General features: G+C 45.2%; 2 protein-coding genes, 1 long non-coding RNA gene and 1 other non-coding gene across 15 annotated transcripts; 1 reads left to right on the forward strand and 3 right to left on the reverse strand.

The window, feature by feature from the left end:
* Window positions 1-9,188: 9,188 nt before the first annotated feature.
* Window positions 9,189-20,267, reverse strand: LOC104656098. Its single transcript, XR_747069.2, has 3 exons — window positions 20,077-20,267; window positions 19,338-19,484; window positions 9,189-9,418 (listed from the first exon to the last, which is right to left on the reverse strand). It is a non-coding gene; the product is annotated as an uncharacterized LOC104656098 (long non-coding RNA).
* Window positions 20,268-21,337: 1,070 nt separating this feature from the next.
* Window positions 21,338-48,278, forward strand: TMEM50A (transmembrane protein 50A). 8 transcript variants are annotated; one of them, XM_030942604.1, is made up of 8 exons: window positions 21,338-21,495; window positions 23,484-23,589; window positions 26,148-26,260; window positions 35,783-35,850; window positions 37,049-37,141; window positions 41,646-41,706; window positions 46,568-46,651; window positions 47,678-48,278. In XM_030942604.1, exons 2-7 carry the CDS (start codon window positions 23,497-23,499, stop codon window positions 46,611-46,613), a joined length of 474 nt encoding a protein of 157 aa, XP_030798464.1. In that variant the 5' UTR covers window positions 21,338-21,495; window positions 23,484-23,496; the 3' UTR covers window positions 46,614-46,651; window positions 47,678-48,278. The 8 variants fall into 8 exon arrangements, 7 of the variants coding, with proteins under 7 accessions (XP_030798464.1, XP_010354010.1, XP_030798461.1 ...); XM_010355708.2 differs by lacking the exon at window positions 47,678-48,278 and adding an exon at window positions 22,454-22,576 and having other exon boundaries at window positions 46,568-47,055; XM_030942601.1 differs by lacking the exon at window positions 47,678-48,278 and adding an exon at window positions 22,500-22,576 and having other exon boundaries at window positions 46,568-47,055.
* On the reverse strand, window positions 30,120-30,223 carry LOC115892590. The gene has a single exon (XR_004052456.1). It is a non-coding gene; the product is annotated as a small nucleolar RNA U13 (small nucleolar RNA).
* On the reverse strand, window positions 46,567-104,920 carry RHCE (Rh blood group CcEe antigens). 5 transcript variants are annotated; one of them, XM_010355710.1, is made up of 10 exons: window positions 104,618-104,920; window positions 92,864-93,050; window positions 87,052-87,202; window positions 77,806-77,953; window positions 76,557-76,723; window positions 74,778-74,915; window positions 71,499-71,632; window positions 61,378-61,457; window positions 55,849-55,922; window positions 48,166-48,470 (listed from the first exon to the last, which is right to left on the reverse strand). In XM_010355710.1, exons 1-10 carry the CDS (start codon window positions 104,763-104,765, stop codon window positions 48,444-48,446), a joined length of 1,254 nt encoding a protein of 417 aa, XP_010354012.1. In that variant the 5' UTR covers window positions 104,766-104,920; the 3' UTR covers window positions 48,166-48,443. The 5 variants fall into 5 exon arrangements, with proteins under 5 accessions (XP_010354013.1, XP_030798460.1, XP_030798459.1 ...); XM_010355711.2 differs by lacking the exon at window positions 61,378-61,457 and having other exon boundaries at window positions 46,567-48,470; XM_030942600.1 differs by lacking the exon at window positions 55,849-55,922 and having other exon boundaries at window positions 46,567-48,470.
* Between the last annotated feature and the right edge of the window lie 9,790 nt (window positions 104,921-114,710).

The following is a 114,710-nucleotide window of genomic DNA, read 5'->3' on the forward strand; positions in this document are numbered from 1 at the left end:
GCCTCCTGTCCTGGGTACCGCGGCGCCGGGAGAAGGCGACCGAGTCCACACCCCACCATGACGGAGAGGGGACCGCGCCCTTCCCCGGGACACCCCAAGATCCCTGGAAATGCAGTATTAACGTAGAAAAGGTGTCTTACTTCCATGTTTTGGCTAGAAAGGTACTAAGGTCGAGACAAAATAAAAGGACTCACAATTGACCTTTAATCTGGGGCTAAGTATGAAGTCTGAGATACCTCTTCCAAAAACTGTGTTTGGTGTAAGAGTGTAAACAAAGGTGACCGTTTTAATTCTAGGGATCTACAAATGGGATGCATTTCAAACACTTCTTGTTGTAATAAAGCATAACAATTGCCTTGAAAATTGTGGGTTAATTGCTTTTTTTTTTTTTTGTTTGAGACGAGGTCTCACTCGCCCGGGCTGGAGGGGACCCTCACGGCTCACTGCAGCCCAGGCTCCCGAAGAGCTGAACTACAGGCATGCACCACCACGCTGATTTTTTAAATTTTTTAGCCACGGAATCTAACTGTGTTGTCCAGGCTGGTCTCCAACTCCTGGGCTCAAGCGATTCTCCCGCCTCAGTCTCCCAAAGTGCTGGGATTACAGGCTGAGCCACTTTGCCCAGCCTATACATTTCTTTACAAGTACATTTTGACAAAAGCCACTTTCTTTAGAGGGAGATACAAACTCACTCATCTCTTATTCATCTTCATCCCACATGTCCGCAGTTCATCCACATCTCCTGAGGATGCATCATGATGGAAGTAGTTCTTAAACAGTTTCTTTCTAAATCTCAAAACAGTGAAGATACAATGCCCATCCATCAGAAACTATTGCCCAAAGTTCTCATAAAGCTGTGTGAGTGGACAGAAAAATAACACGAGGCCGGGCGCGGTGGCTCACGCTTGTAATCCCAGCACTCTGGGAGGCCGAAGCGGGTGGATCACCTAAGGTCAGGAGTTCGAGACCAGCCTGGCCAACATGGCAAAACCCTATCTCTACTAAAAATGCGAAAATTAGCCGGGCATGGTGGCAGGCGCCTGTAATCCCAGCTACTCAGGAGGCTGAGGCAGGAGAATTGCTTGAACCTGAGAGGCGGAGGTTGCAGTGAGCCGAGATGGTGCTATTGCACTCCAGCTTGGGTAACAAAAGCAAAACTCCATCTCAAAACAAATAATAATAATAACACGAGTTTCACATTTGACAAGTATAAAAATGATGTGTTAGGGGAACTAAAGTTAAACTATGCTTATGATACAGTCTTGAGCTCTTGGTTATGAATAGGAAAGGATGGAATGAGTCTCTGTAGACAGTTCATTGTATCAGTCAATGTGTGCCTAAAAAATGGTGACCAGAAAAATCCTAATTTTTTTTTTTTTTTTTAAGACAGTCTCGCTCTAGCGCCAAGGCTGGAATGCAGTGGTGCTATCTTGGATTCACTGCAGCCTCTGCATACTGGGTTCACACGATTCTTGTGCCTCAGTCTCCCGAGCATCTGGGTTTACAGACATGCATCATCACGCCAGCTAACTTTTTTTGTATTTTTAGTAGAGATCGGGTTTTGCCATGTTGGCCAGGCTGGTCTCGAAATCCTGACCTCAAGTGATCTGCCTGCCTTGGCCTCCCAAAGTGCTGGGATTACAGCCATGAGCCACTGTGCCCAGCAAATCCTGGATATTAACAGGATTTTGGAAACAGTGGGAAACATGTCTTAGCCCTGGTGCAGAATGCTGGTGTATTTGTCTCAAAAACATATGTGGTCTACCTGAATTAAAGTCTGCAAAGGATGTCACCTTCCTTTATTTCTCTAAACACTATTCTCTGAGCGTCTATCCACTCACCTAATTAAAAAAATTCAACTTTAGTTATTAGAACATCTAGCACTGAATTTGTAGGCTAATTTAGGTAGAAATAACATCTTTACAATAGCAAATCTTCCCATCTAAGAATGTGACAATGTTGTAACCAAGCGAGTTATAGAGAAACGTCACATTTTGAGAAAAATTATGGAGTCCTTGATTAGCCGGTGACCAAGAGACAGCTAGCGCTCAAAATTCTCTCGGTCCCAAAGAAGGGGCTAGATTTTCTTTTATACTAAGGTCTAAATAGGGGAGGGGGGTTTAACTGAAGCAACTTTACAGAAGCAGAATAGGCAAAAAGTTTTTAAAAATTAATTGGTTATAGAAGCAGTTACAAAAAATAAACAGTTCCAGGTACAGGGGCTTAAACTATCACTAAGAGACAAATGCAGGGGCTTTAAGGTATCTTCCACCAAGCACATTCCCAGGAGCTGCTGGTACAGCCTGCTCCAATATCTTATCAGCAGGTGCATTCTTGGATGTAATTGGAGTCAGCTTGCACTAGTTATTCCCTTTTAAGGGGGATAAAGGGGGCTGCAAGTAAAGAAACTAAAATGGAGTCTGTCCGGCTCTCGGTTAAAACAAGGTAAGGTATCACAACAAGCTTTAAGTGTGCCATTTAAGTTGGGGTTTTTTGTTTATGTCCTTCATTATGGTAGGCAAACCAATCGCCTCCCAGACATGTCCATTCCCTAATTTCCTGGAACCTGTGAATATGTTACCTTAAGGTAGCAAAAGGCATTATGCAGATGTAATTAAGGATAGGGATATGGAAATGAGATTATCCTGAAGTGTCTGGGTAGGCCCAATCTAATCTCAGGAGAGAGTCAAAGCATGAGAATTCCATGCCCTGTTGCTTCTTTTGAAATGTAGGGCCGGGCGCAGTGGCTCACGCCTGTAATCCCAGCACTTTGGGAGGCCAAGGCAGGCAGATCACCAGGTCAGGCATTTGAGATCAGCCTGGCCGACATGGTGAAACCCCGTCTCTACTAAAAATGCAAAAATTGGCTGGGAGAGGTGGTGTGTGCCTGTAATCCCAGCTACTTGGGAGGCGGAGGCAAGAGAATCACTTGAATCCGGGAGGCAAAGGTTGCAGTGAGCCGAGATCACACCACTACACTTCAGCCTGGGCAATAGAGCGAGACTCTGTCTCAAAGAAAAAAATAATTAAAAAAAAAAAAAAAAAGAAAAAGAAATGTAGGGGCTTATGTGCAAGGGCAGGGAGAGTACTCTAGGGGCTAATGGTGGGTTCCAGCTGACAGCCAGAAAACAGACCTCAATCCTACATCATAGAACTGAATTCGGCCAACACCTGGATGAGCAAGTGTGGGGATCTTCCCCTAGAGCCTCCAAAAACAATCAAAATGTGGCTGACACCTTGACTCCAACCTGGTGAGACTCCTCACCTGTAGAACTATGAGATATTAAATTTGCGTTGTTTTAAGCCACTAACATTGTGATTATTTATTACCACAGCAGTAGGAAAATAAAACATTCAGTAGAATTTGTAGTTTTCCTTTCTTCTTTTTTTTTGAGACAGAGTTTCACTCTGTTGCCCAGGCTGCAGTGTGATGGCGTAGTTTTGGCTCACTGCAACCTCTGCCTCCTGGGTTCAAGCGATTCCCCTGCCTCAGCCTCCTCAGTAGCTGGGACTACAGGCGTGCACCACACCCAGCTAATTTTTGTATTTTTAGTAGAGACAGCGTTTCACCATGTTGGCCAGGCTGGTCTTGAACTGACCTCAAGTGATCCACCCGCCTCAGCCTCCCAAAGTGCTGAGATTACAGACATGAGCCACCACACCTGGCCTTTTTATTTATTTATTTTTTTGAGACAGGGTCTTGCTTTTTTGCCTAGGCTGGAGTGCAGTGGTGCAGTCACAGCTCACTGCAGTCTCGACTTCTCAGGCTGAGGTGATCTTCCCAGCTCAGCTGCCTGAGTAGCTGGGACTACAGGCCTACACCACTACACCCAGCTAATTTTATTAATTTTTTGTAGAGATGTATAAAAGCTAACAGTCATTCCCTAGAGGTATAGAATCCTCTAGAAGAGGTCTCCATCCTTCTTCCTCATATCTTAGAGATAACCAATGTTAACATTTTAATGAGTGCCCTTCCACAGCTTTCTTTGACATGTCAAATAGAGCCATATATAGAATTTTTTTTTTTTTTTTTTGAGACAGAATCTCACTCTCTTGCCCAGGCTGGAGTGCAGTGGTGCAATCTCGACTTACTGCCACCTCTGCCTTCCTGGTTCAAGTGATTCCCATGCCCCAGCCTCCCGAGCAGCTGGGAGTACAGGTGCACGCCACCACGCCTGGCTAATTTTTGTTGCTGTTGTTGTTTTGTGAGACAGTCTCACTCTCTTGCTCAGGCTGGAGTGCAGTGGCATGATCTCGGCTCACTGCGATCTCCCTCTCCCAGGTTCAAATGATTCTCGTGCCTGAGCCTCCCAAGTAGCAGGGATTACAGGCACATGCACCATACCTGGCTATTTTTTTTTTTTTTTCGGTAGAGACATGTTCTGTGTGGGGAGTGCGCAGGTAAAAGCAAACACACAGCACTCACAACAAGTGCGGATTGTGAAGTACTTTAGGTTTATTTAAGTATAAAAGAGAAGGTGCATTGAGCAAACAGCAGTGAGAAAAAAAACAAAACAAAACAATCAGCGTATATACACTCACCAGATGATGGAGGATTCATCACCAGACCGGGAAGCAACAGCCTGGGTTCCAGAGTTGGCCACTGGTCCACGCACAGAGGAGGAGAGGTCTCATGCAGCTTCAGCATAGTCTGGGACCCTGACCATTTTTTTTTTCACTAAATACAATGCTCCAGGAGTTTCCTCCAACGGTAGTGGGGGTCAGCTTAGCTCTTTCAGAAAGGATTAGAGGAGCACATCCAAAGTGTGAGAGCTACAAAGAGGAAAAAGTGCTCAGAGGAAAAAGCAGCTCTGAGTGATTTTGACACAGATGACATAGCTGTTGATCTTAGATCAGAGATTAGTTGAGATTAGACATCTCTGTTGTTAGGGCTGCTATAGAATCACAGCTACAGTCACCAGCAAAGCATTCAAGGCAATTAACAGATCAACAAACATGCCCGTTTTCAGATGTCCCAAGGAATTCCTGCTGCTGGGTGAACCATCACCCCATGGGAGCTCACTCCACTGTTTGCAATTACTGAGCCTTGGTATAAGTCAGCTGTTCTTCCTACTCTCCTCTTAGTGATGGTTTCCTGGGTTGGTAGCTGTATTGTGGAAATACCAGGCTTGCAGTGCTACACAGGAGGCACTCTTGATAAACTTAACACATCTATTCCCTGCCATGCAGACCTAGTATGTGAAGATGCTATGTGTAATACTCATTAGGGAAGCCGATGACTCTGTCCCATTACAGCCACCATAGAGAGATGTTATGAATAGTGTTTTTTTTTTTTTTTTTTTGAGATGGAGTCTCACTCTGTTGCCCAGAATGGAGTGTAGTGGCATGGTCTCAGCTCACTGCAACCTCTGCCTCCCAGGTTCAAGTGATTCTCCTGCCTCAGCCTCCTGAGTAGCTGGGATTACAGGCACCTGCCACCATGCCCAGCTAATTTTTTGTATTTTTAGTAGGGACAGGGTTTCACCGTGTTGACCAGGCTGGTCTCGAACTCCTGACCTTGTGATCTGCCTGCTTCGGCCTCCCAAAGCACTGGGATCACAGGCGTGAACCACCGCACCCAGCCAAATAGTTCTGTATCACATCATTCAGCTTTTGGGGTGTCTACTCAAACTAGGGCAAGCAAAAGGACAACACACAAATCCAGATATGTATTTGCCAATGTTATTCTTGGTAAGTCATACAGGTGCAATTACTGGTGGTGTCACTACAACGGAAGAACCGATTGGTGCCTCTGTGTAATTGAGAATGAGACAGTCATGTCCGTGCCTAATGGCCACCTGTATTGCTTGAGGACTGCTCTGCTTTGCACAAAATATAACTCCTCCATGCACACTTTTGCTCACAGGGTGTTGCTACTCAGTCAGATGAGCCATCTCAACCATATCCGCCTTAACATCAGAGGAACCGTTATTAACCATATATGGATTATGTTACACAAACTTCACAGGGAATTTAACTTCGGTGATGGCAGTCATGGGCAATGGAATAACTGGAGAATGTCAACTGGGTCCAGGACAGAAAAAGGAGAAATACTACAGAAGGCTATGTTACTGATGCTGTAAGAGGTTTCTTTTTTGAAGGTTATATGCAGTCTACTTTCTGTCCTGCTCCCCCAAATCCTTTCACAGCCTCTACCTGATCATACTTAATTTTTGCAACTTCGACTCAACAACCAAATGATCACAGGTCATGTCTTGGGAGATTTAGCACTTGTATGGCCCTGTGAAAAGATTAGTTGTTTGATCCTCATCCTGACAACAAATAACCTTTACTTCAAGGTACAATGCAATGAAGCCATTATTTTTACAACCAGTGAAATGGGATCTTATAGAGCAGCAGTCCCAACCCTTTCAGTAGCAGGGACCAGTTTCATAGAAGACAGTTTTTCCACAGTCGGGGGTAAGGGCGTTGTTCTGGGATGATTGAAGTGCATTACATGTATTTTGCACTTTATATTATTATTACATTGTAATATATAATAAAATAGTTATACAACTTGCCATAATGTAGAATCAGTGGGAGCCCTGAGCTTGTTTTCCTGCAACTAGATGGTCCCATCTGAGGGGATGGGAGACAGTGACAGATCATTAAGTACTAGATTGTCATAAGGAGTGGCCATCTAGATCCTCTCATGCACAGAGTTCGCTCCTATGGGAATCTGATGCTGTAGCTGATGTGATGAAAGGTGGAGCTCAGGCAGTGATGCAAGCGATGGGGAATGGCTGTGAATACAGATGAAGCTTCACTCGCCCACCGCCTGCCTCCTGCCGTGCGTGCGGCCTGGTTCCTAACAGGCCACAAACAGGGAGTTGGAGACCACCTTTAATTGGTGAAGGGGGATACATATCAACGCTTTGGGCCAATAAAACGAATGTGCTCAGAGTAACCAGCTCTGAACGTTGCTCCCATGTTCAGCAACTGTTTCATTAAATGCTATTAATGGCTAAGTTTTTCCTGAAAGTCTTCCATCAGGATCTTTTTTTTTTTTTTTTTTTTTTTTTTAGACACAGAGTCTCTGTTGTCCAGGCAGGAGTGCCAGTGGCGCCATCCTAGCTCACTGCAGCCTCAAATTCCTAGGCTCAAACGATCCTCCCGCCTCAGCCTACTGAGTAGCTAGGACTACAGGCATGCGCCACTACACCTGACTAATTTTTATAAAGAGTTTTTGGTAAAGTCCATATAGCCCAGGCTGGTCTCAGACTCCTGGCCTCAGGTAAGATCCTCCATCCCGGTCAGCTAAGGTACTGGGATTCTATATAGGCATGAGCCACCATGCTGGGTCCCATTGATTTGTTGTTGTTATTAGACAGTCGCACTCAGTCACCCAGGATGGAGTGCAGTGGTGTGATCACAGCTCACTACAGCCTCAACCTCCTGGGTTCCAGTGATCCTCCCCCCTCAGCCCCCCGCCAGTAGCTGGTACTACAGGCACACACCACCATGCCCAGCTAATTTTTTGTGTGTTTTTTGTAGAGATGGGGTTTCACCATGTTGCCCAGGCTAATCTTGAATTCCTGGGCTCAAATGATCCTCCAGCCTTGGCCTCCCAGAATGCTGGGATTACAGGTGTGTGAGCCACCGTGCCTGGCTGCCCCATCGAGATCTCACAGGAAGCCCTCGCGTGCTTGACTTCTTGTATTTTGCTATTGGACCTAAATCTGACTTCTCTGGAATGCATCAGGCATGTCACAATGAGTCCAGTCACTTGAACAGTTCTTTAGGGCATGTCAAGTTACCTTCACTTGCTTTCCTCAGTCCACTAGACTGGTTTCTGGATTTGACCTTTTGGGCAGCCTGGCTTGGAGGGTTATTATGCTTTGTAACCTGAAAGTTCACTGGGAGCCAAAGCCACATGCTGCTTTAAGTTGTATTACTTTTACCGCTATGTTATTTTTATTCCTAAAGTGGCACTGCTAGGTCGAAGGAGCTGGGTCATTAAAACATTGCAGTATTGCCTTCCAAAAAGGTTGTCACAACAATGTATGGGAATGCCTTCTTGATCTCCCAGACAGGTTTTCCCCCAATTATAGGTTATCTTGCTTTCCTGTACCTCCTATTTTTAGCATTTATCACACTTGTAATTAGATAATTAAAGTTTTATTTCTAATGCATTTCCTCTCAGAATATAAATTACATAAGGACGGAAACTTGTTCTTACTCTAACCCAGCATTCCAGACAGTGTATTTCATTTGGCATTCAATTGGTGTTTACTGAATGAACAAATGAAAAAGAATCTCACGTAGGTCTTAAGGGAACAGGAAGAGGGAAAGTAATATTTTAGAGAGAAACACAAGTCTTAGCAAACTTGGAATTAGAAATGCCCATTTTAGAATTTGGGGATAGAAGATAAATAGCTTGACTAGAGCAAAGGGTTTATTGTGGAGAATTTTGGAAAATAAAGCTGGAGATGTAGGATTTTTTTTTTGAGTCAGGGTCTCACCCTGTTGCCCAGGTTGAGTGAAATGGTGCAGTCATGGCTCACTACAGCCTCAACCTCCCAGTCTCAAGTGATCCTCCCACCTCAGCCTCCCAAGTAGCTGAGGCTACAAGCACACGTCACCATGCCCAGCTAATTTTTTGTTGGTGGTGGTATTTTTTGTAGAGACAAGGTTTCTCCATATTGCCCAGGCTGGTCTGGAACTCCTGGGCTCAAGTGATCTGCCCACCTCAGTTTCCCAAAGTGCTGGGATTACAGGCGTGACCCACCATACCTGGCCCGGAGAAATAGATTTGAGGCAGACCGTGGTGAGACATGAATGTGAACATCTACTTATGAAGCAGCAGGATCCTCATTCATCAGAAATAATCTATCTCCTAAAAGCTGACTGAATACACTGAGATGGCAAGCAGCTTTACCTACCTGGATGGGAGGAAAGAAAACGCTTGCAGGATTTGGGGGCAGAGTGTTCCAAAGGCTTTTAACCTTTAACATATGCTTTGCTTAAACAAATACCTAAAACACTTACACTACAAAAATGCATAATCTCACAATGTATTTATTTATTTTTTTGAGACGGAGTCTCGATCTGTTGCCTAAGCTGGAGTATAGTGGCACAATCTTGGCTCGCTGCAATCTCTGCCTCCCAGGTTCTAGTGATTCTCCTGCCTCAGTCTCCTGAGTAGCTGGGATTACAGACGTGCACCACCATGCCGGCTAATTTTTGTATTTTTTGTAGAGACTAGGTGTCACAATGTTGGCCAGGCTGGTCTCGAACTCCTGACTTTGTGATCCGCCTGCCTGGGTCTCCCAAAGTGCTGGGATTACAGGCGTGAGCCACCGTGCCCAGCCGGCATCTAGTGTTCTCATGGGAGAAGGCTTTTTGGAAGGCCCTGTCATTGTGTTTGTGAGACTGGCTCCTGCTGTCCTCCTCTCAGGGCTGTCTGAGGTTTCTGTTCCTACGACATAAAGAATTAGTTCCAATTATTCTCTCAGTAGGTTCAAAACCTAAAACTTTTTATCTACAGAATGAACAAGAATATTGCTTTATGTAATAAAAACTCATTTGAACTTTTAATATTCAGTCATTATACCAAGTACTTTCAGTATTAAAGCATAAGAATTTTCTTTCTGGAACCAAACAATGAAATAAATATCTCTTTAAAAAAAACTTTGCATTTGTACTATGATATAAGTTTGGTATCACAGGAGATTTGGCCTAGAAAACACTTTGTCATTTTAGAGGTGTTATCCAATGTTCTGCGCAGACGCTGGAGTCACAGAAAATGGAGTTGAATCCTTTCTCTGCCACTCTTTGAGGAGAATCTCACCATTTATTATGCACTGTAGAATACAACAATAAAATACAGCTATGTACCACATAACAACATCTTGGTCAACAACAGACTGCATATATGATGGTGGTCACCCAGTAAGCTAAGGTTAATTTATTATTATTCCTTTTTTTTTTTTTTGAGATGGAGTCTTACTCTGTCACCCAGGCTAGAGTGGAATGGCACCATCTCGGCTCACTGAACCTCTGCCTCCTAGGTTCAAGCGATTCTCCTGCCTCAGCCTCCCAAGTAGCTGGGATTATAGGCACCTACCACATTTGGCTAATTTTTTGTACTTTTAGTAAAGATGGGATTTCACCATGTTGGCCAGGCTGATCTCAAACTCCTGACCTCAAGTGATCCGCCCACCTCAAAGTGCTGGGATCAGAGGCCTGAGCCACTGTGCCCGGCCTTGTTTGCTTTTTTAACAGATAACAGTGTGCTCATAGAAACTGCTTTGACATGACTGCAATCATATGTTTCATAGACCCTTAATTAGATTATACCATTAGAGTCTTCAGATGTTATAATTTTTTTTTTTTTTTTTTTTTTGAGAGGGAGTATCACTCTGTCACCAGGCTGGAGTTCAGTGCCACAATCTCAGCTCACTGCAACCTCTGCCTCCCAAGTTCAAGCGATTCTCCTGCCTCAGCCTCCCGAGTAGCTGGGACTACAGGCACGCGCTACCACACCCGGCTAATTTTTGCATTTTTAGTTGAGACGGGGTTTCACCATGTCGGCCAGGATCTGCCCGCCTTGGACTCCCAAAGTGCTGGGATTACAGGTGTGAGCCACCATGCCTGGCCTATACTTCCCTTTTTGAATACCATTTGGTGTTTTGAAGAATTAACAGCTTTGTGAACGTGGCAGTGCTTGTGATTCAGGCTTCCACTGAGACCAAGGGCAGAACCTGATTGCAGGACAACAGATGGACAGTGTGTGGCAGTGTTTAAATGTTCTTCTGAAAGCTGATACCACAGCTCTCTGTGCACTGATTGCATATGCATCCCAAGATTATATTACTGTTTTCTATTGCTATGTGTCACGCTTTGCCAAACAGGATGTGGAAGATGAATTAGCAGTTTCCTTAGGTACTTCTTAACAATTGGTCAAAATGAACTCCATTGCTTAAGAAAAGCATAAACACCATTTAGTCACTGAATATAGCTGTATGTATGATTGTTACTATGGGAAATCTTGTTTTGCCAATTTTCTTTGAAAATTCTGGCAGACCAAGGTTCTTTTTGTTTACATAATACTTGAAAAATAAAAATGAACAAGCTAAACAAACTACCAAGTTTTCACTTACATAAATGTAGTTGCATACAGAAAATGTGACTGTGAATTTATTTCTCTAGGACTTTTAAACTATAAGCATTATTTGCATGAAAGAGGACCAATTATCAATTACAAACTCACAGAATTTTATAGATTTTTTTTTCCTACACAGCACATAAAACAGAATTTGAAGCCTCCCTCCAAACACAGGGGAAGGAGGTTGTATGTACATCCTCATTGTCTTTCACATTCTAAGGTGGTACCACTCAGTGATTGAAATCCTTAAGCATTGTATTAGTCTGCTTGGGCTACCATAATAGCAGCTTAAACTGTTGTTAAGCCACTCAGACTTAAATAACAGAAATTTATTTCCTTTGTAATTCTGGACGCTGGAAGTTCAAGGTGTCGGCAGGGTTGGTTTCTGGGTGACATCTCTCTTTCTGTCTTGCAAATGGCTGCCTCCTCCCTGTGTCCTCATATGGCCTGTCCTCTGCTTTTACACTTCTGGTGTCTCTTTTTTTTTTTTTTTTTTTGAGACAGAGTCTCACTCTGTCACCCAGGCTGGAGTGCAGTGGCCTGATCTTGGCTCACTGCAACCTCTGCCTCCCGGGTTCAAGCAATTCTCCTGTCTCAGCCTCCTGAGTAGCTGGGACTACAGGTGCCCGCCACCACAACCGGCTAATTTTTTGTAATTTTAGTAGAGAGGGGGTTTCACCGTGTTAGCCAGGATGGTCTCCATCTCCTGACCTCGTGATCCACCTGCCTTGGCCTCCCAAAGTGTTGGGATTACAGGTGTGAGCCACTGTACCTAGCCAATTTCTTTTTTTTTTTTTTTTAATTATTATACTTTAAGTTCTAGGGTACATGTGCACAACTTGCAGGTTTGTTACATATGTATACATGTGCCATGTTGGTGTGCTGCACCCATTAACTGGTCATTTACAATAGGTATTTCTCTTAATGCCATCCTTCCCCCTCCCCGCACTCCACAACAGGCCCCGTGTGTGATGTTTCCTGCTCTGTGTCAAAATATTCTCATTGTTCAATTCCCACCTATGAGTGAGAACGTGCAGTGTTTGGTTTTCTGTCCTTGCGATAGTTTGCTCAGAATGATGGTTTCCAGCTTCATTTATGTCCCTACAAAGGACATGAAATCCTTTTTTATAGCTGCATAGTATTCCATGTGTGTATGTGCCATATTTTCTTAATCCAGTCTATCATTGATGGACATTTGGGTTGGTTCCAGGTCTTTGCTATTGTGAATAGTGCTGCAATAAACATACGTGTGCATGTGTCTTTATAGCAGCATGATTTATAATCCTTTGGGTATATACCCAGTAATAGGACGGCTGGGTCAAATGATATTTCTAGTTCTAGATCCTTGAGGAACCGGCACACTGTCTTCCACAATGGTTGAACTAGTTTACAGTCCCACCAATAGTGTAAAAGCGTTCCTATTTCTCCACATCCTCTCCAGCACCTGTTGTTTCCTGACTTTTTAATGATCGTCATTCTTACTGGTATGAGATGGTATCTCATTTCGGTTTTGATTTGCATTTCTCTGATGGCCAGTGATGATGAGCATTTTTTCATGTGTCTGTTGGCTGCATAAATGTCTTCTTTTGAGAAGTGTCTGTTCATATCCTTCACCCACTTTTTGATGGGGTTGTTTGATTTTTTCTTGTAAATTTGTTCAAGTTCTTTGTAGATTCTGGATATTAGCCCTTTGTCAGATGGGTAGATTGTAAAAATTTTCTCCCATTCTGTAGGTTGCCTGTTCACTCTGATGGTGGTTTCTTTTGCTGTGCAGAAGCTCTTTAGTTTACTTAGATCCCATTTGTCTATTTTGGCTTTTGTTGCCATTGCTTTTGGTGTTTTAGTCATGAAGTCCTTGCCCATGCCTATGTCCTGAATGGTATTGCCTAGGTTTTCTTCTAGGGTTTTTATGGTTTTAGGTCTAACATTTAAGTCTTTAATCCATCTTAAATTAATTTTTGTATAAGGTGTAAGGAAGGGATCCAGTTTCAGCTTTCAACATATGGCTAGCCAGTTTTCCCAGCACCATTTATTAAATAGGTAATCCTTTCCCCATTTCTTGTTTTTGTCAGGTTTGTCAAAGATCAGATGGCTGTAGATGTGTGGTATCATTTCTGAGGGCTCTGTTCTGTTCCATTGGTCTATATCTCTGTTTTGGTACCAGTACCATGCTGTACTGTAGCCTTGTAGTATAGTTACTGTTGGTTTAAAGTCTGTTTTATCAGAGATTAGAATTGCAACCCCTGCTTTTTTTGTTTTCCATTTGCTTGGTAGATCTTCCTCCATCCCTTTATTTTAAACCTATGTGTATCTCTGCATGTGAGATGGGTCTCCTGAATATAGCACACTGATGGGTCTTGACTCTTTATTCAATTTGCCAGTCTGTGTCTTTTAATTGGGGCATTTAGCCCATTTACATTTAAGGTTAATATTGTTATGTGTGAATTTGATCCTGTCATTATGATGTTAGGTGGTAATTTTGCTCGTTAGTTGATGCAGTTTCTTCCTAGCATTGATGGTCTTTACAATTTGCCATGCTTTTGCTGTGACTGGTATCGGTTGTTCCTTTCCATGTTTAGTGCTTCCTTCAGGAGCTCTGGTAAGGCAGGCCTGGTGGTGACAAAATCTCTCAGCATTTGCTTGTCTGTAAAGGATTTTATTTCTCCTTCACTTATGAAGCTTAGTTTGGCTGGATATGAAATTCTGGGTTGAAAATTCTTTTCTTTAAGAATGTGAATATTGGCCCCCACTCTCTTCTGGCTTGTAGAGTTTCTGCCGAGAGATCTGCTGTTAGTCTGATGGGCTTCCCTTTGTGGGTAACCTGACCTTTCTCTCTGGCTGCCCTTAACATTTTTTCCTTCATTTCAACCTTGGTGAATCTGACAATTATGTGTGTTGGAGTTGCTCTTCTCAAGGAGTATCTTTGTGGCATTCTCTGTATTTCCTGAATTTGAATGTTGGCCTGCCTTGCTAGGTTGGGAAGTTCTCCCGGATAATATCCTGAAGAGTGTTTTCCAACTTGGTTGTATTCTCCCCATCACTTTCAGGTACACCAATCAGACATAGAGTTGGTCTTTTCACATAGTCCCATATTTCTTGGAGGCTTTGTTTGTTTCTCTTCACTCTTTTTTCTCTTAACTTCTCTTCTCACTTCATTTCATTCATTTGATCTTCAATCACTGATAATCCTTTCTTCCACTTGACTGAATTGGCTCCTGAAGCTTGTGCACGCATCACGTAGTTCTCGTGGCATGGTTTTCAGCTCCATCAGGTTATTTAAGGTCTTCTCTACACTGTTCTTGTCAGCCATTCGTCTCATCTTTTTTTCAAGGTTTTCAGCTTCTTTGCAATGGGTTTGAACATCCTCCTTCAGTTCAGAGAAGTTTGTTATTACCGATCTTCTGAAGTCTACTTCTCTCATCAAAGTCATTCTCCATCTAGTTTTGTTCCATTGCTGGTGAGGAGCTGTGTTCCTTTGAAGGAGAAGGGGCACTCTGATTTTTAGAATTTTCAGCCTTTCTGCTTTGGTTTCTCCCCATCTTTGTGGTTTTATCTACCTTTGGTCTTTGATGTTGGTGACCTACAGATGGGGCTTTGGTGTGGATGACCTTTTTGTTGATATTGATGCTATTCCTTTCTGTTTGTTAGTTTTCCTTCTAACAGTCAGGACCCTCAGCTTCAGGACTGTTGGAGTTTGCTGGAGGTCCACTCCAGACCCTGTTTGCCTGGGTATCACCAGCAGAGGCTGCAGAACAGCAAATGTTGCAGAACAGCAAATGTTGCTGCCTGATCCTTCCTCTGGAAGCTTCGTTTGAGAGGTGCACCTGGCTGTATGAGGTGTCAGTTGGCCGCTACTGGGAGGTGTCTCCCAGTTAGGCTACTCGGTGGTCAGGGATCCATTTGAGGAAGCAGTCTGTCCATTCTCGGATCTCAAACTCCGTGCTGGGAGAACCACTACTCTCTTCAAAGCTGTCAAACAGGGACGTTTAAGTCTGCAGAAGTTTCTACTGCCTTTTGTTCAGCTATGCCCTGCCCCCAGAGGTGGAGTCTACAGAGGCAGGTAGGCCTCATTGAGCTGCAGTGGGCTCCACCCAGTTGGAGCTTCCCGGCCACTTTGTTTACCTACTCAAGCCTCAGCAATGGCAGACACCCCTCCCCAAGCCTCGCTGCTGCCTTGCAGTTCAATCTCGGACTGCTGTGCCAGCAGTGAGCAAGGCTCCATAGGCATGAGACCCTCAGAGCCAGGCACGGGATATAATCTCCTGGTGTGCCATTTGCTAAGACCGTTGGAAAAGGGCAGTATTAGGGTGGGAGTGTCCCGATTTTCCAGGTACCATGTGTCACGGCTTCAATTGGCTAGGAAAGGGAATTCCCCGACGCCTTGCGCTTCCCAGGTGAGGCGATGCCCTGCCCTGCTTCAGCTCACACTCTGTGGGCTGTACCCACTGTCCAACAAGTCCCATTGAGATGAACCCGGTACCTCAGCTGGAAATGCAGAAATCACCCGTCTTCTGCATCACTCACACTGGGAGCTGTAGACTGGAGCTGTTCCTATTCGGCCATCTTGGATCCTCTCCCCCTGTTTTTTTTTTTTTTTTTTGAGATGGAGTCTGGCTCTGTTGCCCAGCCTGGAGTGCAGTGGTATGATCTTGGCTCACTCCAATCTCCGCCTACCAGGTTCAAGCGATTCTCCCACCTCAGCCTCCTGTGTAGCTGGGATCACAGGCACATACCACCACACCCAGCTACTTTTTATATTTTTAGTAGAAATGGGGTTTCACCATATTGGCCAGGATGGTCTCAAACTCCTGACCTCAATTGATCCTCCTGCCTCAGCCTCCCAAAGTGCTGGGATTACAGACGTGAACCACTGTGCTGGGCCAAAAATATGATTTCTTATTTCCCACATTGCCAATTCTATTTCAACTAACTATAATAGCTATGTCTATTGAGCACTCAAGTGTGTTCTAGAAACTGTCCCTGATTCTGGGGATATATCCAGGAATGAACTGTAGCCCCTGTTATTAAGTAATTTGTAGTCTGACTAAACCATTAGAAATTCAAAAAATAGCTACTTTTGGCTGTTATGGTAGCCCACGCAGACTAATACAACACTTAAGGATTTCAATCACTGAGTGGTACCACCTTAGAATGTGAAAGACAATGACAATGTACATACCTTGCAGAATAAAATCCTACAAGATCCTCATGCTGTAGCTCCTGGCTACCTCCCCAGGAGTTAGATCACTTATCCCTATCTCCCTGGCCCACCCTTCTCTGTCACATGGCTTCTTTGCTGACCCTGATACACACCACACTTGTCCTCTCTACCTGGAAGTTGTATCCTCTATACCCATATGGCTCACTTCTTCACTTCATTCAAGTCTCTGCTCAGATGTTACTTCTTCAGAGAGCCCTTCCTTCATACACTATCTTGCATAGCAGCCTCCCCTACAAGTTGTCTTCTTTCTCCTTAACTTTTGTGATGGTTAATGTTAGGTGAAGAGAATGGCATGAACGGGGAAGCAAAGCTTGCAGTGAGCTGAGATCGTGCCACTGCACTCCAGCCTGGGTGACAGAGCAAGACTCCATCTCAAAAAAAAAAAAAAAAAAAAAAAAAAAAGTTAAAGTTCTAGTAATCAAGAAAGTCCAGTTCAATTTGGTTGCCCTTTTCTGATGATATTTTTTTGAGTTCTAAAACAATCTTCTTTCCAAAGAGTCATTTTTTTTGCTGTATGAGCTTTTGTCACAACTTACACATAATATCAAATAACTCAAGTGCAGTTAGTGTATCCTTTTCTATGCTCCTTATAACTTCTTCAAAGATCATCAAGCAGTTCTGGACAAAAGGCATATATATTTCTGTTGTACTATAATCTTGTTTCTTCATTCTCATCCTTGATGCATTCCCAAATTAGAGAAGAATACTCTTCTTTTCCCATATTTTGAAAATAAGACTTGATGGCAGGCCAACATTTTAACATCTTTTCTATGGCCAGTAACAACGATAGCCAGCTTGTAGGCACATGTTGAAGGATTCTATTTTCATTTCGACAAAGTCAAAAACCTCATGAAGTGTCTCTGCATGTTTTGAGGAAACTGAAAAGCAACCCAAAACTTTGATTGTGAAAGCCTCAGTATCACAGGAAAGCAAATCACAGCCCTTTTTAGCAGTCTTGTATACCAGTTGTGCAGGCCGTTTAGCAGGTAAAACCTTTTCTTTTTCTGTGGTGAGAAGTTTGTAGACTGAATGGAACTTGCCAAAATTTACATTTGCACTGTCTGCTGAATATGCAGATAGGTGAGCAAAGTCTAGTTTGCATTTGGACATGCTATCAATAATTGTTTATGTTTTCTGAGGTTTCATAAAAATTGTCATAGAAATCAAGAAGGCAACTTGAAATTCCACTTTTCAAATCAAAGTACCTAAGAGCTAGGGGGAACACTTTTGTATTGCCATGATTCGATACATTACTTGCTATCCTGTAGAAAGCATGATTATTGGTGAGATCTGACAGGATCAGTTCTACACTGTAAGGGCCAGCACGTCTGTTACCAAAATCTCCCCTTTTTTTCACCCACAGGATATTTTAGTTACAACCTCTGAATCAGGAAATGTAACTTCACTCAGTTTCATAGAGCAATCAAGGGAAGGATAGGATAATGCATGGCCAGTTGTGTGGTATACCCAAGCTAATTTGCTAGTTTATCAGCTGCTATTTTCTCTTTCTTTTTTTTTTTTTTTTCTGAGACAGAGTTTCACTCTGGCTGGAGTGCAGTGGTGCAATCTCGGCTCACTGCAACCTCTGCCTCCTGGGTTCAAGTGATTCTCGTGCCTCAGCCTCCCCAGTAGGTAGCTGGGAGTACAGGTGTGCACCACCACACCTGGCTAATTTTTGTATTTTTGGTAGAGACAGGGTTTTGCCAGGTTGGCCAGGCTAGTCTTAAACTCCTGGCCTCAAGTGATCCACCCGCCTCAGCCACCCAAAGTGCTGGGATAATACGTATGGGTCACCATGCCTAGCCTTTTTTTCTTTCTTTTTTTTTGAGACAGAGTCTCGTTCTGTCACCCAAGCTGGTGTGCAGTAGCACTGGCGCAATCTTAGCTCACTGCAACTTCCGCCTCCCAGGTTCAACTGATTCTTGTGCCTCAGCCTCCTGAGTAGCTGGGATTATAGGCAGGGGCCACCACACCCAGCTAATTTTTGTATTTTTAGTAGAGAGCAGGTTTCACCATGTTGACCAGCCTAGTCTTGAACTCCTGGCTTCCGGTGATCTGCCTGCCTCGGCCTCCCAAAGTGCTGGGATTACAGGCGTGAGCCACCGTGCCCCACCAGCAGCTGCTATTTTCGATTGACCATTGGTGTCATTTTGGGAAATGAAAACACTTTGAATTGATTCAAAAGTACTTGATTGTCTCATCCTAGACTTGTTAGATTCAATGTCTGTATGTTTTTTCACATCCCCTTCTCCACCATGCCCAACCGCAAATTCTTTTCTGCATATTGTGCAGTATGCTCTGTTTGGGTTACTTACCTCCCTAATCCAGCTGTATATGTCCTTCCATCTGTCACTAAAATAACATAGCCGTTTAGCCTTTTTTTTTGGTATTGTCTAGGTCATACTGGCGTTGGTATTATACTTGTCATGAGTTTCATTATCTGAACTCTAAGAAAACATGGTCACAATTCACAAAGTTTACTGTCTATCTACATACAAAGCACACAGTTGACTGTTAACACTCAAGATTAGGACTTACACTGTACATACTTAGAACTTAAAATTGCTCTGAGAGGATGTAACAATGGATGATCCATTATTGTGGACCACAAGTCATAGCTGCCAATTCAGAGGTTAACAGAAGGCAGACAATCGCCATATTCACTTAAGGGTTGTCTTCAGTCTCTTTTTGGGTGGGGGGAGGCACCATACAGTTTTTGTATTCCTCCCATCCCCAACTTTCCTCACTCATTGCTGAAAATCAGGACTTTTTGCACTCAGGAGTTTCCTAGAACGTGGGACTTTCAGAGACAGTTCCAGGCTCACCAAAAGTAAAGTTCATTCCCCTCCCATTTTCATGGGTGAGAGCCTGTTTACTATTTCCAGATCTGCTACTTTGACTTTAGCAAACTATAGTTAGCCTTTCTGAGAAGTATAGAAGTTAAATCAAATAAAAACCTTTAACCAGATCTTTTGGAAGGTTTTGTTTGGATACATCTGAAGTACTTACCTCGAACTTTGTGGCATATAGTACAGCTGTTGCAGTTTGTTTCTTTAACGACAGGAACAGTTCTGAGACCATCTGGCAAGTCAGGGTTGGCTATTCCTAAAGATTTAGCTGGGCTGGCTTTTGCTATTTCTAGCAGCTCCATTTTATCTACAAAAGACAAACATTCATTAAGTCCCAAAAACGTAAAGAATGACAAATTAAGCATTTATCTTATTAATAAAATATAAAGATGTTCACTCATGTTTATAAATATTTGACAATCATGTTAAGGCCAGTAAAGATAAAAACGGGTAGGGGCAAAAAACACAAAGAGAAAGGAGAGTTAATATCTTTTCTCCCGCAGTCATTAGCTTATTAAAAGCTGAAATCAAGGTTTGTTTAAAGCTGCTCAGAGTTGGTAAATTAATGTTAAGTCATTAACAGGAATTTAAAAGGTTTCGTTAAGAACTGCCTGCACTAGATTCCTCCATCCTGAGACATAAAACAACGACGATAAACCTTCTGAGTGGTAAGAACGCGTCCATTTAAAAATAGGCTATAGATTATACTATGTAGTTTTATCTACTAATCTGTTAATGCCCCCCCACCGAAAACAAACAAACAAAAAAACCCAAAGGGATATAAGTTTCATCCATCAAAGGAAACAACAGTCACCTTGGTTTCCATCCCACTCATATACTGCCGCCGTACATGTAAATCAGATGAACCTGCGCGTAGCTCTTAACGACAAGTGACCCACCTTTTTAACTTCAGTGAAAGGAGGTTCTGCTCCGCGACCTCTTCCTGGATCTCTCCCTCCACCCTCTGTGTTCTTTCGGGTGCACCATAGGGTCAAAGCCGCAGCAACGCCGTCTCTGTGTGATCGCATATGCCCTTCTGTAGCACGACCTTCCCCTGAGAGTGACCAGCTACCGGACAGGCACCACGGAGGGGTACCGAGCACCTCCCGGACCGGCGGCTGCTGGATCGCGAGTGCCTCCGCTAGGGAGACCGCACGTTGCCCCTGTGCTTCCTCCGGTGGCGCCTTCTGCAACGAGACCTCGACCCTGCTCCCTCTCCGGGGCTGGATCTGACTCCTCGACGGCGATTCCAGACGCGAGACCCAAAATGACGGCTTCCAGAAGAGGGGCGAGCCCGGCCACAAGTCGTTCACGTAGCTAACACATCGTTGCTTCCGGCTTCTTACCGTCCTCCCCTTTGTAAACGGTCACCTCCCGAAAACCCAGGCTCTCCTCCAACAGTGGTTCTCAAGCGAGGAGATCTTCCCCGAGGGGGAGGGTGTTTGGCAAAGTCTGGGGACATTTTTGGTTCACTGGGGCTGCTACTTGCATCCACCGGGTAGAGGTGAGGGATGCAGTTACACATTCTAAGCAGCACGGGACATTACCCTCCCCAACCCAGACAGAATGAGCCGGCCCAAAACGTCAGTAGTGCCCAGGCTGAGAAACCCTGCCTTAAACAAACAGCAAAGAAAGGCCAAGTCCCATAAGTGGGTCACCGCGCGGGGACTGGGGTCCACGGGACACCCCAGCCACACCAAGCCGGGAAGTCCCCGCCTCCTGGAGCTGAACCCGCCCCTCTCCCAGAGGTGGAACTGCGAGGGGGCGGGAACAGGCACGGAGAAAATAAACAAGACTAAAAAGTCCTGAGTAGCGCTGTGTGGCTGCAAACCGGAACCCAACTTTTGCACCACATGGGACCCGGCACTCTTCCTGCCACCCACACCTGAGACGGCTGGGGGGCCGACCCCAGTACTAGAAAACACTCGTCACCTCAATCAAGACGGGTACAAAGGCCAACGGACGCCTTCCTTTAGAAAGCTCAGCACACAGAGCAACTTCCCACGCCTACCCTGGAAGGGCGTACTCCAAGCTAGCGCTTCCGACGTCCAGCTGTGATCTCAGAGCTGCGAAGAGCCCCAGCGGCTAGCGCCCGGGCCTGCGCAGAAGCGTTGGCATGGTGGGCGTGGCTCCCTCCGGAGCCGGCGCCCCGCCCTCCGCCCCGTGTCCGCATGCGCGGCTGAGCCGCGGGGGTGGTACTGCTGCATCCGGGTGTCTGGAGACCGTGGCCGTTTTGTTTTCTTAGCTGAAACCGGGGAGTGAGGCGGGCAGGCGCGGCACTACACCGGGGTCCGGAACCACTGCACGACGGGGTGGACGTAAGTGTCGGGCGGGGAATGGGGGCAGGAGAGGAGCGGCTTCAAGGCTGGAGAGGCCTCGGAGCCGGGACCGTCTGATGGGCTGGTGCCCACAGTACAGGCTTGTTGCCGCCACCCTCCGGGAAGCCGCAGACCGGGGCTGAGCCTCCGCGGACCTCTCCTCTCCTGGGTCCTGCGGCGCCTGGAGAAGGCGACCGCGTCCAGACCCGCCAAGACGGAGATGGGACCGCGCCCTCCCCCAGGACATCCCAGGATCCTTGGAAATTCCCCGGTCCCCCACTTTACAGCTGGACAGGCCGAAGCCCCGAGAAAGGAGTGTGGCCCGTCCGGCTCCCTCAGCGAGGGGTGGCCGGGCTGAAGGTGGCTCCCCCATCTTCCAGCCGCGTCCCTCGAGACCTAAAATTCCCAGAGTTTGGAGGGCGGGGTCTGGCTTGAGCGTGCCAGTCGTCGTGCAAGAAAAATGGATTCGGGGCGGGGCCATTGGGATGAACCGAAAATAACACTTACTGGATTGCAGTTCTTCCCGGGGAGGAATCAAATGAGTGAATTTCCTAAATTGAACTTGTCCCAAAGGCATCTTAGCACTGGCTGTAATCATGTATTTTAATATTTAATTTTTAAAAGAAGTTAAAAAATGGGAGACGTTGCTCTTCTTTAGGGTGTCATGTTTTTGGACAATTATAATTGCTGGCTGCACAGTAACTTAAGGGACTCAAGTTCGCTGTAGGAATTTGGGTGTTCTCAAGTTATACGTATTTCAGGTTTTTTCATACTCTGAAATAGAGATATCATGGCTGTGTCTCAAGTCAGGTCTGTACAGCTCGGCTTACAGGAGTGTTTTATGTAATTTGTAAAGACAGTTTGGGTCGGCTATATTTAAATAGCAGCTGGATTTTTGTAATCTGAATTAATATTAATCACAATTTTGTACTTTCTTTTGGCTGGAAACACCCTTTAGGATCAGAGATAGGGATATTAAAATCAAGTGAATGTTCTTTACATAGAAATGACACCAAAAGGCAGGCTTGCAGAAAGAAAAACAGTGAAGTCAATGAAGTGAAAGGAAATCATGTGGGTAGAGGTAAGAACGGCAGTGCAATGTTTAATTTCTTAATTTAGGTGTGAAGAAACACACGTTCTGTGATAAAATATGCAAATTAGAGAATTATTTTTCATTTGAATCTGTACTTCTACATAGAGCCAAAGTTTATCACTTGTCTCTCTACTAATGTTAGTACTCCTAGACTGTAAACATCAAAGTCATCTAATAAGTTTGGAATCAAAATGATACAAAAGAGCTCTTGTGGATTAGTAACTAATTCAATACCTACTTAGAAATAATGGGATGTGACAGATTTTCAGGAGGAGGTCAACCAGTAGTTAAAATTTTTTCAATATTTGGAGACCCACCTTTGTTAATGTTGCTTAAATATGTCCGAACCATTTATTTCTATTTATTTATTATTATTTTTGAGACAGAGTCTTGCTCTGTCGCCCAGGCTGGAGTGCAGTGGCACGATCTCGGCTCACTGCAACCTTCGCCTCCCAGGTTCAAGCGATTCTCCTGCCTCAGCCTCCCAAGTAGCTGGGATTACAAACATGCACCACCACACCCGGCTACTTTTTGTATTTTTAGTAGAGATGGGGTTTTGCCATGTTGGCCAGGCTGGTGTCAAACTCCTGACCTCCGGTGACCCACCCACCTCGGCCTCCCAAATTGCTGGGATTACAGGCGTGAGCCACCACGCCAGGTCCTCAAACCATTTTTTACATTAAAAAAGATACTAAATGAATCCAGATGTTACTTTCGAAAGTTATAACGTGGAAATTCATCAAAAACTAAATCAAATATTCTGAAGAAGTGTGTGGAACCAAAATAAAGCATTTGTAATTTCACTTTAATTATTCCTGAGCTATTAATTATTTTTCAGGTTTGAAGCAAGTAAATGGAAGTACTTTATTTAATTATTTGTTTGTTTGTTTTTAAGTGACCTGAAAAAAATGTCTGGATTTCTAGAGGGCTTGAGATGCTCAGAATGCATTGACTGGGGGGAAAAGCGCAATACTATTGCTTCCATTGCTGCTGGTGTACTAGTAAGTGTCATTGATAATTTGGACCTCATTTTTTGGTGCGTTTGTGTTTATGGGTTTTGAATTCTGCAGGATGTTTTAAAATATGTACTAATTATTTTATCTTTGACCACTTTGACCATGCTGATTATTTTGTTGTTTATGGAAAGCTGTTAGTTCCACTTTAAGAGTTTATGGTTTAAAATTTGATTAACAGTGGTTGGGTTATTCTGCATGGTAAAACTAGCATAATAAAACATTTGTTCATTATATGGATTCTATCTCCTTTTAATGAGTACATTAAGGTACAAGGAAGTGTTTAAGAAGCAATCAGGTCAAAACCAGTCAATAGATATGATTGCATTTCTCCATAATCCAGTTAACTTTCTTCTCAGTCTCATTAAGGAAAAGAAAAGTGCTCAGTTTGGCAACAGATACACTAAAATTGGAATGATACAGAGAAGATTAGCATGAATTTTTTTTAAAAAAAAAAGCAAAACCAAGGAGGAAACTCATTAAAATACATCGTGTAGAAGTAATTTACAGAATAAAAAAATTTTTTTTTTTTTTTGAGACAGAGTCTCGCTCTGTTGCCCCGGCTGGAGTGCAGTGGCCAGATCTCAGCTCACTGCAAGCTCCGCCTCCCGGGTTTCCGCCATTCTCCTGCCTCAGCCTCCCGAGCAGCTGGGACTACAGGCGCCCGCCACCTCGCCCGGCTAGTTTTTTTTGTATTTTTTTAGTAGAGACGGGGTTTCACCGTGTTAGCCAGGATGGTCTCGATCTCCTGACCTCGTGATCCGCCCGTCTTGGCCTCCCAAAGTGCTAGTTTTTTACAGGCTGGTGGATTATCATAGATGCAGCTGTTATTTATCCCACCATGAAAGATTTCAACCACTCATACCATGCCTGTGGTGTTATAGCAACCATAGCCTTCCTAATGTAAGTGTCATCATAATTGGCATTACTTACATAGATTGCCACAAAATAAAAATGTTTCAAATATAGTTGCATAGATTTAAAATTCTAAATATTATCAGATTAACATACTGTACATGATTTACAGGCTTGAGCCACCACGCCCGGCCAAGAATAAAATTTTTATTTACACTTCAGATCCCTCAAGGGATCTGCTATTAGTTTTTAATGATCATATGGTGTTATAGGCCCTAAAGAGTAAATTTTTTTTTTGAGACAGAGTTTCGCTCTTGTTTTAGTAGAGACGGGGTTTCTCCGTGTTGGTCAAGCTGGTCTTGAACTCCCGACCTCAGGTGATCCACCTGTCTCGGCCTCCCAAAGTGTTGGGATTATAGGCGTGAGCCACCGTGCCAAGCCACTTTTCTTAAGCTTTAAGATTTATTTATTTTCAAGACAGGGTCTCACTCTGTCTCCCAGGCTGGAGTGCAGTGGTGCAGTCACTGCTTATTGCAGCCTCAACCTCCCGGGCTCAGGTGATCCTCCCACCTCAGCCTCTGGAGTAGCCTGGACCACGGGCGAGGGCTAATTTTTGTGTTTTTTTGTAGAGATGGGGGTCTCTCCATGTTGCCCAGGCTGGTCTCCTACTCCTGGGCTCATGTGGTTCACTGGCCTTGGCCTCCCAAGGTCCTGAGATTATAGGCCATTGCACCTGGCCAAAAAAAAAAGCTTTGAGTTTTTAGTCTATGAAGAAAATCTCTTGAATACATTGAGCTGAGGGTAGAAAGAAAGGCGTATGTACTCGTGCTGGCCACTAAAAATGTTATTAATCGAGTATGGATCTGTCTGTAACCTGATAAAAGTAATTTGACTAGCTTAAAATTGTTATTTTAAAATAATTGCCAGAAGATGTCAGTTCCCAGAGCTAACTGAGTCAGGGTTTGGTGTGGGGATAGGAAAGGGGGTTACTTTAAAAATCTTCTAAGCTACTTGTCAGAATTTGGTTAAGATAATTTTATTGTAAATTTCTGCTCACATGATAAAAACTATTTGTGAAGTTTTGGGGTTATTTTGTTATACCTTTGCCCCTGAAAATATCTAGAGCCAAATTCAAATAAATTGTAATCTGGTGTTGACATTGAATTTAAAATCACACCTGAAACCATCTTTAGACTGCACTGGAATTCATCAAAAGCAGAACCTCGGAGCTGTTATTTCACAGCAAGAAGATAACTAAAATTCTGTGAACAATAGTTGTTCTCCGTATTAATTTGAATGCTTTTTTCTTGATTTTGGGGAATATTTCTCTGGAAGCTTATATATCAACAGGACACTTCCGTCAGTTGGAATTTGAGTTACTTTTTTCCTTTCCCCCTCCACGAGATAACTGGTTTCTAGTTTACCAAATCAGATTACAAGACTTTATTATCATAAAATTAAATAATGATTGAAGTAGGCTTAGAGAAAAGTTACGTTAATAAATATAAATTGCTGTCAGATTTAAGGGTACCTAATCAGCTATTAGGCCATGTGCAAATTACATGTGGGAAATAGCTAGAACATTTTTGAAATTTATTGAAAGGGATCTCTTCACTTAAATACCTTGCTGTCTTTTAGCCAGTGAGATTCAGAATTGCTGTAATTTCTCATTGGTGTCACCTTTGTTTTAGTTTTTTACAGGCTGGTGGATTATCATAGATGCAGCTGTTATTTATCCCACCATGAAAGATTTCAACCACTCATACCATGCCTGTGGTGTTATAGCAACCATAGCCTTCCTAATGTAAGTGTCATCATAATTGGCATTACTTACATAGATTGCCACAAAATAAAAATGTTTCAAATATAGTTGCATAGATTTAAAATTCTAAATATTATCAGATTGACATACTGTACACGATTTAAAAGTCATACAGTAGAGATGGACTTATACAGAAAATCAACAGTCCTCTTTGTTCTTCTTGTCCACCTCTCCACCCCCTCCCAGCTTCTCTCAGCTATCCTTTTATTTTTATACACCCAGGGTTTAATAGCTTTACATTTAAGTCAGAAACTGTGTATTTTGTCTAAGGGATAATTCTTCCAACAATATTTATTAAGCTTTTATATTCCAGACTCTGCTCTAGGTACAGGACATGCAGTAGTTAATAAAACAGGAAAAATCCATGTCTTTTTGGCATTTAAAATAAGTGCAAAGGAGAAAAAAATAGAGAAAGGAGATATGGGATGTCAACAGGAGGGATAGAAATTTTTTAAAAAAATTTTTTTATAGAGAGGATGTCTCATCATGTTGCTCAGATTGGTCTCTTGGGCTCAAGTGATCCTCCCACTTCGACCTCCCAAAGTGCCAGGATTACAGGTGTGAGCCACCACACATGGCCAGAAGTTTTCAGTAGAGTCAGAGAAGGTCTCACTAAGAAGGTGACTTTGAGTAAAGACTTAAAGAAAATGAAGGAACTGACTAGGGGATGGGGATATATAAGAGAGATTCATTCCAGGCAGGTGGAACAGCAAGTACAAAGGCTTTACGGCAAGGAGACCGGTATAACTGCAGCAGCAAGATCAAAAGAAAGAGAAATTGATGAGGTCAGAGAAGTGATGGAGAAGGGCAGATGGCATAGGACCTTGAAAAGCATTATAAGAACTTTATTTTCAACCTGATGCAGTGACTCATGCCTGTAATTCCAGCACTTTGGGAGGCCGAGGTGGATGGATCACTTGAGCTCAGGAATTTGAGACCAGTGTGGGCAACATGGTGAAACCTCATCTATACCAAAATACAAAAATTGATAGGGCATGCCTGTGGTCCCAGCTGCCCTGGAGGCTGAGGTGGGAGGATCGCCAGAGCGTGGGAATTCGAGGCTACAGTAAGTCTTGATTGTGCCACTGCACTTCAGCCTGGGTAACAGAGCGAGGCCCCGTCACAAAAATAAGAACTTTACTTTTTTTTTCCTTTTTTTTTGAGAGAGTTTCGCTCTTGTTGCTCAAGCTGGAATGCAGTGGTGCAGTCTCGGCTCACTGCAACCTCTGCCTCCTGGATTCCAGCGATTCTCCTGCTTCAGCCTCCTGAGTAGCTGGGATTACAGGCGTGTACCACAACACCTGGCTTATTTTTAGTATTTTTAGTAGAAACTGGGTTTCACCACGTTAGCCAGGCTGGTCTCGTACTCCTCACCTCAGGTGATCAGCCTGCCTCGGCCTCCCAAAGTGCTGGGATTACAGGCTTGAGCCACCGCGCCCGGCCAAGAACTTTACTTTCATTGTAAGTGTAATGGAAGCCATTAGAAGGCTTTAAGCAGAGGAATGAAATGACCTTAGATTTTAATAGGAGCATTCCTGTTGAAAAAATTTTTTAAACTGGTAAACAAAATTCATTGCAGTGCCAAATAGTGTAAGTTTCAATACCATGACCCTGTGCTTCTCAAATTTATCAATATATTTTGAAAATATTCTTGTATTCTTACCAGTTTCTCAAATTCATAATACAGTTTAGTTTGCTTCATACTTGGGCTATGACTTTCTTATTTAGTATTGTTTTTTCCTATAGTTTTTTTTTTTCTTCTTTAATGAAGACGAGGTCTCACGATGTTGACCAGGCTGGTCTTGAAATCCTGGGCTCAAGCAATCCACCTGCCTTGGCCTCCCACAGTGCTAGGATTACAGGTGTGAGCCACTGCGTCCGACCTTTCCTAGACTTTCTGATTGCCTTTTTTTTTTTTTTTTTCAGGTGGTTGTTGGTAGAAAGAATGTATGTTTTCTTTAGGATTCATTTCATCTTGAATGCTGCAGTTCTAATTTGGACAGTTACTATATGGACTATAGTAGCCTTGTTCAGTTTTTTGTTTTTCCTAGAGTTTCTAGCTGCCTTTTCTTTGTTTTCTTGCATTTTCTACTATTACTACATCTTTATTTTTTTTCCCAAATTCTCAATTATATTCTTCAATGTATTATAACCTCTTTTGTTCTAGAAATCGACATCTTAGAAGCCCATATCAGGCTGTTTCGTTATGAATTGATTACTGTGGAAGCCTGCTACAGCACTGTCACCATGGGGCTTCCCTCCCCTGTTGATCAGGGTTAAATCCACTTTTTTTCCAGTTACCACATCTTTTTTTTTTTTTTTTGGATACAAGAAGTATTTATTTTGGCCGGGCGTGGTGGCTAACACCTGTAATCCCAACACTTTGGGAGGCCGAGGCGGATAGATACCTGAGGTCAGGAGTTTGAGACCAGCCTGGCCCACATGGTGAAATCCCTTCTCTACTAAAAATAATTTTAGGCCGGGCGCAGTGGCTCAAGCCTGTAATTCCTGTCATTTAGGGATTACTGTCCTCCATTGCCTGGTGACTAATATTTTCACAGCTATTGTTTCATATATTTGGTTTGGCTTAAGAAGAAATTGTTTCAAATCCCAGCACTTTGGGAGGCCGAGACGGGCGGATCACGAGGTCAGGAGATCGAGACCATCCTGGCTAACACGGTGAAACCCCATCTCTACCAAAAAATACAAAAAACACTAGCTGGGCGTGGTGGCGGGTGCCTGTAGTCCCAGCTACTCGGGAGGCTGAGGCAGGAGAATGGCGTAAACCCGGGAGGCGGAGCTTGCAGTGAGCTGAGATCCAGCCACTGCACTCCAGCCTGGGCAACAGAGCGAGACTCTGCCTCAAAAAAAAAAAAAAAAACATAATTTTAAAAAGGCCAGGTGCAATGGCTCATGCCTGTAATCCCAGCACTTTGGGAGACCAAGGCAGGCAGATCACAAGGTCAGGGGAACGAGCCCATCCTGGCTAACATAGTGAAACCCTGTCTCTACTAAAAATACAAAAAATTAGCCAGACGTGGTGGCACGTGCCTGTGGTCCCAGCTACTCGGGAGGCTGAGGCGGAAGAATCGTCCAGCCTGAACCCGGGAGGTGGAGGTTGCAGTGAGCAGAGATCATGCCACTAGACTCTTGTTTAAAAAAATAATAAAAATAAATTAGCCAGGCACGGTGTTGCATAGTCCCAGCTACTTGGGAGACTGAGACACAAGAATCACTTGAACCTGGGCAGCAGAGGTTGCCATAGGCCGAGATCACACCACTGCACTCCAGCCTGGGCGGCAGAGGGAGACTCCGTCTCAATACATTTAAAAGAAAAAAGTATTTATTTTAGTTAGTTAGTTTATTTATTGATTGATTTTTCTGAGACGGAGTTTTGCTCTGTCACCCAGGCTGGAGTGCAATGGCATGATCTCTATTCACTGCAACCTCTGCCTCCCAGGGTCAGTCGATTCTCCTGCCTCAGCCTCCCCAAGTAGCTGAGATTACAGGCGTGCGCCACCATGCCTGACTGGATTTTGTATTTTTTGTAGAGACAGGTTTCACGGTGTTGGCCAGGCTGGTCTTGAACTCCTAACCTCAAGTGATCCACCCGTCTTGGCCTCCCAAAATGCTGGGATTACAGGTGTGAGTCACCACACCTGGCTGATACGTTTTCTTAGAATTCTCATCTATCTTTTTATTCTATATTCCAATGTGTTAAACATTTTTGCATTTCAGTTCTCATGTTTTAATTTCTAAGGGACTTTTTTTGTTTCCTTAAGTATAAATGCATCCTTTAGGGATCAGCGCTCTCTGTGGGCCTTTCCTCTTTTTTTTTTCACGTTAGACGGGTAAGGTACTGATGTAAGAACAAGGTTTGAGGGAGGCACATCGTAGACATGCACATGAACACCCAATCATCGTGCCTAGGAACTACAGAAGAATCAGGTTTTCCTTTTTAAATTAAAAAAAAAAAAAAAATGTTTTAGAAGTAGGGCCTCACTTTGTCACCCGGGCTGGAGTGCAATGGCATGATTATAACTCACTGCCGTCTCAAAATCCTGGGCTTAAGCAGTCCTCTGGCCTCAGCCTCCCCAGTAGCTAGGACTACTTGCACACACCACCACACCCAGCTATTTTTTAAAGAGTTTTCTTTTTTTGTAAAGACAAGCTCTCACTATGTTGCCCAGGCTGTTCTTGAACTCCTGGTCTCAAGTGATTCTCCTGCCTTGGCCTCTTGAAGTGCTGGATGACAGGTGTGAGTCACTGTGCCTCTCTGCCTTAATAATTTTAGAAATGTAATATAAAATGCATTCTGGCTAGGCATGGTGTAATCCCAGCGCTTTGGGAGGCCAAGGTGGGCGGATCACCTGAGGTCAGGAGTTCAAGACCAGCCTGGCCAACATGGTGAAACCCTGTCTCTACAAAAAAATACAAAAATCAGCCAGCATGGTGGTGCATGCCTGTGGTCCCAGCTACTCGGGAGGCTGAGGTGGGGAATTGCTTGAATCTGAGAGGCAGAGATTACAGTGAGCCAAGATCGTGGCACTGGACTCCAGCCCAGGAGACAGAGTGAGACTGTCTCATAAAAAAAAAAAAAAAAAAAAAAAGGCATTTAGTGAGATACATAAAGTGCACAAGTCATATATACATCTCAATAAATTTTTAATTACATATACACCCATGTAAACAGCACCTAGATCACGATTTAAAACATCACCCCAGAACGTTCTCAATCAGCACTTCCACCACACCTGTATAGCCCCTGTCCTGACCTCTACCATTGTCCATTAGCTTTCTGTAGACCTTTTTTTTTTTTTTGAGATGGACTCTAACTCTGTTCCCCAGGCTGGAGTGTAGTGGCGTGAACTTGGCTCACTGCAACCTCTGCCTCCCAAGTTCAAGCAATTTTCCTGCCTCAGCCTCCCGAGTAACTGGGATTACAGACACCCACCACTGTGCCCACCTAATTTTTGTATTTTTGGTAGAGACAGGGTTTTGCCATGTTGGCCAGGCTGGTCTAGAACTCGTGACCTCTCAGGTGATCCATCTGCCTTGGCCTCCCAAAGTGCTGGGATTACAAGCGTGAGCCACGATGCCCAGCCTTCTGTAGACTTTTAATTTAGGTTGTAGAGTCATCTCTTCCAGGCTTCCAGGTAATCCAAGTTGAAAATTATACACATTTTTAAATTATGCTACAGTTACTTAAGTGTAAACACAGTAACTAGTATTTTCAGAATAAAGCAAGTGGCTAAGGGCAGCCAGTTTGACTGTGCCTGGCGTGGGGTCATTGCCAGAGTAGTTATTCATTCGCAGAAGTAAAGGTCTGACTTCAGAAGCCACTGATAGCAAAGGGCTGTGATCTTTTTCTTTGAAGTTCAGCCATGGTGCAGCTATTTCTAGTTCTTTCCATTTTATTGCAATGTATTTTACTGTAATAATGATGCTGTTAGAATTTTTTTTTTTTTTTTTTTTTTTTTAAGATGGAGTCTGGCTCTGTCTCCCAGGCTGGAGTGCAGTGGCGCCATCTCGGCTCCCTGCAAGCTCTGCCTTCCGGGTTCACGCCATTCTCCTGCCTCAGCCTCCCGAGTAGCTGGGACTACAGGCGCCCGCCACCACACCCAGCTAATTTTTTGTGTGTTTTTAGTAGAGAGGGGGTTTCACCACGTTAGCCAGGATGGTCTCGATCTCCTGAGCTCATGATCCGCCCGCCTCGGACTCCCAAAGTGCTGGGATTACAGGCATGAGCCACCGTGCCCAGCCACTGTTAGAATTCTTTTAGAAAGCTGACACCTAAATTTCAACATTGGTTTAGATTTAAAAGTTTTATTTTTGTGATTGTATTTTTGTCCCACTTTTGTCCTTAGATCTTTAAATTATTTTGTTCCCCTTTGAAGCAGTAGTAAGTCTGTGGAGGGGAAGTGTAGTTGTATATGAGCTTGAATGTACTATTCAAATGTGTTCCCTGCTAAACTTACATCTTGTTGCATTTACATAATTATAGCAGAGCTGACTTCATGTTTTTATAAATGTTTATTATTTATTTGGCTTCAGCTTACATCTTTTTATTATAGTGTCAGATAGTGTCAGGCCATAATTTTAAAGAAAAACTTAATTATAATTCAAATGGATAGGAGTCAAAAAGCGGCTATTCTTTCATTAATAACTTTTTTTCTCTTATTACAAAAGTTCTCTGATTTTGTGGCTTTAAAATTGTTAATAAATGTTCTGTGTATGACCCTGTATTTTTTAATTTTAAAAATGTAGGGTAGGCCAGGCGCAGTGGCTCACGCCTGTAATCCCAGCACTTCGGGAGGCCAAGGCAGAAGGATCTTGAGGTCAGGAGATCGAGACATCCTGGCCAATACGGTGAAGCCCTGTCTCTACTAAAATACAAAAAATTAGCCGGGCGTGGTGGTGCGCACCTGCGGTCCCAGCTACTCGGGAGGCTGAGGCAGGGGAATCACTTGAACCCAGGAGGTGGAGGTTGCAGTGAGCTGAGATCATGCCACTGCACTCCAGCCTGGTGACAGAGCAAGACTCCATTTCAAAAAAAAAAAAAAAATAGTGGGATATACCAATAAGCAAAAACAAAGTTGCCTATTATCCTACCAAACTGTAACATTTTGACAGATATTCTACCAGTGTGTTTTTTTGTTTTCTCTTTCTCTAACACACATCTATATGTTTTAAAAGTAATATTTAACTCTTCTCTTCCTTTCCTCTTCCTGAAAAATTCAATCCAAAAGCTATTAGGTGAGGTCAAGCATGACAGGCATCCTCTATAGAGAGACAAGTTGTGGTGACCCAGAACAGGCTGCTGGGCTCAGGCAGGGTGGGAAGGGGCTTCCATAGGAGGGCAGCTCAGCATGGGCTCAGATCCTGAGCATGGTGAGGAGGGGATCCATGCAGCGGGGTGTGCGGGATGGAAGAAGGCAGCCCTAAGTGGGATGCTGGAGTCTGAGCAGAGTGAAGAGGCTATCCAGATGGGGCAAGGGAAGTAGTGTGGCAGCTCTGTCCACTGAGAGTGCCCAGATCAGCTACACCCCAACACCAGGAGCACACTTACAGCCCCCAGTTACAGAGCATCATGTTGACAAATACCAGATGCTTCAGGAAAAAGATTATTTAACTAGTAACTTTTGTGTAAATCTGAGAACATACTTAAAAATAGTCATAGCATAGAACAGAGATTGTTCATTCCAAAGTGTCCCTACTAGTGAAGACAAGATTGTGGTGGCTCACAGAGGGCTCTGAAGTTTATTCAGATGGCTCAGCAAGGAAAACAAGAGCCAAGAACCAGTAACCCAGGAACATTTATTTGTGTTTTACTTGTAAATATGAAGCTTGTTTTAAAATACATTTATTTCATATACAAAATAATTTAGTACTGTATAGAGATCACTGAAAATAATTCAGTATTTTGATCATTCTGAGACTTAGATTTGTATGAATAAATTAAGACATATTACTGTGAAAAAAACTAGGATTCCTATATTCAACGCTTTTTTTTTTTTTCCATAGAGACAAGGTCTTACTATGTTGCATAGGCTGGTCTCAAAGTCCTGGGCTCAAGCAGTCCTCCTACCTTGGCCTTCCAAAGTGCTGGGATTACTGGTGCAAGCTACCAGGCCTGACCTAAACACATTTATTGAGCACCTACTATGTGCGAAGCCCCTAGCCTTGTGCTAGGCATTGAGAATGAAAATGAGAAACAAGACAGACAATGGCTCCTATCCTCATGAAGCTTATATTCTAGTGTTAGACACACACAACTAAATGGGTATATGTATCATAGGTATAATGTTTTGTAACTTTAACTTGATGTATTGTGAACGTTTTCGCATGACATTTGGAATGTTTCAAAGGATACTTGTAAAGAAAGCAAGCCTATCTCACTTTAGAGTGGGACGCTATGAAAAGTTGGTAAAACACTTCTTATGTTTAGAGCCTGTATCAAGGATTAAAAAAACAAGATTTTACACTTGAATCTCTCTTCAATAATATCTTCAGAGCAAAAAGTTATTGTGTTGTTTGAAATATAGTTATTTCTCCAAACATTTGATGTTAGTACAAAATTAGTACAAAAAATTTATTCCAAAGCCAATTTTTTTTTTTTTTTTTGAGATGGAGTCTCGCTGTGTCGCCCAGGCTGGAGTGCAGTGGCCGGATCTCAGCTCACTGCAAGCTCCGCCTCCCGGGTTTATGGCATTCTCCTGCCTCAGCCTCCTGAGTAGCTGGGACCACAGGTGCCCACCACCTCGCCCAGCTAGTTTTTTGTATTTTTTAGTAGAGATGGGGTTTCACCGTGTTAGCCAGGATGGTCTCAATCTCCTGACCTCGTGATCCGCCCATCTCGGCCTCCCAAAGTGCTGGGATTACAGGCTTGAGCCACTGCGCCCGGCCTCCAAAGCCAATTTTAAGAAATATTTGGATTATCTAGGGCCTGTTTTCTCCCTCTGCTGTTGCCATACATGAGTACATGTCATGTCTGATATATACAAATGGAAAATCAGAAGCAAGCGAAATTATCTTTTTACCTGTTTGTATCTTATCAAAAAAAATTTTGAGAATTTAGTTCCTGTTTTTTTTTTTTAAGAGACAGAGTTTTGCTCGTCGCCCAGGCTGAATTGCAATGGCGTGATCTTGGCTTACTGCAGTCTGTTTCCCAGGTTCAAGTGGTTCTCCTGCCTCAGCCTCCCGAGTAGCTGGTATCACAGGCATGCGCCACCACGCCCAGCTGATTCTGTATTTTTAGTAGAGACGGGGTCTCTCCATGTTGGTTAGGCTGGTCTCGAACTCCTGACCTCAGGTGATCCGCCTGTCACAGCCTCCCAAAGTGCTGGGATTACAGGCATGAACTACCACGCCTGGCCTCATTCCCAAATTTTAACAATCCAGACTCACCTGAAAGACTTGTTAGAATTCAAATTTCTGGGCCCCATGCCCAGAGTGTCTGCTTTGCTAGGTTTGGGTTAGGGCCAGAGAATTTTCTTGTCAAATAGGTTGCCAAGTAATGCTGATTCTGCTAGTCTAGGGCCCATGACCACTGCTCTAGAGAGTATCTGGTTGAAGAGACCAGTCATATGAACTCTTTACTCAAGAACTGAAGGCCTATGAGCCAGGTGTGGTGGCACTTTGGGAGGTCAAGGCAAGGAGGATGTGTTGAGGTCAGGAGTTTGAGACTAGTCTGAGCAACATAGCGAGACCTCATCTCTACAAAAAATTTTTAAAAATTAGCCGGGTGTGGTGGCGCGCACCTGTAATCTCAGCTACTCAGGAGGGTGAAGTGGGAGGATCTCTTGAGCCCAGGAGTTCAAGGCTACAGTAAGCCATGGTTGTGCCACTGTATTCTAGCTTGAGCAACAGAGTGAGACCCTGTATCTTAAAAAAAAAAAAAAAAAGACTTTGAGACCTAACCTTAAATTTGAGAAACTGTAGATTATTGTTTCTGGTAATTGGTGTCATGGACCCTGATTTCTTGGTTTTATTTTATTCATACAGGATTAATGCAGTATCAAATGGACAAGTCCGAGGTGATAGTTACAGTGAAGGTTGTCTGGGTCAAACAGGTACGTAGGTGCAAACAGCATCTTATTATACATGCTTAAATCCTTAAGATGAGAATTTCACATGGAAGTACCACTTTTCTATTTGTTTTAATATATCTATGAGTAACAGCTTATTTTGAATCTATTGTTCTATGTTTTGGGCTTGAAATTGGGAATTAATATATAACATTCTATTTGCTGTGCTTTATTGAGCCGTAGGCAGTGTTTTTATTAACATGTATTTGTGTTAATTAAAGAGGCCCTATCAATTCATTTTAGGCAGTTGTGACTCCATTTATTATTTATAGCAAATTTTCATAAACATGTTAATGTGATCGGAAAGTTGGCTGTCCTCCTCTGTTAACATAATTTTAATGCATCTTCCTAAGTTCTGGTCACATAAATTTGAATTTATTTTGCTGCCTGACTTCCCTGAAAGTGAAATATGGTAGCTTTGAGATTCGTTATCACTGAATATGAATTTTTTACTGTATATCTGTGTTACTGTTTGAAAGTACTCTTGGAGGACTTTATTTATTTATTTATGTATTTTTTTGAGACAGAGTCTCGCTCTGTCGCCCAACCTGGAGTGTAGTGGCAGGATCTCGGCTCACTGCAAGCTCCGCCTCCCAGGTTCAGGCCATTCTCCTGCCTGAGCCTCCCAAGTAGCTGGGACTACAGGCACCCGACACAACACCCAGCTAATTTTTTGTATTTTTAGTAGAGATGGGGTTTCACCGTGTTAGTCAGGATGGTCTCAGTCTCCTGACCTCGTGATCCGCCTGTCTCAGCCTCCCAAAGTGCTGGGATTACAGGCGTGAGCCATGGTGCCTGGCAGAGGAGGACTTTAAAAATGTGGAAGCATGCTCCATATAAAAGCATATGGAGAATGAGCCTCTAAATATGGTGAAACAGATTTTATGAGATATTTTACAGGAAGGTTGAGTATAGGTTTTCTTGGTGTAGGCAGTTGGGGAAGTAAGTATATGCACTTATACAGACTAATAAATAATTTTTAAAAATCTTATCAGGCCAACCAAGAAGAAAAAGGCCAACAGCCACACTGATGAAGATGTTTAGTGCATCTTCCACTGTTCTTACATTAGACTTTAATGGCAGCTGCACTTTTTTTTTTTCTGTTTGGGTTTTGTTTTATTTTTGAAAGTTAATTTTACTGCCCTATGCGAAACAGTTCTGGTAAAATATTATTTCTTTCAAGGTGCTCGCATTTGGCTATTCATTGGTTTCATGTTGGCCTTTGGATCTCTGATTGCATCTATGTGGATTCTTTTTGGAGGTTATGTTGCTAAAGGTAAGAGAAAACATAGGTTACAACTTACTTCAGTGGAATACTGGAATTTTGCATTAAAGTTGGTTATTTTAGAATAAAACTTTTTTCCTATAGATGGGCCAAGTGCTAGCAATGCATTTATATCTGGGGACCCTCTCCCCCTCACTGACAGTGTGTGGTTTTGTCTGGTATATTTTCAGTGTTCCTTTCTCCAGTCTTTTTTCTTCTTATCCAGAGTCTAGAAGGGATGAGACAGCTCTAAACACTGCTTCTCTTTGGCTTCCAAAAATCTCAAAAGCAGAACATATATGTTATCTATCTAGTTAGCAGATGTTTCTTTTGAAGAGACAAGAGTCTTATTGTCACCCAGGCTGGAGTACAGTGGCATGATCATGGCCCACTGCGGCCTCAACCTCTTGGACTCAAGCCATCCTCCCACCTCAGCTTCCCAGGTAGCTAGGGCCACAGGCACACACGACCATACCCAGCTAATTTTTTCATTTTTTGTAGAGATGGGATCTTGCTATGTTGCTAAGTCTGGCCTTGAACTCGTGGCCTCAAGCTTGGCCTAACAAGTTCTGACTTTCAGAATATCTGTGCAAAGCTCTAACATCCCAGAATTGAGATTTATTCAGTTAAGCCTCCCTGATAATATGATGTCATCTCCTTTTAGACAAAAAAGTAAACTAACATTTAATATACTTCTGCTATATAAGGCCAGTTTAAGGCAAGCTCAGGAAAAGGTGTACTGTTAGACCCTGGGAGAAATTTCACCTTGAGGGACCGTAGGAAAATAGAAAACCCATTTAATGGTCCAGGTAAAATTGCTGTGGCTGTCGTAATAAAAATACAGTATTAATGATTTATAAAAACTGGACCAGGTTATATATATTTACCTCTTTTTTTTTTTTTTTTGAGACAGAGTCTTGCTCTGTCACCCAAGCTGGAGTGCAGTGGTGCGATCTTGGCTCACTGCAAGCTTCGCCTCCCAGGTTTGCGCCATTCTCCTGCCTCAGCCTCCCGAGTCGCTGGGACTACAGGTGCCCGCCACCATTCTTGGCTAATTTTTTTTTTGTATTTTTAGTAGAAATGGGGTTTCACTGTGTTAGCCAGGATGGTCTCGATCTCCTGACCATGATCTGCCTGCCTCGGCCTCCCAAAGTGCTGGGATTACAGGCGTGAGCCACCGCGCCTGGCCTATTTAGCTTATATTTTAACACTTACTTGAATACAGTGTAACTTTTAGATTAAAATAATGTTTCCTAAATTTTTATTAAAATTATTTAACCTGATAGACAGGAGTAATAGATATTTCCAAATATTTGCATTATTTATTTATTTGTTTATTTATTTATTTTTTGAGACAGGGTCTTGCTCTGTCACCCAGACTGGAATGCAGTGGCACAATCTCAGCTCACTGCAACCTCCACCTCCCAGGCTCAAGCAATCCCCCCACCTCAGCCTCCTGAGTAGCTGAGACGATGGGCGCATACCACCAAGCCCTGCTAGTTTTTTGTATTTTTTGTAGAGATGGGGCTTCACCATGTTGCCCAGGCTGGTCTCAAACTCCCGGGCTCAAGTGATCTGCCTGTCTCAGCTTCCCAAAGTTCTGGAATTACAGGTGTGAACCCCTAGGCCTAGCCCTGTGTAATTTATTATTAAAATCATGTTCCCAAAATTGTAGAAAATAAAAGAGGGTGGGTGCAGTGCAATCCCAGCACTTCAGGAGGCCAAGGAGGGAGTATGGCATGAGGCCAGGATTTTGAGACCAGCTTGGACAGCATAGGGAGACCTCATCTCTACAAATAATAAATATTTAGCCTAGTATGGTGGCGTGCACCTGTGATCCCAGCTACTCAGGAGACTAAAGTGAGAGGATCACCCGAGCTTGGGAGGCGGAGATTGCAGTGAGCCATGATCGTGCCACTGTACTCCAGCCTGGGTGACAAAGTGAGACCTTGTCTCAAAAAAAGAGAAAAGAAAGGCCGGGCGCGGTGGCTCACGCCTGTAGTCCCAGCACTTCGGGAGGCCGAGGCAGGCGGATCACGAGGTCAGGAGATTGAGACCATCCTGGCTAACACGGTGAAACCCTGTCTCTACTAAAAATACAAAAAATTAGCCGAGCATGGTGGCGGGCGCCTATAATCCCAGCTACTCGGGAGGCTGAGGCAGGAGAATGGTGTGAACCCTGGAGGCGGAGCTTGCAGTGAGCCAAGATCGCGCCACTGCACTCCAACCTGGGCGACAGAGCAAGACTCCATCTCAAAAAAAAAAAAAAAAAAGAGAAAAGCAAAGAAAGAAAAGAAAAGTAATAATTTCAGCACTCTTAAATATTTTGGTTTATTTCCTTTTGTTCTCTTTTCTTATGTTTTTAGTTATTATAATTTTTATCCCCCAGTTGCATTTAACATGATATTATAAATTGTTCTTTTGTTGCTATAAAATTTGTTTTATATGTATCTATAAATAAATTTGTTGCCCAGGCTAGAGTGCAGTGATGCAATCTCAGCTCACTGCAACCTCTGCCTCCCAGGTTCAAGCGATTCTCCTGCTTCACCCTCCCAAGTACCTGGGATTACAGGCACCCGCCACCATGCCCAGCTAATTTTTGTACTTTTAGTAGAGACAGGGTTTTGCCATGTTGGCCAGGCTGGTCTTGAACTCCTGACCTCAGGTGATCCACCTGCCTTGGCCTCCCAAAGTGCTGGGATTACAGGAGTAAGCCACCACACCTAGCCATATATATATTTTAAAATGTGGTTGGGTGCAGTGGCTCACGCCTGTAATCCCAGCACTTTGGGAGGCTGAGGCAAGCAGATCACTTGAGACCAGGAGTTTGAGACCAGTCTGGCCAACATGACAAAACCTTGTCTCTACTAAAAATACAAAACTTACCTGGGCGTGGTGGCGCACACTTGTAATCCCAGCTACCTGGAAGGCTGAGGCACGAGAATCTCTTGAACCCGGGAGGTAGAGGTTGCAGTGAGCTGCGATCATGCCACTGCACTGCAGCCTGGGTAACAGAGGGAGACCCTCTCAAAAAACAAAACAAAGAAAAAAAGGGAAAAAAATTACCTTTTTAATCATGGGAATTGCATAATACTTGTTCATTATAGAAAACTAAGAATGTAAAAGAACTCAAAAGAAGAAAATGAAATTACTGATAACTCTTTCCCAGATACAACTATTAATACAGAGCCCCTTTTAACAGGGATGTCTTTATCTCATAATTTTAGGCTATTTTCTTGAAAACTTCTGGAGCAAGGTTATGTTTTGAGAATTATTGGCAGATCTGTAATTTTATAAAGTTGGCTTTATAACATTTTTAGAAGCCATTGGAATGGTAATGGTTATTTAACGTGAAATGTTAGTGAAGACCTATGCAAACCATCTGTTATGTTAATCAGATTAACCAAAGCTGTTCTGAAATGAGAAGAATTTGACAGTTCACCTATTTATTGTGCCTCTGTCAGTGAGCAGTCATTGACAATTCCAGTAGAAATTTATGAGAATTTCAACTTCATTTCTAGATACAGCCAGAAAAAAATGTTGCTCCAGCAGTCCTTCCAATCTTAGTTAATGGCTGGCTACTCTATCTTTCCAGGTGTTTAGGCCAAAAGCCCTAGATGGTGAAGGCCTGTCAAAGATGACACTTGTCTTCCTCCCATGCCCCACATCCAGTCTATCTGCAGATCCTGTTGACTGTGCTGTAAAATATATCCTGAGTCTAATCACCATTTACCATCCTCCATTGCTACCACCCTGGTTCAATCCATCATAATTTCTCGCCTGATTTCCTGGAAGAGCCTCCTAACTGGCTTCTGTTTCCTCTCTTGCCTCCTTTAATCTACCCTCAGCACAGCAGCCAGAGGGATCCTCTTAAAATATGTCAGCTCAGATCACTTTTCTGCTCACAACCCAGTGGCTTCTCATCTCACTCAGTAAAAATCAGAGTCCTCACTGTGACAGCCAGGTCTCCACCGCCCAGCTGCCCTCTTTCTTTGCCCTTTTCCTGCTCTTCCCTCTTGTGCCTACATGGCTGTTCCTGTAATACATTGGTGTGCTCCCTCAGGGTGTGTGCATGGCTTCTGCCCTCACTTCCTGCGTGTCCTTACTCCAGTGTCACCTTCTCATGGGGGGTCTTCCTGGCCACCTGTGGCCGATGTCACACTACACTTCTCTACCTTTCCTGCACTATTTTATCTTCTTTTTATTCAGTATATTCTCTGGTTCCATGAGGGCAAAAAAAATTGTACCTGTTTTGTTTATTGCAGTATCCTCAGCATTAAATAGGGCCAGCATACTGTATGCCCCCAGTAAATATTTGTTAAATGAACGAAGGGAGCTATCATTTACTAAAGCCATGCTAGACTCTGTCACACATTATGTCATTTTAATACTCAAGCCAACCCTGATTCCAAGAAAAATCAATTCTTCTAGGCGGGAAAACTGGTATTTGCCAATATATCTGAAACTAAATGTTTTGAGATCATAACTTTCTGAACACTGCAAATATTTTTTACAGAAAAAGACATAGTATACCCTGGAATTGCTGTATTTTTCCAGAATGCCTTCATCTTTTTTGGGTAAGTTTGTTTTGCATTCTTTATCTTACCTTTTTTTTTTTTTTTTTTTTAAATAGCTTTTTTATATCATTTACTATATTTAGTTGCTTACTCATCCAATACCCCTCCCCCATGATATTTTCATAAAACATGAAGAGTAAGGTTGAGAAGGGTATTTTAAATAGATGAGTTGGTTTGCTGCCAACCTTAGTAGCTTACATTAATTTTTAAGATTGCTACCACGCCCCCTTTTAATGAGTGAGTGAGTATGATTCATGAAGATTTAGTTACATAACACTGGTGATGTTCATTTTAAACTTAGATCTCTAACAGTTGCTTTAAATGAAAGCCTGCCTAAAACCATTTATCCTTAAATTTTGGTTTCTGATATATTTTATAGTTCTGTCCTTGATATTGTAGAATTTGTGAGTGAGATTGAGGTGTGGAGGAAAAGTCCATTTTTTATCCTTCCCTTTCAATTACAAATGAAAAGATGATGAAAACCTCTAAAAACCTCAAGGCTTTTATCAATAATCGTCTCTGATGTTCATCCTTCCTAGAAATTTAGGGCCTGCCCTTTACCCATACTGTTCCTCCAACCACTGCCACCCCCTCCAGCCCCCATAACCCATCCCCATCACTGGCCGAAAAACCCCACAAACAAAACAACTCAACGGCTCTTAATCCTCTGCATCAGGAGCTTTGTTGTTTTTTGGTTTTTGTTTTTTTGTTTGTTTGTTTGTTTTTGAGACAGAGTCTCAGTCTCTCACCAGGCTGGAGTGCAATGGCATGATCTCAGCTCACTGCAACCTCTGCCTCCTGGGTTCAAGCGATTCTCCTGCCTCAGCCTCCCAAGCAGCTGGGACTACAGGCACACACCACCACGCCTGGCTATTTTTTTTTGTATTTTCAGTAGAGACAGTGTTTCACCATGTTGGCCAGGATGGTCTTGATCTCCTGATCTTGTGATCTGCCCACCTTGGTCTCCCAAAGTTCTGGGATTACAGGTGTGAGCCACTGTGCCCGGCCTGCATCAGGAGTTCTTTTTTTTAAAAAAAAAAAAAAAAGATGGAGTCTCGCTCTGTCACCCAGGCTGGAGTGCAGTGATGTGATCTCGGCCCCCTGCAACCTCTGCCTGCCGGGTTCAAGCGATTCTCCAGCCTCAGCCTCCTGAGTAACTGGGATTACAGGCACCTGCCACTTTGCCCAGCTAATTTTTTGTATTTTTAGTAGAGACAGGGTTTCACCGGGTTAGCCAGGATGGTCTTGATCTCCTGACCTCGTGATCCACCCGCCTCGGCCTCCCAAAGTGCTAGGATTATGGGCATGAACCACCGTGCCCAGCCAGGAGTTCTTAACCTTTATTCTGTCAGTAGCCTTCTGAAGGTGAGAACTCACCAGACATTTCCATATGCAGGAAATTGGTGTTTTGCATATTTCTGGAAAGAGTTTGTGGCTTTCATCAGATTTTCAAAGAAGTCACTAATCCAAAAAAAGGTTAGGAATCTGATGTATATTACAGGACTTTTCCTTCCCCTTCCCTTCCCACCCACCTCCAAAAAAGAAACAAAAATCCCATGTCTTCTGAAGCCCTCTTGAAATACTAATAGTTGTTCTTCAGAATGAGCCACCAGTTGGTATTCACACCTATTCTATTCCATCACCAGGCATTTTTGCCATTTTGTAAAATCAGTTTGGAAATAAGAAAAATGTAAACTTAGATGTGACAAGATGCACAGCCTCTTTGGGTTATACCTTGTATCCTATAAGCCAGTTGAACTCCAGGTAATGGACACAGTTAGCAGAGTGGTTGTAGCAGATTGCTTGTTGTTTTAGTCCATTTGCATTGCTATTTAGGGGTACCTGAGGCTGGGTAATTTAGAAAGAAAAAAGGTTTATTTTAGCTTACGGTTCTGCAGGCTGAACAGGAAGCATCAGCATCTGCTTCTGGTGAGGGCCTCAGGAAGTTTCCAGTCATGGCAGAAGGCAAAGTGGGAGCCAGCATATCACATGAAGCAAGAGAGGGAGGAAGAGGAGGTACCAGCCTCCTCTAAACAACCTCTCATGTGAACTAACAGTGAGAATTTACTCATCACCAAGGGGATGGCACTAACCTGCCATTCATGAAAGATTTGCCCCCTTGGCCAGGCACGGTGACTCATGCCTGTAATCCCAGCACTTTGGGAGGCCAAGGCAGGTGGATCACGAGGTCAGGAGTTCAAGACCAGCCTGGCCAACATAGTGAAACCCTGTCTCTACTAAAAATAAAAAAAAATTAGCTGAGCATGGTGGTGCATGCCTGTAGTTCCAGCTACTTGGGAGGCTGAGGCAGGAGAATCGCTTGAACCTGGGAGGTGGAGGTTGCAGTGAGCCAAGATCGAGCCACTGCACTCCAGCCTGGGTGACAGAGTGAGACTTCATTTCAAAAAAAAAAAAAAAAGATTTGCCCCCATAACTAACACCTCCCACTTGGCTTTAGCACCAGCATTGGGGATCACATTTCAACATGAGATTTGGAGGGGACACCTGCCATTCTGATTCGTAACAGAATGGTACTCAGCAGCAGCATAGAATTACTATTTCAGAAGTCAGAGTGGACAGATGTCAGTACCAGAGGTGACCATCTGACAGTGTAGGAGGAACTGGTCCCTGGCTCTTGCCCAAGAAACTCTTCAGATTGGAGTTCATATCTTGTGACGAGTATTCTGAAGTTACAGTGTCTCTTTTAAGCTATTTGGACAGTAGAGGCCTCTAATAACCAACTTCAGTTTTTCTTTGTTATAGCAGTAGATCTGATATTAACTAGAAGAGCAGAGATCTGGGATTACAGGCACATGCCACCATGCCTGACTAATTTTTGTATTTTTTGTAGAGACAGGGTTTTGCCATATTGCCCAGGCTGGTCTCAAACTCCTGGGCTCAAGCGATCCACCCACCTTGGCTTCCCAAAGTGCTGGGATTAAAGGCGTGAGCCACCATGTCTGGCTTATAGCCCCCATTTCATTTGGTGCCTGGGACTGTGCGCTAGCTGCCCCATAGAGCATGCAGGCAGGCATCTGCACTCTGGCTCATCTAAGGCACCTGCGGGTAATTTGCCACCCTCGGCAGTTGGCTTCCCAAAGCCTGGCTGTGTCCATTCCCTGCCTCCTCATCTCCTAAACCATAATCTGGCCATGGTGGATTCTTCTTTGTTCTGTTAACACCTCAGTTATCATTTTATGCATATAGTTGCCCTCTTGCCTCTTTTAAATTGAAGGCTTGAGGACAACTGTAGACATTCCCTCACCTAAACCCTAGACCAGGGGTGTCCAATTTTTTGGCTTCCCTGGGCCATATTGGAAGAATTGTCTTGAGGCACTCATAGAATACACCAGCAATAGCTGATGAACTTTAAAAAAAAAATCACAAAATAAATCTCATAATGTTTTAAGAACGTTTACGCATTTGTGTTGGGCCACGTTCAAAGCCGTCCTGGGCCACATGTGGCCTGCACTTTGCGGGTTGGACAAGCTTGCCCTGGACTTAAGCTCTGTGAGGGCAAATTCCTGTCATACCAGTCTCCTGGGCTTTTCTGGAAGCCCCATGCTTTTTTATGCCTCTTTCCCCTTTGATGTACTGTTTCCTGTCCCCAAAACACCTGCCTTCATCATCCCGCTAGGTCTTGTTCCTACCAATCTCCCATTCAAACTCCTGTTTTTCCACAAAAGCCCATCTCAGATATTACCACCTCTGTAAATCCTTTTCTAACTTACTCAGGGTAACTGAATTCTGTGTTTCTGTGCCCCCTTAATACTTGGTATGTAAGTCTCCTTCCCCAACCACCCCCACGCTTACCACATCGCGTTAGCAAGAATGAGAGCAATTTGAGGGCAGTGGCTTTGTATCTTATTTTATAGCCCTGGCACCAAAACAGTTTGTTGAATGAATTTGATAAAATCAGACCTATAGGGCCGGGCACAGTGGCTCACGCCTGTAATCCCAGCACTTTGGGAGGCCGAGGCAGGTGGATCACAAGGTCAGGAGATCGAGACCATCCTGGCTAACACAGTGAAACCCTGTCTCTGCTAAAAATACAAAAAAATATTAGCTGGGCGTGGTGGCGGGCGCCTGTAGTCCCAGCTACTTGGGAGGCAGAGGCAGGAGAATGGCGTGAACCTGGGGGACGGAGCTTGCAGTGAGCCGAGATCGCACCATTGCACTCCAGCCTGGTGACAGAGCGAGATTCCATCTCAAAAAAAAAAAAAAAAAAAAAAATTAGACATATAATGGTTACATAGTAAACACTGGTTAACTTTTTTTTTTTTTTTTTTTTTTTTTTTTTTTTTTTTTTTTTGAGACGGAGTCTTGCTCTGCTGCCCAGGCTGGAGTGCAGTGGCCGGCTCTCAGCTCACTGCAAGCTCCGCCTCCCGGGTTCACGCCATTCTCCTGTCTCAGCCTCCCGAGTAGCTGGGACTACAGGCGCCCGCCTCGTCGCCCGGCTAGTTTTTTGTATTTTTTAGTAGAGACGGGGTTTCACCGTATTAGCCAGGATGGTCTCGATCTCCTGACCTCATGATCCGCCCGTCTCGGCCTCCCAAAGTGCTGGGATTACAGGCTTGAGCCACCGCGCCCGGCCAACACTGGTTAACTTTTTAAAAGTCACATGTGTCTTCAGTACTCGAAAGTTAAGGTTGTTGGGAATATGGTGGTTAATAGCACAGTTGAACATAATGGAAGAATTCACTACCTTAGAATGATCAGTTTCTGTTTTGATACATTTGGTACCAAACTTCCTTCTACAAGTCATCAATTCTTTGTTGCTTGTTTCACACCATTCTTGAAATCTCACATATTCTTTTCTCAAATTCAGGGAGTCATGTGGTATTTCTTGTTTTATTCACAGAGGGCTGGTTTTTAAGTTTGGCCGCACTGAAGACTTATGGCAGTGAAAACATCCGATTTCCCACAGCACAACACCCCTGCTTGGGTTTGTTTGTTTTTTTATTGCTCACTCCCAACCTTTTGTAATGCCGTTTTCTAAACTTATTTCTGAGTGTAGTCTCAGCTTAAAGTTGTGTAATACTAAAATCATGAGAACACCCTATTTAAACAACAACCAAAAATCTATTGTGATACGCACTTGATTAACTTATAAAACGTTAAAGCAAACTTTCACATGAATAATTTTTGTCAAATTTTATCATGGCATAATTTGTAAAAATAAAAAGAAATTACAAAAGAAATTATGGATTTGTCAGTATAAGTATTTGTCATATCTGAAGTCCAAAACCACAATGAAAGTGCTCTGAAGATTTAATGTGTTTATTCAGATGTGGTCTCTTCTGTGTCAAATGTTAAATGAAATATAAACATTTTTTAGTTTTTAAAATATTTCATGGTCAAAATTCTTCCTCACTATAATTGGTATTTACTTTTACCAAAAATTCTGTGAATATGTAGTGTTTAAGTGGCTTTTGAGGGTCTCCCAAGGGGTGAGTGGACGTGTTGGAAGAGAGAAGCACCATGGTCCAGGCACCAGGCTCCCCATGTCCCTTCTGTGGGAAGCTCTTCCGCTGTGCCTCCCATTCCAAGGGCAGGAGGATATGACTCAGCCATGACACGTGGTTCTAGTGGGACGCACAGTCACTCCACACCCACCGTTGAAGGAGAGAGGAGAAAAGGAGAGAGATTTGACACTCCGGTCTTACACAGGGGACAATTTCTTTGTAGTTGTTCTGATAATAAACCGGGTTCCATGTTTCATTTCATCTGTATACTGAACCACTAGCCTAATAGACCGGCACGGTCAACCAGAATGACAAACATTAGCTGCTGGGAACTCTCGTTGTCTCTTCCACTTCGGAACTCTTGTCCCCACAGGCTCCCCACCTCTGCAAGATGGGATACGCTCTTCAGAACCACAGTTTGAAATGTCTTTCATAACATGTGCTACAATTAGCCTTCGGAATATTTGCTGGGTGATTTAAATGTGTGGGTCTCTTTTCCATGCTAGCATCGTCATCTGACAGTCTCTATGCTGTGAATATTGCCTGGCGATCAAGACTCTTCTCAAAGAAATAACTTGCAGTCATCCCACATGAACTCCTGATGTTTTTTCTACAAAAGTTCATAAAATGTGAAAATTGGAGAAGATCTTAGAGGTTGAAGTCCACCTTCTCTTTTCACACAGAAGGGAACCCAGACCATGGAAATTTAAGTAACTTCCTCACGGTCACAGAACTAGTTTTTTAATCCTCAGGCAGTGCATCCCCCCACCCTACAACTGAGCACAACCTCTTTCCCCACAGTGCAATTCAGAATATGCTCAGGGAATGCCAGCCACCTTGTAAAACTGCTGGGATAAAAGCATGATTCCCACAAGGACTAAGTATCAGTGATTTGTAATTTCCTGTTTTGTACTATCTGCTTTGCTCATGTAGACAAGAGTTAACTGGGTAGCATACTTTATTAAGCATGAGAAAGAATCTTAAGAATTGTCAATAAAATTAACCCAAAACTTTAATAATGTGTCTGTAACCAAGAAAATATTGATAGCATCATCCTAATGAAACTAAACATTTATTTTAAACTTATTAAATTGACTCTTAAACTAAGTTTTTAGTCTTTTATTTTTTAATATCAAATCTCTCTCTGACCTTGTTCCATTGTACATAAGGAGACTTTGCTGTCCTGAGCGTTTCTCACGTACAAATGCAGGCAACAGTGAAAGGAAGTTGTCTTGTTTTTGAACAGGCCTTGTTTTTCTTGGATGCTTTTTCTTAAAATCCAACAGCCAAATGAGGAAACTGTAAAAGCAAAACAAACATTTTTTATCGCAGATGAACCCACAGACTGATTTTGACTTGATTTCTTGAAACTTAGCCTAAATGTCTCATCACAAAGACCTTAGAAATTCTTTACTAAAATCTGAATTGGAAGAGACCTTAGATAGGTAGGCTTTAGTTCATCTAGTGTTTTACATGGATTGTTGATAAATGGCCATCTGGCTTTTGTTTGAATGCCTCCAAAGACGGGACTCACTATTGCCGTATGAAGTAGCTCATTCCATTTGGCAGACAGTTGAGATTGTTAGAAATTTAAACTGCACCTCCCCTGGGCCTAGTTAAATTCTCTGGAGACGTGTAGAGAAAAAATCTTTTTCTTCTGCTTGCCAGTTTTTGTTTGTTTGTTTTGTTTGTTTGTTTGAGATGGAGTTCCACTCTTGTCTCTCAGGCTGGAGTGCAGCAGTACAATCTTAGCTCACTGCAGCCTCCGCTTCCCGGGTTCAAGCAATTCTCCTGCCTCAGCGCCCCGAGTAGCTGGGATTACAGGCACCCGCCACCATGCCCAGCTAATTTTTGTATTTATTTTTTAGTAGAGACGGGGTTTCACCATGTTGGTCAGGCTGGTATCAAACTCCTGAACTGAGGTGATCCACCCGTCTCGGCCTCCCAAACTGCTGGGATCACAGGCCTGAGCCACCGTGCTCGACCTACATGCCAGTCTTTCAAGTGTTTGAAGAGCCTTCTTAGGTCTCCTTTGGCCTTCTCTTCTGCAAGTTGTGCATGCAGTGAATGCTGAAGTGCTGCCACACCACAGCCCAACATACAACATCGCTGCATGTGGCGTAAACTTGGACCACGGAACTCTGAAACCGGAAATCCGGGTAGCTAACACTTGTTTGCTAACATTTCACATACATTATCTCCTTTAAACCCTAACAACACAGTGAGAGAGTTACTGTTATCTCCGTGTCAGAGATGACGAGACTGAAGCTACAAGATCACAGAGCTGGCAGTGGTAGAACCCAGATCTGTCTGACTCCAGAGCACAAACTCGTAGAACATGGGATTTGATCTCATTTTATAGAGGAAGAAACTGAGCCCCAGATAAGTGACCTGTCCAAGGGCACCAGCCTGCCAGTGGGTGAACTAGGACTAGAATTCAGATCTGCCTCCCAGAACGCTGGCCCTCAGCAAGGCTAGGGGAGTCTGTTGGCAGGCTGCTGATGTGTTTTCCTACTTTACTTTTTCTTCTTTTTTTAAAATATATATATTTTTTGAGACAGAGTCTCCCTCTGTCGCCCAGGCTGGAGTGCAGTGACACGATCTCAGCTCACTGCAACTTCCCCCCAGGGGTTCAAGTAATTCTGCCTCAGCTTCCCAAGTAGCTGGGATTACAGGTGTGCACCACCACACCCAGCTAATGTTTTTGTATGATTTTGCTTTGCTTTGTTTTGTTTTGAGATGGCGTCTCCCTCTGTCCCCCAGGCTGGAGTGCAGTGGCACGATCTTGGCTCTGCAACTTCTGCCTCCCCATTTCAAGCCATTTTCCTGCCTCAGCCTCCTGAATATCTGGGACTACTGGTGTGCGCCACCACACCTGGCTAATTTTTGCATTTTTAGTAGAGACAGGGTTTCACCATGTTGGCCAAGCTGTTCTTGAACTCCTGACCTCAAGTGATCTGCCCACCTCAGCCTCCCAAAGTATTGGGATTACAGATGTGAGCCTCTGCACCTGGCCTGTTTTCCTACTTTACTTTAAAAGCTGGCTTTCCTTGTGTTGTTGAACAACCATTTGTTGGACCCTTACTGTGTCTCTAGAACATTTATTTGAAATCAGAAGTACGGGTGATACCACTGTAACAAGAGGTTTTTAAAACTTTGCATAAAACAGCAAGAGGGACTCTTAACACACTTTGTTATGTTTTTGTACCAAAACAGTAGTGTTTATATTTCTTGGCAATAAAATCATTTTTAAAAATAAACTGCAAATACTCAGAAGTCAATGGATAATCTTCAGCACATTGCAGTTACTTCAGAATCCGCCCTACACTCAATCCAATCACGCTACTTCACTCTCAAACTTTCATTGTAGGAATCCCTTCCCCATTCAAACCTTTGGGAGTTTCCCATTTGCCTCAAGGATGAAACTGAAGTGGCTCTAGCCACCTTTCAGCCTTTTCACACAATGCCTAGCCAGGTTGCTCATGCTGCTTCTGTTCCCTGCCCCTTGCTTGGAATGCCTTGCACTTCCTGCTGCTCAGCCAAATCCAACGCAACTCCATGCTCCGTTCTCGCTGACCTCCCTATGACCTCTCCCGCCTCGCATTCCAGCAGCTACTGCCAGGATTGCTTGTTTCATTTTACATTATTTATATTTATTTATTTGTATTTTTTTTTTTTTTTTTTTTTTTTTTTGAAACAGAGTCTCGCTCTGTCGCCCACGCTGGAGTGCAGTGGCACGATCTCAGCTCACTGCAACCTCTGCCTCCCGGGTTCAAGTGATTTTTCTGCCTCAGCCTCCTGAGTAGCTGGGGTTATAGTCGCGCACCACCACACCTGGCTAATTTTTTATATTTTTGGTAGAGACGTGGTTTCACCATATTGGCCAGGCTGGTCTCAAACTCCTGACCTCAGGTGATCTGCCCACCTCAGCCTCCCAAAATGCTGGGATTACAGGCGTGAGCCACCATGCCCGGCCAGAACTTCAGTTTATGACACAATCTTTCATGTGTCTTCTGCTTTCATTAAAAGAATAAACCTTTCCCTTCTTTATTTCAGTTTAATAAACCATGGATTTTATTTCATGCTTAGCAAAGCACAAGGGCTCACTGACATGCACTTCTTAAAACTAATTCCGGCCGGTCGCCTGTAATTCCAGCACTTTGGGAGGCTGAGGCCGGCGGATCACTTCAGCCTGGCCAACGTGGTGAAACCCCATCTCTACTAAAACTCCAAAAATTAGCCGTGGTGGCAGGCACCTGTAGTCCCAGCTACTCAGGAGGCTGAAGCAGGAGAATCGCTTGAACCTGGGAGGCAGAGGTTGCAGTGAGCCGAGATCACACCATTACATTCTAGCCTGAGCTACAAAGCAAGACTCTTGTCTCAAAAAAAAAAAAAAAAAAAAGTAATAAAATAATAAACAAACTGAATTTTTGTAAATAAGTATCTGGTGAGGACCACTGCAGGAGGATAGGAGATTAGCATATCTGGCTCCTGGAGACCCATAACTATATTAGAATTGTCTCTCTGGTACTTCACACCGTGTCACAAATTGGGTAATACATGTAGTGGAATGAATTAGCAAATGAATGAGTGCATTTTAATAAACCATCGGAGGATGAGATGGTTGCCCTTGGGGAGTGGTGAGTGCGCCCTCCTAGAAGTGCCAGGTGTGGTCTGGCCAACCAGTGAAGCAGTGGCTGAGCTGGCTTTAATGTTCTTCCAACCCTGGCAGTCAGTTCCATGAAATTCAGTAAGAGTATTTAAAATGTCTTGTTGGATGGTTTGCAAAGAAATAAAATTTTTTTTAAAAATCACCCCTGGATTTATCAGCTTTGCAAGTTTGCATCCTTGCCTCTTTAATGGATATTTGGCTTTCAACTGCAAGCTGAGAATGGTACACTGCCGAATAAATGGTCCTACTCAACTGCGAGAAAACAAGTCAGAAGATTTCTGGGGGTGGGGTGGGGGTGGAATAACTTTTCTCTAGTAATTGTACTCAACACATATGTGGGGTGTCTTTGGAGCCAAAAGACATCAAGTTTCTTCTTTTCTATGCATTAGTTCTGTCATTTTGGGCAAGTTACTTAATCTCTCTAGGCCTCCGTTTCATCATCTTCAAGACTGAGATACTTACTTTTTTTTTTTTTTTTTTTTTTTGAGATGGAGCCTTGCTCTGTCACCCAGGCTGGAGTGCAGTGGCACAATCTCGGCTCACTGCAATCTCCACATCCCAGGCTCAAGCAATTCTCCTGCCTCAGCTTCCTAAGTAGCTGGGATTACAAGCATCCGCGACCATGCCTGGCTTTTTTTTGTTTTGTATTTTTAGTAGAGACAGGGTTTCACCACATTGGCCAGGCTAGTTGCAAACTCCTGACCTCAAGTGATTTGCCCACTTCAGGCTCCCAAAGTGCTGGGATTATAGGCATGAGCCACCTCACCTGGGCGAGATACTTACTTTTATGCAGGGTTGTTGTGAGGATAAAAGCAGGTAATGTGGAAAAGCACCTAGCACAAAATCAGGAACTGTAGGCTTGCAATATGATAGCTCTTATGCTCACACATTCCTTCGTGGTTGGCTAAATCCCTAGTAATAAACTTTCACATTCATGTGGTGGTTTGCATTTTACAGAATGTTGTTACAGACATTATTACCTCACTTGATCTTTAAAATAACCCACTTTTTTAGATACTGCAAAGATTACTACTCTTATTTTACCAGTGAAAGAGGTCGAGGAACTTGACTACATAATACATACATTACATAATATAATACAATACATTTACACTACATTACATAATACATGACATTACAGAATGATGGCTAACATCGGGTTTCCTCATTCCAAATGCACACTCTTTCTAGTTTACCTGTTGCTGCAGTGGCTAGTGTTAGATAGGGTTCCTCGGATTTCCTTAATTTATCCAGCAAATTTTTTTTCAGAGACAGGGTCTTACTGTGTCACCCAGGCTGGAGTGCAGTGGCAGGATCATGGTTCTCTGCAGCCTTGGCCTCCTGGGGTCAAGAGATCCTTCTGTCTCAGTAATCCCCAAAGTGCCGGGATTACACGTGTGGGCCACTGAACCTGACCTATCCAGCAAATACTTATTGCAACTCAAGTGACTGAGCTGGAGATCTATCCTGTTTGTGGTATCCTTGGTTGATTAGCGTAGTACTTGGTATAGAATAGTTATTCAATATATACTTGAGGAATGAATGAATAGATTAAACCAATTTTCTGAGTTCTTTCAATACAGTACCCTGATTCTGCTAAATAGGCAAGAACCCTTGCAGGGGACAAAGAGAGATTGGCTGTTGGGAGAAGCTAGGAGCTGACAGCTGCAGAGAGAAGCTGATAAAGTCAGTTACACGCAACAACACGGATGAGTCTTAGAGTAATCACGCTGAGCAAAAGAAGCCAGACAAAGGGGAGGATGTGCTGCATGATTCCCTTTGTATAACATTACAGAGGGCTGGGCACAGTGGCTCACACCTATAATCCCAGCACTTTGAGAAGCCAAGGCAGGAGGATTGCTTGAACCCAGGAGTTCGAGACCAGCCTAGGTAATACGGTGAAACCCCATCTCTACAAAAAAAAAAAAAAAAAAAAAATACAAAAATTAGCCTGGCATGGTGGCATACACCTGTGGTCCTAGCTACTCAGGAGGTGAGAGGGGCGGATCACCTGAACCTGGGGAGGTTGAGGCTACAGTGAGCCACGATGGCATCACTGCACTACAGTCTGGGTGACAGAGTGAGACCCTGTCTCAAACAAAAAAATTACAGAAAATGCAAACCATCTACAGTGACAGAAAGTAGTTCAGTGGTTGCCTGTGGGTGGAACCAGGTGGATAGGGAGGGAGGAATTTCAAAGGAGCAGGAGGAAGTGTGTGGAAGTGATGAGTGTGCTCCTTGTTTTGATGGTGGTGTTGGTCTCTTGGGTGTATAAATACGTTAAAATGTATCAAATTATATACTTTAAATATGTGCAGTTGTTTTGTTTTTGAGACAAAGTCTTGCTCTGTCACCCAGGCAGGAGTGCAGTGGCATGATTTGGGCTCACTGCAAACTTCGCTTCCCAGGTTCAAGTGATTCTCCTGCCTCAGCCTCCCGAGTAGCCGGGATTACAGACGCCTGCCATCACGTCTGGCTGATTTTTATATTTTTAGTGGAGACAGAGTCTCACCATGTTGCCCAGGCTGGTCTCAAACTCCTGATCGCAAGTGATCCACCCGCTTTGGCCTCCCAAAGTGCTGGGATTACAGGCATAAGCCACCACACCCGGCCTAAATATGTACAATTGATTGCCAGTTATACCTCAAAAAGCTATTTGAAGCGGAAGAAGAAGAGAAAGGAGAGGAAGGAGAAGGAAAAGAAGGGGCAGGGTCTCTCCTCAGGTTCTCTCTGCTTGAGCCCTCAGGCACAGGTGTCCAGGCCCATAATAAGGCTGCTTCTCTGTCCCTTTAGTGAGCGACATCTTGGATGCTGGGTGGGGCAAACATTGGCCTGGGACTCAGAAGGCCTGGGTTCTGGCTTGGCTGTGCCACTCACAAAGGTACAACACCGGGCGGCAGTCTGACCTCTGTTGGCCTGGACTTGCTGTGACAATACAGGTCCCTGCTGGTCTAGCCTACCCACAGCATTGACTAGAGGATGGCCTAAGGGGACACATCAGAGTGCTGCGTGAACTATGAGTGTAGGTCAAAGGGAGAAGAGTGGGAGGGGGGCAGGGAGTGAGCCCCAACCTTCTTTACTTTCTTTCTAGCACAGTCTCAACAACAAACACTACAATGTAACACAGGACCCTCAGCAGCTGCTGAGTTGTTTGAGTTCTATGTCCCTTTGCTAAGTGATCTCAGACTCCTGTACAACAAATTTTTTTGTGCCTGCCTGTTATCATTTATCAAGAGCTGTGTTCAGGACTCAGCCTGGATACTCACACACTGTAAGATTTTTTTTTTTTTTTTTTTTTTGAGACAGAGTGTCAACTCGTGTCACCCAGGCTGGAGTGCAGTGGCGCAATCTTGGCTCACTGCAGCCTCCGCCTCCTGATTTCAAGCGATTCTCCTGCCTCAGCCTCCCGAGTAACTGGAATTACAGGCATGTGCCACCACGCCCCGCTAACTTTTGTATTTTTAGTAGAGATGGGGTTTCAACATGTTGGCCAGGCTGGTCTCAAACTCCTGGCCTCAGGTGATCGCCCCACCTCGGCCTCCCAAAGTGCTGGGATTACAGGCGTGAGCCACTGCGCCCGGCCAGCTGTAAGATCTTGGTAAGTCATATCTCTACTCTTAGCATCTGTCAAAAAAGGGGTTGGACTCCAAGGCTTGAGGTTTCTTCCTGCTCTTGCCTTGCGGGGTTCTGCCACCTGAATGTCAAACTATTTGGCTACGTTGAGGACTGCAGATGGGAAGGGGAAGTGCAGCCAGTGGTAGCTGTCTCATCCCTGACTGTGAATGAATTTGAGGCATCAGGGAAATGGTGACCTTTGCCACCTCCCCGCCATCCTCCCCAACACACGCATATCATGGATTTGTTCCTCCTCCAGTTCCTCCTGCTGTTCCTTACTTCATTTTTGTTTCCATTTTACTCAAAAACAGCAAGTCAATATATATACCCAGGTATGTTTTTAAGTTCACGCACTCAAAATCTATCACATTAATAGGTGAAAAATCTTACCTTCCAGAAGGCTTGGTCATCAAAATATTTAGCCACATGAGGTCCTTTCCATATTTTGAGATTTAGAAGCAAACCTGTTTAAATGCATAATTAAATGTTAAAACTTTTGGAGCACAGGATTTTTAATCTCAAGATTAATCAAAATATTGTGTGTCAAAATGACAGTATCTCAATAGAAATCCTTTTTCTCCCACAATTGAAAGACAAATAAATGGAAGCCCTGTCATTCCTGGACCAGCTTAATTCTGTAGACATTTTATTTTATTTTATTTTTATTTTATTTTATTTATTTTGAGACAGAGTCTCGCTCTATCGCCCAGGCTGGAGTACAATGGCGTAATCTCAGCTCACTGCAACCTCTGCCTCCCAGTTTCAAGCGATTCTCCTGCCTCAGCCTCCCAAGTAGCTGGGATTATAGGTGCCTGCCACCACATCCAGCTAACTTTTTTTTTTTTTTTTTTAAATTTAGTAGAGACAGGGTTTCACCATGTTGGCCAGGCTAGTCTGGAACTCCTGACCTCAGGTGATCCACCTACCTTGGCCTCCCAAAGTGCTAGTATTACAGGCATGACCCATAGCATCTGGCCGATTCTGTAGACATTTTTTTTTTTTTTAAAGAACTGGGAATGGCAGTGCACTGAGCAGTACATGAGAACCACACATCTGATGCCCTTCCCCAGAAGGAGTAGAAGGGCCCCCTGAAAGCTGATCCATGTCAGACATACAGGCTACTACAGAGGATGACTCCAATTGGGTGCTCCTATAGGTCTGTCTTCTCTGGCTCCAGTCAACTCCCGGGAACCTCAGTTTAAGATTCCACTTGTGTAGTTAGGAAAGTAGTTTATAACGTGCTTTGGTGCCTGCCCTTCCTTTTCCCCATCTTTTTAAGTATCTTTTATTTTTTGTTTTTAGGACAGGGTCTCATTCTGTTATCCAGGCTGGTGTGCAGTGGCACAATCACAGTTCATTGCAGCCTCAAACTCCCGGGCTCAAGCAATCCTCCCACCTCAGCCTCCCAAGTAGTTGGGACCACAAGTGTGTGCTACCATAACCAGCTCATTTTTTTTTTTTTTTTTTTTGTATTTTTTGCGGAGACAGGGTTTCGCCGTGTTGCCCAGGCTGGTCTTGAACACCTGAGCTCAAGTGATCTGCCCGCCTTTGCCTTCCAAAGGGTGCGATTACAGGTGTGAGCCACTGTGCCCAGCCTCCATTTTCTGTCTACTCTCTGGCCAGATAGCTTGGCCATATATATTCCTCCAGCTTCTGGAAGTTGGCTGAATTTCATGGGACACATGGAACGAGTGCTTCCTTTCACAGGAAGCAAGGAAACGCTCCTGATAGATTTATCTGTGTATTATTAGGGATGATCAGTTCCAGCATGGTTAACATGAATGGGCGAGTGCTTAGTGAGATTAGAATTTCCCTTTCGTGGTGCTTCCCTTAGGTGATATTGGCATGCAGGGTACAACCAGCATATGATGCAGTTAGCTTGAATTACTCAGTAATGATCTCTGGCGCCTGCATGAATTTTCCAGATAGCTGAGGCTTACTCATCACTCAGGAATATCTGTCTAAAATATATTTTGTCTTCTGAGACAACACTAAACACATTTAGACTTTTTCTAAAAAAAAAAAATCAGAACCATCACTAGGAATACCCACTTATAACGTGCCATATAATGTGGAAAAGGTGTGTAGCCATGGAGGGTTGTTGGTCTAATCTCTGAGCAGCCCAAGCGTTTTGTGTTCTTGTGTCCAGTTTTAAGAATTTCTCGGCCGGGCGCAGTGGCTCACACCTGTAATCCCAGCACTTTGGGAGACCAAGGCGGGCAGATCACCTGAGGTCGGGAGTTCAAGACCAGTGTGACCAACATGGAGAAACCCTGTCTCTACTAAAAATACAAAATTAGCCGGGCGTAGTGGTGCATGCCTGTAATCCCAGCTACTCAGGAGACTGAGGCAGGAGAATCGCTTGAACCTGGGAGGCGGAGGTTACACGGTGAGCCGAGATAGCGCCAGGCACTCCAGCCTGGGCAACAAAAGCAAAACTCTGTCTCAAACAAACAAACAAAAAAAGAATTTATCTTCTGTTAGGCTCTTTGCTTTCACTTCTAACTTCTGCTGGTGTACTTTACCTCTAGAAACCTAGCCCACCTCTAATCTGCTATTTCTAATCTACCTGAGCTGAGAAATCCAGTAACTATGCTTGATAGGATTGTTTCTTAAATAAGTATAGACAGGCTCCAAATAGGTCAATTAACAAGTTAAATGCTTGGCTTCTGGGAGTCCATTTGGTGCAATTTTGGCTGCTTGAGGGAATTTTTCCCCCTTCCATTGTCCAAGTTGTTTTGTTTCCTTTTCTGAGATAGGGTCTCGCTCTGTTGTCCAGGCTGGTATGCAATGGCACGATCTCAGCTCACTGCAACTTCTGCCTCCAGGCTCAACTGATCCTCCCATCTCAGCCTCCAGAGTAGCTGGGACTACAGGTGTACCACCACATCTGGCTAATTTTTGTATCTTTTGTAAAGATGGGGGTCTCACTATGTTGCCCTGGCTGGTCTTGAACTCCTGGCCTCAAGCTATTCTCCTGCTTCAGCTTCCCAAAGTGCTGGGATTACAAGTATGAGCCACCCAAGTTGTTTTTAATCACCAGTTCACTAATGTCAAAAACGACATATAAAGAGGAAAGCCTGTTGGTCTTAACTCTTAAAGGAGCAATATGATTGTCTTTTCCTCTGTTCATCTTTTTTGACTCCAGTGAAGCATAAGACCCCTAGGGCCAGGCACGGTGGCTCATGCCTGTAATCCCAACACTTTGGGAGGCCGAGACAGGCTGATCACGAGGTCAGAAGATCGAGACCATCCTGGCTAACACGGTGAAATCCCGTCTCTACTAAAAATACAAAAAACTAGCCGGGCGAGGTGGCGGGCGCCTGTAGTCCCAGCTACTCGGGAGGCTGAGGCAGGAGAATGGCGTGAACCTGGGAGGCGGAGCTTGCAGTGAGCTGAGATCGCGCCACTGCACTCCAGCCCGGGCGACAGAGCGGAGACTCCGTCTCCAAAAAAAAAAAAAAAAGACCTCCAGGTACTTTGCAAGACAGAGTACAAGTCAGCACCACTTTGAACATACCAGTGATAACAGTGAACAGTGTGATTCCCGGGATAGAGTTGCCAAATAAAATGCAGGATACCCAATTCATTTTGAATTTAAAAACAGACACCTTGCAGTTTTGCTAAATCTGGCAGCCTTTCCCAGGGTTGGATTGCCAGCTGCCACGAACTGAACGTTAACTTACGGAATTAACTCTACTCCGCCTCTGCTTCTTCACACAGACTCTGCCGAAAGCGAAGACCCAACACTGGTATATTAAAGGAATTCTAGCCAATCTCACGCTCAAAGATTACCCAGGTAACTCCAAAAAGTACCTCCATATAGTTTGTTAAAGCTGGAAGGAAGCCAGCTTAGTTATTACAATCCTTTCATTTTACAGAGAAGCTAACCAAGGCTCAGAGGGAGTGGTGACATACCCGACGTCACACAACTCATAGTGTCTAACGCCATTTATCTCTTATTTGGCATCCGCCTCCTGCTTAGGGACACGTATATGGGTGTCTAACCAATAAAAGACGTTTGCTTATAGAATAAAGGTGAACAGTTCTGGATGGAATGTATATTTTCTTTCTTTTCTTTTTTTGAGACAGTCTCACTCTCGCCTAGGCTGGACGGCAGTGGTGCAACCTCAGCTCATTGTAACCTCCACCTCTTGGGATCAAGCCATTTCCCTACTTCAGCCTCCCAAGTAGCTGGGACTACAGGCACACGCCACCATGCCTGGCTAATTTTTGTATTTCTGGTAGAGACAGGGTTTTGCCATGTTGGTCAGGCTGGTCTCCAACTCCTGACCTCAGGTGATCTGCCCGCCTCAGCCTTCCAAAGTGCTGGGATTACAGGCGTGAGCCACTGCTCCCGGCCTGAATGTGTTTTTTCTTTTTTTCTTTTTTCCTTTTTTTTTTTTTTTTTGAGACGGAGTCTCACTCTGTCGCCCAGGCTGGAGTGCAGTGGCCGGATCTCAGCTCACTGCAAGCTCCACCTCCCAGGTTTACGCCATTCTCCTGCCTCAGCCTCCCAAGTAGCTGGGACTACAGGCGCCTGCCACCTCGCCCGACTAGTTTTTTTATTTTTTTAGTAGAGACGGGGTTTCACCGTGTTGGCCAGGATGGTCTCGATCTCCTGACCTCGTGATCCGCCCGTCTCGGCCTCCCAAAGTGCTGGGATTACAGGCTTGAGCCACCGCGCCCCGGCTTTTTTTTTTTTTTTTTTTTTTAGACAGAGTCTCGGCTCACTGCAATCTCTGCCTCCCGGGTTCAAGCAATTCTCCTGCCTCAGCCTCCCAAGCAGCTGGGATTATAGGCGCCCGCCACCACGCCTGGCTAATTTTTGTATTTTTAGTAGAGACGGGGTTTCACCATGTTGGCCAGGCTGGTCTTGAACTCCTGATCTCAGGTGATCTTCCCAGTTCGGTCTCCCAAAGTGCTGGGATTACAGGTGTGAGCCACTGCACATAGCCACATATTTTCACCTGGCATATAAGTAAAACTGGCTAATTAGCAACTCCCCAAGATTTTTTGCTGTTCTATTGTATTGCAAGAGCAGAAACATACTTTACTCCTTTGTTGAAAGATCTCCAATGGCTTCCCATCTTTTATAAGGGCCTGCTCCTCACTACCATTCTGCCCTCAACCCCTGCCACTCCTTCTCACTCCATTCACACCAACCACACTGGTCTCCTTACTGTTCCCTCAACACACAAAGCATGGTCCTGCCTCAGGGCCTTTGCACTTGCTATCCTATTTTCATGGAAGGTTCTTCCCATAACTAAATGCATGGCATATCTCCCTCCTCTTCACTGGGGCCTTTGCTTAAAAGCCAACTACTCAGATAAGCCCTCCCTGACCACCCCTCTAAAAGAACACCCCATCCCACATTGACTCTGTGTCTCTCTAGTTTGCTCTGTCTTCACAGCCACTTATTACCATCTGACATAGTAGACACTTATTTGTCTATTTATTGTTAATACTTTCCCCGCTAGAAGGTCAATTCTAAGAAGTCAGAGAATTTGTTTTGCTCACGGCTGTGTCCCCAGTGCCTGGCTCATAGTAGATATTGAATAAATATCTGTTGAATAAAATAGTATTATGGGTGTCCTCAGAAATAAAAGGTAGGCTTTTGTGTGTACGGATTTTCTCAGGCTTCTGTGCAAAACTGAGTGTGATCATCAGCCCTGGGTTCAAAAGTCTGCAATGTTGCCACTCACTCTCCTTATAACCTCAGGGATGTCCCTTCCCTTCCCTGGCCTCACAGTCCACATGAGCAGCAGGTGACCTCTAAGGACCTTTCCAATTCTGAAATTATGTGATCCTCAGGGAAGGAGATGGGGCACATATACATCCAGCCACGTGGCAGGGTGTGCTCTGGATATAGGTGCTGTGTCCTGGGCAATGGTGGAAGAAAGGTGGCCTCACACTGACCTGTCAGGAGACCAGATGTGATACTCATCGCCATGGCCAAGCTGAATGCCCCAGTGCTGAGGAGGACCTGGAAGCCGATCCTAGAAATGACAAAGCAGAGGTGGTCACTTGGGCATCAGGCAGCAGAGGTCATCAGGGACAAAAAGGACTGTTGGTGTCAGTGGTGCCATTGCCGGGAAGGGCCATGAGGAAAACAAGGGTCCTCGTCCTGGCTGGTACATTCCCCTGTCATTTTCCCCAAAAGCCATGCAGACATGTGGGAGGGAGGGAGGGGAAGGAGATTCCAAGATTGTCTGTGGCTTATTTTAGTTCTCAGCACCTTGTGGATAATGAACCAGACCAGGAGTCAGAAAACCCAAGCTCAAGTGCCAGCTCTGTCACTTACTAACTGCAAGACCCTGGGCAAGTCCCTTAACCTCTCAGAGCCTCCAGTTTTCTCTCTCTCTCTCTCTTTTTTTTTTTTTTTTTGTTGTTGTTTTGTGAGACAGAGTCTCACTCTGTCATCCAGACTGGAGTGCAGTGGCACGATCTCGGCTCACTGCAACCTCTGCCCCCCAGGTTCAAGCGATTCTTGTGCCTCAAGTAGCTGGGACTACAGGCACATGCCATCATACCTGGCTAATTTTTGTATTATTAATAGAGATGGGATTTCACCATGTTGACCAGGCTGGTCTCGAACTCCTGACCTCAAGTGATCTGCCCGCCTCAGCCTCCCAAAGTGCTGGGATTACAGGCATGAGCCACCACGTCTGGCCAGCCCCCAGTTTTCTCATCAGACAATTAAAGATAAAGGTTCTATTTCTCTTGGGGCAAGGTGGGTGGGGTAGAGCTTGGCTTTCAGACCCATCTCCCCTGCCCATCCTTACCCCTTGAACATACTTCCAGGACCTCTCTCCTTCAAGGCAACCCCAGGGGTTCAATTCAAAGATTAAGATATTACGGGGGCCCTTGGATGCTAAATGTGATTGTGCCAGGGTTCAGCCTGCACCTGGGAACTGCCTTCACTGCAGCCCCACGGATAGTTGTACACAACAAGCCAGTTTTTTAAGCCTTTCCTATTTCTTGTCTCAATAGGTGGGCAGCTCATATTATCATTTTTAAGACAAAGCAAAGCCCCAAGCCTGCAGCCTTGTGGGGTGGGGTGGACCCCACCTTGTATGTCATTTGGTTATCTTACCTGTCTTTACTGATTGTTCCTTATAAAGTGGGGGAAATAATGACAGTTCCTACTTCATAAGATCATGGGAGAGTGGAGAGAATTGAAAAGAACTACCCTCAGACTAGAAAAATAAATTAAAAAGATAAAAAGAGTTGCCACGCTGCTGCTCAAGTAGTGAGTGCAGATATCAACAACTACCTGCCCAACCATTCAGGCAGCCATCCCCCCATCCGCATGGCAAGCTCCAGGCCCTCATCTTTGCCATCTTTGTATATCTTCAATAGTTTGCTTCCTCCCCAGCACCAAACACAGTTCAGGTTATCAAAACCTCAGGGAAATGTTTATTGAATGACTGAAAAATGGAGTCAATTACTCAATTCATTGATCTAATATTAAGTGACTTTTAGAAAAAATTCAGGGGGACATCTGCATGACCTTGCAAAATTTCTTTTTTTTTTTTTTCTTGAGTTGGAGTCTTGCTCTGTCACCAGGCTGGAGTGCAGTGGTGCGATCTCAGCTCACTGCAACCTCTGCCTCCCAGGTTCAAGCTATTCTCCTGCCTCAGCCTCCCAAGTAGCTGAGACTACAGGCATGAGTCAGCCACCATGCCCAGCTAATTTTTTGTATATTTAGTAGGGATGGGGTTTCACCATGTTGGCCAGGATGATCTTGATCTCTTGACCTCGTGATCTGCCCGCCTCAGTCTCCTAAAGTGCTGAAATTACAGGCATGAGCCACCACGCCAGCTGCAAAAATTCTTAAACAGGACATAAAAGAACTAAACATAAAGGGAACAATGATAAATTGGACTATATTAAAATTAAGAACCTCTCTTGTTCAAAAGACACCATTAAGAAAGTAAAAGGTGGGCTGGGCGCGGTGGCTCACACCTGTAATCCTGGGACTCTGGGAGGCCAAGGTGGGCCAAAGTTGAGGCCAAAGATCAGCCTGGCCAACATGGCAAAACCCTGTCTCTACCAAAAATTATTTTATCTATACAAAAGTTAGCTGGGCATGGTGGCATGTGCCTGTAATCTAAGCTACTCAGGAGGCTGAAGCATGAGAATTGCTTGAACCTGGGAGGCAGAGGTTGCAGTGAGCTAGCGCCGCTGCATCCCAGCCTGGGTGACAGAGGGAGACTCCTTTTCAAAAAGAAAGAAAGAAGGAAAAGGTAACCCACAAAGTGGGATTCATATTCAGGATACGTAAGGAATTCCTACAAATCAATAAGAAAAAGACCAAACACCACCATAGAAAATGGGCAAACTAACTTGAATAGACATTTCATAAGAAAAGATATTCAACTGTCCAAAATCAGATGAAAAGTGCTCCATTTAGTTAGTTATTAGAGATAGCAAAATTTAAGCAACAGGTCTGGTTCCTAAATGACTAATCATAAAGCAGGAAAACACCAAGTGTTGGCAAAATGTGGAGTAAAAGGAGCTTCTGTATATACTACCGGGGATTAGATTGGCACAAAGTACTAGAGAAAATTGTTTAGCAGTAGCCACTAAAGCTGACTGTGTGAATACTGTATAATTCAACAGTTTCACTTCCAGGCATATAATTAATGGAAGTGCATTCGTGTGTTCCAAAAATAAAAGTGCTAGAATGTTCATAGGAGCAATACTAGAATATTCCTAATAGCTCCAAACTGGAAACTACCCAAATCTTCCTCAATAATGGATAAATAAATTCTGCTGTATTCACACAATGGCACACTTGTTCCAACTATCTTTTCTCAGATTCCCTATTTGTCTATTTGGCATTCATTTATCACAGGGCCACACTAATGGCCAAAGTTGTTTATCTCATTTTCTTGCAAGTCAGCTTTCTCAGGCATGGGAAACTCATAAACCCCTCAGCTACAAACTCCAACATAAGTGTTTTCACTTCCTGGCCATTAGTGGATGCCCTCACCCAGTTACTCTCCCACCACTCTTTTTCATAAAGGCATAGTCCCAGTTCCCCCTCTCCTTCTGCTGCCTGGTCCCTGGGTGATACAGTTTTGTGTGGCCCTGCATGATGTGTTCTGCCTCTTGTTTACAGGGGAACTGTGAACAACAAAACTTTCCTTCCAATAATACTGGAAGAAAATGTCACTCAGTCACCTTTATAAATTAAGACCCAAGCATGACACAACACTATATCCCAGTGGAAAAAGGGCACAGCAATGCTTAACAACCTGGATGAGTCTCACAACTACAATGTTGAGTAAAAGAGCATACAAAAGCACAGACTTACTGTATGAGTCCATGTATATTATCTCAGTTCATTTTCTGTTGCTGTAACAGAATACCACAGAATGGGTAATTTATAAAATAAGTATATATAGCTCATGGTTCTGGAGGCTGGGAAGTCCAAGAGCATGCTGCTGGCATCTGTTGAGGACCTTCTTCTTGTGCCATAACATGGCAGAGGGTATCACATGGCAAGAGGGCAAGAGCATGTCAGCTCAGGTCTCTCTTCCTCTTTTTTTTTTTTTTTTTTTTGAGACGGAGTCTCACTCTGTTGCCCAGGCTGGAGTGCGGTGGCGCGATCTCCACTCACTGCAAGCTCCACCTCCCGGGTTCACGCCATTCTTCTGCCTCAGCCTCCGAGTAGCTGCTGGGACTACAGGCGCGCACCACCACGCCCGGCTAATTTTTGTATTTTTAGTAGAGACGGGGTTTCACCGTGTTAGTCAGGATGGTCTCGATCTCCTGACCTCGTGATCCGCCCGTCTCGGCCTCCCAAAGTGCTGAGATTACAGGCGTGAGCCACTGTGCCCGGCCCTCTCTTCCTCTTGTAAGCCACCAGTCTCATGATAGGGGCCCTACCCTGATAACTTTATCTAATCCTAGTTACCTCCCAAAGACCTCACCTCCAATTTCATCAACACATGAATTTAGAGATTAAGTTTCCAACACATGAAATTTGAGGGATGCATTCAAACTATAGCATTCTGCCCCAGCCCCCAAAATGCATGTCCTTCTCACATGCAAAATTCATCTCAGTAGCCCCAAAGTTTTGTTTTTAGAGATGGGATTTCACTCTATCATCCAGGTTGGAATGCAGTGGCATGATCATAGCTCACTGCAGCCTCAAACTCCTGGGCTCAAGTAATTCTCCTGTCTCAGCCTCCTGAGTAGCTAGGACCACAGATGTGTGCCACCATATCCAGTTACATTTATTTAATTTTATTTGTAGAGACAGAATCTCACTCTGTTGCCCTGGCTGGAATGCAGTGGCATGACCATAGCTCACTGCAGCCTCAAACTCCTGGGCTCAAGTGATCCTCTCACCTCAGCTTCCTAAGTAGCTAGAACTACAGGCACATGCCACAATGCCTGGCTAATTTTTTTAATTTTATTTTTTGTAGAGACAGGTCTCACTATGTTGCCCAGGCTGGTCTTGAACTCCTGGGCTCAAGCAATCCTCCCATCTCGGCCTCCCAAATCACTGGGATTACAGGCATGAAACACCACATTTAGATAATCCCCAAAGTCTTAACTTGTTCCAGCACCAACTCAAAAGTCCAAAGTCTATGGTCTCATCTAAATCAGATGTGGGTGAGACTTAAGGTACAATTCATTATGGGAGATTCCCTCTGGCTGTGAGCCTGTAAAATCAAAACAAGTTATCTACTTCCAAAATACAACAGTGGAACAGGCATAGGACAGACATTCCCATTCTAAAAGGAAAAAGAGGCAAGGAAAAAAGGGTAACTGGTTCCAAGAAAGTACAAAACCCAACATAGAAAACAACATTAAACCTTAAACCTTCAGAATGATCTTTTACTCTATGTGCCACCTCCTGGGCACACTATGAAATTTGGACCCCCGAAGCTTTGGGGAGCCCTGCCCCTGTGGTTTTGCTGGGCTCTGCCCATGCTGCAGTTCTCACAGGTTGGAGTCTCATGCCTGCAGTTCTCCCAAGCTGGCACTGCACTATGATAGCTCTACCGTTCTGGGGAATTGGCAGTGGCCTCACCCTTGCAGCTCCACTAGACACTGCTCTGCTAGGGGGCTCTCTGTGGTGGCTGTTCACAGCATCCTTTGAAATATAGGTAGAAGAAGGCAATGCCCCCTCAGCTTTTGCATTCTGCACACCTTCAAAATTAGTGCCATGTGGATGCTGCCAAGGTTTATGACTTTTACCTTCCACATCACACCTGGGGCCACTTGAGCCACAGCTGGGATGGCTGAGGAATGCTGCACCAGAATGTAGGGAGCAGAGACCAAGGCAGCCCTGGGCAGCAACTGGTCATTCCAAACCATTCTGCCCTCTTAGAACTCTGGGCCAGCAATGGGAGGGGCAGCCTTGAAGATCTCTGAAATGCCTTTGGAGTTTTTCTCCCTTGTCCTGATGAACAGCCTCTGGCTTTGTTCTATGTGTACTAATTTTCTTATCAATCGGTGGCTTGGTCACATCCTCAGTTTGTTTTCTCAGCTGAAAATGTTCTTTCATTCTCTACAACATGGCTGACCTACACAATTTTCTGCCTTCCATAAGTCACTCTGGCACAGATGAAGTTCAGCTAAGATCTTTGCTTCTTTATAAAAAGGATGGCCTTTGCTCCAGTTTCCAACACGTGGTTCTTCAGTTCCATCTGAGACCTCATCAGAATGGCCTTTACCAGTCACATTTCTATCAGCATTCTGATCTCATTGACTTAAGTAACCATTAAGAAGTTCCAGACTTTCCCTAGTTCTGGGGTCTTCTTTTAAGCCCTCACCAGAACTGAAGAACTGTCTTTAATGCTCCATTCTTTTTTTTTTTTTTTTTTGAGATGGAGTTTCACTCTTGTTGCCCAAGCTGGAGTGCAATGGTGCGATCTCAGCCCACTGCAACCTCAGCCTCCTGGGTTCAAGTGATTCTCCTGCTTCAGCCTCCTGAATAGCTGGGATTACAGGTGTGCACTACCACACCCAGCTAATTTTTTGTATTTTTAGTAGAAACGGGGTTTCACCATGTTAGCCAGGCTGGTCTCAAACTCCTGACCTCAGGTGATCCTCCTGCTTTGGCCTCCCAAAGTGCTGGGATTGCAAGCTTGAGCCACCATGCCTGGCCTAAGCTCCATTCTTGACAATACAGGCTTTTTCTAGCCTGCTCAAAACTCTTCCAACCTCTTCCCATCACCCAGTTCCAAAGCCACTTCCACATTTTCAGGAATCTGTTACAGCAAAAACTCTACTTCTTGCATTAATTTTCTTTCTTTGTCCATTTTCTGTTGCTATGACAAAATATCAAACTGGGTGATTATAAAGAAAATAAATGTATTTAGCTCACAGTTCTGGAGGCCGGGAGGTCCAAAAGCATGGTGCCACCATCCGGTGAGGGCCTTCTTGCTGCATCGTAACATGGCGAAGTCATCACATGGTGAGAGGGCAAGAGCATGCCAGCTCAGATTTCTCTTTCTCTTCTTATTAGTCACCAGTCCCATCATACAAAGGCCCTTCCTCCAAATACCATCAACATATGAATTGAAGGATTAAGTTTCCAGCACATGAAATTTGGGGGACACATTCAAACCATCACATATATAATGTACAAAATCAGACAAAACTGACTGCTGCTGTTAGAAGTCAGGTTAGTGGTTATCCTAGAATGAGACATGAAGAGGTTCTGGGTGTTGGTTACATAGGGATATCAGAAGATTCATCAAATGGTACTTGTATGATATCTGCACTTTTCTAGATATAGCTTATACTATATAAGTTGGGGTTGTTTTTTGTTGTTTTTTAAGTAATAAGTGGCAGAATAAAGGATAAACCAAGCCTGCAGACTGCCATCCCACAACTCATTCTATATGATGCTGTCTGGAAAAAGAAATGAATGAAGCAGAAATCCATCACCATGGTAACAGTCACCCTGCACGGGGTCTTCCCTGGCCAGACCTCACTCAACACATGTCCTCACAGCAGCCCTGTGAGTGAGCTATTAGTGTCCCTATTTCACAGAGGGCAAGTTCAGGTTAGGGAAGTGAACCAAGAATTCCAATGTTTTGTGGCTTGGAATGGGTAGCTCTTGGGATTCAAACTAGGCAGGCCTGTCCACAAAGCTTGGCCAGATGCTTCCCAGATTTCATCATTTGAGGACAACATTCATGAATTTAGCCATATTGGCAGTCCAGAGATGCTATTTAAAATTTTTTTTCTCCAAATAGACTTATTTTTACATTTAAATAAATGAATTTAAAAGAAAACTGTGTTACTAGCTTAAAATGGAAGGGAAATGGGAGGTAGCTGTAAAAAGAGATATAATGAAAACAAAATGTTGCTAAAATCTCTCCCAGATATGGCAGCCTGAGGTTTTCTCTGCTATTCAAAAGAGTGGTTAACAAGAGCTAGAAGGGTGCAGAGATTCTCAGCCCAAGTGGGGACTTTCTTTTCTCCCTGATGTAATCAGAGGATTGAGAACTGAAAAAGAGTAGCTGCACCGCATGATTCAATGCCATTTCAGTGTGCCTTCCCATCACTTAAAAATCCCACAGTTTGTGAGAAATGCTCCATCCTGGCTCTGATCACAGCATCTGACTCAATCACATATGCTCATCTGAATAGGAAATTGGGAAATATTGTTTGTGGAATTAATGCAAAGTCAACTGACTTGCCCAATGCCACCAAGTAGCTAATCCACAGTTCCTATTAAGTGTTCTGACTTTGCCCTTAATCCTCTCTCCATCTTTCCATTACATAGAGATGTCTTCATACTGATGCAGCATCACTCATCATAGAGAAAGGGGCTATGTTCTGTTGCTAAATCTGCACAGCAACCCTGTGACATAGGTCTTATTTTCTCATTTTACAGATAGAAAACTGAGATTTAGAGAGTTTGAGTACCATGACTAAGGCTGCAAGGCTGGCTTCACGACTGGTGAAGCCCACACCTTTTACTCTCAGCAGACCAAAGGCCTCTGGATGAGAGATCATCACTGTCACTATGCTCTTCCCTTTGCCTGCGTCCTGCAAAGGCAAGAGGGTAACTGCTTCTTGGTCCTCAACTCACCCTGATGAGAGGTGACTTGCAGAGATGTGCTGGAGCCAGTTCCCATAGGCTCAGTGGGCTGATTGTTCTCATCTCTTCCCAAGTCCATGTGCAGTGATGTCTCCTTGACAGCTTGAACTTAGTCATGTGGGAAGCGTTTGTACCATAGAAATTGCAAATGTTACCAATCAAGGCTTTATCTTCTTGGAGAGCCAGTTGTTAAGTTAATCCTTTACCAGCAAACCACTGATCGGTTTTTTCTTTTTTGGCTATAGGTCAGTGGTTCTAAAACTTGAGCTTGCAAGAGAACACCTGTGAGGCTTATTAAAACATGAATTGCTAGGTCCCACCCCCAGATTTCTGATTGGGTAGGTCTGATGTGGGGCCATAGATAGGGCTTGCATTTCTAACAAGCTTCCAGGTGAAGCAGGCGCTGTGGAGAACCAATGCTTCCAGAGAACCACAGAATCACAGAATTGGGGATCTAGACAGCCCACAAGCAGAATTTAGCCACACAGTGTTACTAACAATCTTGAATTTTCCACCAGTCCTTGGGAGAGCCCATGCAAAACTCTAGATTTCAAGCTTCTCTTGAGAAGTCATCGGATCTGGCAACACTGAGCCTGGGTCCCTGCACTGTGATGGTGGGTGCGAGCTGAAGAGCTCCCTTCCTTCATGGGCTTTTTTTTTCTAACCTCCCCTGCCTGTTCTCGACAGGCATCCGAGTGGGACCTTGCTAGGTCAAGTCCTCATCCTACAGAGGGGAACTCTCAGGCCCAGAGGGAGGAAAGGTTCTGCTTAGAATTGCACAGTTATTAAGACAGTGGCAGACACATCACTGGAAACCATTACAGAGGCGCCTTGCTTCACACAGGTCATCCCCTCCTCACCCCAAGCAAGGATGTCTCGCCCACTGTTATGTGATCCCTATAGTTTGGGGCTACGGTTATCTCTGTATAAGGCATCCAAGAACCGGAAGGAACCCCAGCACCTCCATGATTTCTCTGAGACACCTCCAAACACATCAGCTCCTCATCACCTGCTTCAGCCATTTTTACAGCCAGGTTCCAACCGAGTGATCTTGGGCAGATAACTTCTCCTAAATATTATTTCTTAGAGTCTGAGAATACCTCAGTAGGCAGTTGTGAGAATTCAAGGAGATAACGCATATAATGGTTTTAGCCTCATGCCCAACACTTATAAAGCAGTCAATAACAGTAGTAAATGTTCTCAGTGAATATGATTATCATCATGCTATCAGTTCATCTCTAAAAATCTATCCCTATATTGCACCCAATCCACTTTTTCATTTTATATAAGCCATGTCCAGAAAATATTCACACAACATCCAGGAGGTAATGGCCAGGGCTCTGGTGTGTCAAACTGACCATTGCTGTCCACTGTCCAGGGGCCACAGGACCTCCCTCTGGTCTGGAGGCCCACATTCCCACCTCACAGTGAGACCTCAGCCAAGGTCCACCCCTCTCTGGGCCTCAGGGACGGGCTGTGCTTCGCATGTTCCTGCATCCGCTTATTAAATCCAGCAGCATCCCAACAGCCCTATGAGGGGAGATAGTATCATTATCGCCATTTACAATGGGGTGACTGAGGCCCAGAAAGGTTAAGCCGCATGTCCAGCTAGTACGCAGTGGGAGCAGGTCCACAGCAAAGCTCTGCATCATGACCTGAACCACAGTCTTAATTGGCTTGGGCCTATTTGACCTGCTCTGTCTTTGTGGGGTCTCAGATTTCACGTCTTTGTCCTACACCTAAGCTGCCCCATTTGGAAAGAAGAAGTGGCCTGGAGAGGTGATAAATCCATCCAAGGTAAGGGCTGGGCAGAATTTCTGAATAAATCAGCCAACAAGCATTTACTGAAGCCAACTGAGCACCTGGCCCTGAATGCACACGTCCCAGCTAAGGACTCTGCGCACATTTCTTCCTGAGTTGGAGGGGAGTGTTAAGGGGATGTGGGGTAAGCCCAGTGACCCACATGTTACTGCTGGCCCAGACAACTTGAAGCACCATCAGCACAATGTTGGCGATCTCTCCAAGCAAACCCGGCAAGCCGAAGGTGTAGTGCACGCTGTGGCTCTCGTGAATCCCCAGCACTCGGTTAAAACACACCTGTGGACAAATGTTAATATAAGCAGATTGGCAGGTGAGACCCATATTCCCTACCCACCCCTTTCACACACCCTTGGCATCCAGGGCCACCAAAGGGGGATGGGCACTAAGGCTCACCTCAAAGAAGCCCTTCTCAGATTGAATGTGCACTCACATCATCGGGGAGTTTGTTGAAATGAACAGTGGGCTTTAGTGGATGTGGGGTGGGGTCTAAGAATTTCTAACAAGGTCCCAGGTGATGCCAATGCTGCTGGTCCATGGGCCACACTTTGAGTAGCAAGGGTCCAGTGTAGGCACTATGCACAGTTTCAGCTGATAGTTCCTTGTGGTGGGGGCTGCCCTGTGCACTGTGGGATATTAAGCAGCATCCCTGGTCTCTCCCCACTAGCTGCCAGTAGCAGCCCCCACCCCACTGTGTCAACCAAGAATGCCTCCAGACATTATCAGATGTCCCCTGGGGGGTGACCGAGACCCACTGGTCTAGCCCAAATTTAAGCACCATCCCAAAGACAACACAGCTGGTTAGAAACAAAGCATGAGGCCACACCTCCAGATCCCCATTCAGTAATCCTTCCTCCCCATCACTCAGCCTCCTACACAGCCGTGAGCCAGCAGATGTGGACACAAATGCAAATTCAATCAGGCTGGTTCCTTCCTTAGAATCCCCATTAGTCTTCAGAATAAAAATCCAGGTCGGGCGTGGTGGCTCAAGCCTGTAATCCCACCACTTTGGGAGGCCGAAGTGGGCGGATCACCTGAAGTTGGGAGTTCAAGACCAGCATGTCCAACATGGCAAAACTCCGTCTCTACTAAAAACACAAAAAAATCGCTGGGCAAGGTGGTGGACACCTGTAGTCCCAGCTACTCAGGAGGCTGAGGCAGGAAAATGGCATGAACCCAGGAGGCGGAGCTTGCAGTGAGCCGAGATCGCGCCACTGCACTTCAGCCTGGGCAATAGAGCGAGACACCGTCTCAAAAAACAACAACAACAGCAAACACACACACACACACACACATACACACACGAAAATTAGCCAGGCGTGGTGTCAGGCACCTGTAATCCCAGCTACTCAGGAGGCTGAGGTAGGAGAATCACTTGAACCCAGGAGGTAGAGGCTTCAGTGAGCTGAGATTGTGCCACTGTACTCCAGGCTGGGTGACAGAACTAGACTCCATCTCAAAAAAAAAAAAAAAGAATAAAAATCCAGACTCCTCAACTAGCCCTGGAAGTGTGCCTGAGCACCTCCCATCTTTCAGGGATCTGGATCCACCATGCTCCTGGGTGGACCCTATGCCTTTAGAATGTCTGTTTCCTGGTTGGGCCACACACTCTTCTTACCAATAACCTTTAATACACACTGTTCCTTCTGCCTGGAATACATTCCCCATGTCTCTGCCTGGCTAATACTACTTCTCTGTCAACACTTGGCTGTCAACTGTTTCCTCTGCTCCGGGAAGCACTTCCGGACCCATCCCAGGCTAGCTTAGATGTGCCCTGTAGCTATTCTCACACTGTATTGTTTATCCATTTCCCTGACTAACCTATAGCTTGAAAAGCAGGATGAGTGTTAAAACATATGTGTTGAATAAAGGAATGATGAATGAATGAATATATGGATGAATGAGTGAATCATCTTTGAATAGTCCTGCCAGTGATGAAGTCAAGGAAACAGGCTCAGGGAACGTGATGGGCACTGAGCCTGATGATAACTTGCTATGTGTTCTTTTTTCTGCCCTTCTTCCTTTCATTTCAGGATTTCAAAGCCAGAGGAGATAAAAGAAATTCGTTCCCCTTGCAAAGATGAAAATCAGATTTGCCCTGGTTTTGGTCAAATCAAACAATTGATCAGTTTTTCCTTATTTATTTTATTTTATTTTTTAATGGCCTCCAGTTCCATCCATGTTGCTGCAAATGACAGGATTTCATTCTCTTTATGGCTAAATAATATTCCAATGTGTATATAAAATACTTTTTCTTTTTTTTGAGACAGAGTCTTGCTCTGTCGTCCACGCTGGAGTGCAGTGGCACGATGTCGGCTCACTGCAACCTCTGTCTCCCAGGTTCAAGTGATTCTCACATCTCAGCCTCCCAAGTAGCTAAGATGACAGGTGCCCGCCACCATGCCTGGCTAATTTTTGTACTTTTAGTAGAGATGGGTTTCACCATGTTGACCAGGCTGGTCTTGAACTCCTGACCTCAGGCGATCTGCCCACCTCGGCCTCCCAAAGTGCTGGGATTACAGGTGTGAGCCACTGCGCTCAGCCAGTTTTTCCTAATTTTAGGTTGAAATGGACTCCCTGAATAATCACTGTTCATCAAAATCCAGCCTTCAAAACTATACTCCTTTTTCCACTATCAAGTCTTCAAACCCATCAAGATTTGTTGTCCCTAAATATTTAGGGTCACACATTATAACCTTAGAGAAGCACATTATAACCAATTGGCTATAATGAACTATTCTGGAATGATCAGGATTTGCTGAGTATTGAAGAAAGATCCATCAACTTAGAAGAAGAATTAAACAATCAGAAGTGGACACGACCTGGACATCCGCCCAGCACCCCCTCTTCTGGGTGCTGCTCCTCTCACATCATCCACATGGTTCCCCGGCAGCAGCCATGTATGCACGATGTGCCCACCCCCAGCTGAAGACAACATTATCCAAGTTAAACCAAAGAGCCCCTTCTCCAGAGAATTTGGGATTGGGGCCAAGAGATTCCACCAGGCTGCTTTCTTGAAGCAAAAACTACACCCCACCATGTGGGGTGGAAGAGGAGGAAGCAGGTCTATAGAGTAAGAATAAAGCAGATATTCAGGAAAAGCAAAGAAAGAAGTAAAACAGGGGCTTCTGGGCTCCCCACAACACTCCAGTCCCTGTCCTTGAGTTCTGTGACACCCCAGTAGCCTTATAACAAATTCTCCCCAGTGCCCAAGCAAGCTCAAATGGGTTCTGTTACCTGCTCCCCAGCATCCTAACAAATGCACCACCGAGCCAGGGTGGATCCCTCACTAGGCGTTGAAGCCAACATGAGAATGCACCGACACCTGCCTAACGCAGCTGTGCACTGCACAGTGGCCCATCAGGTCCCAGCATCCTGCTGGCCTTCAGCCAAAGCAGAGGGGGTTAGCTGTCTAGTCTCTTACCGGCAGGCACTTGGCTCCCCCGATGGAGATCAGCCCAGCCACAAGACCCAGCACCATGGCAATCCAAGGAGAAGGGATCAGGTGACATGAGGCACTCACAGCCACGCCTCCTGCCAATGCTGCATTGTGCATATAAGTCTGCAAAGAAATTGCTTGTGGGTAAAGAAAGCAAGGTAGAGAAAGAACACCATCTTGCTACAAGTGACCAGCATGCTGGGAACAAGCCAACCCTGTAACATCTTCCCTGCTTTGCTGATCCTGAAACCACCTCTCCTGTGTTGGAGCTACATGTCCTTCATCAGTGGACGTGATGGGCCAGCGCACTACTGCCTCTTAGGCCCAGGGCATAGTCACCTTGATTGTACAGCATTTAGGGAATGAGCTGGGAAGTCCAGGTGCTCAGCATCCTGGCACCCATCACACTTTTTAGTGAAGTGTCCCTGGGCAGTGGGAAGAATGGGTTTTTGTTTTATTTTTTAGAGACAGGGTCTCACTATGTTGCCTGGGCTGGTCTTGAACTCCTGGCCTCAACCAATCCTCCTGCCTCAGCCTCCCAAAATATTGGGATTACAGGTGTGAGCAACTGTGCCTGGCCTAGAAGAATGGGGGTTCGGATGTACTTTCTTCATAAGGTTATTGTAAGGATTAAATGAGTTTCCACATATAAAGCTCTTAGCCCAGTGTCTGGCATAGAACATGAATAAATGCCCAGTAGACACAAATCATTGTTATTGTTTTTATTATTATTATTGGCTACTTGGTCCCTGTATGACTGGGCCCAGTTCCAATAAGCTGGGCCTTGTTCCTGGGTCATAGCTCTGCTATGTCCTTCACTGCTCCAGAACCAGAGCCTTGCCTTGCTCTCATCTAACACCCTTTAGCTCTCACCTAGGATTAACCTCTGGGCTTCCCTGAGCTGACACCCACTCCTGCCTTGCTGGATGTCTTAGACTTGCTGTCACCATGGAACTCATGGCCACTCACTTCCTCTTAGCACTGAATTCTGCTGTGAAGCTGTCATCTGTGGCCACCTTCTTTCCACTCCAGACCCTCCCACTGGTCTGTCCAGACTTCCCCACCACTGTCCAGACAGCCCCACCACTGGTCTGTCCAGACTTCCCTCCAATACCACCAGCTTGACCCCCTGCCCCCATCATCACAAGAATCTGTTTTGTCTCCCCTCTCACCCATCTTTGCCCACAAGACTCACACACACCATTCCCTGTCTGTATTAACAGCAGCAGCTAATGTTTGCCTAGTACTTACTCCCCGTTAAGCACTTTACATGCACCATTTCTTAATTCCCACTTTACAGATGAAGCCATTGAGACTCAAAAAGTTGAAGTGGCTTGATCAGGGCCACGTGGCTAGTGTCATATACTTCTCTACTTCTGATTCTGATGGTTCCATTCTTGAAATTTGTTGTGGGGAAGAGAGAGGCTGGCGATTTCTAGTCTAGTCTGTTGCTGCTGACTTTCACTCATGGTGACTGGCTTTAGCAACTAGCAGAAACGAGGTTCAAACTCAGGTGTGTTTCATGTTAGCATGGATGGATTTAACCACTCCCTCCAGAAAGCCTTTGATCACTGGACAGTCTCCTGAGTCCCAGGCCCACTGTGGCCACCCAGCGTTCTTCCTAGAGCTCCACTGTAGAGGCAGACATGGCTCCACCACCTGGCATGCCCTCTCCCAAGCCACGCTGGCCCTGGGGTGGGGAGGGGCATAAATATGTTAGTCCTATTAGACCCAAGTGCTGCCCAAGGGCAACACCCTCCTCACCATGTTGATCTTCCCTCGGGGGTGAGCCAAGGATGACACTGAGATGGCTGTAACCGCGCTGACTGCTAGAGCATAGTAGGTGTTGAACACAGCATTCTTCCTTTCGATTGGATTTGTCAGCAGAGCAGAGTTGAAAGTTGGCCAGAATATCCACAAGAAGAGGGTGCCTGGGGGCCAGAGAGGGTAGTTGGTGAGAACCACACACTCCTGCTCCAAAGGTCTGAGCCTTGAGGGCTTTTGGATGAGAATCCTAGGGCTGGAGAGTCTCAGCCTTGTCACTTAGAGCTAGATGGGCAAGTCACGTCTTCCTTCCAAGCTCTCAATCTGATACCAGTTAACCATATTTTATAGACAAGGAAACAAAGGCCAAGAGGGTTGAAGTCTGCATACCCCAGGCCTCCTGAACCTGGTCTGTGATGGTCAAATGCTTATTTTAATTTATTTTTTCTTTTTAATTGAGATGGAGTCTTGCTCTGTCACCCAGGCTGGAGTGCAGTGGCGCGATCTTGGCTCACTGCAACCTCCGCCGCCTGGATTCAAGAGATTCTCCTGCCTCAGCCTCCCAAGTAGCTGCTATTACAGGCGTGTGCCACCACGCCCAGCTAATTTGTTTGCATTTTTAGTAGAGATGGGGTTTCGCCCTGTTGGCCAGGCTGGTCTCAAACTCCTGACCTCAGGTGATTCATCCGCCTCGGCCTCCCAAAGTGCTGGGATTACAGGCTTGAGCCACCACGCCTGGCCCAAATGCTTATTATTATTATTATTATTTTAATGAATGTGCTGCTTTAATTTGACCCTGTGGCCTGACAGTCCTTTGCCTATTATCAAGCTCACTGCCCGATTTTCTATAAGCCTCTCCCAGGAGTCTAAGTTCATCATTTTCACAGATTTTCAAAGTACAACATTATTACTATTCCCACCCTTGTTCCTTCACCCCTGGGCCCTACTTTCTTCACTTGTCCAATTCCCTCCTTTCAGTTGAGAACAAAGGATTTGGATAAACTTATTTAAACTCACACATAATGAGTCTCTCCTTTCTAGTGGATGTTAATGAAGAGAGGTCCCTAAAAGCAAATGCTTAATTCAAAGGTGTGAATTTAGCAAACACTACTCAAAGAAATGAATCATGAGGGAAGGGCTTCAGACACCCAGGGGAAGTTGGTAAAGGAGGGAGATTTTTCAGCCAGAGCCTTTTCTAGCCATTCTACTCAGCCCAAGTATTAGACCACTCACCCCACCTTGTCCTTACCCAGCATGGCAAACAAACTGGGGCTCGTTGCTGTCTGATATTTATCCTCTGTTCCCTTGGGTAGAGGCTTTGGCAGGCACCAGGCCACAGTCAGCCCAAAATAGGCTGCAAACACGTGGATGTACATCATGTTCATGTGGTAGTCTGTCTGCAATAAAACCCAGCAAGAGCAGTGAGTGTCGGCATCCTCTGCCCACGGGCAAGCCCTGACGGTCCTTGGAGAAAGTTCAGAGCTTCACTTAGGAGGTGTGACTTGAAGCCACGAGACTGGTGTTCAGAGCGTACCCAGCCCAACCCAGCAGGCTTTGCCCAGGCTGGAGTGCAATGGCACGGTCCCGGCTCACTGGAACCTCTGCCTCCCAGGTTCACGCGATTCTCCTGCCTCAGCTTCCCTAGTAGCTGGGATTACAGGCATGTGCCACCATGCTTGGCTAATTTTGTATTTTTAGTAGAGATGAGCTTTCACCGTGTTTGCCAGGCTGGTCTCGAACTCCTGACCTCAGGTGATCCACCTGCCTTGGCCTCCCAAAATGTTGAGTTTACAGGCATGAGCCACTGCACCCAGGCTTTTTTTTTTTTTTTTTTTTTTTTTTTTTGAGACATAGTCTTGCACTATTGCCCATGCTGGAGTGCAGTGGTGTGGTCACAGCTCACTGTAGCCTCCAACTCCCAGCCTCAAGTGATCCTCCCACCTCAGCCTCCTGAGTAGCTGGGACTACAGGAATGCACAACCATGCCTGGCCAATTTTTAAATTTTGTGTAAAGATGAAATCTCCCTATGTTGCTCAGGCTGGTCTCGAACTCCTGACCTCAAGAGATCCTTCCCTTCCAAAGTGCTGGGATTACAGGCAGGAGCCACCACACCCGGTGGCCCAGCCTATTAGTAGCTCTTATATACTTTTGACCAAGGTTCACTTAGGTGTGCCAAAAACCCACATAGACATGCACCTCACTGATTCCTACTTCTCAGCGGAATTTTAACTCTGCAGAGATTGATGAGTGATATAAATTTTGCAACATGAAGTGGCCAGACTTCTTATAATACCAAACTAAAGTCTTTGGTACATTCTAGATATATTCTAATTTTGCATCACGACTATCACACTTTAGTAATGCTTAATAACTTAGTGGGCTACTGGTGAAGGCTGTCAGCTGTGCCTTCTAAAAATACCCAGAATTGGCAGGATTTTTAGCACCATTTCCCACTGACCCCATCTTGGTTTAAGCCACCATCACCACTACCCCAAATTGTTATAATAACCTCCTAACTGGTCTTCCCATTTCCACCCTTGTCTCCCTGTGGACTGTTCTCCACACAGCAGGCAGAGTGACCCTGTTAAAATGCAAGTCAGGCCGGGTGTGGTAGCTCACACCCGTAATCCGAGCACTTTCGAAGATTGAGGTGGGCGGATCACCTGAGGTCAGGAGTTCAAGACCTGTCTGGCCAACATGGCAAAAACCTGTCTCTACTAAAAATACAAAAATTAGCCGGGTGTGGTGACGCTTGCTTGTAATCCCAGCTACCTGGGAGGCTGAGGCAGAAGAGTCACTGGAGCCTGGGAGGCGGAGGCTGTAGTGAGTTGAGATCGTGCCACTGCACTCCAGCTTGGGTGACAGAGCGACACTCTCCGTCAAATAAATAAATAAAATAAAATGCAAGTCAGATCATGTTACTCCTCTGCTCAGAAGCCTCCAGCGGCTCCCATGTCACTCAAAGTCAAGGTCCATGTTCTTGCCATGACCCTGCAGGATCCACTCTCGCCTGACCTCTCTGAAATCACCTCCTATTGCACTCCTCCACTTGCTCTTCTCTCATCCTCAAACCCACTGTGTTTCCACTTTGGGTCATTCAGCTGCCTGAAAAGGTGACCCCCAGCCAGGATGTAACAAAGGCAGGGTGAAGGGAGTAGTCCACCTGGGTGCAAGCAATCGGGGTGCCTTTTCTGTAGAGGGTGTCTAACAATTCTAAAGCCAACTAAAAAGTCTGTCTGTTTTTTATTTACTTATTTTTTTTTGAGACGAAGTCTCGCTCAGTCACCCAGGTTGGGATGCAGTGGCACGATCTCGGCTCACTGCAACCTCCACCCCCTGGGTTCAAGCGATTCTCCTGCTTCGGCCTCCCAAGCAGCTGGGATTACAGGCGCCCACCACCACGCCCAGCTAATTTTTGTATTTTTAGTAGAGACGGGGTTTCACCATATTCCCCAGGCTGGTCTCTAACTCCTGACCTCAAGTTATCCGTCTGCCTTGGCCTCTCAAAGTGCTGGGATTACAGGCATGAGCCACTGTGCCCAGCCTACTTTTTTTTTTTTTTATCACCATGTGCTGACAATTCTAAACAGCGTGGGTGATAAAACAGCCCTCCCAGCATCCTGCCATTGTTCTGCCGCTGTTCTCAGGTGCCCATGTGGCTTGTGCACTCGCTACCTTCAGGTCTGTACTAAAAAAATCACCCCCTTGATGAGATGAAGCTGCCCCGGCCGCCCTCTCTAAGAGTTATCCTCTCTCCTCAACTTGTCGTGTTTCCTTTCTCCATTGTATTTCTCTCTGTGGTACTTACCACTCTCTAACATGCTATATCTTTTATCTATTTGATTGCTTATTGTCAGTCCTTCTGGAACAGACGTTCCATGAGAGTTGTATTTTCCACTGACACAAGAGTGCCTGGCATATAGTAAATACTAAATAAATATTTGTGAAGTGAACAAATGATGGTAAAAAGCCCTCAGTCATACACAAAGAGGAAAGTCTATGCAATTCCCTGATAAGAACTGAAAAGCAGGCTTGCGTTTTTCATCTCTTTGAGCTCCACCAGGAAGGAGTTCAGGAAGAACAGTTGGGGATTCTTGGCCTGGTATATTCATTTCTTAAGCTGCCTGCACCGAAATGACTCTGGTCCCTGGCTCTGGTTCCCCTGAGCCCTCCTGCTGAAGAAACCCAGGCTGAATTGAAGTTTTGAGGAAAATAAATACTCAAAATCAGTGCTAAGCCCTCCTCTACACCAGTTAAGTTAGCAAGTCAAAGCTGCAGAGAAGAGAGGAGATGATGTTATATCAATGCAGTCTTTTAAAGCAATTGTTATGAAGACTGCAACAAAGCAGGAAGAGATTCGGGCTCGCAGGGAGTGTTCCGCCTCTGAAATTTACCCCTCTTCTTGACAGCCATGTTTTTACTGTGTGAACCATCTCCCTTGCCAGCTGCAGCTGGTTGGACCAGAGTGGAAAAATAACCCAGGAGACTGATCCGATTCTCTCTCCCTGGACTGCAGAATTGAGACTAACTGAGAGAAAAGAGTTGTTTTCTGCAGGATCTGGGACATAGAAATGCAGGAACAAGTGGAGGTGGGTGGGTAGGTGGACGGGACACGTTTTTCGCTCAAGAGAAAGCTGGTGTACAGAGACATTAGATGTACAGAGAGAAGCAGAGCCAAAAGATGGAGAGCACAGACTACCTCGGATCTCAGCGGCTTCTCATAGCCAGTTCCAGTGCCCTTCTGAGTCTGGCAGCACCTCCTGCCCTTGGAGGTTCTTTTTGTTTGTTTGTTTTTTAAAATTGTCCCTACTACACAGACATACCTTTATGGTTCTTACACTGAATTCTCTCCATTCTTCCTAAGAAAGCTCTGGTTACATTTTCTTCCTGGGAATCAGGGAGTTCTCATTAATCCTTACATTAAGCAGAGAGAAAAAGCAGAAAATGGAAGTGTGCAAACCGGAATCCAGGAGCCCATGGTGATATAAACAAATACAGAGATGAGTGGATGAACAGAGAAGTGAAAGCTTTTCCTTACAGAAGAATGCCCACTATTGAAAGGAAGATGGAATTAGAAAACCAACATTGGCAATTATTATAGTACTAATTTATTCAGGGAAGAATCAATGAACACTCGAATCAATGAACACTCAAATCAGTGGGTGAAAGTTGGATGATAAACAGGATTTCTATAGGAAATTATCTCCTCACAAGATGTTTATTAATTACAAAGAAGAAAATAGTAACTTTGCAGTGGAAGATCCTGGCAGGTACCATCTTAACCCAATGATCACAGTTAACACACCTAGTAATGGGGCAAATTGACAGCCTGTCTTCTGATATGATATACTAAGAAGGGCGCACACGGCTTCTGTTGAATTCCTACCAAAAATGCATACCCACCATCTAATCATGAGGGACGGCAGACAAACCCACATTCTACAAAATAACTGGCTCAAAACTTCAACATATATCAAGGTCATGAAAGATAAAGAAAGATGAAGAAACGGTTCCAGATTGATGGAGTTTAATAAGACATGAGAACTAAATGCAAGATGTAACCCTCGACCACAAAACATACATATATATTTTTCTAGAAAGGATATTATTAAGACAATTTGTGAAATTAGAATAAGGTAATCATAATGTATCAATGTCAATTTCTCATTTTTGTTAACTGAACAATGGTTATGTAAGAGAATGTCCCTGTGTTTTAGGAAATTGTATTAGTCTGTTTTTACACTGCTATAAAGATACTTCCTGAGACTGGGTAATTTGTAAACAAAAGAGGCTTAATTGACTCACAGTTCAGCATAGCTGGGGAGGCCTTGGGAAACTTACAATCATGGTGGAAGGTGAAGGGGAAGCAAGGCACATCTTACGTGTTGGCAGGTGAGAGAGAGAGAGAGAAAGAGAGAGAAGTGCCACACTTTCAAACCATCAGCTCTCCTGAAAACCCACTCACTATCACAAGAACAGCATGGGGGAACCACCTCTGTGATCCAATCACCTCCCACGAGGCCTGGCCCTCAACATGTGGGGATTACAATTTGAGATGAGATTTGGTAGGGGATATAGAACCAAACTGCATCAGAAATATACACTGAGGCCAGTTATAGCGGCTCACACCTGTAATCTCAGCACTTTGGGAGGCTGAGACAGGCGGATCAACTGAGGCCAGAAGCTCAAGACCAGCCTGGCCAATATGGTGAAACCCCAGTCTCTACTAAAAACACAAAAATTAACTGGGCATGGTGGCACATGCCTCTAATCCCAGCTATTCGGGAGGCTGAGGCACAAGAACTGCTTGAACCCAGGAGGCGGACATTGCAGTGAGCCGAGATCACACCACCGCACTCCAGCCTGGGTGAAGGAGCAAGACTCTGTCTCAAAAAAAAAAAAAATAGTAATATACACTGAAGTATTTAGGGGTTAAAGTCACACACACAAATGAAGACAACCAAAAATTAATAAATACAAACTTCCAGGTTGGGCGCAGTGGCTCACACCTCTAATCCCAGCACACTGGGAGGCCAAGGCGGGTGGATCACCCGAGGTCAGGAGTTTGAGACCAGCCTGGCCAACATGGCGAAACCCCATTTCTACTAAAAATACAAAAGTGAGCCAGGCGTGGTGGTTTTCGCCTGTAATCCCAGCTACTCGGGAAGCTGAGACAGGAGAATCACTTGAACCTGGGAGGCAGAGGTTGCAGTGAGCCGAGATTACACCATTGCACTCCAACCTGGGTGATGAGAGCGAAACTCTGTCTCAAAACAAAAACAAAAACAAAAACCTTCCCATATTCCCTCCAAGACCATTGTTCTTTTTTCCACCCCAAACATCCCCAGCTCCCTTGAAGAAGATGCCATCACACTCTCCCTCCCTTGCTGTGGTCTAAGCCTCCTGGCCGCCTCTTGGTCCCTGATGATGTCAGCTCCTGCCCTTCAGCCTTTCTCTCCATCACTCTTCCCAGAAATTATCTTAGTCCACCCAACTCCTTCCCTCTCGGTTCCTTGACCGCTCATGTGTCTTTCCCTACGTTACACTTCTGCCACCCACTATCAAGCCTTAGACCTTGTCATTACCAGTAACTGTGTTGCCTCCATAGCCTCAGTTTCAGGCATTGTACCTGATAACCACCACCACCTCCTATCTGTCCAGCTCACTTCCTTAAATTGCCTCCCTTCAACAGTTCCAATCAATGGAGCCTGAGAGCAATGGTGATGATGAAAATAACAGCACTGCCGCAACACTTACCCCATGCCAGGCACTGTTCTAAACGTTTTAGAACAGTGTTCAAAATTGAACAAGTGTTCGCTCGCTTGTTCAATCCTCACAACAGCCCTAGGAAGTAGTATTATTCTTATCCCCATTCTATACATAGGGAAACTGAGGCACAGAGAGGTCAACTAAGGGGCCCAGATGGATTCAGCTAGTGTGGGTTGAGCTGAGATTTGTACCCAGGCTGCCTGACTGGGCTCCCCCGTTTTCACTGTCTCTCCTTTCTTAACCAGCTTAGATTTCGTGGGCTACTGTTATGCTTCCTCCTTTGCAAACAGCCCCATCTCTGGTCTCCCTTGGGCTTTGGGCTCCCTCTGGGCAGCACCCCAGGCTGGGCAAGTTCAACTCTGCTTCTTCCACACCTGCCTGGAGCAGCTGCACACAGCCCTGGTCACTGACGCACTTTCCACCAATTACAAGCCCTAGGGACCCTGGTGCCAGCCTGCAGTCCCGCTGCACCCCTCCAGTCCTCTCACTGTCTTCTACTCCCACAGATGACCATACCACACTTTCCGTCTCCACAAACCCCATCCCTCCTTCCCACCCCCACATGAGGCTGATGACGGCGCCTCTCGTTTCTCTGCGAAAATACAAGTAATTAGTAAGGAATTTTCTCTTCTCCCTGCAGGAGACTGAACCTGTGGCACCCACCACCATATCTGCCAGTCTATTCACAGTCCCTGCCATTTCTCTCGTTAAGATGAACTGTCCCTGCATCAGCCTAAAGGCGCAAAATCCTACTCCCACTTTCCAACTCAAAGGCTTGACTCTTGCAATTCATCTCTCTTCTGTTTCATCAGAGTTTTCTTCTCTCTATCGGATTATTGCCCTCCCGCTTCTTCTCCATTTCTCTGTTCCCCTTTATAGCAAAGTCCTTGGCAGGGCTGCCTCTGCATGCTGTCTCCACTTTCTCATCTCCCGCTCTTGAATTCGTCAAGCCAGGCTTTTGCCTTCATCCTCCTTTAAAACCACGCATGCCAAGGTGTCCTTGCCAAATCCAATGGGTACTTCTCAGCCTCCATCCTACTTGACCTTTCAGCAGCACTCAACCCACCTGAGGCCCTCTCTTTCCTTGCCTTCTAGGACCTCACCCTCTCCTGGGCTTCCTCCTGCCTCTCCAAGCACAATTCTGTCTCCTTTGCTGGCTCTTCCACATGTCCCCACTCCAAAATGCCGAGTGTTCTAGCACTCAGTTCTCAGACTTCTTCCCATCTATCTTTATCCTCACTCCTGAGTGATCTCCTTGGGTCTCAAGGCTTTAAACACCATCTGTATCGTAACAACTCCCAAATTTGTATCCCTAGCACTAACCTTTCCACTAAGCTTCAGACTTGTACATTTCCATTCAGTGTCTCCACTGGGATGTTTCATACCCATCTTTAGCACCCCATCTTAACCCTAACACTACCACATTTGACACTGAACTCCAGGTTTTCCCTCCCAGATCTATCCCACCCCAGTGTTCCGCATCTCAGTAAATGGCACCAGCAGCCGCTGAGTCGTGCCAGATCAGAACCTTGAAGTCATCTTGACCCTCTCCCACCCCATGTGCAGTCTATCAGCAAATCCTGTCAATTCTGCTATTAAAATACAATCAGGATCCAACCACTTCCCACTACTCTCACAGCTATTGTCCTAGTCTGAGTCTGGATGATGACAATCGCTGCCACTCTGGTCTCCACCTGCTTCCTCCCTTGCCCCTTCAGTCTTTTCTGAACCCAGAAGCCAGAGTGATTATCTTAAAACATAAGTCAGATCATAGCTCTCCTCTGCCCAGCTCTCCTCTGCCAATACTCCCTAGTGCTCCCTGTATTTCTCAGAGTAAACTCCAAAGTCCTTTGGGATACTGAGGCACAGTAAAGGGGCTTCAAGTTTGTTTGTTTGTTTTTTTTTTGTAAACATGCATCATCTTATGTGATTAATTCAATTACTCCCTCAAACCCTATGTGGTGGTACTGCTACCCTCATATTACAGATGAAGAAACTAAAGCTCTAAGAGGTTAAATTGTCCAGAGTCACACAGGGATTTATGGCAGAGCTGGGATGCAAACCCCAGCCTTTTTTTCCAAGTCCAGTGCTCTTTCTTCTAAGCCAGGCTGGAACTCTGGGTTCTTGCTTGGGTTCTGCCACTATCTTGCTATGTGATCTTGGGCAGTCCCCTCCCCTCTCCAGGCATCACCTTTCTCACCTGTGAGATGGGAAGGTCAGCTATGTCCTCACTCAGGGCCAGGGTTACAGCAGAAGACTGTAAGGAAGATGCTGGCTGTACAAACTTGCTGGACCCACTGCTGGTGAGGCTCTGATAATTAATTACTTTTATACAACCATAATTATATCATGAATAGCACAATCCGACAGGATTATACTGTAGTCGTTAAAGGCACTGGTTTGTTGTGCTTAAACATTTGCACAGACCACACTGTTGCAACCTCATTTGGGCATCTATCTATTTATCTATTAATCTTTTCATTTCTTTTTTTCTTTTTGAGATAAAGTCTTGCTCTTGTCCCCCAGGCTAGAGTGCAACGGTGCCATCTCGGTTCATTGCAACCTCCACCTCCTGGGTTCAAATGATTCTCTTGCCTCAGCCTCCTGAGTAGCTGGAATTACAGGCTCCTGCCACCATCCCCAGCTAAATTTTGTATTTTTAGTAGAGATGAGGTTCCACTATGTTGGCCAGGCTGGTTTTGAACTCCTGACCTCAGGTGATCCACCCTCCTCGGCCTCCCAAAGTACTGGGATTACAGGTGTGAGCCACCGTACCTGGCCTATCTGTGTCTGTCTGTCTATCTATCTATCTCTCTATCTATCTATCTATCTATCTATCTATCTATCTATCTATCTATCTGTCTATCTATCTATCTGCCTACCTATTTATTTAGAGATGAGGTCTTGCTATGTTGCCCAGGTTGGTCTCCAACTCCTGGGCTCAAGCAATCCTTCCAACTCACACCTCAGCCTCCTGGTAGCTGGGACTACAGGTGCACGCCGCCACAAATGGATAATTTAGAAAAAAAATATTTTTTAGAGATGAGGATCTTGCTATGATGCCCAAGCTGGTCTCAAACTCCTGGCCTCAAGTGATCTTCCTCCTCAGCCTCCCAAGTAGCTGGGATTACAGGTTGTCTTTATTTTTTAAAACCCCAGAAACCCCACCAAATGGGGCTTTTGGCCCTTTCCTCCCAGGTCCCTCCTCCCAGCACCATGACTCACTCCGAAGATATTATAGATGACCATCCTCATGGTGCCAAAGACTGTCAGCTCCACCAGCACCATCACCACCAACTGCACCAAGTTGACCTTCCCCAAGACAGCACTCACTGAGATCAGCACCGACATAGCGCTCCTGGTGGCCAGCCGAATACTGGGGAAGAGAAGGAGAACCAGGATGACTGAGAAGGAAGGATGCCTCTCATTCATTCATTCATTCATTCAACAAACACTGTTGGGCACCTACTTTCTGTGGGAATAGAAGACAAGATTTCTACCCACCTGGGCGCTGATGCTGCGGACTGGAGTGACCATCTCTTCCCCCGTCAAGGTGACCTCTGCACCCTGAGCCATGTGGTCTGGCAGATGACTTAATCACTCTGTGCCTCAGAGCCTTCATCTATGAGGCACTGATCTACACATACTCATCTGACTGAGGATGATCGGGGCGACTGCACCCTCAGGGGACCTGACAACTGGGATTCTGCCCAGTCTTCTTTTCTGCCGCCATCATTCAGATGCTCAACAGAGGGCACTCTTCCCCCGCAGGCCTGTCCGCATCCAGTCACCCCATCCTCATCTGGGGCCACTGTCCCTTCTCTCCCTGTCCGTGGAAGTGGAAAGAAATTGGATTTGGAATCAGGACAAGCCAGGCTTCCAGTCTCAGCCTTGCCACTGGAGTGGCTATTTCATCTCACTGAGCCTATTTCTCCTTCTGCAAATTAAGAATGATGATCAAACATATCCCATGTTGGTGTCCTGGGGATGTGAAGGAGTATTCTTCCTATCGGTGTGTCTAGCACCAAGACTGGCACAAAGAACCAACTCCTGAAAAGATGCTAGCCTTATTAACACTATTATGATTCCTTCCTTCCCTCCACTAATGAGCATGCTCAGGAGGAGAAAATGATTTTTGTCTTCAAGGTACTTATGATCCAAAAAAAAAAAAAATGTACTTATGATCCAGACAGGCTACACCATGAGCCTGTCAACTAAGAATATCTGTGATATCACAAGGCTAGTGGGGTTCACTGGAAGGAGAGGATGATGCTGACTGGACTCATCAGGGAGGACTTCCTGTAGGAAGTGGAGAGGATGATGCTGACTGGACTCATCAGGGAGGACTTCCTGTAGGAAGTGGTACTGAGCTGGACAATCCATGGATATCCAGTCTCCCCTGAGCACCTTGCTCTGAGACTGCCTCCTCCCTCTGGGAGTTAATGATGATGATGCTACAACCACAGCAACAGTGATGATAATGATTTATTATAAGAGCATTTTGTAAAACAGGCTTGTAATAGCATCACCTCTTTTACATTTTAACCCTATAAGGCTGGGTGCAGTGGCACATGCCTGTACTTCCAGCACTTTGGGAGGCCAAGACAAGCGGATCACTTGAGGCCAGGTGTTCAAGACTGGCCTGGCCAACGTGGTGAAACCCTGTCTCAACCAAAAATACAAAAATTACCCGGGTGTGGTGGCACATGCTTGCAATCCCAGCCACTCTCGAGGCTAAGGCATGAGAGTCACTTGAACCCAGGAGGCAGAGGTTGCAGTGACCCGGGATCTCACCACTGCACTCTAGCCTGGGTGACAGAGTGAGACTCCGTCTCAAAAATAATAATAATAATAAATTAAAAAAAAAAATTTAACCCTCTGTGCGAGTCTCTGTAAAATCGTGCTAGCTTACCATTCAGTATCCCCATTTTACAGAGGGTCATGCAGAGGATTATAATGGATTTTTTGGAAATAGTCACACCAGCTGATCACAAATGTGAGGTTCAAACCCAGCTGGCCTAGATCCAAAGCCTGTGCTCTGAAGTCTGGACTTCGCTTCCTCAGTGTTTGCTGCAGACTATGCCCGCTTAAGCCTCCAGGACTTTAGGGGAAGATCAGAAAAGGGCAAAGGGCATTGGGAAGGAGTCTTACAGGGACCAGGAATTTAGAATAAGGGGTTACTCAATGTACCATCGTGCCTGGACAAGTTATTCCTTTTAAGTGGGTGTTCATTTCATTGACAAAGGCTTAATTCAGGAGCATGTGTGCCGGCGGCAGTATTTCACTCCTCAAGGGCCAGTTTGTGCTGGGGAGGTGCTAAGATAGTGACATGCAGTGGTTAGGAGCATGCTCTCAGGTCTAGGCTGCCTGGGCTGGAATCTTGACTCAGCCACTTTCTGGCTGTGTGATCCTGGGCAACTTATTTAATCACTCTGTGCCTTGGTGCCTCCATTTATAAGGTGGACCCAATGCCTCTGGAGCCACAGTAAGGGCAAAGTGAGTTGATATATGTCAAGTGCAATAAAGGGGTTGGTTATTGCTATTATCTTCTAGGGAGAGTCCTAGAGATTTCAAAATGCAACATTAAAAAATCACAATTTTAAACCCAGGAATGGTGGCTCAAACCCGTAATCTTAGCACTTTGGGAGGCTGAGGTGGGAGGATTGTTTAAGGCCTGGAGTTTGAGACCAGCCTGGGCAACACAGTGAGACTTCATCTCTATTAAAAAAAAAAAAAAAAAAAAAAAAAAAAAAAGCTAGGTGTGGTGGTGTGTGCCTGTGGTCTCAACTACTCAGGAGGCTGTAATTCCAGTACTTTTGGGAACCGAGGTGGGCAGATCATTTGATCCCAGGCGTTTGAGACCAGCCTAAGCAACACAGTGAGACCCTGTCTCGGCAGAAAATAGAAACATTAGCTAGGTGTGGTGGTGTGCACCCGTAGTCCCACCTACTTGGGAGGCTGAAGCAGGAGGATCACCTGAACCCAGTGAGGTTGAGGCTGAGTGAGCCATGATCGTGCCACTTCACTCCAGCCTGGACAACAGAGTGAGACCCTGTCTCAAAAACAGTTTTAGGCTGGGCACGGTGGCTCACACCTGTAATCCCAGTACTTTGGGAGGCCTAGGCGAGTGGATTACCTGAGGTCAGAAGTTCGAGACCAACCTGACCCAACTGGTGAAACCCCGTCTCTACTAAAAATACAAAAATGAGCCAGGCATGGTAGTGGGCACCTGTAAAAAAATTTAACTCAGGAGGCTGAGGTGGGAGGATTACTTGAGCCCAGGAGGCAGAGGCTGCAGTGAGCTATGATTGTATCACTGCACTCCAGACTGGGCAACAGAGCAAGACCCTGTGTAAATAAATAAATAAATAAAATTTTAAAACATCCCACTTTTAGGGTTCTGTTTATTTTCATTTTTGCTCCAATACCCATTTGCTAAGTTATTAGTATGTGAGGAAAACAAAGAACAACGTTGAACAAGATAGGCCCCTCCCCTGAAGGGACTCAAAACAGAACCAAATCAGTCCCAAGTCAAGTGGCACAAGCTGGAGTGTTGCCAAGGGAGAGTACCCTGTCCCCGGGGGCAGGCTTGGGCACCACCCATCAGCACAGCCCTGATGGGTAACCAGTCAGGAAGCCAGTTTCAGCAGGGGTCACCCCTAGGTGGATCCAAGCAGTCAGGGGTGGGGCGGGAGAGTTGACTCAGGCTGCGAGTGACTTCTCTCCCTTCTCGTCTTCCTGGATTGAGTCAAGAACGAACAGGTCTCTGGACATCAGACAAAGGGAGCAGTCGTAGACGCCTCCTGCCCCATTCTGCTGTGGTGCAGAAGGCTGAAGGCTGGTGTGACCTTAAGCTAAGGCAGCAACACCAAATCAGGGCCACCACCTTTTGAATTCCCCCAGGGTGCCCTTTGTCACTTCCCAGTTGAATGCAGTGTGTGTGTGTGTGTGTGTGTGTGTGTGTGTGTGTGTGTGTGTGTGTTTAAAAAACTGTGTTTTTTTGTTTGTTTGTTTTTTTGAGATGGAGACTCACTCTGTCGCCCAGGCTAGAGTGCAAAGGTACAATCTCGGCTCACTATAGCTTCTGCCTCTCGGGTTCAAGTGATTCTCCTGCCTCAGCCTCCCAAGTAACTGGGATTACAGGCGCCTGCCACCATGCCCAGCTAATTTTTGTATTTTTAGTAGAGATAGGATTTCACTATGTTGTTCAGGTTGGTTTCGAACTCCTGACCTCAGGTGATCCACCTGCCTAGGCCTCCCAAAGTACTGGGATTACAGGCATGAACCACTGCGCCCGGCCTAACACCATTTTTGAGACAGGGTCTCACTCTGTTGTCCAGGCTAGAGTGAAGTGGCATGATCATGGCTCACTCAGCCTCAACCTCACTGGGTTCAGGTGATCCTCCTGCCTCAGCCTCCCAAGTAGCTGGGACTACGGGTGCACACCACCACACCTAGCTAATGTTTCTATTTTCTGCCGAGACAGGGTCTCACTGTGTTGCTCAGGTTGGTCTCAAACTTCTGGGCTCAAGTGATCTGCCCACCTCAGCTCCCAAAAGTACTGGGATTACAGGTGTGAACCATCACACCCAGCCTCTAAACCTTTTTAGAAAGAAAAATATAGTTTTTTCCCCCAGGGCCAATCGGGAGCTAGCTAGACTGTGTTTCATGTTCTGACCACTCCGGAGTATATGGAAAAGGTTATAATAAAAAGGTGGAGCCATCTCCACCACTTAGCTGTGTGGCCCGAGACAAGTGCCTTGCACTCTCTGAGCTTCCACTTCCTTATTTGTATACTAGGTTAGATCCCTACCTGGAAGAGTTAAACAAAATTATATTTGTGGAGTGCTCAGCACAGTTCCTGGCTCATAGAGAAATGTTTAACAGCAGTGCTCAGAGGTTTAGCAGGGTCTTAGAGGGGGAGGCTGGAATGGCCTTGAGAGGTCCCCAAGGTGCCTAGGGTGACATTTACCATCCTCTTGTCAGCACAGAGATTCAGAGTTGAACAAAATAAAACAATGTTTCAGGAAAAAATTTAGCCTAGTTTCTCCCATTAAGTGCCAATGCCCTTTTAAAACGTGTATAGTTTGATGTGTAACCATCACCTGTGTGAACATAGAGAACATTTTCTGCACCCCATGAGGTTATTTTGTGTTCCTTCCTAATCAATATCCACCTCCTGCCCAGGTAACCACAATTCTGACTTCTAGCACCATTAAACATTAGTTTTGATGGTTCTTAGCATTTCACATAAATGCATCTAAATGAAGCACAGGTAATTTAATGAAAATAAAGCCATGGCTATTTCTTGTCTAGCAGCATTTGAGGGCTGAAAGTCATTTCTTTTCAAAAGAACGTCTCTCAGGCCGGATGCGGTGGCTCACGCCTGTAATCCCAGCACTTTGGGAGGCCGAGGTGGGCGGGTCACCTGAGGTCAGGAGTTTGAGACTAGCCTGACCAATATGGAGAAACCCTATCTCTACTAAAAATACAAAATCAGCCAGGCATGGTGGCACATGCCTGTAATCCCAGTTACTCGGGAGGCTGAGGCAGGAGAATCACTTGAACCTGGAAGGCTGAGGTTGTGGTGTGCCGAAATGGCGCCATTGCACTCCAGCCTGGGTGACAAGAGTGAAACTCAGCCTCAAAATAAAAAAGAGAAAGTCTCTCTAGGTGTGGCATGGCTATTTCTCTCTGTCTAATGTGTTTCCTTCTTACTTTTTCCATAAACTTATGTTGATTATGTAACTTTACAAAATCATAAACAACAATAACAGAAAAGAAAGGATGCAGGAGGAATGTAGGCCTGGACTCCCTGTGATACAAAGAGTAGGGCTGCCCAGTAAAATACAGGATGACCAGTTAAATTTGAATTTTAGATAAACAATGAAAAATCTTTTAGCATGAGGATGTCCTAAGTATTACACAACACTGGTGCTAGACAGAGAGGGGGCAATATCCCAGATCTTCTGGAACCTGTCCTTTTGGGCTCCATCCCCTCTGTGACCCAGAAGTGATCCAGCCACCATCCCAATACCTGAGCAGTTTGATGACCACCTTCCCAGGAGGGAACTGGCTCAGGAAGCCGTCCAGCAGGATTGCCCACTGCACACCAAGGGCCAGCATGAAGAGGTTGAAGGCCACACTGCTCCAGCTGTGTCTCCGCAAATTCGAGGTGAAGAAGCCCAAGCCAAGGGCTGCCATCACAGTCAGATCTTGGCAGACTGCTCAGTGGGGAGATGGCGAGAAGGAGGAGGGGGAAGCAGACGAGATTTAGGGTGGTGCGAAATTAGAGTCTTACAAAATGGCAGCTGGAAGGGACATGTGAGATCATTTACAAGTATTTGGTCACATTACTTTGCCTCTTTAAGCCTCAATGTTCTCATCTGAATAATGGGGATAACACACGCATGCCGTGTGGGCTTAAGGTAAGGATTAGAGGAGCTAAAGCTAATTAAGCACTTAGGGCAGGGCCTAGCCCATAATGAGTGCTCAGCAAATGTGGCAATTACTGTATTATTAAACCTAATAATAAGAACAAGTGTAAAGCACACGTGCTTGATGCACATGGACACTCAGTAAAGGTCATTGCTGCTGTTATTGCAGATCAGGGCCAACCCCCTGGCCGTGCACATGAGAAAATAAGGCCACAGAAGCCAAGTGACTTGGCCCAGGACACACAGAAAAGAGAGGGCAGAGACAGGCCCAGTGCTATTGTTGTTGGGAACCACATAACCTCCACAGCAAACCTCCCTCCCTTTGCCACCTGCTGTGAGGGACCTGGTGAGCCAGCTGGCAGAAAACATCAGGGCCACCTGGGTAGCCCTCACCTTTCCCAGTCTCAGGGCCTGAGCAGAGGCTGCTGTGGCAGGTGAGTGGAAGAGACGCACCTGAGGGCAGGGAGGGGCCCAGCAAAGCGAAGAGGGTGAGTACTTGGTTTAACTGCAGTTTTGAAAAAGGGTTAGCAGCTTGAGCTCCAGAACGAGACAAACTTGGGTTCAAATCAGGTCTCTGGCACCCTCTAACTGTGTGGTCTTGATCTTGTTACTTAACATCTCTGAGCTTTATAACAGCCTACATTTCTTAAGTGTTTACCATGTGCCTACACTGTTTTAATCACTTTACATAGACTATCTTGTCTCATTCTCACAACCACACTGTGATGTGGGCGCTGCTACTGTCACCATTTTACAGATATGAAAACCAAGGCACAGAGGAGTTACGTAACTTGCCCCGGTGGGTAGAGCTAAGATTTTTGCTTTAATTTTGAGATGGAGTTTCACTCTTGTCACCCAGGCTGGAGTACATTGGCAAGATCTTGGCTCACTGCAACCACCGCCTCCTGGGTTCAAGTGATTCTCCTGCCTCAGCCTCCCAAGTAGCTGGGATTACAGGTGCCTGCCACCATGCCCAGCTAATTTTTGTATTTTCAATAGAGAAAGTGTTTCACTATGTTGGCCAGGCTGGTCTGGAACTCCTGACCTCAAGTGATCTGCCCGCCTCAGTTTCCCAAAGCGATGGGATTACAGGCATGAGCCACAGGGCCCAGCCTATAGCCAAGATTTAAACCAAGATAGTCTGCTGGAGCCTGTGCCTTGGACTACCACACCATCTGCCCTCCCTCTGCTTATTCTCGTCTGTTAAATAGGGAAAATGATCATACTTCCTTCATTAGGTTGCCAGAATCAAATGGTATATGTAATGCACATAATTGCTCCAAATTGTAAATGCTATTTCATCAATAATCACCAAGTGCTTTCACACATGAATAAATGGAGAGAGAGAGATCTTGAAGAATTTTTTTTCCATCATGAATATTGTCTCTAAGTTTGGGAGATGTTTTACTTTTTTAGTTTTAGTGTTTAAATTTTCTGCAACCTGCATGTAGACAATTTTTTGTTTGTTTGTTTTTTGAGACAGAGTCTCTCTGTCGCCCAGGTTGGAGTGCAGTGGTGCGATCTCGGCTCACTGCAACCTCCGCCTCCCGGGTTCAAGCGATTCTTATGCTTCAGCCTCCTGTGCTTCAGCGGGAACCACAGGCACACCCCACTATGCCTGGATAATTTTTGTATTTTTAGTAGAGACAGGGTTTCATTATATTGGCCAAGGTGGTCTCAAACTCCTGACCTCATGTAATCCACCAGCCTCTGTCTCCCAAATTGCTGGGATTACAGGCCTGAGCCACCATGCCCAGCCTAGATAATGTTTTTTAAAAAGGTGGAAGGGAAACATAGGCTTTGAGTTCACATAGCTCTGTTCGATCCCAGCTCTATCATTTCCTATTAGATTAAACCTCACTAAATTGCCACCAGTTGACTGTTTTGGACATATAAAAATATCAATTTAGGAGGCCGACGTGGGTAGATCACGAGGTCAGCAGTTCGAGACCAGCCTGGCCAACACGGTGAAACCCCGTCTCTACTAAAATTACAAAAAAATTAGCTGGGTGTGGTGTAATCCCAGCTACTCGGGAGGCTGAGGCAGGAGGATCACTTGAACCTGGGAGGCAGAGGTTGTGATGAGCCAAGATCGCGCCATTGCACTCCAGCCTGGATGACAGTGCAGTGAGACTCCGTCTCAAAATAAATAAATTTAAAAAAATATGAATTTATGTCTTTCAACTTCATAGCCCTGTGGTCTTGTAAGTTGCTTACTTTCCTTATGAGCTAAATAAGGGTAATTAGACCAACCTCAAAGGGTGCTGGGAAATCCAAAGAAAATAATGTTTTGTTCAAGTGCTTAGTACAGTGCATGGCACATGGAGAACGCTCAGTAAATAGTGGTTATTCATCAACACCATCAGAACAATCACAGCAGTAGGAACTCACCTGCCACTGGTCTCCGAACCTGGCTTTGATAAGAATGAGAAGCTGTCATTATTGGAACTCTCCAAAGTCTCAGAAAAAGTCTTTGATTTATAAAGTACATTTAAATTCATTTCCATTGAAAAATACACACATCTACGGTCTGCCAGAGAGGACAAGGTTGGACACTGACATTTCCAAATGAACCTGACACCACCAGGATACAGGAGACCCCCAAGGACCTCCACTGGACCTGGGGATTTGGGGCGTGGGTGAGAAGTGGGCATTAGGGAGGATTCAACTCTTCGCACTTCTTCTGACAGCAGGGAGGGAGGTGCAGGGAATGTTTCTGTCTCCTGCTTGCGTCCTTAGGAATGGGGGTGTGTGGCCAGGGGACATTTTATACAGGGGTTCCTCTTGGGATTACTCAAATTCCCTCAGGAGCCAAGCAGGAAATCTGTGTATGAAGGTGCAATGCACATGTGGGAGCAGTGAGGCTCGTGTTCAGTTGGAGACTGCACGCCCCACTTAAGGTATGCAAATTCAACCTTTTATTAAACACGACTGTTAAAGTGCATCTGCCATTTTGCAGCAATGCTATAAAGCATAGGGTCCAGACTTATTGAAGATTCTATGAGTGGGGCAATTCTTCCATTTTCCTTTCATTTTACAGAAGGGGACCAGAGACAGCCTGTGAGGGGCGCCCATGACCAGGCCCAGAGGAGAATGGTACATTCTAAGGAAGGCCTTCAGGAAAAGTTTATGAAAGCCCCACAACTTGGAGAAAGAAAATCTAACCTGGTAGTTCAACAGTGAACCAACTCCCAGGCCCCAAAGCATGCCGGCAGCAGAGCCCAGCTCTGAATGCTTGGAACTATGTCCGTACACAGGCTAGGCTGTCTCTAGCTCTTTTTTCCCTCACTTCACTAAGCGATCTCAGGCAAGTCCATTACCCTCTTTAGGCCTCAGTTTCCCTGTCTGTAACACATAGGAGTTGGGCTTGATACTAAGGCTTTTACAGCTCTGGAACATTCCAAAGAAGTTAGTGGAAGATGGGGAGAGGAGAGTTGCCCAGATAAGGGCAGAGTTGGGGCCCTAAAGATGAGGAAGTCAGACCGGGTGTGGTAGCTCACATCTGTAATCCCAGCACAATCCCAGCACTTTGGGAGGCCAAGGAGGGAGGACTGCTTGAGCTGAGGAGTTCAAGAACAGCCTGGGCAACATAGCAAGACCTTGTCTCTACAAAAAATACAAAATTACTTGGGCGTGGTGGCGAGTGCCTGTAGTCCCAGTTACTCAGGAGGCTGAGGTGGGAGGATCACTTGTGCCTAGGAGGTTAAGGCTGCAGTAAGCCACGATCACACCATTATACTTCAGCACCCTGGGCGACAAAGGGAGACCCTGTTTAAAAAAAAAAAAAAAAAAAAAAACAAAAGGCCAGGCACGGTAGCTTCTGCCTGTAATCCTAGCACTTTGGGAGGCTGAGGTGGGTAGATCACATGAAGTCAGGAGTTTGAGACCAGCCTGACCAACATGGTGAAACCCCGTCTCTACTAAAAATACAAAAGTTAGCCGGGCATGGTGGTGCATGCCTGTAATCCCAGCTCCTCAGGAGGCTGAGGCAGGAGAATTGCTTGAACCGGGAAGGCTGAGGTTGCAGTAAGCCGAGATCACACCACTGTACTCCAGCGTGGGTGACAGAGCGAGACTCCGTCTCAAAAAAAAAAAATAAAAGAGAGAGATGAGGAAGTCAGAGGATCCTGGGTAGGGGCTTTATCGGGCAGAGCTGCTGCCCCTGATCCCAATTCCCTGATTCCAGGTATAGGCGCTCAGGACTTTCCTCCCTAAGGCTCTACACCGTCCCTGAGAGAGGAATTGTGCCTCAGCCAACAGGATGAAATTAGGGCAGCAGTTTCCAGGAGCTGTTGACAGAGCTCATGCACCCCAAACTGGTCAGGAAATAACATTTGTTTTCAGGTTTCTCCTCCCCCTGCCCCCTCATCCTCCCACTTCTCCTGGGCTCCAGGTCCATTTCCACCCCTCATTATCTGGGCTCCTGCTTCAGGGCTGGGCCCCAGCTCGGAGCATCCTCATTGGTGTCAGCCTCCACCTCTTACAGTCTGCTCTGCACTCACATCAGCTGCTGGTTTGATAAGCTAATGGGCTCTAAGGTGTTCAGGGGTGATAAGAAGTGGATGTGCTACCCGGGCACCCATGCCTGGGCCCAGAGGGGAATTGTACATTCTATGGAAAGCCTTCAGGAAAAGTTTATGAAAGCCTCATGACTTGCAGAAAGAAGTCTAACCTGGTAGTTCAGCAGCAAGAGATAAGGTAATACTCACCATCATTGTAATAGTAGGCATACAGACAGCACCCAACGTTCCAGGCACTGTTCTACGTGCCTTACACACTTAACCCACAACAGCCTCATGCAGGAGGTACGATTTATTATCCCCATTTTACAGATAGGGAAAGGGAGGCACAGAGAGGTGTTATAACTAGTCCAAGTCATAGAGCTAGTAAATGGTAGCAGGAGGATTCGAACCCTGCCTACCTGGGTTTAACAATTACGCCATCCTGCCTTTCTATGTAGCATATATAACGTGACTGTGATGGTGAACAGTGTGGGTCTCTGAAGCAGGTTGTCAGCGTTCAGAGCCTGGCTATTCCTGTGTCCCAGCTTCCTGAGCTGTAAAATTGGGATGAAACAATGCCACCTGTTCAGAGGATTGCCATGAGCATTGAGCTTGCTGGCTCATGCAAGTCACTTCACCCAGCATTGGGCATGTAGTGAGTGTTAGTAACTATTACCCCTTGCCAGCCGCTGATTAGCCGTGTGACTTTAGGCAAGACTGCTCTCCCACAGGCCTGTCGCAAAGAGACCACTCGCAAAGAGTTTGTTTGGATAACAGCACTTTGGCCTTCTGGAACATCCCCATGGGCAGCTGCCTCCTCTGGTCAGCTGCCTCTGTGATTCTGGATCTGCAACCCCTCCCACTCTTGCGCCTCCCTCTGGCCTGCAGAAACTTCAGCACCAACAGCTCTGAAGGCAGACCCAGCTTCATTCCCCCAGGCTCTAGGGTTGACCTCCACACTGTGCTCCCACTGCTGCCTGGGAAGACCTCTGCAGCCTCAGGCTGCCACCACCTCCTCCCCCACAGCTTCTACTCTACCCACAACTCTCACCCTGCTGCAGCCTGGGAAGAAAAACAAAGATTTCCCAAAGGGGCAGATGGAAGCCACAATGTGGAAGGTGCCAGGGTTTGGAATGTTTACATGTCACTGGGAAAACCCCTCTGTCTTCCAGTAGACCCTCTCTCTGCCTCTGAGGAGTATGGGGTGGGGATGGGGGACTGGGTGGTATCCACAGCACAGGACCCAGGATAGTCTCCCAGTTTGGTAGCCTTAGGGAAGCTCTGCATGGTAGGAGATTGTTAACAGTAATGGCCCCCAATGAATCACCAACTGCCAAACACGTGAATGAGGTCATCTGAGGCCATCCCACCCCAAACTGCAGATGCATGAATGACCCTGGGTGAAATCAACAGAAGAACTGCCCAGCTGAACCCAGCCCAGTTGTTGCACCACAGAATCATGATCATGAATAAATTAAAAGGTTGCTATTTTAAGCCACTAAGTTTGGGGTGGCTGTTATGCAGCAATAGGTAATTGATACTCTCTGCTTCCCCTAAGCATCTCATAGGTCCCTTAACTCCAAGCCCAGAATGAACATATCATCATTCATTTATCCTCACAACCTGTCCCTTCCCTTCTGTCTCTCATCTCAGGAACTGACACCTCTCTAAGCCAAATCATACATCTGTAGCCAGCTTTAACTCCCCACTCTTTTCATCAAGTACAGCTGATTTTATCTCCTAAATTTCTCTTGAATCTCCTCCACTGCCCCTGCCCATCTGGTCTCATCACAGGTCATCCAGACCAGCAGTCATTACAGCAAAGAACACACACTATAGAAAATGCTCAATATAATCACTAGGGTAGCTGGAAGAAAACAAGCAGTTCTAGTTTTATTTTTATTTAAAAAACTAAGAAACTAAAGCTTTTGATAATAAAAGCTAATACTTTGTATGTGTGTTAATTCATTTAATCCTTTCAACAACTTAATGAAACAAGTACTATCATCCTCTGACAGAAGCTGAAACAGAGACAGAAAGAGGTTGACTAATCTGCCCAAGGTCTGTAGGATACAGAGGCAAGATTTGAATTAGTCTAGCTCCAGGAATCCCTGAACTTTCATGCACAGAAGAATCACCCAGAGGGCTTGTAAAAACACAGATTGCTGGGCCCCAGACCCAGAGCTTCTGATCAGTAGGTCTGGGCTAGGGCCTGAGAATCTGCATTTCTACTAAATTTCCGGGGGATGCTGAGGCAGCAGGTCTGGGGACCACACTTTGAGAAACATGGATCTAGGCTATTCTACCTCTAAAGGTACTTTGTGAAGTTTTCAGCTCTGCAAATATTTAATATTCAGATTCACCCAGAAGCCGCCCCTCACTTGCTCAGGATGTCATACAGCCTTGAGTCTCCTAGCTTTGGAAGGTACCCTAAGGGAATATTGGTCCAATGGGATGGATTTGATATGCATTTCTCTATATTCATCATGTTGCAACTAATGGCAGGGTTTTATGTTTTATTTATTTATTTTTATTTTTATTTATTTTTTTGAGATGGAGTCTCACTCTGTTGCCCAGGCTGGAGTGCAGTGGTACAATCTCAGCTCACTGCAAGCTCGCCATCCTGGGTTCACACCATTCTCCGGCCTCAGCCTCCCGAGTAGCTGGGACTACAGACGCCCGCCACGACGCCTGGCTAATTTTTTGTATTTTTAGTAGAGACGGGGTTTTATCGTGTTAGCCAGGATGGTCTCGATCTTCTGACCTTGTGATCTGCTAGCCTCAGCCTCCCAAAGTGCTGGGATTACAGGTGTGAGCCACCGCACCCAGCCATCTCAAATATTTTTTTTTTTTGAGACAGGGTCTTGCTCTATCGCCCATGCGGGAGTGCAGTGGTACAACCCTGTCCCACTGCAGCCTCAAGCTCCCAGGCTCAAGCAATCCTCTCACCTCAGCCTACCTAGTAGCTGGGACTACAGGCATATGCCACCACACCAGGCTAAATTTTAAGTCTTTTTTTTTTTTAGAGATGGGGGTCTCCCTGTGTTTCCTAGGCTGATCTTGAACTCCTTGGTTTAAGCCATCCTCCCAACTTGGCCTCCCGAAGTGCTCAGCCAGGGTTTTTTTTTTTTTTTTTTTTTTTAATTAACTAATACAGAACTTTTAAAGCATATACAAAAACAGAGAGTACAGCACAATGACCCTACATGCCCATCTCCAAACTTTGATGATTGTCACATGAGACCAATCTTGTTTTTATAAACCTTCTCTACTTTTTCTTTTTTTTCTGGCATAAAGCCAACCCCAGATATCATGCCATTTCAATGTGCCTCTCTAACAGATGGAGCCTTAAAAACAACAACAACAACAAAAACCCACCATGCTTTTATCACACCTAACAAAATTAACAATAATTCTTGTATATCATAAGATATTCATGCTGTATTCATATTTCCTGATTGCCTCAAAATGTCTTTTTAGAATTGGCAGGTTTGAATAATCTATTATAGTTTACCAGGACTGAATTCAATTAAGTGGATTGACAGGTTAAGTTAGGGACCTAAGTTTAACTCAACTAACTTTCACAAAATGAAGTAATTGCTTAAACAACTCGTGCAGAAAAACACAGATTGGAAGCACAGAAATAATGGCAGCCAACTGAACAAAAAGGAAAAGACAGAGTGAAACTTCTCCTCACACAAGCTGTCAGTCACATTCGAGATTAAAAAAATGTCGACCTAATCAGATCTGACAAGTCAATCAAGACAATTTCAAATTATCAAGAAGGCTCTGAGGAGTGAATTTTCATCCACTATCGTCAACTGTAGTAATGGACCCTGCCTGGAGATTGACACCATTATGATTAGTAATTTGAGAATATTATATATTTCATTTTGATCTCTTTGAATTTTCCTAATTTGTATGTATTTATTATAACATACAAAATATATTAATGCAATAATACTTAAAGTAATACTTAAAGTGTAACATATAACCATGGTACATGCTCAAAAAATGGTGTGTATACCATTAGAAGGTTGAAGCCCTTGGGCCAATACTACACTACAGCCTCCATGCTGGTCTCGTGTCTCAAGCCATGCCCCGTCCCCTGTCTCCAACACCAGCCCTGGCATGGCTTCCTCCATGACCCAAATCCAAACTTGTCACACTCCTGTTTACTATTTGGACCTCAGACTGAAGCCAAACTCCTTATGCAGCCCCATGAGTCTACCACCCACTGCTTCCCTCTTTATTTTTATTTATTACTTTTTTTTTTTTCAGACACAGTCCCACTCTGTCACCCAGGCTAGAGTGCAGTGGCATGATCTCAGCTCAGCAACCTCTGCCTCCTGGGTTCAAGCAATTCTCCTGCCTCAGCTTCCCAAGCAGCTGGAACTATAGGCACATGCCACCACATCTGGCTAATTTTTGTATTTTTGGTAGAGATGGGGTTTCACCATGTTGTCCAGGCTGGTCTCGAACTCCTGACCTCAGGTGATCTGCCCAACTCGGCCTCCCAAAGCGTTTGGGATTACAGGCATAAGCCACCATGCCCAGTCCCTGCTTTCCTCTTTGTTTTTTGTTTTTGTTGTTTTTCTTTTTGAGACAAAGTCTCGCTCTGTCACCCAGGCTGAAGTATAATGGCCTCCCAAGTAGCTGGGTTTACAGATGTGTGCCACCACACCCGACTAGTTTTTATAATTTTAGTAGAGATGGAGTTTCGCCATGTTGGCCAGGCTGGCCTCGAACTCCTAACCTCAGGTGATCCTCCAGCCTCAGCCTCCCAAATTGCCGGATTGCAGATGTAAGCCACCTCGCCAGGCCCCTTGCCTTCCTTTTTAGGCTCCAGGGCAATGCAATGTTAAGCCCAGGCTCAGTCTGCTCTAGTGTGTGCACACGCAGTGGCACCCACTGTGCCCTCACTTGGATGACCCTCCTTTGTCCCACAGGTAACTCCTACTGAGACTTCAAGACCTGGTTGGGCAGTCACCTCCCTCCAGAAGCCTTCCCTGACACCATCATCTCCCCTACCTGGGTTGTGGACCCTCCTGTGAGCTTCCGTATAAAGTGAGTTTCTGAGGACATTTTGTACCTATGTTAGTAGCACGGTGCAGGGGTAAAGAACATGGACCCTAGAGTCAATCTACAGGGTTGGAATAGTGGCTGCTATACCTACTGTCTTATATGACAAATGACTCAACCCCACTGTAAAATGGGGCCATGATGCATAATGGTTAAGTGTAAGGAAACTAAATCCAGGATGGCTAAATTTAAATATGCTGTGCTATTGCTAGCGGAGCGACCTTGGGCAAATTACTCAACATCCATATGCCTAGTTTCCTCATATGAAAAATGAAGATCATAATAGTACCCACCTCATGGGGTTGTTGTGAGAGTTCAGTGTAAAGCCCTTAGAATAGTGCCTGGTACATAGTAAGTGCTCATAAATATCAGCTCTAATCATCATGTGTCTGGATCGCACATTGGCTGTCATACATGGTTGAATGAATGGAATGCATTGAATTGTATTGGATTGAAATGAATTAAAATTGTGCCAGCTCTTGTTTGTCTGTCACTCAAGGCTCCTCTCTGGGCCAGCCCTTTAAATGGTATAAGGTCTTCCCTCCCTAAGTCCTACTTGTCACTGCCATGGGCCCCAGGATGACTTCTCTTTGCTTTTAGTTAACTGGTCATTAATACCACCTGGGAACAAGCAAGCACTCAACCAGGCTCGAGCTCCAGCTTTGTCTCAGGGACGTTCTTCAAGGAGGCCCTGTCCATTATCAACAACGTATCAGCCCACTGAAATGCCTGAAACTCATTTCAATATTTTTAAAAAAGCGAAGTCACACCATTGTGGACATCTGTCTTATTTACAGTTGTCTCATCACAGTCTGGGAGTATTTTTAGCTGAATATAAAATAACCATCATCCTACCCTCCCCTTCAGTCATACCTTCTGGTTCTGGATTTACAGAGAGCGTGCAGACTTCCCAGCCCCTAAGTGAGAAGAAAGCTGGGGTCGGTGGGGGTGGGGATGGGGGGTAGCAACAGGATGACGCTTCCAAAGGAAAAGTAGTATAGAAATGAGCAAGAGAGCCGGGCGCAAAGGTTCACGCCTGTAATTCCAGCACTTTGGGAGACCGAGGCTGGAGGATCGCTTGTGTCCAGGAGTTTGAGACCAGTCTGGGCAACACAGGGAGACCCCCATCTCTACCAAAAAAAAAAAATTAGCCAGGCATGGTGGTGCGCTCCTGTGGTCCTAGCTACTTGGGAGGCTGAGGTGGGAAGATTGCTTGAGCCCAGGAGGTCAAGGCTGCAGTGAACCATGATCATGCCATTGCACTTCAGCCTGGGCGACAGAGTGAGACCCTGTCTCAAAAAGAAATAAGAAATGAGCAAGAGGCCACAAAAAGGAAACAAAAACCAAAAACCCAACAACAACATGAAATTGCTTGCATAAGAGAGCTGCACTTGTATCTCTAAATCTATAAAAATAAAAAAAATTAAAAAAAAAAATTCCTTGCCATTAAGGAGAGAGAAGGGGAAGTAGAGAAGCAGAGAATTATGATGACCATTTGGCAGAGGGAATTTGAGGAACCCCAAAGAGGACGCCTCTCACTGCACTGAAAAATCAAGGCAGGTTTCACGGAAGAAGGAACATCCAGGCTGCTTCTAAAGGAAAGCTTACATTGTTGGCCGAGTTTCGGCGCAATCTATGGAAGAAGATGGGGGAATCCTCTTCCTTGGGATTTTGTACAAAGGAACATCTGTGCCCCTGGAGAACCACAGGCCTCCCCCGCCCCTACCCCTGCTATTTGCCTGTGTGATCACTTTTCCAATGAACCCTCACCTTGATAGGATGCCACGAGCCCCTTTTGATCCTCTAAGGAAGCGTTGTAGTAGGTAAAGAAAAAGAAGAGGAGAATGAGAGCTGCTTCCAGTGTTAGGGCCCAGAGGGGCAGGGAGCACCGGACAGACCGCGGGTACTTAGAGCTCATCCTGTGTCCGTCTCTGTGCAGCGGTTCCACCAGCACCAAGCATCACCCCTCTCTCCAACACTTACTTGAGGGCTTGAGGGAGCGATAGGGGAGACACCCGCCAAAGGCCTTATCTCAGGCTGCAAGGCTGGCTGTGCTGGCCTGTCTATGGAGTTAACACGGAAGCAGAGGGACTATGACGGGGAGGGGAGGAAATGTATGTTTTCCAATATTAAGTCATTCTTTCAACAAGTAGTTGCTGCATTCCAGTTATAGGTTCCTGCTGTGCTCAGTTTAAAAGAGGGCATTCTATTCCTTCGACACCCAAACATAATCCTTCTTTACTCTGTACTTCAGTCATCTTCACCATAACCTTGTAAGAAAAGCAAGAAACGGATCAATACTCCTATTTTATGAATAAGGAAACCGAAGCTCAGAAAAGGTTTTCTTTTTAAAACCTTACTACATGACAGAGAGGGCACCCAGTGAGCTCTTAACAACAATGTATTGAATGAGAATGGATGAAACCAAGAATGGAGCTGAGCCCTGGGGAGGATACAGATAGGACCCAAGTAGAACTGACTCCTCATAGTTACACAGTTGAAATTATTTACATTTGAATTTGTATTTAAATCTATGTGTTTCTAAGCACTTTAAGGGTGGGTGGCAGAAGAGAAAGGAGGCCTGGGTTTGGCTCTAGTAAAAACCTGGAGGGGATCCTGATCCAGCCTTAGGGTAAAGTTGCTCCTACCTCTGGTCACCTCCTCACAGGGCAGCCCAGGACTCTGCCTGGGGCACTACAGTGCATTTGAGGAAGGCCACCAGCCTCAGCATCCCCATCCCACAGTGGTGGACAGTCCAGTCCCCTGGCATGAGCTTTAAGGGGCTTAGGACTTATTTCTAACCCTGCAGCCAACTTCCCTTGTGGCTCCTATCCATATGCCTGGCTGAAGGTCTGGAAGGTCTGGTACATGGTAAGTGTCAAGGAAGGAAGGGATGGAGGGAGGGAGGAAGGGATGAAAGAGGAAGAAAAGAAGGAAGGAATTAGAGATTCCTTACTTTCTACAATGGCCCCAGACACTGGCCACTGAGTGTAAACCGAATGTGTGGAGCCCCAGAGAACAAAGCCAGGGCCAGGAGCTGCAGGAAGGGGGAAAGTGGAAAGTGAATACTTTATTGACCATTACAGTTGTCCACTGAAATAAATACTCATGAGGTAGTGAGCACCCTGTCACTTGGGGAATGCAAGCAGAGGCTGATAGTTACTTGTGAGAAATGTCTTGAAAACAATTCCTATGTAGATCAGAGGAGATTTTAATCACCCGGTAGAGTCCTGTCATTTTGTTTTTAGATGAAGAAACCAAGACCTAGATAGGTCATACCCAAGGTCATTTAGTCATTTGGCATCTGTCATTTCTTGCTCAGTGCAGCTTTATTTACAGAAGGAAAAAACTGAGACTAACCTAAATGTCCACTAGCAGGGGGTTAGTTAAGAAAACTGCAGGACATGTAACTTGCTACCAATATGATGATTCTGAACATATGCAGGAAAAGCAAGAGGAAAATGCTTTTATCAAAACTGGCACAGAGGATATACTGTTTAGTGAAAAAGCAAGTTATATAACAGTATGTACAATATATTCCCACTCATAAAATAATATGTTAGCACACGCATAGAAAAAAGTTGGCTGCAAACCGCCAAAACATTGGTTACTTTTGCTTTATACATTTTCAGAGCTAACTGATATTAAGTACTTGCTGGCCACCATTCTAAGCACTTTACATATATGAACTTAGTTCATGACACTAGGATGGGTACTATTAAGCTTATATTACAAATGAGTAAACTGAGGTACAGAAAAACTAAGTGACTTGCTCAAGGTCACAGGGCTAGTAAGTAGTGGAGCTGGGACTTGAACCCAGGTAGCCTAACTTCAGGACCTGGGTGTTTGACCACTAAGCTATAATCTAGATCTGGGGTCCCTGACCTTTTTGGCACCAGGGACGGGTTTTGTAGAAGACAATTTTTCCACAGACCGGGGTGAGGTTGGAGTGATGGTTTGGGGATGAAACTGTTCCACTGCAGATCATCAGGCATTAGTTAGATTCTCCTAAAGAGCACGCAACGGCCGGGCGCGGTGGCTCAAGCCTGTAATCCCAGCACTTTGGGAGGCCGAGACGGGCGGATCATGAGGTCAGGAGATCGAGACCATCCTGGCTAATACGATGAAACCCCGTCTCTACTAAAAAAAAAAAAATACAAAAAACTAGCCGGGCGACGAGGCGGGCGCCTGTAGTCCCAGCTACTCGGGAGGCTGAGACAGGAGAATGGCGTGAACCCGGGAGGCGGAGCTTGCAGTGAGCTGAGAGCCGGCCACTGCACTCCAGCCTGGGTGGCAGAGCAAGACTCCGTCTCAAAAAAAAAAAAAAAAAAAAAAAAAAAAAAAAAAAAAAAAAAAAAAAAAAGAGCACGCAACGTAGATCCCTCTCATGCACAGTTCCCAATAGGGTTTGTGCCCCTATGAGAATCTAATGCTGCTGCTGATCTGACAGGCGGCTTAGCTCAGGCGGTAATGCCTGCTGGCCTACCCCTCATGCTGTGCGGCCTGGTTCCTAACAGGCCACAGTCTGGAGGCTGGGGACCCCCGGCCTAGATTACTTTTAAGTCTTCTTCCAATTCTGAAAGTCTAGGAACGTGGGGTTCTAAGCCCTCTGCTACCCCAACAGCAAGTAAGGGGGAGGGTACCCCAATCTCCAGAGGTCAGAAATCTCCATTCCTCTCACAATTGCCTCCTGGTTCTGATTTCTGCTCTATTTCTGGCAGTCAGTAATTCTTATAAACTGGGTTTCCTGAGAAGGAACTCCCCTGCGCAGTGGGATAAATAGATGTGACCCCTGCCAACCTGGGCCCAGTACAAGCTCTGTAAACCAGGCAGCCAACTGCACCTACCTGCCTGAGGGCACCAGATGTCAGCAAGATGAACACTAAAGATTTCCAGGCAATGCCAACCCCCGTACCTGACGGGCATGTTTACCAGCTGGCAAACAGTGTGGGTGGTAGCTGGTTCCAAGGCACTCCAAATCCCTATGCATCCTGATCCTGCCCCCGTAAGGAAGCAGCAGGGACTGACTGCTTGACAAGAGGACCCCGCTCCTCGCAGAACAGAAAGGCTTTCATTAAGAAAGGGAGGTATCCCTGCAGTTGGCCTCTTCCGACAGATTTGTCAAAAGCAGAGTTTTTGCTCTTCCCCTCTGACTCATAAAAGGCCCCGTTTTCTGACTACAGTTCCTGATATTCTGTCTTTAAATCTTCAAGGCAGGTCACCTGCTACAGAAAGCACAAGGGATCTAGGATTGATAAGTCGAAAACCAAATACAGTGAAATGTTAATTGTTGATTCTAGCTGTGAGATGTATGGCTTTTCACCGTACAAGTCTTTCAACATTTTTTGGTAGATGTTTGAAATTTTTCATAATAAAATGCTGGGAAAGAAGCACTCTGTGCACCTGCTGTTCTCTCTGTCTGAAACACTCCTCCTACCAGATACAGATGGCCTCCGACTTACGATGGTTTGACTTAACGCTTTTCAACTTTATGATGGCGCGAAAGCAACACACATGCAGTAGAAGCCATGCTTAGAGTACCCATCCCACCACGCCTCCGTCTTTCACTTTCCGTACAGTACTCAGTACATTACAAGAGATATTCAATACTTTATCATAAAATAGGCTTTGTGTTAGATGATTTTGCCCATTGTAGGCTAATGTAAGTCTTCTAAGCATGTTTAAGGTAAGGCTAAACTATGATGTTTGATAGGTTAGGTGTATTAAATACATTTTTGATTTACAGTATTTCCTACTTACCATGGCTTTATCAGAACATAACCCCATCGAAAGTCAAGGAACCACTGTACTGGCTTGCTCCACACCTCACTTCCCTGGATCTGTACTCCACCATCCCCTTCTCAGGGAAGTTTTCCCTGACTGCCTTATTTTTTTTCTTTTTTCTTTTTTTGAGATGAAGTTTGGCTCTTGTTGCCCAGGCTGGACTGCAATGGCACAGTCTCAGCTCACTGCAACCGCCACCTCGCAGGTTCAAGCAATTCTCCCGCCTCAGCCTCCTGAGTAGCTGGGATTACGGGCGCGCAACACCATATCTGGCTAGTTTTTGTATTTTTAGTAGAGATGGGGTTTCACCACGTTGGCCAGGCTGGTCTTGAACTCCTGACCTCAAGTGATCTGCCCGCCTCGACCTCCCAAAGTGCTGGGATTATAGGTGTGAGCCACTGTGCCTGGCCTCTGACTGCCCTACTTAAAAGGACAGCATCAACTCCCCTTTCTGCTCCCATTGACAAGGGTTCCTTGTGTTCCCCTTTTACTTTCCTTCACAGCACTTACTAGCATCTGACGAAGTCTATATTTTTGCTTGTGTATTTAGGTTTTTTTTTTTTTAGATGGAGTCTTACTCTGTCACCCAGGCTGGAATGCAGTGGCACGATCTCGGCTCATTGCAACTTCTGCCTTTTAGGTTCAAGCAATTCTCCTTCCTCATCCTCCCAAGTAGCTGGGACTATAGGCATGAGCCATCACACCGGGCTAAGTTTTGTATTTTTAGTAGTGACAGGGTTTTGCCATGTTGGCTAGGCTGGTCTTGAACTCCTGACCTCAGGTGATTTGCCCATGTTGGCCTCGCAAAGTACTGGATTACAGGCATGAGCCACTGCGCCCGGCCTTGTATTTGTTTATTATCTACCTTCCCCTATGAGAATCTGAGCAACACGAAGACAGGGACTTTTGACTGCTGTGGTTGCTGTTGTATCCTCAGCACCAGGGAAGTCCACAGTAGGTGCTCAATAAATATTTGTTGGCTGAATAACAGCTACCATTTCTGGAATGCCAAGCATGGAACCAATCATTTTGCATATGTTATTTCATCAGATCTCCCTCTCAAGCCTGTGAGTGTAGGCATCATCACACTTACAAAGGAGGAAACTGCTGCTCAGAGAGGTGGCGTGAGTACCCAAAGCCACACAGCTAATAAATGGCAGAGCTGGGACCTAACCCAGATCCATCTGACACCACGGCTTGTGTTGCTAATTACTTTGCAATTCTGCCTCCCAAGTTACTAAATCGCCCAGTCTCAATTTCCGTATGAGTCAAATAAGATGATGTGCTCTGGTCTCCTCACAGGGTTATTACAAACGTGAAAATTTGTCAGCAGGCCTGGCAGCCTGAGTTACAGAAATGAAGCTGAGCAACTGCTGCTATGACCACGGTATCCTGGCCTGAGCAGCCAGGCTTCCTGCAGGTGTGGTGAATCGAGTCAGAGAACCCATAGCTTTCCCGTGTAATCATGACTTTTCCGCAAAAACCAGACTCCCTGAGAATACCTGCCACGCCCTCCTACCTGAGTCAAGCTCAGTCATGGGCAGTGACCAATGAGGTAGGAGGTCCTCCAGTCCCTCCCTGGAAATGTGTCCATGCCAAAGGTATGACCTTACTCTGGGCACGTTTGGCTAAAGTGCAGCTAAGTCAGTCATTCATTGATTTAACACACATGAGCTTTGGAGTCAGGCAACCTGGTTCAAATTCTGGCTTTGGAATGAGCTATGTGACCTCGGGTAAAACAGTCAGTGTCTCTGTGCCTGTTTCCTCATCTGGAAAGGCAGAAAATCAGAGTGTCAATCTCACTGGGTTGTTGTGAAGATTCAACGAGGCAGTGCATAAAGTGTCAGATGTGTAGAAAGCACTCCATAAAAGTTAGCAATTATGATTATCACACAAGCTTGGCAAGTTTACTGTAGAAACCTTTGAAAATACAGATGCATAAAGCTAACATAAAATGTCCATTTCAATCTCTCCAAAAACCAGCACTACGTTTTGAGTGTATATCCTTTCAGATGTTTTTCTATTTCTGTCGATTTAGGCCTTGTTTTTCTCCCTACAAAAATGGGATTACACAGCACATACAGTTTGGTAACTTGCTATTTTCATGAACTCTATATCATAAGCAGTTTCCAAACCAGGAAAATCTTTCTACAACACTATAACATGGTGGTTAAAGAGTCCAGGCTCTGAAAGCAGACTGCCTGGATTTGAATTCCCAACTCTGTTACTCTATGTGATCTTAGGCAAGTGCCTTAACTCCTCTGCGCCACAGTGTCCTCATCTGTAATATGGTACCAGTAATCTCTATCTCATAGGATTGTTGTGAGGATTAAAACAAAATGTATCTGATACTTGGAGTGGTGGCTGCAATATTAAGTGCTGTGTATAATCATCCTCCATGCCACACTGACTTCCATGGTAAGGATATGTGATAAAGTCTTTGGTCAGTCCTCTTCCAAACTATCCCTGTTCTAAACACTACAGTGAACATCTTCCATTAACATGGTTCTGGCCTGGTGTGGTGGCTCACGCCTGTAACCCCAGCACTTTGGGAGGCCGAGGCAGGTGGATCACCTAAGGTCAGGAGTTTGAGACCAGCCTGGCTAACATGGCAAAACCCCATTTCTACTAAAAACACAAAAATTATCCAGGTGTGGTGACGTGCAACTGTAGTCTCAGCTACTCTGGAAGCTGAGGCAGGAGAATCACTTGAACCCAGGAGGTGGAGGTTGCAGTGAGCTGAGAATGCACCACTGTACTCCAGCCTGGGTGACGCAGCAAGACTCTGTCTCAAAAAAAAAAAAAAAAAAAAAAAGGTTCTCTAGGGGATACAGGTACATGTGTAAGAGGTGGCCATCCAAATGTGTGGACTTTTCTGTGATTCTTATAGGGCAGGAACAAAGCTCAAAGACAGCTAGTAGGCTGGAGATGATTGAATGGGCTGACAGAGGTGGGAATACCATTTCCTTATATGTGAAACAGGGTTTAATGATCTGGCCTCTAGAGCTGTTCTGGGCTCAGCTGAAGCCCAATTGCAAATCCCTTCATCAGAAAGTCCCAGAAGGAGGGACGAGCCTAAATTCCTATGTAGGCCTTGGTCTTTTGAATAAGGGCAAATTACTTCCCTTCCTTGTTTTACTCATTTGTAAAATGGCCACTGCTGATCTCTGCTTTCTGACTGGTGAAGGTGTGGGGAGCTGGGGCATTCTGGCAGGAGGCCTGCGTCAGGTCAGCCCACTTCTGAATCCCAAAGGGCCAATTCAGGTCTCAGAGGAAAAAGGCTGGCACTTGGCTGGAGCCAAAAGGGCTTGTGCTAGAGTGGGTGGTGGAAAAAAGAGCTGGGTCTGGACGAGTGAAAGAGGAAGAGTATGGAGATGGGCAGTCCTGCTCTGGCCTATCCTTGGGTCCTTGGCAAGAAGGCCATTCCCATCACCTCACCCCAACTCTACCCATCAATAGCCATATACAGGCACCACAACACATGCCTGTGGCTTCAAGGCTCAGCTCAGATTTTGCTCAGCTTGTGTTTTGAGCTAGATAGCTCTACCACACCTATTATGTGACTTTGTTTCCTCTGAGCCTCAGTTTTCTCATCTGTAAAGTGGAGCTAGCACGATCTGCTTCTAAACATAGAACTGGAAGCACCACCTCCAGAGGAGATCTTGGTACAGGGTGGGCCGGTGACTCAACCAAGGACACTGGTGAGTTGCCATGTGAATTGGGATTGGAACCTAGACCTCCAGACCTTCAGACTGTTTCTCAGGCCATCACCCTGAGATATTCTCTGCTTCCATGTAGTCCTAGAGCTCAACAGTAACTCTCAGCCACACCCTCCATTGCTCCCAGCCACTCCACACTTTTGCCACAGCATAAGATGCCCTGTCAGGAACCTATTTAAGAGTAGGCTAGACAGTGAGCCTCAGAAAGCTGGCATGTGTCCCCAGTGCCTCTCATCTTTTCTTTGGATTACTCATCTATCTATCCCACTTAGTCTCTGGCCCAGGCAATCTGGAACACTGCAGTCTTGGGAATGTGGGATATGTAAGTCTGGGGTTCCCATGGAGTCTGAAGCCAGGACTTGACCATGTACCTGTTCCTGCCCTCCCCAATGCCTTTAAGCTTCCATTTTCGTTTGGTTCCCAACTGTATCTTCCTCCATGAACCAATCTATCTTGGCAGCTGAAGCCATTTTCTGCTGCTCCACACAGAGCATTCTGTTCATATCCTTTCTCAATGATGGGCAGGCCTTGGTGAAACGTTGAGCTCACAGAGTTTGTTTTCTTGGCCACCCAGTGCCACTTGATCAACATGCTGAAGTAGTGTTACGGTATGAGAAACGAGTGTACTGCTAACAGCAGTTACTTTCTGTTACCGACTGCTTGTCTGGCTCTGAAAGCTCATTGTCCTCCAAGCCTTAAAACAAACCTGAGTGGAAACAGCCTCTGGAAGATTTAGTAACTTGTCCAAGCTAGTAAGTGGCCAAGCTAGAATTTCAGCCCCAGTCTGAAAAAGCAAGTACTCTGGCCATTTTTCTGAACTGTATCTCTGCAGGGTATAGATTTGATCTCCAAGAAGCTTTTTGCCTAAGTGGATGGATACGCCTTGCCTAAGAAACCATACATCAGAAGCGGCACTGACAGGGATGCTGTGTTGGGGCAGAGGCAGGGAGGAAAGATCGGTTGCAGTGGATTTAAGGATAGTGAGAAAAAAGGTTTGTTTGCCCGGTGTAGCCTGGAAAAGGAGGGTGGGTCACCATTGGGACCAGTTCTGGATGCCGTCCTAAACAGAATGGGTTTTCTCTTCCAGGCACTGGGATATCGTTGAAGGTTTGTGAGCAGAAGAAAGTAACAGAGTCATGATTGAGGACAATGCATTTGGTGTAAACTAAAGTGTCTCCTTGGGGTAGATGTTGATTAAGGGAGGGCTGATCACAGGCCAGAGAGACTTCTATGTGTCCCAGGACAAAACAAAATGGCATCTACTTCCTGGGGAGTTTTAAAAATGCACTGGAAGACTAACTGCCCCACTGTCGTTGAGGGATTACACTGGTAAAGCTACTGGATAGGACATTCTGTTATATTTTCAGAAATATTTATAAAAGCTGCATTACAACATGTAAAAATGCTTATGTTAAAGAACAGTATATGACCACTATTCTATTTAATAGCAATAGTAACATTATCATCCATGGGGGAAAATTGGAAAACAGGCAAATACAATAAAATGTCAACAGTATTTGTGTTAATGTGATGAGACCCATGGGTGTTTTCTCCTTATCGGCCACTTTCCTACATTTTCCCCAGTTTTCTCTAATGATAAACTTCTCTTTCTCTTTAAAAAACAAACAAACAAACAAACAAAACACCGTGCTGCCTTTTCTAAGTGTTATTTTGCCCTACGTACATGGCAGGAGTTATGAGGAGTAAATGAGCAAATACACGCAAATTACCCAGCACGGTGCCTGGCATAAAATCGGCGCTCAATGAGTATGAATCGTGAAGGGTCTCCGGTCCCTCGTCCCCCGCCTTTGAGGAGCCCGGACCCGCCAAGCAGGCGCCCGGCCCGGCCCGGAAGCCGATGCTTCGCGATAGTGCCCTGGCGGGTCCTGCGGACTCGGGGCCCGCGGGGCCCACGGCGCTACCCAGCCTGCGGACGTGCAGCCCGGGCCGCAACGCCGCACACACCCCGGGCATCTCTGCGCGACGTCGCGCGCACCCACGGCTCCGCCCCGTGACGTAACCCGGGGCGGGGTCGCCACCTCCGATTGGCCGGCGCGCTGTCACCACGTCGCGGGAAGCTGGCAGGGTGTGTGTCTGTGTGCGTGTGGGGTTTGCTTTGTCATTCGTACCCCCTGTGCGCGCTGACGCGGCCGGCCTGGCCGAGCTCTCCAGCATCCCCAGAAGGGTCCCCAGCGCTGTTCCTGGGATGCTCTCTTACATAATGACGCGACTGGCTGAAGCGCACGTCAGCGCAGACACCGCACATGCCGCAAACCTGGGCCTCCCGATTTCATACATTGCTAGACGAGAGCCTACAATGCCATGTCGTACGGTATGCTCTAGTAGGGATTACAATACAG

The sequence above is a fragment of the Rhinopithecus roxellana genome, chromosome 12 (genome assembly GCF_007565055.1).
Source record: "Rhinopithecus roxellana isolate Shanxi Qingling chromosome 12, ASM756505v1, whole genome shotgun sequence".
NCBI classification, from domain to species: Eukaryota; Metazoa; Chordata; class Mammalia; order Primates; family Cercopithecidae; genus Rhinopithecus; species Rhinopithecus roxellana.

What these genes read in the sequence shown, in the direction of transcription:
- TMEM50A (XM_010355706.2), top strand. Translation starts at nt 23,497, where the DNA reads ATGTCTGGATTTCTAGAGGGCTTGAGATGCTCAGAATGCATTGACTGG. An exon ending in CCATTGCTGCTGGTGTACTA is followed by an intron (nt 23,590 to 24,391) that starts GTAAGTGTCATT and finishes CCAAAGTGCTAG; the next exon opens with TTTTTTACAGGCTGGTGGAT. An exon ending in TGGAGGTTATGTTGCTAAAG is followed by an intron (nt 37,142 to 41,645) that starts GTAAGAGAAAAC and finishes TATTTTTTACAG; the next exon opens with AAAAAGACATAGTATACCCT.
- RHCE (XM_030942600.1), bottom strand. Translation starts at nt 104,765, where the DNA reads ATGAGCTCTAAGTACCCGCGGTCTGTCCGGTGCTCCCTGCCCCTCTGG. An exon ending in TCATCTATAATATCTTCGGA is followed by an intron (nt 77,954 to 87,051) that starts GTGAGTCATGGT and finishes GTTTTATTGCAG; the next exon opens with ACAGACTACCACATGAACAT. An exon ending in CAGTTTGTTTGCCATGCTGG is followed by an intron (nt 76,724 to 77,805) that starts GTAAGGACAAGG and finishes TCTGGCCCCCAG; the next exon opens with GCACCCTCTTCTTGTGGATA.